The following is a 121896-nucleotide window of genomic DNA, read 5'->3' as shown; positions in this document are numbered from 1 at the left end:
AGTAGCTTGGCGATCTACTGTGGATTTATGGAGCGCATTCTCCAAGCGGACAGTATATACACTACGTAGTTCACGTAGTGTCCATGGTGTCCGCAGCTGTCAGTGCACGGACATGAGCTGACGTGGAATCATGACGAGGAAACATTTGGATCTTTCATACTCCGTTTGTGTTTCTTCTTGCGGCAAACAGACACTCTCAAAGCTCTTCAAGTTCTACATTTCCTCTGCCCATCCGCATCTGCGTAGTTAGAAAAATTTGGATGTGTGTGGACAGGCGAAAACCAGCCGTTTGATGGTGCAAACATAAATCACGTTTAACCGAGACTTAAGCAACAAGAAAACCTCAAAGCTTTCAGGTGGCTGCATGTTGTCAGAGTTGTACTGTTTTGACATGATGGGACAAAATAAAAGGTGTTTCTGACCCTTTTCACCTGGAAACATCTGGGGATTTCACACAGGTGAGTCACGGCGAGGCTGCAAGACATTTTTTTTTCTCCAAGCATATCAAAAGCTAATATGTAATTATACAAATAAAGCATCCAGTGAACTGCACACAGGCAGCAGGTTTTGTTTTTCACATCCCACCTTACACCTACGCTGCTCTTCCTCTGTTACCTGCCACCATCGACCTCCACAGCGCCTATTTTCCCGAGGCGCCACAATCTATCAAAGCAGGCTTCATTCTCTCTTGAGTGCAGGCGCGTGAGGAGGTGGCGTGACATTTTCTATACGACACAATACATGGCCATTTGTCAAACATTCACATTAGAGACAGAGAAAAAGGTCCGAGCCACCGCCGCGTATTGAAGCACACGATGCCACCCAGAGAGGAGCAGGAGCAGTAAATCTATCCTCTCCCTGTGTGGGTACAGCAGTCAATGAGATGTTTGATGAATGGTGCTTCTGAGACAGTGGCATTGTCCACCGGGGATCTTCGAGGAGGAGTTCCTGTGCCTTGTAATTGTCTTGTTGAGGACGCAGGATGCTTGACCTCGTGCTCCCCGGCGTCGATGAAAGGTCAGAAAAGTCGATAAGGTCAGCCCTATAGTTCACGGAGGACTCTGTCGTTTGGCGATGTTTGTAGACGATCTATGTACATTGAGTGAACAGTCAAAGCTCCAAAAACTGTGTTTTTCCTCAGCATACAGTGTCCAGTGTTTAGCAAGTAAATACAGTAGTTCTTCATCACCTCACTGCGTTCTTCCTTGCTCTTTATCTCAATCATCTGAGTCTTTTTTTCCCCTCTATTTTCCTCTCTCAGGTGCAGCAGATTCGCTCCACGTGGCAAAAGAGGGGGGACTGGGTCGGCAAGGACGTGGAGAGAGGGTCGGATGAGGAAGACGAAGAGGAGGAAGCGGTGGTGGTGGTGGTGGTGGTGGAGGAGGTGAGGAGCGAGGGGTAAGGGCTCATCTTTTCGATGTTGACGTAGGTGGTGTTGAGCAGGACGTAGTGCTCGCCGCTGAAGCTGGAGAAGATGGCGGAGATGCGCGACACCAGCTCGGAGAAGGTGGGCCGCCGCTCCGACTTCGGATGCCAGCACTCGATCATCACCGTGTAGCTGGAGGGAGAGGAAAGGAGAGGGTCTTTTTCCAGCTTCTCAAATCTGAATGTTTACTGGTTTTCTCTGTTTTATAAGACTGAATATCTTTTGGTTTTGGACAGAATTTTGGGCTCTCGGAAATTGTGTTTTTCAGTACTTTACGCCATTTTATAGACTAAACTATTAATCAGCTAATCAAAAAAGAAAGTCCAAAGATAACCTGATAATTAAAGGGGACATATCATGCGCATTTTTCAGATTCATACTTGGATTTTGGGTCTCTACTAGAACATGTTTACTATTTTTCTCATCCTGTCTGTCTGAATATACCTGTATTCACAGCTGCTCTGAGTGAAGTGGTCTTGTATGAGAGAGGAGATGTAACTTTAACTTTCCATAACCATCACGAGTCTGTGTAATACAACATTGTCATTTTGATCAAAAATGTATTTATAGAGATATTATGGTTAGTTGTTGAGTCTTTCTAGCCTAACAGCCACCGTGGTGAAGATGGCAGCTCCCGTATCCGGGATATTTTGGCTTCACGTTCGTACAGCGGGAGGAAGTGGAGACGCCTCGTCTATCTTTATATACAGTTTTGACATTTTATCATTAATTTATTTTTTCCTGTGGCAGCATCTGCTTCTCCTCTCCTCATGTAGAGTGTTCCCATGCAACAATAAATCATCTATTAGCCATCATTTGAACTTGGAAATCTGAGAGGCAACTTTATGTTTTTTCAACTTGCTCCATTAGATATTAATAGTTCATTTCATCACTCAGTCGTCCACAAACATGCTGCAAGTTATTCCATCCTCGCAGGTGTTGTGCATGTGAAATGAAAAGGTGTTACAGCTGATAATTATTTCAACGTGTCTCTAAGATAACTTTCACACCAACAATCAATCATTTTTTGTCATTTTGCAACAAAACTCTTTACCCTGTCAGACGTCTCTGATATTACCGTTATTATTTTCCTTGGCAGAGCCGCCCTATTATTGCTAAAGATGAAGAAGAATGGCCCCATTATCACACGTCCACAGTACCTGCCAGCGACTGCTATCACAAAAAACACCCCGCGAACGATTGGGAGTGAAGAATTGCGGGAATGTTTGCAGACGTGCATCACCCCCTGATGTCTCTGTTTAATTTACAGCTTGGGAACGTTTGGGCCTCTGCCTCCTTCACCTGAACACTCCCACTCCCATCTAATTTCCACACACTAACACTGTAGACATGCAGCGTACCTCATGATGTTATCTGCAACGTATGAGATCACACTTGGCATTCGTTTCACAGCACCAGTGGGTCAGAGTTTAATGGATAAGGACAATTCAGTGAGTGTGCGCTGTATTGACACTGAAATACTTTCCTGTGATTTGATTTGACATTTTTTTTTATAAATAGCTTCATGTTTTGCTTCTTTCATTACTCATGAAATAGAGGTTGCTCTTGTTTTAGTCATGTCAGGTAGTGGCGGTATTTTATCAGCAGAAAAGACACATTTTTCTAAGATTGTGACAGTTCAGAGTACGACGGAGTACTCAGATTTTTTCAAGAAAAAAAGGTCATAATATTACGAGAATAAAGTCATAACTTTACTAGAAAAAAAGTAATTTCCTCCTCCACAAAAGAGGCAACCCCTAGGTCCGTGTGGTCCTTTCTTTGGAATAAACGCAGTTTCTTTCACAATCTTTTCAAGGTCATGATACTTATGATAATGTGGTGCTGATGTGCAAAAAGATTAAGTATCAAGTCTGTATTTGGTATTTCATACTGAATGAATTGCAAAGTTATGTTGTTGATGAAAAAAGGAAAATAATAATAAAATACAAAAAAACATTGTTCTGTATGATGGCTGCTATTTAGGAGCGACAGGCAGCACTTAACTACCACAGCAACAAGAAGAGGCAAATAAACTGGTATTGGGTTTCAGTTGAAAAACTTTCTTTGTGTTTTGTGGTGAAGCGAGAAAAAGTGACTTTTATTTGACCCTCATCTGTGATGAGATGTAACGCTCGACTGAGGAGCTGTGAGCGTGTTTCAGACTGTTGCTGAAGTAGATGATGGATGATCTAAACTTGAGTGGTTTTTATTTATGACTTCCATTGCTGCTTATACAGCTCTTTCCTGCTGCTCTCTCCTGATTTCAGACTCTCCTCATGACGTATTTTAAGTGCAGCTCTACAGTAAATCACTCACAATAACTGAGCCGTGGCACTTTGCTAGAGGAGGTGAATGACAGGTGAAAAGTATGTATATATATGTGTGTGTGTGTGTGTGTGTGTGTGTGTGTGTGTGTGTGTGTATATGTGTGTGTGTGAACTTACAGCGCGTCAGGGCAGAACTCGGGCTGCAGCAGCCTCCTCCCCTGCAGGAGGAACACGGTGATGTCGAAGGAGTTCACATCCGAATATGGCGGGGCTCCACGGGTCATCAGTTCCCATAGCAACACGCCAAATGACCACTGTAAGAAAAACAAGAAAATGAACTCTCACTATTGTCCTTTTACTAACATCCTGTAGCATTGGTTCCCAACCTGGGGGTCCTGACCCCACTATGGGTCGCAAGGCCTTCTTGATTTTAAGGGTTGGACTCATCCAAATTGCTCGTTTTACACAAACTTCCTGCAGTTATCGTGTTCACTATTTGGGTTAATTGTACAGTTTATCAGTTGTTCTGTACTGTTACACATTGAATATAATATGAAATATCTATAAAATATGTCACATAGTCAGGGGATGTCAGTTTACTCAATGATAGAAAAGGGGTCCCTTAAGGAAAAAGGTTGGGAAGCACACTTTTGTGAAGTCGTTTACATCACATTTTTTGTTATAATGTAAAAAGTTGCCAACAGAAGTGAGATCATAACACAATTTTCCATTACAAATGTGACTGAGTCCTCACCACGTCTGACTTGGTGGTGAACTTGTGCGTCTGCAGACTCTCCAGAGCCATCCACTTGACGGGCAGCTTGACTCCACTCTTGTTGTGGACGCTGTAATATTCTTTATCATACACGTCTCTAGCAAGGCCGAAGTCTGCCACCTTCACCGTGTAGCTCTCATCCAGCCTGTCGGGGCAAAGAAGACAATTTATTATTCAGGTATTTTTATTGCTTTCTTCTTTGTTCTTACAAGTCAACCCATGTTGTTTCTATTTCTCTTGTATTCTTTCTAATCTCCTATGCAGTACTATGCTTTTTCTGTTCCCTTTTCTTCCCTTTAGTCTCATCTATAGTAGCTTGCTCTATATATGATACAAACTCGTGATATTGAATGTATAGATGTGAACTCACATGCAGTTCCTGGCAGCTAGATCTCTGTGGACAAACTTCTTGCTGGCCAGATACTCCATCCCTCTGGCCACCTGCAGCCCGAAGCCCATCAGGTCCTTCACTGTTGGGTTCTGTGGGTGAAAACAACCATCAGAGGTCCATCACTTGTTTACTGATCAATGCAGGCTGTACTGTACATGTCAGTCTAAATATGTACTGCAAGAGCCTGTGAATAAATCCCAACATGCATGCATCTATCTCGTGTACATACATGTCCTTCATCGCGGATGAAGTTGCGCAGGTCGCCGTGCTTCATGTAGGGCAGAACCACCAGCGGCGAGCCCTCTGGCGGCAGGCAGATTCCCAGCAGAGACAGAACGTTCACGTGGCTGAAGTCCTTCATGATGATCCCTTCCTTCAGGAACTGGGACACTTCCTCCAGATCTGTGATGCCTTTATAAAAAAAATGAACAAAGAAAAAACATGAACATTTTGTAGATGAGGAAACTACGACTGCATATTAGGGCCATTGTAGATAAAAAAAAAAAGAATAAATTACGGAGCCAGGAAAGGGGGATAATATTCAGAGAAAAAACTCTGAGATTGAAGTTGTACATTTATGAGAAAAAACTTGGATATTCTCTGAGATTAAAGTGGTAAATTTACAAGAAAAAATATCACAAATTTAGGATAAGAAAATTGAATATTCTCTGAGATTATAAAGTCATAAAATTGCAAGAAAAAAACTCAGAAATTCTCTGATATTAAAGTCCCAAATGTAGCCACTGTCTAAATTTCATTGCTCCTAATGTGTTGTTATGGTAAAGACAGCCTCTGAGCAAGGTGAAGGTCCTAAAAGATACATATACTCATTTTATTTCATGTTCTTTCTGTGTTAAAACATTAAAATAAATACTAATATAATTCATATACTTTGCACTCGGTGGCTCACGTTACCGCAATGTTTAACAGTGGCGTCTATGGTGTGATGACGTTGATCCAACCTTGCAAAGTGAAGCTACTGTATGTGGTTCCTTGACAAAAAAATAGTTTTTTTATCTCGGAATACTACCCCCTCCCCTGGCTCAAAATTATTATTATTTAATCTATACCACCGTAGGAAACAGTTAGAGCAAGTAAAGGACAGGAAGAGTTGGTGATGTAGGGTACTGAAAAGATCTTTCCGACTATAGTGGAAGACATGGAGCACCTCTGCTGTACTGACATCAGCAGGATGGTCATTCCTTATAAACCTTTTGGAAAAAAAGATGATGATGGTAATCAAGAAAAAAAAAAAAACTCCCCGAATATCCTCACCCAGACCTGACCCACGCCAAACTCCCATTTGCCAATTGCATCCCTGCCTCTGATGTCCCGCACTTTAGCCCCCCTGACTCTGCTGTAATCTGGTTAGAGATGGAAGCTGGAGAAACCAGCCGATTGGCCTTCGACTGAGGTTAGACCCCAAAGATAGAAAGAGATGACATTTGATTTCAGAGCCTTAAGGACGACAATTACGTCATTGCTGTGTGGATATTCCTTTCTCTATCATTCACTAATCATTCAGTAAGCGTCTTTGGCTTTTCTACTTTCAACTACTTGTCTTAGTAATAGTTATATTAGGATAAAAGCAACTCAGGGTCTCAAATATAACAAAAGAACGCAAAAAACAATGACATGGTGCCCTGAGAAATCACTAAACTTAATAAAAAAGGTCCAAATCCCAGAGGACAAACCCCCAGCAGGCCGAGCTCATCCCATCCCACTATGGTTGGTGGCTCCTTGTGACTGCATTGAGCTTTCCTCCATATTACTCCTCCTGCATCAATCTCTCTGCTCCAACTGACAGGTTACACGATTATAGGGGACCCTAATGCCGTCCTCACCATCAGACGCTCATTCATCACCATCAGCTCAGCCAAAAAGGATTCAGGGGGCTCTGATGAGATGAGGTCCTTAATGCTATTGGAGTGCTGTGATATCATACAATAAGTACGCAATATAAGCAGATGAAGGATGGAATAATTATGAATATGTTTGGACAAGGAGACAGTGTGTTGAGTGTGTGTGTGTTCTGAGGGGGAATCTGAAAAACAAATGCTCCCCTGTCCCTATATAATAAAAAACAAAACATAAAATGGCACTTAAAATCGGACATCAGGAGGTCGGGTGCCTTTAGCTAAACCGCAGCTCATGACAATATGTTACATAATGGCTTCCTTTTATTTGGAACCCAGAAGTCAACGTTGATTTATTAGTCACGTAACTTCCGTATTTATTCTGACCCAAGCAATGATCTTTTCCTAAACCTAACCAAGTAATTTTGTTGCCTAAACACTGCAGGGGCTTACGCAGACGAACTGATCGCTCGTGTTGCTGGACATTCGTAGGAAAACGCACGAAAAATATGTTTTTGTAAAATATCATATTTAACCGTTGTATGAGGATACGTTGCAAACGAACAGTGTGTAACATTTCTGGGGATCTATTAGCATAAATGAAATATAATATTCATAACTATGTTTTCATTAGTGTATAATCACCTGAAACTAACAATCGTTATGTTTTCATGAGCTTAGAATGAGCCGTTTAGATCTACATACGGAGCGGGTCCTCTTCAGGGAATCCGTCATGTTTCTACAGTAGCCCAGAACAGACAAACCAAACACTGGCTCTAGAGAGAGCCTTTCACGTTTTTACATTACCTGAATGCCACCGTAGTTCTCTGACATGCTTGTGAAACTGCGGTAACGTGAGCTGCAGAGTGTAAAACCGTGGTACCGTCTGACTTCCATCTGACTTCCGTCGCTCCTAAAGTAGTGTTATTATGGTAAGGATGGCCTCTGAGCGAGGTGAATGGCTTTACTATGGGTTTGCACTCTGCAGCTTATTGTTAACTATTCAGTTGGTTGCAATCTGCAACCACACCACTAGATGCCACTAAATCCTACACACTATACATTTAATTTAAAATTTGTAATTAAATGTTTAAATGTTAACTGCATATATCATAAATATAAATGAAAGCAGCAACACTCTATGCTATTTAAACAATCTGCATCACAAATCCCCTTCAGCAGTGCACTTCACCCCCAAACTTCTCCAGTAAAACTGCTGAAGCTTTTGTACTGGGAAGATGGAACGGATGAATGTGTGTACAGATGCTTAGCACACTGTTCTTGTATCAGTTAAGGGGAAAAGTGTCCCTTTCCTTATTTCTAAAGTCTTTGGCTGACCCATATACATGTAAAGGAGGTTTGTACTCACGGTTCAGGGACTTGACGGCACAGTGCTGCTTCTGCCCGTCTGGCTCAAGCAGCGTCCCATGGAAAACACAGCCGAAGTGACCTGCAGGTTACAACATGATGTGTTAGTCACAATTAGTCGGTATCAGTGAATTCAAAAGCTCGTGTTCAAACCTGTAAATCCCTTCATTCCAAATAAAAAAAATGTCTGCCTCATACAAAGTAAGCCTTTGTGAAAGAGGTCCATTTTAGACAGTGACACATGAGATGAACCAAAATAACAAAGAGGTCCAGCTGTGAAGGAGGTGAACAATAGCAGCCAAGATCAGTTGGTACTTTGGGATGTTAATCAACGAGGTACCACTAGTAGGAATTGATTTCTTCTTTGGTGTGTGGGAACTTTTCCACTGCACGACCTGTGCACCCCGTAATCCAATGATTTAATCACTGATCCAATATCATCAATGCCAAGTGAAGACGTCGATACACATCATAATGTGGACAATTTAAGTAGGTTATGTTGTCCCTATAGAACCTGCACCGTTTTTTGTGAAAGCGCTTTTTAAGTTTCTGGAACGTTTTCGGACATTTTGAACTAAGCGTGCAGGAATTTAAAAACAGGATAAAGGATTATTTGAGCACTGTTGACCTGACACTGAAGGAGAATTATTTGGTTGATGTAACTTGCTTTTTGTTTTAAGTCTGTTGTCTCTTTTTTGTGAAATGTTTCACGTCTTTTTATTACACGGCTTTGTTGAATACTCGATTCTGACTGGTCAATCATGGCGCTCTACGGTCTGTTATGTCTTTATAACAGACCGTTGCTAGGTATAACAGACCGTTGCTATGGGCACAGTTCTGATGTCAGACTCTGGCGGACCGTTTTTGTGTCAAATTATTGATTTCTTAAGTAAGCAGCCGTGTAATAAACGGGATAATGTACAGCTAGCGGGTCATTGTTGTGAAATAAACCCAGACAGAGCGATGCAGCACCCCGACGCAAAGCGGTGCATCGCCCTGAAGGGGTTTATTTCACAACAATGACTCGCTTGCTGTACATTATCCCTAATATTTAGTTTTTTATTTGTGCTTTTATGAAACTTTTAAGCTGCCATCTTGGCCAGGACCCCCTTGCAAATGAGATTCAAAATCTCAAAGGATTATCCTGGCAATATAAAGGTTAAATAAGATAAATACAAATTAATTCTTTAAGATGCACCTTTATTTTGAAATTCCTATAGCACCTCCTTCCAACAGAGCCCAGTACTAAAATCGTCAAATCATATTTTAGTTGCTTTTTGTGTTAAATGGACATATGATATCGTCTCATATCGATCGCAGGCCCCTGAATTGAATCAAAATCGTATCGTGGCAGTCTTTACGACATCTGCAAATATCGTTTCGTTGTCCGTATCATGATGAAACTTGTGATTCACACCACTATTAATCACAAACCTGGCTGGAAAACATTTAAAGTGTTAAATGTGATCATACTGTAACGGCTTACTAGAACCCCTGAGGCCCGAGCAGAATAGACAGCAGACATTAAAAAATCTGATGCTTCATCGGTGACACTGCAGCACCAGCGTCTGAAGAAACATCCCTGCAGCATGTACATTTATTTTGGCACTGCACAGAAGAAGTACACTGAGAGCTACTGACATCCAACTCCTCGTATATGTGAACATATTTGACCAATAAACTTGAATCAATCTGATTCTGATCATGGCTTGTTGCTTAATGTACTCACTATTCATAGACTCTAAATCTGGCCCATAAATGGTAACAGCTGTATGGCACCATCTTAATTACCAACGTAGCTTGCAGGACAACATTACAGGACATTTTGGGATATTGTGCAATCCATTTCTATCTTGGCTTGTTGAAGCCTTTTTTCATGACAGAGCCACTATGATTAAGATCATGCATCCTGCCAGTTGGCTCCATGATCACAGCAGTTCCAGAAATCAGATGAAAAATATTTCTGTCCACTGCTGACACGCGTATATACAAAAAACATTCAAGTTTAGAGCAGAAGGATCAAGGTGATTTCATGTTGTGCATGCAGCTTTTTATGGACTCTCAAGGGCCAGTTGCATAAACTAAGTTTAAGACTAGTCTTGGCTTTAGACTGGTCTTAGATTGTCAGGTTAGACTAGTCTAATTAAGCCTGACTTAATGTGAGGTAGGAAAGCTAGTGAGAGCTTTGTTGCTATGGCAACAATCAGTTAGAAGGCGAGTTAACCTAGCTAACTATTTCAACTGTTTATCCATTACTCTTTTGGATTCTTGTACCATATTTTTGATTTTCTTTTTCTGAACATCTTTGACGCTTCTAATGTCCGTTGGATTTATGCCGTTTACCTTTTCTCTCATACTTGGTGTGGTGTTGCTGTTGCATCCGCTATTTTTCTCCTCTGTGAAGTGTCTTATTTCACCCATAATGCATTGCACAAGAGGCTTTCTAAATCAGTCTTACATTAGTTACTCATAGGGAAGCTTTATGCAACAGGTAAATTGAATTGTCTATAAAAAAGTCTGACTAAAATTTATGACTAGGTCTATTTTTATGCAGCTGACCCCTGGTGTGAAAACAAATGCCTGACTCTTGTATGTGTGTTTTGCCTGTTTTCACACCTTTAACAGCTCATTCTGAGTCTCTTAAGTTACCATCACCCTCACACTAAATCTGTCCCCTCAAGTAACCCAGTATGAAGCTTTATTCATCAATACGCCACGCAAGCTAATAGCCTAGATGCCAAAACCCCCTTTGAGTTATTGTGCATTTTATTGAATTATATCTCTTAAGACATGAGGGCTTGCCCCAGACTGGGAGGGTTGCAGGAATAAAATGAGCGCGGCGTTCTCCTATCACGTCCTTGCAGATGGCCGAGGGTGTTGGATTACGACTCCCAACAATGGAGCCTGGGAATACTAGCTGTGAACAAATCATCCTACGCCACTTTAAAAAATCCTGCCTCGAAATCCAGGCTCTTTTCTTCAGGGGGTAATTCAGCCGAGGGGGCAGAGGGCTGTTTTCTGTGACATGGAAGGGGTTCGGGGTCTTTCTCCTCTTGAAGTTGAATTTGATCCGTGGGTCTGACCCGCCTACTTAAGCACCACAATGTGAGGTGATTTTAGTGTCTGCATGTCAAGCTTGCGGTTCGATAAAGCTGACAATTTAGCTCTTTGTGGGCGACTTTTGCTTTTGTATAGCTTTACATAAATCTCTATTTTAAGCTCGCTTGATATCAGATTCAATCCCATCAAGAAATGTTTGCGAAGAAATTATGTTTTTGTAATTATTTCTGCACTAAAGGTCAACAGTTATGCATTTTGAAGACGCAGGATGCTAAAGACATATAATAAACTCTTAAGTTTGAAGTGATGTGTAATACTTTAAAAACAATCTATTTTAACAGTAAAGAAAGTATTTGTGTGACCGACCTCTGCCGATGACCTGGTTGAGGTGGAGCAGCAGCTGCTCCCTGGCGATCACCACGTGCTGCACCTCGGTCAGCAGGTCTGGGTGGAGGCAGGATGGGTCGATGTGGACCGGGGCCATCAGTAGGGGGGACACCAGCTCGCCGTCCATTCTCACACCCATCCTTATCCCACCTCCCAGCGCCCCCAGTCTGGGGGACAGCAGCTCCCCGTTGCCCCCGTAGATGGGAGGAGCACCCCGGCATGTCTCGGGCCTGTCGGTGCCCTGATCTGGAGAAGTAAAGGAGGGGAGGGAGGGGGGTTAAAGGTCAGCGACTGTATCAGCGGGGCCTCCAGAGGTCAAGGTGTGTTACATGATCAGAAAAAAACAGCTACAAAGGCATGGAGCAACTGGACACTGTGATGGAGGGTAACTGAGCCGGAAAAACAAAGTTTCTGATTTCTGCTCTGCTGCAGTTAGTGGAAGGAAAATAAATGCATGCAAAAATATCAAAGCCTTATCCAGAACAAGAGGACAGAGAGGACTTACAGACATAAATGGTGAGCACAAATATATACTATACTGTGTATGGATTTTCAGACCCTACACCCCAACTCTCCCTGAGGACAAGCATTAGTTCATTAGTAAGACTATCTGCACACTTTAAGCCTTTCAAGTCACTTTTTAGCAGCAGGAAAATTGCTTTGCCCATCATGCTCAGGATCATAATACATGGAGCCCCCCTCACGCCCTCAGGATTCAAGCTTAGGAAACCAAAACCACAGGTGACTCTAAAGATTGCATCAACAAAGACTCCAAAATAATCCATGTCTCACTGGCAGATTTCTTGCTGTGCTGATTTGTGTCAGCTTTGTGTGTGTTTGTGTTACACTACAGATGAACAAGCAGGGATGCTTTTCCTTCCCACAGGAAGTGAAGTGACTGTCTTCAACTACAAATCAATCTGAAGCGGACAAATCAACTGAAGTGAGGTAAAGATATTTAAAGTCAAAGTGCTTGAATCGACAGACCATATTATGGAAAGTGATGTCACACTACATGTAATATGAAAGAGGTCTGACGAACCCACAGAGAGTTCTCATTTATTCTACAGCTCTATGGAGCTTTTTACTAGGGCTGTCCTCGACCAAAGAAATTCTTACTCGACTAACACTCATACGATTTTGTCGACTAATCGATTCATTAATTTAATCGACAGATCTGTAAAACTGAGTTTCTCCACAAAGAATCACACAAAAGCACCACTTTAAATCTTGTGTTAACCAGAGATGTGCTCATAAGTTTCTTGGTAATAAGTCATTCAGCATGAAAAAAAGCATAAAAGATGACTATGGAAACCACTAATTAGTCAACTAATTGACTAAGAGGGGGCAGTCCTACATTTGAGCCTTTCTTTAGTTTTAATTTCACAGCCCACTAACTCTGTTCTCATCAATCTCGTTTCCAGCAACAGCAGGCACATTCAGATGAATCCGCACCATGAAAATTCAACCATTATTTGATTACTTTTGCAATGGAAATTGATGTATTAAAGGTTTTCTGTATATGCATGCAATCTGTAGGAAATGTAATCATATAGTTTTGCAATCTTTAAGAAACAGTAAGCATTTATAATTCTGCAGAGCATGAGAAAAGAGCTTGTGTTAGATTTCATTTTGGTGGAGGATGTTGACATCTGGCACGGAGAGATGTTTTATGGTCATCCTTGTACCACTTTATAAGGCTGAACTTCACTCATTGCAGAGCACTCATTCACTAGGAGTGACGCCATGCATGCACGCGTTAAAGATCTTTGGGAAAATTATAGACAAATATTGTGTTTGTGCATTCTGTTGATTCTCTCTCATCACTCTAGACAGCATCTGATTTTAAATTGGCACGACAATGTTTAGATGATTAATAGGCAAGATCTGAAGTCGTTCTTTAACATGTATTTTAAGCAAATTTATGGCTGCTTATTCATTATGAACATCAGAGATACCACCGTCAAGGAAAGAGTAAATTGCATTGATTCTGACAGTATATCATATCTGTGTCTTTTAATCTGACTGGATTATAACTCTGAGAAGGAGTGTCAGAGTTAGGAGGGAGCGGTAACGCTGAGTTTATGAGGTCTATGCTGGGTACACGGATGATTTTGATCAGTGAATTTTAAAAGAAAAACACCACAATGATTCATAAACTTCGCTGCGGGTGTTAGTTCAGATCATGTAAGGCATGCACAGCTAGCACAGCGTTCAGCCCCACAGGGAGGGAAGCAGGTAGATGGGAGGGAGGGGGGAAGATGGGACGGGGGGGAGAAGATGTCAGGTGGGGGCAGGGGGAGGGGCTTATCTGGTTGACGTACCCTCCAGCAGGTTTGTTCTATAGTCGACTGACTCGTGGGAGACCATTTCGTTAGTGGGGCTGACGCTCCTCGCATTAGCCAGCCTGTCCAGATGCTGGATGTGACCCCGGCCATCATACCACACCTCAGACAGATCTAGAAGTAGAGGGAAGGGGGGGATGATGAAGACATAAGGGGATAAGAAGCGCATAGAAGGAACGGTGAGAGGGAGAGACAGGATGATGATGAGAGAGAGACAGGAAACAAGTGATGATGGAGAGAGGGAGAGATAAAAGATAACGGGGAGGGAGGGGAGAGATGAGAGAATTACTAAGGAAGGCAAAGCGTTTCACCAATGCGCCCCACACACAAACTCAATGAACAAAACCCAGCAGACACACATGCATACAGGTTAGAGAAGACACACTGAACTATAGCAGCATGTTGGTAAATATATCAACACACACACACGCACACAAAGACGCATTAAGGCTAATGCACGCACACTCACACACACACCAGGGCTGGGGTCAGTTCACTTTTAATTCAACTTGTTCAAAATATTAACAACTTCAAACTTGTTTTATCACTGATACAGAGCGTTACACCACATACATGCATGATGTATATCATATAGATGTAATGTCTATTTTCATCTTGATTCACTCACATATTTATGACGGAGTATTAGGGCCATTGCGGGTAAAAAATAATAATTACATAGCCGAGGGAGGGGGGTCATTTTTTTCTAAGATTAAAGCCGTAAATTTATGAGAAAAAAACTTGTATATTCTCTGAGATTAAAGTCATCAATTTCCGAGAAAAAAACTCACAAATTTGCAAGATTATAAAATTGTAAATTTACCAAATTTTGTTTTTATATTCTCTGAGATTAAAAATAAACAAAATTTAGGAGAAAAAAACTCACAAATTTGCGAGAATATAAAGTCATAATTTTAAGAAAAAAATAAACACAAATATGCGGGATTATAAAGTCATAGATTTACGAGAAAAAAACTTAAAACTTTCAAATTTATGAAAAAGAACTCAAAAATTTACAAGATTATAAATTTACTGGAAAAAAATCTTAAAAATAGTGGAGTGCTAAACTGCGGTAATGAAAAATATTGTAAATAATAGTGTTTTTTTCATTCTTTTTGGTAGATTATTACAATTTACATATTTTCCTCTGTTTGCATTTGCCTAACTCTGCATTTTGCTGCTACCGCCTTATTGCAATATATTAAAAATGTACTCAGTTGTCCAATATTCTGGCCAAACCAGAATATTTCAAAAGCAGATAACATTACAAAGGCCTGTGAAATCAATGCCAGTCGGTCACTATTTTAAGATTAAGGCTGAGTTTAGGATGTCAGAAGTTGAAGAAGTGAACTGACCTTTGACCCAATACGATCAGACATCTCTTACCGTCGATGTGTTTGTTCCTCCTCCACATGAGCAGCGTTCCCAGCAGCATTAGCAGCAGACTGACACACACGCAGCCCACGATGAGGCCCGTAAAGTCCTGCGCCTGGGCCAGCGTCACCTTGCCCAGATGCATGATGGAGTCCGCCTGGTGCCACTGATGAGAGTGAAGGGGTTCGGGGTGTCACAATTGTAACAACACTGATCATTACTATTGAACTAGCCTCCATCCATAGGGAGGTCAGAGGTCAGCTACTGAAGAGCTGGTAAAGATTCAGTGTAAAGGTCTGAATTCCAGCTCAACAGGATCGACATCGTAACTCATCTTGGCTGAGTTTAGACACATTTTCATGTGCAAGTAAGTTTATGCTAACTGGTCCAATTACACCTGTTTTCCTAAAATTGTAGTACTCTGTAGTACAGAGCCAAAGATACTTGCAGACCGCACAACATGTAGACAGATGCTTGATAAACAATGACTACAACTGTATGCATGGCACATACTGTACAGTATGTCATGCATGGCATATACACAAGCATTTAAAAGAGGCATGAAACAGGCATTCAGACATATGGTATGCAAGAACACACATACACACACACAGTCTGTTGCCACAGTCTGGAGGCAGATTACATCAGTGATATTGCTTCTGCTATTATTAGGTTTAGTGGAAATGAGGTTTCTACTGCTGCAGATGGGACGGTGTGTGCGTGTGTGTGTGTGTGTGTGTGTGTGTGTGTGTGTGTGTGTGTGTGTGTGTGTGTGTAGGCTTGTGGAGCTAAGGGATATTGGCTGACCATCCCCCGAGATACCGGCTTTCCTCCGAAGGCCAGTTCACAAGTCGACAGTGATGAGGCTGATAACGTCTGGTCTGGAGCACGCCGTTGAAGGCGACCGCTGGATATTATCTCTAAGGATGACAGCGCAGCGTCTTAGCTGCATATTAGTTTGTACCATAAAGGTTAGAGACATTTCTCTTATCAAACCTCTTATAACCCACGAGGATATGTGGAGGCTGGTTGTTGCAAACAAGGATGCTAAATTTATTCAGAACACAAAATATGAGCTCCCATCCAGCACCAGTCCCGCCCTTAGCGGACTCTCACGCTATTAATACTAAGTCACTTGCTCCGACTGACGAATAACGCCCCGGGTGGGTTTACATCGGAGTTAGTTGAAAGCCCGGTTCGTCACATACAGTCACTAAAGGGTGCCTCCGTGCGTCGGTTTCCGATGCCCAATCGGCGGTATCTGACGAGTTGGGAGTGAAAACGGGTTGCTCATTTTTACTACAGCAGGGTCAGAGAGTCTGCCACACGCAGTCCTGGTTCTGGTTCTCCTGTACCTCCCTTCCCTCCAGCGGGCCCAGCGATACCGACTGGGTCTGTCCGCGGTGGGCTGGTCGCTGCCGGATTCTGAGCTGAAGGTGTCTCTGTATGATTTAATCTGATTTTGCCAGATTAAGAATAGCTATATAGAAATAATCTTCTCTCTGTTGGTCTCGTTTACTTATGTAGATCATATAGAGGCATCAGTATTATATTGAGTTTTTTTCCACAATGTGAGTCACAGGTGATGAACGTCTGTCCCGTTTAAACCCCTCATTAATAAAAGACAGTGTGTGTGTGGGGGGGAGGGTGGGGGGGTTCCTCTGACATTTCTATACTGTACGTCCCCTCCTCATAACTTATATTCAAGTGACAAGACAGCTGGATGCTGAGCCCTTTCACTCAACACACTGTGCAATAAATTCTCCCTGAGCTGGTGTTTTATAAGGGGACTGCATTAGGACACGAGAGTTATTGAAGTTCCCTGTAAACGATCTGGAGCGCTGAAGGAATGCGTTTTTTTCCATGAAGTTCCCAGAGCGCAGAATGAAACGCTCAATATGGCCGACGGCACAATGATCCTGTTAACTCGTACAGTCTTTACTTTCTGTTTTTGTTATTGTTAATCTAATACATAAAAATAGGAAACAAAATGAATAAAAGCTGAAGTAGTAAGATGCTACTAATTTGTTAAATTCACTGAAATATTCTAAAAATAATCGCGGCTAAACCAGTTCTCTCACATACTCCATCCATCTATCATCACTGCGTGTTTGCTATGTGGCGAGTCGGCCTCTTCCTCCTCAGAAGCAGGTGCTGTGGTATGATTATATGATACCTTTTATTGCTAAAATTCCTTCCCTGAGCCCGATAACACAAACAGTGGGGGATTCTCATATGAATGCATTAGAAGTGTCTTCATGGATCTCTGCTCTACTGAATCCACTCGTCTCAGAGCAGATGTTTGATACAGAATATCTTGTTTAAAAGCTTCTCGTGATCATTTTTGGCTCACAGGAATATTTGTGCTTTTAGAACTAGGGTTTACAATAAGTAAATAGTGTCATCCCTGCAAAAATCCTGAGTCATTTGATCTCATATTGAGCCTTTAAGGGGAGACACTACAGGTAAATAAGGTAAAAAAAAATTAACTAATGGATGAAACTTCACCAGTTGATCACTTACACTAAGACAATTATTTTTTGTATTACAAGTTTTCTGAAATTGTATGCGTAAATATGCAAATGAGGCATTATCTAATGCTAACTTTGGTTGAATTTAGGAGAAATCTACAGACGCAAACAGACGAAGTAGTAAAATAAACACCTAAATGTGTATTTTGGATGTTTTTTTTCCACTAGTCTGAAAGAAGACATGTTATGGAAGCAAAATAGCCCAACATAGGACATAATTCTGCAAATAGGGTGAGATAAATCCTGGTTTACAGAAAATGAACATGGTTTACTAAAGGTCAGAATGATCTCACCGTGTTGGTAGATTTTTTTTAAACTTCTTTCAGGCGGTTTTAAAAGGAAAATGCAACTGTAATAATAATAATAATACAGATTCACGGCGGAACGTTTTTACAAAATGCATGTATGTTTTTACAACCCTCTCTACAACTGGAGAAGAAACCTGTTTGCATACTCTTGTGTTCTTTACTTCAATGGGATGGTGAGCTAATTCCCTAATTCACATGCAAATTAAATTAATCTGAACGTGAATAAATAACACACCCTGACACAGACACGCACTTCACTGCCATACAACACCACTTCAAACACACACTGAAGCTTTTTTTCTGCTGTCAACATGCAGAGAAGCTGGAACAAGACGTCTATTCAGTGGAGTGAAGAGGATGTGTGTGAGTGCGTGTGTGTGTGTGGGTGTGGATATATGTTTGTGGTGAGTCTATATAAACAAAAGACTGCGTTAATTAAAGACCAACTGTTGCACAGGCTATGGAGAGCTGGTGTGTACGTATAGGTGTGTGCACCTGTGTATGAATCTCTATGGCTCTGTAGTCTGTATGTGTGAATATGTTAATGGTTGTGTATCTAAAGAATTTAAAACTGAACTACAAAAGAACAAACGGACCTGTTTTGCTCTTAATGCAAACAGAAAAGCACATTGCAGTTGTCTTGGCATCTGTAAACTGTGTCTCACCTCCACCTGCAGCCCCTTGGCGGTGGCGGCCTGCAGCTCGTTGGGGACGGTGCACTCCAGAGTGTTTCCAATCAGAATCAGACTCTCACAGCTGCGGTTGGAAACCGTCAGGACCTGACACTTCATCGCCTCCCTGTCCATACGGTCACCCTGCAGTGGCGGAGAGGGGGGGAGGAAAGAGAGAGAAGGAAATAATGAGGGGAGATAGAAGGACGTTGGGGGAAAGAGAGCAAAAAGAGAAGGAGATACAGGGAGAGAGAAAAGAGAGGGAGACATATGAGGTCAACAGTGGCAAAAGGGTTGAGGTCAAACAACTATTACTAAGGTCAAAGGTCAGTGCGTCCAGACCATAGACTGTATATAAGAAGTGGACGTAGTCACCGTGACGTCAGCCATTGGTTTGTGGACTGCAGTTGTGAAGCCTTGAGTTCGGCATTTTGGCCGTCGCCGTCTTGTTTTTTTGCAACCAGAAGTGACACAAGAGGCTGGAGCTAAGTACAACTAACGCTGAATAAGACATTTTTAAGACACCAAAATGTCACAATTAACTTTTATGAACTGAAAACACTGTGAAAGAACTAAAGTTCTAAGACAAGAAAAACGGAAAACTCCCAGACCGGACAACGCTGTGGTAGTGACCTGTCAATCACAAGGTAGCCCCGCCCTAAAGCATCCCCTGCTTTATGGTCTATTTGACTCTAAATGGGACTAGATTTTACTAAATGAACATCATGCTGTATTGAAGAAGACTTGAAACTAGCGATTGAGACCATAAACTCATGTTTACAATGTTTACTGAGGTAATAAATCAAGTGAGAAGTAGGCTCATTTCTCATAGACTTCTATACAATCAGACTTCTTTTTGCAACCAGAGGAGTCGCCCCCTGCTGGCTGTTAGAAAGAATACAAGTTTAAAGTACTTCCGCATTAGCTTCACTTTTCAGACCTGGAGGTTGGCGCCTGGTCTGAAAAGTCTGGTCTGCTCGCTGATGGTCTCGTTTGCTTATGTAGGTCATATAGAAGCATTAAACTGAGACTGTTTCATAACCAGTAAAATGTTCCTCACAGTAACTTTTAGATTAAGGCGTAAGGTCTGTATTATATTTATACTGTGCCTGTATGGTGCACATTCTTAGTGTTTGTGCCCTGAGGCCCAGTATTTAATCTTTTATGGACACACACAGTCAGGCTGCATCAATTTTAGAGTGGAAGATGTGGACTGCTGGCGAGGATGGAAGGGTGGGAGGCTGTTTGGTAAGGTTTACTTTGGTATAAATCAATCACAGGTCACATAAGTGTGTTCTCTGTAATTCACAGACCTCCTTATTTAAACTTTCACACTCTTTAAAGTTTCCTTGTGCAGCTTTTAAACTATTTATAGGACTTTTTTAAAAGGCCAGTAAGTGACATGCGTGCATGGTTGACAAAATGATATGAATTTTATAGTCCGAAGCCATATGTTATGGCTTGTTTAGGACATATTGGGATTTGGAAACAGAAAGTTTCAAATCTGTTGGAAAACAGTGTAGAAAATAGTCTTAGAAGTACTACTGAGGTAAATCAGGAGCAGGTCTCTGTTCCTGGCATCATGATTCATAGTGATGGAAAGGACTGACTGAGCATGAACTGAGCTCGCTGCTTCTGTTATGAGTAAGAAGACTTATTGAGCAACTTATTCTACTTGTTTGACCCCTAATGGAACGACAACACCCCCTCTGAGATCTGACTGGAAGCACACACAGCAATTGTCCACATGAGTAAAGAGTTAGTGAGTGTTTGACGGGAAGCTGTGAGAGAACAAATTTGTTCCCGTTCTCCTCCACTCAGCCGCGATCTCGTTCCCTTGTTTACTCTTCCCGTTCACTTTCTGTTCCATCTCTCTCTCTCTCTCTCTTTCTCTTTCTCACATAAACACACTTGTTTGAGTGCAGCAGAAGGCAATAAAGAGAATGATCACATTCCTTGCGTGACAGCTTGGGATTTTCCAATTTGACACAGAGTGGAGGCTCGCACCTGTTACTGCACTCTCACACACTGGCAGCCTTCAAACGCAGCAGCAGCAGCACAAATTCACCCACTTGCTTGCAATTAGGACGTACACACTAAGACAACACTTTGTAACAAGATCATCCAACGCAGTCTTTGTTCAGTGCGTTTCCCAGCTGTAGGCGTGACAGACAACGCTGTACACAAACACACACAGCAGAGAAGAGTTATTAAAGTCATTAGACAGTTACTCTAAATAAATTGTTACGATGATAATTGGAAGTGAGACGCAGCCTCCCGTGAAGTGATCGACAGCGATAAGAGCCGGGCTACATGCCAACATCAACAGCCTGGTGCGGACCCGTCAGTCACAGCCGAATATCCCTTTATTTGTCTTTTATTGGCAGCCGTTTTGGGGCTCGAGTTATCAGATGGCGCTAAATGAGCCCAGTGTTTGCCCTTTACTGGAGGCCACTGCAGGGGCAGGGTTATCGGATGGCGTTAAATGTGGCCTGTTTCGGTGCGATGCCTGGTACCATCCCCCCTGGGTAAAAACTGGGGGTTTGTCTGGGCTGAAGGGAGGGATGAAGGGGGGTTAGAGGTTGGGTTGGTGGTGGATTTAGCATCGGGGCCAAGGTCACGTCTGAGAAAAGACGGAAAGAAGAAAAAAAAAAACAGCCAGTATCCCCTGCGAGAGGTCCAGCACAGCTGCCACAAAGCGTCGAGCTGCAGTCCAACAAAAAAAATGAAAGAAGGAGAAATATGTATTTCATTGTGTTGCTGAAACAGGCTCGGGGGAATGTGGTGGCTTGTTTGAAAAGCAGCATTAATATGTCAAGAGCTTTGACCTCGGCAGTCAGAACAATGCATGTCACCGGAGAGAATACGTAGAGAGGTGTAGCAGTGGGGAAGTGATGGGGAGGTCGGGGTGGGAGGGTGTAAACGATGGGAAACAGACTTCACTTCCTGTTTTTCTTTCAGTATTGTTTCCTTCCCAACTTGACCCGGACCACGGACGTGTGAATGATCGGGAGGCAAAGTGGAGCGACCGGCGGATTGAACATCAACCTGCTTCCAAAGTGTGAATTCATCTCAAAACTCTGTAAACTACATCTCTGAATTTAAATGAAAGTCTAACGAATCTGTGGAGTTGCGGAGAGGTGCAGGGGAGTCTGTATATGTATATGTTTCTGCTCGCTGTTCTCTGAATAGCTTTTGAAATGTGCTACAGCACATACATGGAGATTTTCTGACTTAACAACCTTGAACTTGACGATAAGAGTTTCTGCAGGTGTCTTGAGTTTCTGCACCTGTTTCTGCCCTGCTGGAGTTCACTTTTAAGGTGAATAAGTGATAGATATCACCATGAAACGTCCCAGTTGATTACTTACATTAAGAAAATTATATTTTGCATTACAAGTTTCCTGAAAATGTATGTTTGAATTGGCAAATGAGGCATTATCTAATGGTAACTTTTGGTGAATTTAGGAGAAATGTACAGACAGAAGTAGTAAAATAAACATCTAAATGTGTATTTGGATGATGTCTTTCCACTAGTCTGAAAGAAGACATGTTAAGGAAACAAAATAGTCCAAAATCTCAAATGCATGAAAAACAATGTTTTTGCCTGTAGTGTCTCGCCTCAATCTTTACCAGAGGATGAATCTAACCTTTGCTGTTCCATTATATTTTTTCAAACAGAGTAATTGAAAGACAACGAAAGTCACAGCCTCCTCTCTTTTAACAACCAATCATGCCACAATTGAGTGCTGACCCTACAGTCTTACCTTGAGCTCCACGATACTCTTGTTGTCCTTCGAGGTGAGCTTGGGGTCCTGGAAGAGGGGGTCCTCCACGTAGATCAGGTCCCACTGATCCGTGGAGTAGCCGTCCAAGACGAACGCCACCTTGGTGACCACAGGCGGCTGCAGAGCCAGTTTGGCCAGAGAGGGCGTGGTGCACTGGATGGACGTCCGGTTCTCAGCGTACACACAGCTCTGGAGGAGGAAGGGAACACATGACGGACAAAAACGTGAAGGTTAGAAAAACAGCACTTTTGTAAATGCAGGTTTTGAGAAATGAGAGCTGAAGTAAGAGCACAAACAAACATTAAGATCACTTCTGCTGGATTTCTTTGCATGCATTTTGGCCTTTTGTCGTGCCTCAAAAACTGACATCCATAGAAAAGTTTTGTCTCATTTTGAACTTGAGCATCTGCAGATTAATTCCATACCCCATATGTTATGTTCCACTAACGTTAGGCATGATTTGAGATTAATAAATCTCCGTTCATCGCAGACATCTTGTTTGGGAGGGGAGAGGGAGACACACCTGGTGCTCACATCTGTGTTATGTTCAGGAACACTTTCCTCATTAAAGTACAGGTGTTTACCACATTTATTAGGAAATAATGTTGGCACACGTTTTGATGTACGCAGGGAAGTTGGAGAGCGATGTATAGAGGGTCACAGGCACCAACTAAAGCAATACACTTTATATAGGAAGTGGACGTAGTCACCATGATATCACCCATTAGTTTTTTGGACTGCCGTTTTGAAATCTGGAGTGACAGGGGGAGAGGGTGGAGCTAAGTACAACCAAACGCTGAATAAGATATTTTTAGGCAACCAAAATGTTACACTTTCATGAACTGAAAACACACTGTGAAAGGGTTAAAGTTCTAAGACGAAAACACGGAAAACTCCCAGACTGGACAACGCCATGGTAGCGACCTGTCAATCACAAAGTAGCCACGCCCTAACGCATCTCCTGCTTCATTTGACTCTAAATGGGACCATAATTTACTAAATGAACATCATGCTGTATTGAAGAAGACTTGAAACTAGTGATTGAGACCATAAACTCATGTTTATAATGTTTACTGAGGTAATAAATCAAGTGAGAGGTAGGCTCATTTTCTCATAGACTTCTATACAATCAGATTATTTTTTTGCAACCAGAGGAGTCGCCCCCTGCTGGCCATTAGAAAGAATGCAGGTTTAAGGCACTTCAGCATTGACTTCACTTTTCAGACCCGGAGGGTGCCACCTGAGTATGTAACAGTACGAGTGAAAACCATACCGACTCCATTTGCTTTCCGACCTCTGCCCCTAAACTCAACCATCACTGCTACATACCAAACTTCCCCTCTCATCCTAACCCAAAGCTGATCCTAATTCAGATCTTAAAATAGTCCCTTGAAGAAGCGAATGCCAAAATTGCTCCACACACTGTTTATACAACCATGAAGAGATAAAACACCTCAAGCTCTCAGCGTTCCTACTACTCAGAGCACAGACAGCTCCCTCCAGGTCTTCACTCAGTCACAATGCAGAACCACTATGCAGTAATCCTCCGTTTGGCAGCTTCTTTTATACTCAACACATTCTGTGAGACACCACCTGTTTTCAGCCACTGCAGTGTTTACACGCATGGCCCGAGGGCACAACAGAGTTTTATCCCGCGTTGGATTCAGCCCACATCGTCCTCCCAGCTTTTGTGCTCAATAAGAACCCCCCAGTGAGAGTCAGAAACACCCTAAGTCCTTTTTTATTGAGGTGTGGCAGAGTTTCATCTCGTCTCAAGAGAGCACGGGGATAGAGGAGCTGAGGTTGACGTCTCCCGTTACACGGCAAAGATCTAAACCTCATGTGGCTGCATTACGGTTTGAATCGGCCTTGTATTGGCTGCTCAAGAGGAACTACTTGAGAGCTGGACTTCATGTCTGTCTTAACTATCTTTGCTTTGTGCAGTTATAGGTGGAATTACAGCATGTTTATGTGGCACAGAGCACTGACATGTGCAGAAGATACTAAAGAAAACCAAGATGACGAAGGCCAAAAATGCCGACCTCAAGGCTTCAAAACTGTAATCCACTTCTTATATAGAGTCTATGACTATATAGGCCTCAACCGGAGGGTGGAACAGGTGGACAGTTCGGCAGAAACAGTTGTTGTAAATCAAGATTAAAGCAATTATTGTTAGCCAAAATGTAAAATGTGGCTCATCTCACTCTGTTCTACAGTTTCAAAACACAGTGTTGATAATGGCTCGAAATTCAACAACAGTAAAGTGCTGTAAAACTCTTACACAATGTGGTAAACAGTAAAGTCGCTGATCTGTCCACAGTTTTACAAACAGAGAGTTGGAGAGAATTTGGGGAGGGAGCAGCATCCAAATGGGAGTGTTACTGAGATCTGGATCCAGGGTAACGTTCCCAGAAACAAGAAATCAATAGACACACAATAAAAAAGGGATCCGGAATATAAATGGGAACACTAATCTGAAAGCTGTTGTTGATATGACTTGACAAGCAACAGTAATAGGAGCAGCTAAGAGACCAATAGTGTTTATAAAATGATCTATTATCCTCTATCCTGCCTGTTAATATGCTGTTTGGATCCCAGCAGACACGTTGTTTACATCTAGACTTCTGTGATGACGCTGAGGTCAGGATAAAAGGAGGATTTGTTGTATTTATCACGGAGGTTGTGGTTTATTCATTACGCAAAGCAAATATCGATATAAAGCCGTTACCAAAGTGTGATGACGTGATATTCCTCTACACAGGTGCCTTCAAAACAAACTTGTTTGGCTAACAGATCAATGGTGATGTTTGCGCTGCGGTGGCCAATGATAGTCAGTGTTTATCTTTTGGGCTACAAAGGTAGATGTGTCCTTGAGTGGATATCGCACAAGGACAGGAGGAGCTAGAGGGAAAAAATGTGCTCAGTGGTTTATAATGGTTGGTTGCACTTTCATGTTGCAATGCTGTTCATTTCATTAGATTTAGCACCAACTGCACTTAATCTATATTTTCATTTTGTGAAATAAAACAGATATAAAAACAACATAAATCTTTATCTTTTAACTAATATTTAATTATTTATCAATTCTTATTTTAATTTTTATTATTATTTATCAATTTTGTATTTTAATCTATTATTTATTTATTTCTATTTCATTTAATTATTTATTTATTTATCTATTTTTTATATTATTTGTCTATTTTTATTTTATCTATTATTTATCTATTTTTTATTCTATTGTTTTTTTATTTATTTATTTCTATTTATTTACTCATTCATCAATTTTTTTTAAAAATTTTATTTGTTTGCCTTCTCTTTGTATCTCGGAGAACAAAGTACATGTATGGGTTAATTGAGCATTGAGAATAAATAAAAAACAAAAAAACAGGGTGGCAGCCTCTGTGGACCCTGAGGCTAGACCAGTTGGGAACCACCACACTTTGGACTATGGTCTGTACATTTTGTAATACTCCAAAAAAAAAGCTCAACAAACAGGTTGAAATCTGACCTCTAACACTCTGACTGCTCTCTGACTCAGACTGCAGAGTAACAGCAGCTCTGTCGCTAAAACTTCCTCATACACTTCCCAGTCTGACTCCCCAGTGAGCTACAGCAGCCCAGATGGACACAAACCAGTAAACAAACACGAGCATAAAGACATTTAAAACACACACGCGTGTTGAATGTGTTCATGTGTGTGCGGGTAGCGCTAGGTCGCCTAACGAAAGCAATCCAATTAACCTCCGTCCTCCACACACCAATAAGGAGCGAGTAGAGCGGGACTGTAGGGTAACCCCCCCCGTCCACCCCGTCCCCCCCGTCTCCCAAGGGTGCGGCGAAAGGAAAAATATCCTGTGAATTAGTGGAAACCTCAGTCAGTTTCATTGTTCAGTGGATGTCTCCTCTCATTTAAGGGAGAGGAGGTGAAGGGCTGTAGGTCGGCAGCAGCTGTAAATACAATACAGCGGGCCGAGAGCTTTACGGTGGGGTGATGAGAGAACCAGCGATCTCCAACCCTCCGCCGTCCCTGAACGATCATTAGTGTAACAGCCTGCGAAAAAGCGAAGTCATAACGGAGCTCCCACGTACAAAAGTGCCTGTCAAATCTAGAGTGATTTATACCAGTGGAGTTTCCTACCATGCTGAGTTGTGTTATTATTTACTTTGGATTTAAGGTCTCCACTTCAGCCGTGTTTTTGCTTATTATCTGGATTTTTAGGTGTAAATTTCACTCTTTCTTCTTTTGTAACGGCACATAATGTGTTTTACATCTTGTCCATTTAAAAAAAAAAAAACTTTAAGCTCTTTTTTTGTTATAGACTTCACTCTTGTGTTTTACCATTGTGCAAATGACCAACACTAAACTGCACTCATTTATTGATACTTTCAGTTACAGATTACCTCGTGTTATTTGTTTGTCACAACATTGAGCATCGAACTTTGACCTTCTTGCTCATATATCCGATGCGCAGAGGATTGTGGGTCAGAATAGTCAGAAAAGCATACTGTGCGACCGGATGTAGTAGGACATCGTGGTATTTTTGGTATACTCCATTCGGCATACTATGTATTGGGACATACTCAATCTTTTTCTGGCATACTAAATAGTATGGTAGTATGGGTATTAGAAAGTACAGTTTGTGTCAGCGTCCTGTGAGGAGCTACTGGCAGCTACGGGCGTGGTTTAGGTTTGTGTGACGACACGGAGAGGCTACTGACGTCTCCTGGAGAGGTTAGCGTAGATGCTGCAATAGCATCAGTTCTATCAGAACTGGAGAGTATTCCTTCATTGAAAGAGGAGGCAAAGAACGGCACTGAAGGCTTTTCTCGATGGACAAGATGTTTTCGCTCTTCTCCTGACTGGCTACAGCAAGAGTTTGATTGACAGATGGTTCGTCCAATCACCTGCCAAGTATTTTTTTTTTTTAAAGTGCCAGCCCTTTTCCAAACAGCTTCCAATGACGGCTTCTCAGATGGTTCTTCGGCGTGTCATGTTAGACAACAGGTACCTGTTTTTTTTTATTCTGCAGATAAATTTACACTCATTCACACCAGTACTGCCAGCCTGTTGGCACGAAAAGGTGTATAAACGCCAAGATAATGCACATCGCGTTTAGTGTGCAATAAGTACACCTTTCTTGATTTCCGCATGTCATGTGTACACCATGTATCCTGTACCAACTGCAATGTAAACGCATCAGCGTATAAATGCTGTTGGTGACGTAGTATAAAAAGCGAGAACGACCACTTATGGCAGGTGGGTGGGGACATGGACGGGTCATACAAACACCGGACTTTCACCCAGGAGGCCGTTGTTCGAGACCTGTGCTGTTGACCGGCGTTTTGTTTTCTGTAAGTTACGTTAGTGACGTTTGTCACGTGACAAACAATTGTCATTTAATGTTTGTAACGAGACGATTGTTTTCTGTAGTTGTGTTACGTTGTTTCCGTACGTTTTTAAATTAGTTTACATACTTATTTTAAGTCCAACAAAGATGTTTTCCCTTACCCTAACTAAGTGGTTTTCTTGCCTAAACCTAAGATAGTGGTTTTCTTGCCTCAACCTAACTGCAGACGTTTACGTGACATACAAATTTCATACAAAAAGCGGCATACAAATGACACGCGAAAAGGCTAAATTGCATATTCATGACACGCAGAATGTCCGTGTAATGTCGTGGTATTTATACGCCTTCCCGTGAGACCGGGTTGGTACTGCACAACCACAGTCTTGTCCTCTGACTGTCAATGAGCAGCTTTACTGGAAGCAGTTGGAGCTTTGAAGCACCTTGACTGCTGAAAAACGTTACTCATTCACTTTCATTAACTTCCTTCTCTCAGATACTCCCCGCAGCTGCGGTGGGTATGGAAAAGGAAAGAGGCTTCATGAGGCGTTCAGGGGTCAGCTGGAGAGATTGAGCCAGGAAGAGGAGTCTGACACGAAACAAGCCAGTTTGTGAATGCAGGCGACAGGTGTCTGGCTACGGTGAAGCCTCTAGTTAACCCAAACTATCCGTGATGGTGCAAAGCAAAGCTGCTATGAAGAGCTCCACTCCCTCAGCTTTGGGAGTGATCTGTGAACATTCAGAGATCACTTTTTTTTTTGCTGTTTTTGTGTGTATGTGCAGCCCTCTTTGGCTTTGAGACCATGCCAGCTTTTCACGACAGATCGTAAAAAAAAAACCTCTTTCATGTTTGTGGGAAAGCTGAGATTGGCTGAGACCAGGATTTACTGGAGATCTGAGAGGCAGATATCAAGTCAACACTGGGTGTTTTCATGGTCCGACTCCAACTGAGACCCTGAACCTCTGCTGTTGGCTTTAAGCAAGTCTTGGTTTCTTCCTCTCTGTGCAGATTTCACAGATTCTGGAGAACAGATTTTCACCGACTGAACTGAACATCATTTGGCTGCTGTGGTCGCACGGCCGTCGCTTAGGTTTATGAACGCAGCTCTGCAGGCATGAGAGGCTGGCTCGTATTACCCCCAGTACCGTTCCGCTGGCGATGGAAACCTCTGGGATGTCAGTTTGTGAACGATCCGTGCCTCTATTTTGAGGGGTTAAGACAATAAGACACTTATACTGTCCCTTCCCAGGCTGAGCCTCAACTCATCCCGTTTACTGGAAGGAATTTAACAGGCGACAGCTGGGGCCCTACGGGGCATGATCCCATCCTAAATCATTAGTATTTCATACAGCTTCACGCTCTCGCTCTTTCTCTCTCTAGGAAGCTAGAAATTTTGTTTTTGCTATATTCCTCTAGGCTAGGGTTCTAGGCTAGGGTTCGCTTCAACACGCCGCCTTTCAGTCATCCGAGAGCCGTTTATTCTTCACATCTTAACAGAGAGGATTTAAAAACGTTTTGGCGGTTTGCATGGTATTAAATACAGTCGCAGCATGTGTTGTTAACTTGAAAGTGAGCTGATCCCCGACTACCCTGCATGGTGTAAACTCGCAATGCTGCGGTACCAGGTGACACATAAAGAACATTTGAACACTGACCCTCTAAGATTACAGGTGAAATTACACCCCAGTAAACTTGGCTGTAAACAAAATCCAGGAAAAAACTTACGGCGAAGTCCATATTTTGCCATTTTTTTATTTGTCAATGTAATTTTTAAAGCCTTTCCTATAAGAATAAGTGTTTGTTTAATGATATTATACCCGTTTCTGAATGTTGAACACTGTTCCAGTCCGTTAACTAGTGATCTAAATCAGTGAGCAAAGTATGTTAAATTGCAGGTAACCATAGCGACAGTGATTCTGCTTTGTCCTATGTTACTCACTGGCCAAACAGACCTAAGCACGAGTTAAAGGGTAACTTCGGTTTTATTCAACCTGGACCCTATTTTCCATGTTTTTGTGTCTAAGTGACTAATAGGGACAACAATTTATGAAATTAGTCTAGTATTGAGGGAGATTGCTGTAGACGACAGCTCAGTTTTAAAGCTAGAGTGAAGCAACTGGTATCATACAGTATGAAACTAGAAAACCTAATGAATCCATTGGTACCAACCATGTCATACTAGCTTGTCGTGCAGGAGGCTAAATAACGCTCCAAATTTACGCTAAATTTTGGCGTGGAAAACCTATCATGGCAATTTTCAAAGGGGTCCCTTGACCTCTGACCTCAAGATATGTGAATGAAAACGGTTCTATGGGTACCCACGAGTCTCCCCTTTACAGACATGCCCACTTTATGATAATCACATGCAGTTTGGGGCAAGACATAGTCGAGTCAGCACACTGACACACTGACAGCTGTTGTTGCCTGTTGGACTGCAGTTTGCCATGTTATGAGCATATTTTTTATGCTAAATGCAGTACCTGTGAGGGTTTCTGGACAATATTTGTAATTTTTTTGTGTTGTTAATTGATTTCAAATAATAAATATATACATATAATTGCATATAGCAGCATATTTACCCACTCCCATGTTGCTAAGAGTATTAAATTCTTGACAAATCCCCTTTTAAGGTACATTTTGAACAGATAAAAAAAACATGTGCGATTAATTTGCAACTAATCCTGATTAACTATGGACAATAATGCGATTAATTGTGATTAAATATTTGAATCGATTGACAGCCCTAAAAATAATAAATAAATATTTCAATTGATTTTCATTTTGTATAAGGACACTTTGTTGTTTATGATCACTTATTGTACAGGGTATTGTATGTCATGTAAACGTGTGTATTTAAATGTCCAGTTTGCCTGACCTTTTCTTTTTTTTCTCGACCTTTCAACTGTTTTTTTAACCTTTAATTTGTCCAGAGAGAGTTGACCCAACAAACTGCTTCGCCTCACGCCGGGAAACTTCCAAACGCAGCAACAATCGTCTTCTGTTGTCTCTCAGAGCATTTCTACTCGAGCAGTTGGAAGTTAAAAAGCTCAAAGATGCCTTGATAGCAACTTCTGAGAGAGGAGGGGAGGCAGTTGTAGATGCAAGTCCAGATACAGTACATGCCAGGTGAATCAGGGGTTCGAAACAGCATCTTTTGGACGTGACTTCGGCGCGCTCAGAGCTGCATGTGTTCACGCTGTTTGTGTGTAACGAAGCCCGAGCTCCCCAGAGACCCATCAACCACTGACCTGAACACAGGTCAATGACCAGGGGAGGGAAACTGAAAGATGAGACACTGCAGGGAGTGTGTGTGTGTGTGTTTGTGTGTGTGAGAGACAGATTGGAGATAAAGGGATATTGTGTCGCTAAGTTTTGAGTCTCTCTTTTCATAATTCCATAAGAGTACATGTTTTTGAATGCGTGTGTGTTTACTTAGTGTGTTATTATCTCCTGACTGAACCTGCAGCAGCGTGCGTCTCAGCATGACAGATAACATCGTTACAAAGCACTGCTTGTCCTCAAACTGCCTCCCCAAGGCAAACATCACACACACAATAAGAGAACAACACGCCTTCACTCTGAAAACACGGGCTGTTTGTTTGTTATGACTCACCTCCACTCTCAAAGAATAGGTACTCTTAACAAGATACGATATATAAGTTGTTAAAAAGTCCGACAGTTGGAAAGTTTGTCATGTTTATAGAGAAAAAATCTTGAGTTGCTCCAAAAAAGTTTGCCTGTTGTCATATATTCTCTGTTTCAGTTCAGCTAATGTGAGGCAGGACTTGATAAGAAGTTAAACTACTTCTTTACATGGAGAATTGTATAAAGTTTAATCGATAAAATTAGGCTTCAAAGGATGTGGTTTCATTTCAACAGCAACTGCAGTGAAACTCAAGCTGTGAGACTGTTATCCAAGCACACTGTAAGAGTGGATCAGGAGGTCAGAAAGGTCACATAGAGAATCTGTGGTCAGTGTTATTACTTCAGACAGTGCTGACTCTTTTCTGTCTGAAAACTTTAGGTGAACTGCACAACAATGGTCGAGGGAATATTGTTTTCCTGAATGTTGTGTCTGTGTTATGAAGTGGAGGTCAGCGTTGCCAGATAATTACCATATTTGTACGATCATTTTGCTCTCTGTATGATGTACTATCAATAAAGCCATCAAGTGCCATCATGTATGATAACTGCTCCACGCTCATTTGAAGAGAGTTTGTACGAGAGACAGCTCTGAATGCACCAGTAAGCCCAGTTATTTATTTATTTAATTAGTTCAGTTTATGGCCTTAACTGTTTTCATGCAGATTATGAACAGTCTTCCAGTCGTGCTGTCTTCCTTGAAGTCTTAAAAATAAAATCTTTACCAAAATCTCTATTTTTGTTGACGAAAAAGAGGAGACATTTCTTTTTTCAATGCAACAGTTTTGTGTCCTGTGCTGCACGTGCCATAGTCAGGAGGACTCAGAGTAATTTACTTACAACAACAAAGCTTGGGAGAAGGAAGATAAACAAGATAGGTTGGCTAGACTAGATCGACTGAAATGTTCGTTATAATCTGATGGCTAAAACTGTTTTCAAAACTATATCAAGATAGTTACGGTTTTCTTTGACTAAGATGAGAATAACATTTTCGTGTCATTTATTCGTCACGCCCCTGGTCTGTAAAGGCCTTAAGACTTAAATAAATAAATAAAAAACCTTAACAAAATGAACATTAGTTCCAAAAAATGGAGATAGTATCTTGAAACATGAAAGAATACTGGAGATCTGTGCGCTATAATCAAGAAAAAATCAACTTGAAAGACTTGAAACAAGTCATTTTGCAGTGAAAAACTTTAAAACTAAATAAAGCCAAAATGAGTTGATGGAAGGGAGATTAATTATTCATTCATCATTCACTAATATGAACGGACAGGTTGGAATAAATACATTTAGCCTGAAAGATGACCCTTCCTTTGCCCATCTTTGACCCTATAGTCAAATATAGAAGCTGTAGGTGTCCTAATGAAGGGATCAGACTGAAGCACCGATAAAAAATGTCTTTATAACTAAAACCAAGCACTGTTGCTTTTGACTTACGACCTGGATGATATTTTAAGTACATTTAACACCACTTTAAGGCCTTTATAATTAAACAACATCCATTCCAGACACTTTTAATGGCCTGTAGACAGCGCGGTGAAAGCCTGGCGAGTGTCAGGGTCGGATAATTTAAAACTCCTCCAGGCCGTCGCTGTAAAAGGCCAGCCAGTCTACGGGAGCAATGATGTGCTCCGAGCATGCAATATCATTTTTCCTGCAATAAGTAGAATAAAGTCTGACGGAGGTGAGGAGAGCCAGAGCATCTAGAGGCCTCGCTCCGCTACTGTGGGTGAGTCAGAGGTGACGGCTGGATCCGACAGATCAGAGGTGGATTTTCCATTTCCTTTCTTCTCCTGTTTGTCTGACAATTGAGCTTTTTTTCCCCCCATTGTCAAAAAGTCTTTTTTTTCTCTTCTGGATGTTTTTGGGGGCGTTAGCATGCATAATGACAATACCATGCATGTGACAGCGAGGTATTTGAAAGGTTTATTTTGCCTGCTGTGCATCATTTAATGGGTCTTTTTCAACCATATAAGGAGCCAAAGGAACAAAACCATTCATGTTTGCTTTCCACTTCTTCATCTCAAGAAATGCAAAATTAAAACAGTGTTTTTTTATTTACGATGTCAATGTGATGTTTGAACAGGTGTTGGAAAGGAACGTCTCCTTTGAGAGAGATGCATAAGGGAGATTGACACACCAGAAAGGAAAGACGCCGTCTCCAAAGTAGCAATGACCTCCTGAGTGTTTTATATGGGTCTTTATTAGGGCTGTCAAATTTAACGCATTTAACGCTAACGCAAATTTGTTTAACATCACTAATTTGTTTAACGCATTAATGCAACTTAAGATTTTTAGGTTAAAAAAAAAAAAAAAAAAAAAAAAAAAAAATCTATAGGTACCAACCATGTCATACTAGCTTGTCGTAAAGGAGGTTAAATAACGCTCCGAACTAACACAAAATAAGAAGGGACAATGCACATTAATTAACATTAGCCATCATGTAAATGTGCCAGATTTAGCCATACAGGCTAATTCACCCTGGCAGGTTGATGGCATTACAGAAAGCAAGAGCACATAAGCACAGACCCATTGAGCATAATTAGTAAAGCAAATTAAGTTTCATTTTCACTATCTCGCTCTTATTACTCTCTATAAGTTGTTGAGGCTTGTGGTTGACCTATCAGCCTTGCACAGTAGGCTACTGCAAAGTCTTCCCTGTTAGCAACCAGTATTACCTCAGGAGCAGGGACTTTTTAGGCCATGCATTGGTCCTTGCAGTCAAAATGCATGGTCAGTAAAATATCCTTGAGTTCCAGGAAAAGTTGCTCAAAATGGCCATGAGGGAAATATTACTCAGAGAGGATCTACACTGTAGATGAGTCTTCAAGGCTTAACCTCAACTCAGATTGTGCAAACTTTGTAATCCAAATTATGGATATCTCATTTGGTGATATGAAACCGTTGTTGTACTCACCACATGGAAGACCTCAGCATCCTGACCGGTGGTGAGGACCATCTGGGGCTGGAGGCCGGACTGGAGGAAGAAGCCGTGAGCCGACACTGTGCAGCCTCCGCTACATTGAGGGTGGGGGGGGTGAGAACGGATGTTAGCGTTGGCATCAGACACAGAGACACAGTATATCCCCACTGGGAGGGACCTGTTGTTAGCATTAGCAGTTTAGCCACTCGTCACCTCCTACTCGTTTCCTCCTGCTGTAAAACTAAAGCATTAATCTGTCTCGCCTCATCCACAGACACGCTCAGTCACTTGTACTTCCTTCTAGGTGAAGAAATATGAGCAAGAGCTGAAATATGGAGGAAATTTATCAAGTCGACATTGACAAATAGTGATATCTAAACCGTTAAAAATCCAAAAAGTGGAAGCACTTCAGCGTTGGCCACCACACAGATGTGGAGAAAACAACGATAAAAGCCGTTTCACACCAAGCACGGATTCATCGCTGCATCGATGTCGGTTTGGTGTGTCTGGGCCTTAAGGCTGAAAACCCCATTCTGAATGAACACAACTAACCTGACGAAGGAGCGTGAGGGCTGGATGCTGTTGATGATGGGGTCTTGGTTGTAGGTGAACTGCACGGGGGCGTGGCGCTCCACCGAATCCACCGTCAGCTTCACGGGTTGCTTGGAGGGAATGCTGTGTAGAGGCGTCTTACAGGTCAGCATGGTGGATGTCAAGCTGATGGTGGCGGTTGGGGTGGAGGGGAATGAGTAAACACACAGGATATATTGTGGTGTTAGTATGTAGAGTACAGTGGTAGCCATTGTCCCTTATTCATGCATTTCTTTTGCATTAGTCCTGCAGATAATTCCTGATTGAGCGGGAGAGGAAACGGAATGAGGAAATGAGCGAGGAAAGAAACCTTTGATCTTCTTTAACCAGTCCTCCAGTTCATAAAAAAAGTTAAATTACAGTAATGTCAAGACATATTTGAGTATATGTATCAAACACCACAATCCATTTACAGTACATACTGTACAACCTCCCCAATTCCTTTCTAAGAAAGAAAGAAAAAGGCAGAGAGGAGGTGCTGCTGTTCTGCAGTGCGTGAGGCAAAGAGAAAGAGAAAAGGAAACAAAAGAGAAAGAAAAGAAAGGATAAAAAAAAGAGAGTGTGAACTGACCTCTGGATCTTACAGGCTGCTTTCCCTATCGTCACCTCTCGCTTGTTCCCAGTATCCAGGAAGGCTCCTCTGATGGTCAGCATGGTGTTCCCGGACTTCGGCCCGAATGTCGGGAAGATTTCATGGATCACAGGATCCTGGACGCAGAGACCACCAGACACTTTCAATAAGTCTATTAGATCCTAGCGATTTGCTTAAATTTGTGTAATTACTTTGTGTTGAACTCATCAAGTCAGGGCTCAACACTAACTTCTAAAAGTGGTTGCCAGGCAACCAGGCATCGGCTTTGGGTTGCCAAAACTAAAGATATGGTTGCCATTTTTAGTCATCTTAGATTTAGAGTAATTAAGATACTATGTAATTATACTGTATCAGCTTAATAATGAAAATGTGACATAGAAGAATAAAAACTTTATTACAGTAACCAAACACAAACTGCAGTATAATTTTCCGTCCAGCTCAAAGATGCCGGGGATACTTCGCCTCCCAAGACGTCACAAATTTACGTCCCTGGAGTCAACGAGCGATGAGTTCTCGACACTGCTGTAAGCAACACTTCCTGGGGGGGCCAGCAATCGGCCCGCTCCGAATGGCCACGCGCTCCAAACGGGCACGAGACCCCGACAACGCTGCAAGCAGCAATCCCAGGTGGCTAGCGGGAGCTAAGCAATCGGTCCGTTCTGAACGGGTATGTGGACCGAACGGGTACTGCACTAGTTGTCTCTATAAGAGATGCCTGTGTGCACGAGGGTAAACGTACCAACAGACGTGCAGCGTTGTCACGTGCAGTGTGGATCTGGTTCTGATTGTAGCATAAATACTTAAATATCACTGATGAAACAAATATTAAAAATGTATTTATTTTGGGGTGCATGTTTTGCTGTTTGTTGTCCTTATTTTTCATGTATACTAAGAAGCCAAAAATTGTTTATTAGATTCGTACGTTTGACCTCTGCATTTAACCCATCCTAAGGAGCAGTGGGCTGCTGTAAAGCGCCCGGGGAGCAACTTAGGGTTCGGTGTCTCGCTCAAGGACACTTCAACATGTAGACAGTAGGAACCGGGGATTGAACCGCCGACGGTTGAAGGACGACCACTCTACCCACTGAGCCGCCCCTAAACCCGGCAACCGTTACTGTCGAGCACTACAAGTATACATACTGAGGACCTTCAAATCATGTCAGGCAGATCGATTTATAGACAAAATACACAGATTTTTCACAAAGTGCAACCAAAAAGAAGGAAAAAGTTTATTCTTACCACGAAGGTGAAGCCCTCCATCGTGGCGACCTTGTGTCCACTCGTGACCTTCACTGTGTGTCCTGATGGGGTGAAGTTCCCACTGAACACTGGGGAACACTGCAGCTCAGTCCACCTAAACACACACAGACCAGGCATTATACCCCGACGCTGGCAACAAGTACTTATCCTAATTCAATGATGACCTCCTGCACAAAGAGGCCATCTTCATCTGGGATTGGGTGGGCGGTGTTTTTATTTTTCCCCCCCCCAAATTTGTAATGAGGTTGTTTGTAGCAAAAGGGGCTTTTGAATGGGACATGGCTCCAGTGGATTTGGGAGAGTGGAAAGTCTGGATGCAGCGATTCTTTCCCAGCAATTTTTCAGTTAAAGGAGTCATGTGTTGAATGTGGACGGCTGCAGGAGAGGGGAGGGGGGGGGCTTCTTAACATTCTTCCTTCAACACAATAACCCCTCTTAAACTCCTGCTCTGCCCTTATAGGACGCCAGTCTACGGGTCCCTTTATCTCGTAAACACCCACCACTTAACACACACTCTGTCTCTCTCTGCCTCGCAAAGGTGGCTTTTCAGATACTGTGCAGGAACATGCTCATTTCAAAATGCACAGAAAACTCAATATCTTTCCATAAAACACACACACACAGGCACGGGATGTATTAAGCAAGAAAATAACAAACAAACACACACCTGTTGATATTGTCTTGTCTGGGCAGTTTGCAGGGAGCTCCGGCCACCTCCACGGTTACCAGAGAGGTCTTGAAGCCCTCCGTCTTGTTGAAGCCAAAGTTTTTCCCGCATATCGTCACCATTGCAGAGCCTCGTATCGGTCCAGAGGTCGGAAAAACCTAACGCACGCAAAGGGAACATTTGAAACATTTAGTCTGAGATCATATTAATAAAATGCTCCTCAGTACCACTGATCTCTGAATGTTTATCCAAATTAATACAAACTTTTGTCGTAAACTACTTGCTTCCTGTTTCTAACAGGATGTTTGTGCTGCCCCACCTGCCTCTCCCTGGTATTGTTCCAGGTGTATTTGTGTTCTCGTCGTCTTTAATGACAGGTTAGCCATTACAGAAGTGACTTTTCCCTTTTAACTCTTTCCACCATCTGCCATCGCATTGGATCTTTGAACCCGTTTGATCTGAAACTACAGCGCTCTCTATGTTTTGAGCTGTAAATCAATGTATCTTTGAGTTGTAAAGTAACCAAAAATGACCAAATAGAATCATATTATTCACAAATTTTAGAATTTTATCAGAATCATAAAAATACTTTATTGATCCCCGGGGAGAAATTGGGACGTTTCAGTTGCTCTGATATAAAAGCATGAAGAAATGTAAGAAAATAGAAATAATGGAGTAAGTAACATGTAAATTATGTACATAATGCTACAATATAAACACAATATATGTAGAGAAATATAAGTAAATAATAAAAATAAGAAGAAATATGTACAACTATGTGCATTTAAGACTATAAGAATATATAACATATAACCACAGTGAAAATAAGTAAAGTAGAAAAACTAAATGCTGAGAAGTGGGATCAATTAGGTGTGTTAAATATAATGCAATTATAGTATAAATATGAATTAAATAAGAATATGTCTTGAAATGTACATTATATATGCGGTATTAATGCCAGGGTATTACACAGTTGAATTATTGCACAAATTATAGTACAGTTGAGTTAAGTCAGTGTGTTTAGTAGTAGTACTTTTTTAGTAGCAATTCTTCCAATAAAGCGCAATTCTTTCCTTGATAGATTCGATTGACAGCAATATAATCAATATATTTGATCAATCAGCTTTTGGGTGGAGTTGGAGTTTGTGTCTGAAAAATGATGTTCGGAGATCTAGAAAAGGAAGTAGTGTTGTGCAGTTTGTTAATGCCTGTTGCCATTTTATTTATTAACTGATATCTACCTAAATTAAGGGGTTTATTTCAACTTTACTTAGGTATTCGTGTCAACAACACTGCAAGTAAGTGATACAGACGAGAGTATCCTGGCATGAGATTTAAGAAAAGTAAACAATGACACTCGGAAGATAACATCTAGTGGGTAAGTGTTGCATAAGAAACCTCTATCAAACCTTTCTACCTTTTCCAAATTCCTCCTTGTTAAAATGGTCCCAGAGGAAGAGGCGTTTTTACAGGTTCTCGTCCCATTAACCCATTTTGTTGCATTTAGGGCAGTGAAGGTAGCTTGGTGTTGTGTTTTTTTTATATGGAGACAGTCTGACAGCCTGGGGTGCAACATTAAAGTGAGAAAGAATGAACACCACCCACACTGAGCTCAGTAAAGTCTCACAATGTCAGAGCAGCGTTAAATAGGACAGTGCTGCTGTAAAAGGGCTGGTATTTCAGGAAGGACCGTGACCTTCACAAACGCCACACACTGGAGAGACAAAACCAGTGCAAACATACAGATCGCGGGTTCAACATACACATTACATATGAGGTCCCATTCCCAGAGCCTCCATTGTTCCGGAAGTCAGGTGACATAGTATAAAGAGCAGTAAAGTTCATGTAAGGCGGAGGTCGCAGTGGATGGACAGGTCAAACAAAACAAAAGTGACTGCTGTTCGTGCTACGTGTGTAACCAGAAGTCAACATTGACTTATTTTAAATAACGTAAGTATGTTACCTAAAGTACTTAACTTACGTCACGTACGTAACTGGAGTTAAGAAACAAACTTACGTAACAAATAAGGATGTCACAATACCAGAAATTTAGTAGTCGATACCAGTACCAGTGAAATTCTACGATTCTCGATACCCAGTTAAATACCACGGTAAAAAAGTAAAACAAAACAATAAATCCCATGTACTTCAACATGAACTCCTTTATTACCGTTTGCATACTGTTTTTTGCAAACTTGTTATTAATCCTTGATGATAGAAAAACTAGTCTAAATTTTACAAGATTATATTTGAACACATCAGGATAACGTTATAATTGACCTTCACCCAATACAAAATTTTACAGAATAGATCTTGAATGCATCATAATGCACTCAATGCAACCTCTGTACGTTAGCTCCGTTATTTAGCCAAGCAGGACTGTGCTGCCCGCCGGCTGCTAACAGCTACTAGCTCTCCTCCTGCCGATTTCAACACAGATTTGTTGTTCACAATGTAGCATTATCAGGGAAATTTTCTATCGTCTCCACCGTTGGTCTCGAGTCCTGATCCCCAATACCTACAGTACCTGCGGTACTGTAGAAAAAATGAGTACCGTCACATTTTCAGAATTTTAGTATCAACTTGGTAACAAATTATCGGTTCTCATGACATACCTTGTAACAAACTTATATAATGCAAAACCAAAATCTTTGACTAAACCTAACCAAGTAGTTTCGTTGTCTGAACCTAAGTGACGCTGAGAGGTCCTGACCAAGTGTCCGTATGTGACGAGTTGGGTATGAGATTCTGTGATCAAATGATGAGGTTTCCCCGCAAAATGAGTCAGCAGGAAGCTACAAAGTTACTCATGTTTACTTTTAGATTCAGGTTATTTGCAGAGCAGTGAACTGAACAATGAAGAACTAATAAGATTGATCAAGCAAGAAGGAAACTGTTTAAAAACTCTCTTTTGAATCATGTTTTGTATTCCGAAAGTATATAGTGAGTAAAAACAGTGAGCCTCCTGCCCTGACCATCACCATGGTGACTAGTTGGTTACCTTGGTGATGACAGGAGTGCAGTAGTCCTGGGTCCAGAGGGAGGGGGAGGGACACTGGTTGGCTCTGGTGCAGCGTCCATCACACCAGCCACATTCGGTCACCCGCGACGACATCAAACAGGAAGCACAGGTGGTCAGCTGACCACAGCCGGGGCCAATCAGAGGGACCTTAGTGATCTAGGAAGAGGGAGACGTAAGAAAGTCTCACAAACTAAGCAATTCCACTCAGACAGAAGAAGAAAGTGTTTAGTAGCAGAACCCTTGCGGTGAGCCTCTAGGAACATTATTCTCTTTTATCTGTTGGCTCTGCTCCGTGATCACTGTTGTTTTAAAGTGTTTTTGTAATCACCTCACTAATGCAAGAAATTTGCATTTTGCAGAGCATAGAACCAAAAAGTGAATTTTTGTCCTTAATCTCTGTGTTTCCAATCCCACCTTGTTTCCTGTGGCCATCAGCAGGGCTCCGCCTGAGCCGTCGGCGTCCAGCAGCGCCACACTGGAGGAGACGGGTCTCGAGTCCAGGCGGACGTTGACGTGAGGAGAGGCGATTCGGGAGACCATCACCTGAAAGAAAAAAGGACATTGTAATCGTCTTAAAGGGACATTTATTAATGTAACGGCAACAACACTGTCATGACTCTGACACAGATTCCAGCATCATTAGCTGAGACTGAGTGATGTTTCTAATAATAGAACAAGAAGCTAGATCAGCAAACAGGTATATATACTTGGCAGGTGATTGGATGAACCATCTGTCAATCAAACTCTTTCCAAAGCCAGTCAGGAGAAGAGCTAAAACATGTTTTCCATCGAGAAACACCTTCAGTGCCGTTCTTTGCTCTTCTTTCAGTGAAGAAATACTCTCCAATTCTGATATAACAGACGCTATTGGAGCATCTACGCTAACCTCTTCAGGAGCCGCCATTGTTGTTTAGAACGAACAGTTGCTTCCGTGACGCATCACACAAACCTAAACCACACCTGTAGCTGCCAGGAGCTCCTCACAGGACGCTGATTGGTCCAAACCACTGTGGCTCAGACACAAACGCATTATATCATACGTGATCCTGTGATTGTGCGAATCTCATTTGATCTTGTGATATCACGAGAATCCAGCTGCCGTGCAAGACAGCTGTTATTAAAAATGCTTCAACAAGAATACTGCATTCTGAGACACTTAATTTACCAATGGACAAACTATTGGTGGCTTGTACCAAAATAAGAGTTTGGTTTCGACAATAAGCCTTAAACCAGACATTTGTGTAACTCAACAGTGAGTTATTGGTGCTGATCAACAGCCCTTGATTTCTTATGGACATTTCTCCAAAACATTATGTAAGAAATCATAGTGACAGATATAATCTGTTCTGAATTAGGAGTAAATGCCACAGAAATTAATGTATTTATTATTTACTGTATGATCTGCTGTCAGTCAGTCTTTTGTATTTCTCAACAAATAACCACCCTGGTCAGTTGAGGACTCCTGGTTAGGAGGTGGGGATTTTTTCCATCGTTATCGCTGTGTTAATCTGAAACGCTTCACAACGTTTTACACCGATACTCACACCATGAATTAAATAAGAAAGGAAGATTATACGGAGTCTGAAATGTACAACAATAGATCCACAGCATCGCCTGAGGACAGACCGAGCCTCGAGGATGAAAAAGTGGAAGACATCAACACATTTTTTGGTGCTACGCCAGCACACCTTGTTACAGGGAGTTGGTTGAAGGAACACGATCCAGATGGTGTCATCTCTTCCTGGAGTTTGGCTTTAAGCAGAGTTGCATTTCATTACAATGTTTCCTCTTAGTCAAGCATCATGGTCTACAAATAATGTCTTAGAAGACCTAACTCACTGGAGACATTTTGAACTGTCAGAGCAGGAAAAGTACAGGTGTAACTAACACCACTACTGTGTCTGTTCCATTTAGGTGTGTCAGTACGCCATGCCCTGGTACACCGAATTGGAATGCAGCCATTATTAATTAATTAATGAATCAATTAGTTAATTATGTTTGTCAAGTATACATTTTCCACATTTTCCAGGTTTGGGGTTGGTTTAGCAACCCTGATTTATTTATCAGAAAGTTTTGGTCAGATTTTACAGCAACTTAAACTAAACTTGAATACATATTTATTTATTCTTTTATTTATTTATTACAAATTTTCCAGCATTTGGAGGTGTGTGCCATCAAAGCAATAAGTACTTTTAAAAGAAAAGTAAAGTATATGTTATTTGTCTAATATAATTTCTGCCTGTAATGGGTACACATAGTCAAGTAAACACGTCGGTATTTATCAACCTGGATGCTATTTTCCCATGTTTTTGTGTCTAAGTGAATAATAGGGACGACGACTTTTCGAATTGGTCCAGTATTGAGGGAGAACGCTGCTGACGCCAGCTGCTAAACGAGCTGTAAGGTAATTGATCGGGGCAACTCCTCACCGTCAATGCACGTCCACTAAAAGTGTTTGTTTTTGCCACTAACAGGCTCCCTACAGAGAAATAAAATGTTTTTCTGAACTTTCACTTTCTGTTTGTTATTGTGTCATGTGACTTTTTGCCAGAAGACAACGGTAGAAACATGAGTGAGAATTGGAGAGAGGAGTGCCACGGGACACCGGTGTTGACAGAGTTTGTTGTGTTGGAGAACAGAAAGCGTAGCTGAGTGTCATCTAAACGATTTTCAGTGTCATGGCTGAATATTTAGCTGACAATGTGGATGCGACGCAAGATTTCCGAACGAGACTTTTCAGAGCGAACAGACAGATCAGATCAAGTGAAAGGTAGGAAACATGTTTTTTTCTCTCTAGGGTCCTTTAAATAATGTTGTCAGACACTTATATTAGCAATCTGAGCCTGTCAGTGGCAAAAACAAACACTTTTAGTAGACGAACATTGACAGTGAGGAGTTTCCCCGAGCGATTACATTACAGCCCGTTTAGCAGCTGCCATCTGCAGCGTTCTCACTGTCCACATTAGCCACTTAGACACAAAAACATTGAAAATAGGGTCCAGGTTGAAAAATACCGAAATTACCCTTTAACAAACACTGGAGGCTGAGACACTTACAATCTATCCAGCATGCAGCATTTGACAGTTATACAATTGGTCAGACTTCACAACTGTACTCTGCCTGTAGACACAAAACCTTGATGTCTTGAATTAATTGCATTTTATTTCGAAGTACATCACTGTCTGTATCCTAATAAGCAGTAATCATTAGTTCAACTTCTTATAATTTGAAGAGATAACTTGCAAGAGAGACGTAGCTGTTAGCTTCTACCATAGTTGAGGGGGTTTAGAGAGAGAGGAGTCTGGTTTGGGAGGAAACATCGTGTCGTCTGACATGTTGGGAGGTGTTTCAGACACACACACACACACACACACACACACAAGTCTGCACACATGCAACACACATACACTCTCCATCCTGTCTTTCCATCACACACACTTTGTTTGACTACCTCAGATTATCTCACACATGCAGGATTTACACACAAACACGTACAATAACACGCACACAAGACATACATCCCCCCCTTCCTCACACACACACACACACACACACACACATGCAGTCAACACACCTGGAACAGCATTTATCATTTGCGGTTACGCTGCAATTACAGGCCTGGGAGCAAACAGAACAGAACAGGGTCTCTAATGGGGTGTGTGGTTGCTCCAGTTACATGAAGCGCTCTAAATTATACCATCCCCCCCGGTCACACACACACACACACACGCACACACACACACACACACACACACACACACACACACACACACACACACACAAATAGATATAGTCCTTGGGCACACACACAATCTTTCTGCCGTGTCAGGATGGAGCTGCAGTGCGATGAATCCTCCAAAAACAAAACACTCACGAGACACTGCAGTGATGGGAGTTATGGTATGTGTGTGTGTGTGTGATTCCAGTAAATACCTACAACACTCTGCATTGTAAACTTTAAATGTGATTTTGTTGGTTGGCAGATACGCCGCTTGCCCTCGCCTCACCCTCAGAAACGCCTTGTTTCCCATCGTCATTCCTCCCTCTGTTTGAGCCTCATGATCAACGTCAGCTTTGTAACAGCGAGTATAATGGGTGGCTTTCCGCTGGGGACAAGGCCATACAACAGGCATCTCTCTGGAGGTAATAGCGGTGTAAATTACAGCTTATTGTATTAAGCAGGCCGGGGGGAAGTTTGGCCTCTAAACACGGCCACTGTGTTATTCCCACAGTGGCCCAACTGAAGCCGAGGGAAACACTTCCTGAGCCAGAAAGGAGTTCATCGGGGGGGGAACAACGCTCTTTTTCTTTCACTGCCTCAACTCCATATTCCCTCTTGCCTCGTCCGCTGGGAGCGACCAGGAAACAGAAATACATGAAAAGTTGACAGGTTCTTTTTATCACGCTAACAATGAGCTGCCGAAGCAAAGACGAACACCTCTCACAGATTCTTATTGTGGCTTATCTTTGGGAAAGAGAGAGCAGGTGGCCGGAGGGTCGTCAGGTCAAATACTCGCTGTAGAAAACCAGAGCAGGGAAAGTGAATGAGACACTGCGTTCACACCCAGACACCTTTGAGCAAGGGTGCTTGAAATGTTATTCCAGTTATTTACAACTTGGGTCTTGTGGCATAATTTCCTTTCTTTCAATTTCTTCCCACCTGAAACACATGAATACGCCTCCCGTCCGCAGAAAAATGTCATAATTATTGCGGCGAGCCTCACTGCCCCTGCTGCCTGGTGTGAATTCAACCTAAAGCCTGGGCCACACCAGGAATGGCAGGAGCGCGTGGCGGCTGCGCTACCTGTTGTTTTTTATTTCTGTGTCCGTGTTAACAGGTTACAGCAGCCACACTGCCCGCGGCTCGGCTGCGTGTCAGCTGCGTCTCTTCTAGAGATTCGAGGTCTCGCCTATTCTCGCGCGCGGTTCACAGCAACAAAAGACAGTAAAAGTGATGTATTGACTGTATATTGATATCATATCAGCAACATTACTACAGTTTCGATGTTTTTTTTTTCTATTTGCAGGACAGTGTTGTAGAACATGCAGTGACTTGCAGAGCTCCATGAATGAATAACGTACAGGGTTTTAATTGTGGATTATTACTATTATTTACAAATTGTTTGTAATTGTTACACATGTTTCTTAACCTTTCTCTGTCTAAAATAAATATAAATGACATTTATAATGAAATGAAATGGCCATTATGAAAGGCAAACTCTATGTAGAAAGAAAGGGCTGGCAGCAGCAGCTGCAGCAGCAGAAACGCAGCTGGTCTGAACAACCGACACGTGAATCACGCAGCCGCCGCGCGACGCAGCCACGCGTGAACAGCGGTTCACGTGGGCGGTCTGTCCGTGGCGTAACACATCCAAAACTGACGCTAGAGAGCAAGGAGGATGTCACTGAAAATGAGACTGAAGAAAACAAAATCACTGCTGAATGTTCTGTTTCTTCCTCAGTTATTTTCCTGTTCTTGTTTTCCTCTCCAGGTTCTCGACTACTACAAATATTTTTTTGCTTTCTCTGTTTAGGTTTCTAGGAAAGCATCTTTGTCTCCTTCTCCCCCCATTTTTAACATCTCTTTCCTCCATCCTCTTTCTTTGGTCTCTCTCTCCCTCTATATCTATTAACTCAACTCCAAATCAATTCAGTTAAAACAGTTCAATCTGGTTTAATTGCACAATTAGACAGAAACCTGTTTTGCTAAATCCATGCTGTGACATTTTCACCAACGTTTACATATGACTAATAGCTAATAAAAGTTAAAATCAGTGTTCAGTTCATTGTCACAAATCTTTGTCCTTCTCTGTCTGAGATAATAGGCAGAACATCTTTGATAAGATGGAGAGTTTTGCAGTGCAGGACAGCTGCTAAAACAATGAACTTCAGCCAATTCAGCCCATCACAAAAAAAAACCAACAAAAAAGAAAAAACTGAAGGAAGGCCTGGTAGGGAGGGGGTTGATGGTAGAGAAACACACAGCAACAGCTGCATGGGACGCTCAGAGAGTAGAAAATGCCGTGCGAGGGAACGTGTCAGCGAAGCCCGCCGTTCACCATTAACGTGCCGTTCGGCTTGTAAGCCCCCTCGCTCCCCACTACCACCATCCCCCCCTCCCTTTCCGTGCAGCTGTCGGCCCTTGTTTTTTTTCCACGTCTCTCTCTTTCCATGCGTGTCTTTTCATTCTTGTGTTTCAAAAACACGTGAGGTAATTCAGCTTTTACTTTATGTGTTTTATTCCATTCGTTGTCTGGTCCAGCACTGGACCGACGCACCGACGCAGCGTCACTCGCTGCACTTTACCCTGCAGCTGTAACCATCCATCGCTTGCATGCAGAGTGCAGTCGGAGTGGATGGACAAAATAACTTCAACACCACATGAAAAGAGAGGGAAAGTGACTCCATTGAGTCACAGTCTGACATGCAGCTACACAGACTGGTCATACTGTGTTAATTAAGTTGGATGCCAAAATGCTATAATTTACCCCGATGATCAGCACTTGGATGACTCTTCAGAACAATAACAATGCAACTAACGGACCTCCAACAGGCCAAATCCACATTTGAACTGCAGGTGCACTGGCACTAAAACCTACAAATGTATTTTACGTGCCAGGTCTTAGTCTGGAAACTCATTAAAATATATTCTTACTTAACACTGATGGGGTGATTTGAGTGTCGAGATGTAAAACTGGGCTTTTGGTTGAAAAGACAATGTTTTCCTTAGACATCTAACTTACAGCCACTGTTTCAAAAGTACTTAAATAACTATATCTGTATGTAAATTGTCTTAAAGGGGACATATGATGCTCATTTTCAGGTTCATACTTGTATTTTGGGTTTCTACTAGAACATGCTTACATGCTTTGATGTTCAAAAAACACATTATTTTTCTCATCCTGTCTGTCTGAATATACCTGTATTCACCCTCTGTCTGAAACGCTCCATTTTAGTGCATGTCTCTTTAAGACCCCCTCCTGAAAAAGCCCAGTCTGCTCTGATTGGCTTGAGAGAAAAATATGGTTCACCTTTGCAAAGGTAGTTCTCAAGCTGTGGGCGGTATACTCTAATGTTCCTGCATGTGACATAGGAAGGGGAGCCAAATCTGAATGGCTTGTTGAATCACATGTTTTCTGATCAAGGCAGCCCACAAAAAACTGACTGGGTTGTCTTATTTCAAAGTTTGTGGGTTGGTGGACACTCCAGATACCCTAATGTATGAGCACTGAAAATGTGAGTTTTTCACGATATGTCCCCTTTAAGAAATCTTCATATTTCAACCAAATTTAGCCTAGTTTGGTAGACCTCTTCTGACCTGCAAATTGCAAAACCAGTGCTTACTTGGAAGCCAAATACCTGCTAAAAAGACAAGTTATCTCTGACAAGACTTTTCATTCCAATCACTGTGCAATATCACATTTCCATTTGTGCAATTGAGTTACGTAGAATAGAATAGTCTGTTTATTGTCAATACTGTATATGTTGTTCCTATTTTTAATATTTCCTTCTATTTAAATTGTTCATATTTTATATGTTTCTCTACTTTTGTTTTGCTTTTTATTTTTACTGTGTTGTATCTTGCTTTTTGTTTTTACTGATGCTTCTTGTTTCTGCACTATCCCCTTTGCTGCTGTACTCTGCAAATGTCCCCACTGTGGGACTAATAAAGGAATATCTTATCTTATCTTATAATTAAAGCCTCAGTTAGCGTGCTTTAATGTCAGCGCTGCAATTAAAAGACAACTTTCGCTCAAGGTCAGTGCTCAAGGATGCATATCTTGGTATAAAAAGCACAAAACCTTTACGGAAGAAGGAAAGGAAGAAGAGTAAAGTAAGAGGGTTAAGGGGCGGCCACTTCTTTGTATATGATATTTGATATTCTGAACTTATTACGTTTTTCCATTATTTTGTCCATGTTACAAAGTCTGCAAAAATCATGACTACAAACGTGTCCCATGACTAAAATGTCCTAAAGCAGTATTGACCGGTCATGTATGAGACGTTGAAAGCAGCTGACAAACGATCAGGAGGGTGTAATCCACTGTTGGTTTGTACAATGATAGGCAAAATGGACTGTTTGCTCAGATGGCAGACTGAAACGTGGACTTTTTGGAGGCTCACTGAGCACAGGTCAAAGGTAAGCAAACTGTGCAAACAGAAAGGTCCTGGTGCCTGGTCATAGTTTCCCACAACCTGCCTCTAGCAGACGCACCTGGAGAAGAATGTGTGTTGTGTCTCAAGCAGGAGCGCTTTCACTCCTCACGTACCGACATCCTGCCAAATTTACATGAACAATGAGCGAGTGGCTGCTGTGGCCTCAGGCTCTCTGTTTACGCCTAACTGCTAGTATTTCCCATGCAAATTAGGCTCCTGACTGGCTTTTAAAGGCATTTATTGAAAAAAAGTTCACTAAAGACAGAACAAAGTGACTTCTTTACCTGTATGTGGCGTCCGTCGGCGGTGCCGAGGTATGCCACCGCACGGCCGTGGACTGGCACCACGGTGATAGAGGTTACCAAAGTGTTTGTCAGCTCTTTGTGCCAGTACTCCAGCCGTTGGAAAAACTGGGTCACCTGCAGGCGGTACTTGCCCTCTTTCCCTTCATGGATTCCCTCATGTGGGTCGCAATTGTCTGACGAACTCTGCAAAAACAAAAAATGCATCAGTTAGAAGAAAATCCCTGTGGTGTGCTCCAAGAGTTACAAAATATTAGCGCTGTCAATCGATTAAAATATTGAATCATGATTAATCGCAAATGAATCACATTTGTTTTATCTGTTAAAAATGTAACTTAAAGGGAGATTTGTCGAGTATTTAATACTACTTTATGCAAATGTATGTATATATTTATTATTGGAAATCAATTAACAACACAAAACAATGACAAATATTGTCCAGAAACCCTCACAGGTTCTGCATTTAGCATAAAAATATGCTCAAATCATAACATGGCAAACTGCAGCCCAACAGGCAACAACAGCTGTCAGTGTGTCAGTGTGCTGACTTGACTATGATTTGCCCCAAACTGCATGTGATTATCATAAAGTGGGCATGTCTGTAAAGGGGAGACTTGTTGGTACCCATAAAATCCATTTTCATTAACAGATCTAGAGGTCAGAGGTCAAGGGACCCCTTTGAATTTAGCGCAAGTTTGGAGCATTATTTAGCTTCCTTCGTGACAAGCTACAATGACATGGTTTGTACCAATGGATTTCTTAGGTTTTCTATCTTATCTATCTTCACTCTAGCTTTAAAACTGAGCCTGATAGAACTTAAAAGTTGTGTTCATGCATTAAAGAAATTAGTGGAGTTAAAACAAATTTGCGGTAACGTGTTATTATCCTATTAACTTTGACAGCCGTACCGTACGTACAGGGAGAATAATACTGGAGAGTGCTTCTTATTGTGGTTACAGGCATGATATTATGACATATGGCACAGCCAAGAAATGTCAGCAACATCAGTGTGGTCATGTTTAACAGTCAAGAAAATCCACTTCAAAGTCGTGAACTTCCATTGGAATGAAAATCTGGAGCAAGCAGCAAAGACAAATGTTAGATAATGCATCATATTTTCCAGGACTCGTCAGCAAGATTGGATCACCTTATCCAAACACATTGCTCTCCTGAAAACTACTGGTTATACAATATCATGTTGAACTATCTTCTTTCATATCAGGCCCGATGGGGGAGGGTTGAGAAGCAAACCTCCTAAGCCCCCCTTAGCTACTCTTTCATCAGGCCGTGCTCGTAATGGAGGTCTCGGCGTGATAGTACCTCTAGGGCAAGTGCATGCTTTGTTGAATAGAAGGACGGCAGGATTTCATGGGAAACAGCGAGAAGACTTTCATGCTGTTTTTCTTTCCATGAAAAAAAACTTTCTCCCCTATCCAACTGGGCAACCACACCTTTCTCTCTCTCTTTCTCTACTTCCTCACTTGAGTTTAGAACCAAAGTCCAGCTCCCCTCTTTGGCTTTCAAACATCGCTGGGTTGTGCACATTGTTGTGTCTGGAGCCTGTGGAGCATACAGTGAAAGCACAGACTGTAGCTGGGTTCAGGGCTTTTTCTCTATCGGTACCCCCCCCTCCTCTACGCTTACTGCCCAGCCCTGCCGTCTCACTGCTCCGGCTCTTTTTCTGTTTAGTCATGGCCTCCTGTCCCAGCCTCAGGTTTCATTAATTATTAATGACCCAGAGGGTGGCGGGCCTCTTGTGGCTCTTAAGGTCCTTGACCTGGCCGCCTGACCAGGCCTGAGCTCTCTGTTGTTTTCTCAGCTTCAGTGGATGATGACCTCTTCACTGGACTCACAAGGAGGAGGGGGGAGGGAGTACAGGTACAATGATTATGAAGACCTGTGGACGGCTTCTTTCAAAGTGCCTCACAGTGCCATGCAATTTTAGAAGGAAACTCCTAAATGCTTCGCTTCGATGTTTGTGACCTTAGTTTTGACCTTTTGTTGTGGCTTAAGGCGAGACACTACAGGCAAAACCACTGTTTTTCATGCACTGGTCAATTTTGAGCTATTCTTCTTCCATAACATTTATTCTTTCAGATTAGTGGAAAGAAAACATCCAAAATACACATGTAGGTGTTTATTTTACTACTTTGTCTATTTGCGTCTGTAGATTTCTCATAAATTCACCAAAAGTTATCATTAGATAACGCCTCATTTGCATATCTAAACTAGGGTTGACAAAGTTAACGCGATGATAATGTGTTAACGCAAATTCATTTTAACGCCACTAATTTCTTTGACGCATTAATGCAATCGATCATTCGGAGGTTGTAGCGGGTTCAGTTTTAAGGCTAAAGTGAAGATACTGGCATCATATGAAATTAAAAAACCTAAGGAATCCATTGGTACCAACCATGTCATACTAGCTTGTCAAGAAGGAGGCTAAATAACGATCCAAACTTGCGCAAATTTTTGGCAAGGAAAAACTGGCATGGTCATTTTCAAAGGGGTCCCTTGACCTCTGACCTCAAGATATGTGAATGAAAATGGGTTCCATGGGTACCCACGAGTCTCCCCTTTACAGACATGCCCACTTTATGATAATCACATGCAGTTTGGGGCAAGTCATAGTCAAGTCAGCAAACTGACACATTGACAGCTGTTGCTGCCTGTTGGGCTTCAGTTTGCCATGTTATGATTTGAGCATATTTTTTATGCTAAATGCAGTACCTGTGAGGGTTTCTGGACAATATTTGTCATTGTTTTGTGTTGTTAATCGATTTCCACTAATAAATATATACATACAATTGCATAAAGCAGCATATTTGTCCACTCCCATGTTGACAAGAGTATTAAATACTTGACAAATCTCCCTTCAAGGTACATTTTGAACAGATAAAAAATGTGAGATTAATTTACGATTAATCGCAATTAACTATGGACAATCATGCAATTAATCATGATTAAATATTTTAATCGACTGACAGCCCTATTAAAAACTTGCCAATTTTTTTTTTTTATGGCTGTTGACAGTATTTTCTGTATAGATTTCTGTTCTGGAAATTCATGCAAATTAGCACATAGTTAATAGGATAATGCATCATTTGCATATTGAAAAATTAAATTTAAGAAAACTTACACTTACTTAACACAAAAAAAATATTGCCTTCATGTAAGTTATCAACTGGAGAAGTTTCATGGTGACAGTAGTTGAATATTTCACCCTAATGTCTTCAAACAAAGTTGGTTTTAATCACTTACAGACTCATGATCTCTGTCTGCCTTTCTACCTACAGCACTGCCTCGGTCATAAGGTCATTATTGTATTGTGGTTTGTGTGAAACATGCTGCATCATTGCAGCATCATTTGTTTAGTGTAGGTCTCAAAGGCAGGCTTTGAAGACGAGGAGAACAATGGTGGAGTAATAAATCAGGAAAGTTGCTTTCTTGGTGACGTTACATAGCTGAGACAAACGCGACCGCACGAAGAGGAAAGCTGAGGAGAAACCTGGCAAACCGACATGCACGCAGCAGCAGACCTCGGTTAATTTAAGTGTCCTCAAGGTCAGTGGCGGCCGCTGGAAAGACAACGGTGAAGTCAAACTCGGGGAAAATGTGGAGGAAATTGAAAGCTGGCTGAAAAGGTTGGATACTTTAAGCGAGGTGGTGCAGCCAGCTGATCTGCTCTGAATTACTGGGGGGGTTAAAGAGAGTGCACACCGGATGAGAAATGACAGTTTGTCACTGAAATTGATTTGAAATTGGATAAAGATATGGACACGTAGGACGAGATGAGGGTTTGATAAAGTCTAAGGCAGAAGAAACAACCTCAAACATGATGGACAGGTTGCTTTTGATGTGTGAATCTGTGTGTCATTACGATTTATTATCCATTGTAATTTTGCAGATTAACATTTTAAAAACATGGGAATCTGCCATAACTGTTCCCACGTCTCAAAACTACAACAGATAGTCGTCATCACTGCGAAGATTATGCCACGCGGCTCAATAAACAGGCCTCGGGCTGATTATTTTCAGAGCAAACAAACAGGACTTTGGATTGTTTGTTGAAGCGGAGAGGGACGATGGGAGGGAGAACTGGAAAGCTCTCGGAGGCATTCCTCTGCCTCTGCTGAGGTATTCCTGAGGATCAAGGCAGTGGAGTCGGACAGTGGAAAGACTGTTTTGACAAGCTCTGTTTGAAGCTCCGCCGCTGTTATCCACGGCTGCTCCTTGGCACGGAGAAAGAGTTTTAGAGGACATCAGACTGACACTGACATGGAGACAAACAGGTTCCTCCAGAAAGTAATAATCGACTGAAACACAAGATTTTCACAATAGGATTTCAAGCTAATTGGACAATAAATGTATTGATCTTAAAGGGCAGGTCCATCTGCGTTATTTTCCATTTTTTTCTAAATGAAAATGCCCACTCAGCCGTAAGCAAAAAGCAGTGACATAAGTTACCAAAGTAAGATAATAAACAAGGTTATGAATACTGTGAACACTAGCACTAGCTGAGTCAACGTTAGCCGTGATAAGTTTGGAAATAACTGAATAGTCTGGTGGCTTTAAAGAGAGCGAGAAAACGGCTTCAGTTCCCCGTAAGAAAGGGCTGTCTGACGGCGAGGTAAAGTGGCTGTGGACGGGAACAACTGAAAAAGGTATCTTAGTTTAGTTTTATCAGTTTGAGTGTACGCTATATTTAGAATATTTTCAACGCTTTATCACGCCATCATCCCTTTCTGACGGCAAACTGAAGCTGTTATAGCGCTGTCTTCAAAGCCACCAGACTCCATACACAAAAGCAATCATTTTACCTCGCAGAACACAGGAGTTGCTGGTCTACCGCTGCATCGATTGGTTAGTTAGTTTGTGTTATTGTGTGACTTTTGGATTGTGGCATCCACAGCAGTACATTGCTTAGCTTCCGTGCCGGTACTCCTGTCTGCTTCTCCAAACTGGGAGCATGCCGACCACCATCTAAGTTACTGTATGTAACGTTAATGCACTGACTATAAAGATGTATATACTTAACATGTAGCAGCGTCTTCATGCAGAAACCTACGGCAGGTCATGTGGGAGAACGTTTTTAGAAGGGCTTAGGAAAATAGCATTTTGACGCTAAAACATACAGTACGTACTTTGACCAAAGACGACAACGGAGTAAAAACGCTGCTGGGTCTTTGTGGTAATCACATACAGGTGCTCTATGAATCTTTCTGGTGTACTGTGCTTATTCAATCTTGTGAAGGGTTCATTGCATGTGTGGAATATGATCTCAAAAAGTACAAAATTCAAGTCTCCTTCAAAAATATTCCAAGGCAGACTGTAGAGTTTGAGCTACATGCAATGAGCCCTTCACAAGATTGAATATACTTTGACCAAAATTTGAATGTTCGGACATAAGGAACACCACTGCGAAGCTACAGAATGATATAAAAATCTTAAAAATCCCAAAACATTGGCAGCAGCTTCTAAACCGGAGTACGAGCCACAAAGAAAAGTACTTGGTGGAAGCAAACAAGTCACTCATGGTGGCTCCTGCAGAACCTGTTAGATATAGTCATCAAAAAGCCTTTGAAATAGAGGTTATAATCTTCTCAGCTTTGATAAAAACAGTCCACTTTTGATGGATGGCGAGACATCTTTTCAACTGCAAGTCATCAAAACCACATGTAGGCTTCGCCGATATCAGCTGCTTCAACAAAACCTCAACTTTGGAAAGAAAAGGAAAAGAAAGTCCTCAGTTCTGTCAAGTCTGTTTTTAAGACGGTTGCCTACAATGTGCAACTAGCTGTTGTACTCTGCATGTTTACAGGTAACAATTATACTTTAACAGTTTCACATTGTTGACACTCTGCTATAGACGCAATTTAGTCCATATCAGAAAAGTGTCAATGATTGATACTCAGCCCTAATGGAGGATTAATCATTGAGTGAATCAATAACCACATAAATGTCTGAGTTTGAAACTCATATTTCACCTTTCCTCTCCATTGATCTTTTGGAAGATTTACAGTGTTGGCAAGTGCCCCTGATGTTCTACATCTTCCAGGCCATTTGTGAATGTTTTTCAGCCTCTGAACAGCCACCGAGGGGCAGGTACGTGAAATATTGTACACCTTCTTCTCCATACTTAACCAGCAGCCATTGTCCCCAAAACAACGGCGTGGCGATAGGGTTTCGGTGTCGTGGGGCTCCTAAACCCCGCGGCACCGCTCGGGAGAGTCTAGAAGGGGGTGAAAGGTGATCTGCGTGGTCTAATGTCGTTTTCATACTCTCACTGTGGCCCCTGGGTCCTGTGTGTGAATAGACACACTAATGCCTGAATTATAAACCCTGGACTGGGTTACTGGCAGGAGAGGGTTTGGATACAAACACTGTCACTGCCGTGCAAAAAATAGGGTAACGGCGCTCTTGCTAATGTACAGAAATACACACAGTGTTTGCGGAGGCTTAGCCCGAGTTAGCACACTCGCACACATGCACAAAGTCTGTCTCGTCGCTGGACGCTCAGCTGGCTCTCTCACTGGAATAACAGACCTTTGACCTCCGCATTGCATGTGCAATTGTGCGCTCCAGACGGCGGAGAGGTTCGGTTGTCGTCGGGGTGTGTGGAAATGCATTTTTTAGAGAAAGTGAAATGCAAAGGAATGCGGAGTGCACAAATAGCTCAACGCGTGTGTGTGTGTTGTTGCGGTAAAGTTGGGACACACATTACAGCGCTCCACCTGGACTCCGGGTGCACGTTACTCTGCAACCCGACCCTCAGTTGCTGTAACGACCGTGAAGTGTGTGTGTGTCTAAGTACGCAAGTGGCTGGCCGGTCGCAGCGAGCGCATGGAGTCATGTGTTAATGTGTGTTTGCATGTGTGTGCGTGTGTGTTGCTGTCAGGGTGTTGGGGACAGTTAAAGGGAGTAAGAGAAGCTGACGATAAGGCGAGGACAGACTCTGGCACTCGCAGTGCAGCTGGCCTCGCCCTCGAGAGACGCCAGGCAGGACGACAGCTCTGTCTATAATGGCCTCACACATAAACAGGTCCAACAGAAGACAGCAAGAATAATATAATATTTGACTTTCAGAAACATGAAACAACAAAAGACAATGTAATTTGTATGCTGATTTTCAAACTGTCCACTTTTGAGGTCCAGTGTTTTGGATTATCAACCATATCAGGGACTAAAAGTAAGGATAACTCACCCTCTGATACATCGATTCTGAATTTTTTTTTATTATAAAAGCAGTACTCTTTTATTATCATTCAACATTAGCTGACCTTTCCACACAGATGAAAATGATGGTGTCTATGTTGAAATCCTTTCCTGTGAGAGAATGTGGTTTGTAATGTACATATTCATGCTCACACTCTCTCAGAGTTCACATGCTTATTTCATGAACATTTCGGAGCCAGTGTTGGTGTAGTGTTTCTCAGGAAAGAAGTGGGAAAGAACCTTTAATTGCCTAATTTAATTTTATTAGTTGCCCACAGTGATGCACTGCCCACACACTACAACCATCCAAAATAGCATACAGATTTGTAGCGTAATTCTTGATTTCTCTAATACAAATCACTTCCTGTGCAAAGCGAAGAGTTCTCATACACCAACTGAAAATAAGATCTTCATGAAAATGTTGAAATGTCTGAAAGCCTCTCTGTCTGTCCCCCCTTTCCTCCAGCCGGTCCTGACTTCAATTTTGCCCCTTCACTCCCCTTCCTCTCTTTTTTATATTTCCTTTACCTCCCCTGCACACAAACACACACATGCACGGTCCATTTCTACCAGTTAAATAATCTGTTGGTGTGTGTTCTCCAGGATTCTCCCACACAGGAACAATGCAGCTTCCAGCCCTCTCAGCGCCACTAAATCACTCTAACTATATAAAACCTGGCTGTGTGAATGATGACCCTGCATCCTCCGTCTCCTCTGCCTCCAATAAGAGACTAAAATATCATCTCCGAGAACACAGCGATGATTTTTCATCGGAGCTCGACAAAGTGGCTGCTTTTTCCTGCATGTATCAACAGATTTTTCTCCTCTTCTTCTTCGGAGATCGGGGATTTATGCGATTCAAAACAAGGGGAAGGATGATGGACTGCTGAGTTCGGTGATCGGGGGCCAAAAGTCACTTATTTCTGCTCCGTCTGGGAACTTCTTTGATTCCACTTCTACTTAACGGCAACAGCACATTCTTCAGATGAGCTTTCCAGAGTTGCCCTGCAAATTCGGTCAGACTGACACAGTAGCTAAAGTTACAGTCTGCAGATCAAAGGGAACTAGATGGGTCGACTCCTTAAAACATTCTTACATGCGCAGATAGAGATGAGATATTAAGAGAAAATATTTTTCCGCATGGTTCTAAAATGATTCAATAAGGCTGATTTCTGTGGTGTTTACATTAACAGATGGGTTGATGATTGATATTAGGTTCCTATCCTAGGTGTTTCATAAAAGCTCCCGACATATGAGATACATTACACCATATAAACCCGGGCTTGTCATGCTTGACTTGCATTTTCCGCATGAATCGTTCGGTAAAACGTTCCCACTGGACTTGCACGTCTCTCCCTGACTTTTATTTGTTGAAATACTGAGGTCACATCGATAGTTGTGACATCTGCTGTGAGGACGCTGACCCTCATGATGGTTATTACTGGCTGCTGGTGATGTCAGTGAGACAGGGTCACATTTATATTAAGATGCCCGGAAGCACCAATTGAATTCTTTGTATTGTAGTATTAGAAATTATATTTTGTTTTGGCTGTATTTTCTAGCACACATCTTCCCAACCATTTTCCTGCGTTGTAGGCTGCGTTTATATCAATACTTTAACTCCTCCATCTCCTGTGAAGAAACTCTGTCTATGTTGGATGTCTACGTTGGATGTCTACGTTAGATGTGCAAGTTGGATGTCTACGTTGGATGTCTACATTTTTGCATTCGGTCAGAGCAAGTGACATTGTATATTGTTACGTTGTTACGTTACTTTGTTACGTTACTTTGTTACGTTACATTGTTACGTTACGTTGTTACGTTACATTGTTACGTTACATTGTTACGTTACGTTGTTACGTTACGTTACGTTGTTACGTTGCATTGTTACGTTACGTCGTTACGTTACGCCGTTACGCTACGTCGTTGCGTTGTGATGTTGTTACGTTACATTGTGATGTTGTTACGTTACGTTGTTATGTTACGTTGCGTTGTTACGTTACGTTGTTACGTTACGTTGTTACGTTACGTTGTTACGATACGTTGTTACGTTATGTTACGTTGTTACGTTATGTTACGTTGTTATGTTATGTTACATTGTTACGTTACGTTGTTACGTTATGTTACGTTGTTACGTTATGTTACGTTGTTATGTTACGTTGTTGCGTTGTGATGTTGTTACGTTATTATTTTAACACAAACCATGATGTTTTTCCCAACCTTGACCAAGTAATAGTAGTTGCCATGGCATGCATGTTTCTGCAAGTGTGATACGAGGCGGATATGAAACGTATTTATGGTTCAGAAATCTCCTGGTTTGCAGAAACGTACAATGCCAACATCTTTTCTGGCGACTGGGTTGGACAAAACTCCATTCACCTCCACTGTATCTCAATTCTCAAAACCTGGACGAATAAAACCAAAACTATCTGCATGTAGATTCCACCACATGTATGAGAGAAAGTGTGTTTTTGTTAATTTGAGTGAACCCAAACCTTTGATTTGAGAGCATTTACATTCCCATCAGACGAATGGTGTGCTGTAGGTAGTGCAGTGCTTTTTATATATAGTCCCAGAGGGTAAAAAGGGCTACAAGCGTAATGTGGATGAATATGGATGTAAACACCCCCAAACACCCCGACTGCTCTGTAACTATGACTTATGACACCGGGTAATTTTCAGGGTGCAAATGAGTCTTGCTCTGCTTTTTCAGCCTGCATATTACTCACTCTGGACTTTATTTTAGAGCATTAATGTCTTTCTGAGGTCTTATCCATCTCTCTATCTGGCAGCTAAGTGGAGCGATCAGTCGTATTTACTGAAGCAGCTGCTTCTCCTACATGTGCTCTTAATTACAGAGACACATGAACGCAAAGGGGTGATTTAGTGTCGAGGCTGCTTCGGAGAGTTAGCACCAATCATCTACTCGCATGGCTTTATTAGCATTAGCATTACCCTCAGAGTAGTCAGAAGATACAGCTGCTCTGCCGTGCACATATTCGCCGACAATGTCAAAATAATTGTCCCTTTATGCCGAGGAGGACAGCAGGATATGCACACAACTTCTAAAACTGACACTTTTCAAAGCTATTCAGCCAAATTTCTTTTTTTTCCCAGGATTCCTGCTCCCTAACAGTCTGGAATAATCAAATCCACCCACCGGTGCAGACACTTGGCAGAATCTTCACAGTGAAGATTTCACTGTGAGCAGAAATTGCCAAAAACAGCTCCTCCGGCCTTCTCGCTACCATTTAGAGCATATGCCTTCACGACTATAAGTGGATCTCTCTGCTTCTCGTTCTTCTTCAGATCTGAGGGGCAATTTTCTGTCTCGGAGACGAATTGAACTGCGGGTGACTTGCTCATACATGAAGTAAGGGAGGGGAACAGCAGCTGGAGAGCCGCGGCAAAACAACAACCGTTGAGGAGCCGCCAGATAACCTCAGGTTGTAAACAGCGCCGGCCTGCGCTCCGGCAGCAAGGCAGCTTATCAACCGAGGGTCAACATAAGGTCCGAACAGGCGAGCCTCCTCATCTCAGCACGGATGAGATGAGGTCACTGGAAAAGGGAACTCTGCGTCCGTAGTTGTAGATCTCAAATCAGAGCCAGATGAAGAAAACAAAACAAATGTGAGTAATATGGCGCAAGAGTGGGACTCAGAAATAAAGCAGCGCTGGAAGAAAATGTCCTTTTATTGCTCAGTGGCACGGCCTTTCATATTTTGTCCCTTTCCACCGAGTGACACAGAAAAGCAAATGTAATATTCCAGCAGCTTTGCATGGAAACCAACAAAGCTAAATATAAAACAGTGAAATCCCGCGGACACGCAAACAGCCAAAACCTCATCAAAAAGCTTCAGAAAAGCAGACTGGGTTATTATAGAAGCAGATCTTTATGAAGTCTCCATAAAAATATTTCACTGCATGTCGTGACAGCTTGCAGGTGGCGGCCATTCGTGTGCTTCAGAGTCTCCATATACCGCATGACGAAGAAAACAAGTCAGCTTCTGTCCCCACAGAGCTGACCATGAGTGCAACAATGCATCATTGTGCTAATTTTTCACACTTGTAAAACTCCTGGAAGTTGGCATCTGGCTTCGCAGTGTTGCTCAACCTCCTTCTCACCCACTTGTACAGACAAATAGATCAACAGATCTTCAGGGATCGGGCTCTGAATAATTTTGCTGCATCTGCTTGTGCTCACTTACTGAGCCACCGGGGCCTGAGGCCAGAATCTGTAATGCTCAGGACTGGAGGATCTCAGTATGCTGACTTCATGATCAGGGCTCGGTTCCATGTTTTACTTTGAAAAATGTGCAGGCTGGAAGGTGTGTGATGCAACCTAACTACACTCTTAGGAATAAGGGTTCGAAACGGATTCTTCCTGGAGGGCTGAGGTTCTGCCAAGAACCATTTGCTTCTGAAGAACCCTTTTTGAAGAAAGAGTTTTTCAATGGTTCTTTGTAAGACTAAAAGATCCTGATGTACCAAGCCAACGGCTGGCCGTCGGTCAGTTTGGGGCCGTTGGTGAGTGTCTGTCCGCCTAGTTTTTGCGTCCCGCACCGTTGGGTCTAGTCCGCCCGTGGCAGAGTTTTTCAGCCGATTCAGCATGTTGAATCCGTGGCGGAGCCCGTCGGTGAGAGAAAGCACTCTGATTGGCTGTTCAGCTTAAACGAATCAGTGCACAAGAAGAGAAACGGCGCGTAGGGAAGAGGTCAGGTTGGATCAAAAAACACAGGACTTTCGCCCAGGAGACCGGTGTTCGTTTAAAGTCAAAGTTGATTTATTATTAAGTCACGCCACTTACGGTGTCATTTTCTAATCCAAACCACAATCTTTTCCTAAACCTAAGGAAGTAGTTTTATTTTGAAAAGACTGGAGTGGAAATTGACACGTGCATCACGTGTTGCTGGACATTCGTAGGAAAACACAGGAAAAATACATTGTTGAAAGTCGTTCTGAGCGTTTTGTTAGAAGGGTTCTCTGTAGAACCTCTCTTACGGGGTTCTGGGTGTAACCTTTCACAGATGGTTCTAGGTATAACCCTTTATGTTGGGTTAGGTAGAGCCCTATGAAAGGGTTCCAGGTGGAACCTTTATAAAAGGATCTACCAGGTACCGAAAAGGGCTCTCCTATGAGGACAAGCCGAAGAACCCTATATGGTTCTAGTTAGCACTTTTATTTCTAAGAGTGTATAACAATGGAAACTGGTAATCATTTTTTTCTCCCCCAAACAATAAACACAACAGTTTAGGTTTGCGAAATCAAAAACAAAACCTGTTCTGTATTCTCATAAAACTAAAAATGTTTGAGAAAAGCACTTTTTAAAGTTATTTTTACTTCTTACTCCTTAAACCAAAACAATCTTGGCAGACAAAAGCAGCCTTTTAACCGTAAAACGCACCATTCAGTTCCGAGAAAAGCCCTTCAGCCCTCTCAGGTGTGAGCTTGCCTTCTTCCTCCTGCAGTATGATTCAGGATCAGATCACCGATGAGGATAAGATCAAAGCCCACAGAGACAATATCTGCCGTGTCCCAGGGATTGACTTGATAGCGTCTCTGTTTGTGCTGCATTGTTTGGGAGCGCAGCAGGGTGGTAAAAGCCGTACAGAGAGATGAGGAGGAGGGTTTCTTCTCTCTTTGCCTCCATTACTTGAGTACACATTCAGGCACAATCCTTTGCTGGCATTGTGTGGGGATTACTGGTTGAATGGAGTGATAGGGGGGGGAGGATTAGTCCTCATCTGAGGTGAGACCTTCCTCTGGAATGACATGTTATCCACTTCCATTTGGTCAAGGAAATGTAGATGTTATCTGTGTATTCAGGAAGCACGTTGAAATGGTTGACAAAGACAAACGTGACCGGAAACATCAGAAGAAACTTAAAGGGCCAGTTCACCCAAACGACAAACACTTTCTCACCTACCTCTGATGGTACCTAGACATGCAGATGGCTTTGGTTTTATTTGTCCAAGTTTTGAGATATCTGTCTCTGAGACTTCTGCATAAATGAACCCTTAGAGACCCACATAGACCTGTTTTTGTCTTTAGGGGGGTCTTTAGGGAGAGATAGCAGGTCAACAGTAGATGTCACGTAGAAGTGGTGTACATCATCTGAAAGCTGGGGGAAATGAAGATTCATTTGAGATGCAGCTCAGCACTGTGTGTCAAGTTGTTTGAGTGATAAATCATAACTAAATAATAAATTGATGTGTATAAAGGCTTAGAACATTATGATGGAAGTATAGCGATGGTCATTCCCATGCTCACTCATGTCTCATAAGTTGTTGCAGCAATTTTTATACCATTTGTCACACCGATTCGGTGCTAAATTTAACCATTTTTTTACCACTCAAGAATTGATAAAAAGAATTGATAAAGATGATCAATAATCCCTCCAAAATACCACATTAAGACATAGAAAAAGCCATGCTGTGATTTGGAATCAAAAACTTTTTTAAATTTGGAGAATTGCATTTTTCAGCGATTGGGTGGCGAGCACTTTCGTTCTGTAAACTTCTCAGAAACCCCCTTATTGTCAATCTACCACTGAAAGACAACCATCCTCTGAATGCTCTAGGTCTGTAGTTTGTGGCTGTAAAGTTTCATGAGGCTGTGATTATCCTAGAGGTCACCACAGGTCATTTTATCCAGTGAAGTCAAATTTCAAAAGATGGTCTAACTACAATGAAATGGCTACGATGGGGACTAACATCATCACACATGAATAGAGTTGGGTTCATTGGATCCAAAACAGTCTCAGATTCACAATTCCAAAACTGTTGACCAGGTCATCGACCAGACTATGTACATAGACAATCTACAACTTGCCTTTTTCATGTGCTCCTTACTGCAAGTGCTAAAGCTTGAGAAATATGGAGATGAGGTAAGATTTCATTTGTGTCTCCCTGGCGTCTGTAGCCGCAGGGCTGCTGGGACCATTTTGCTGCTCTAGTGAACTTTGTGATCATGAGCGTTTCAAAGGGCCAGACTGAGACCTTACGACGAAGCTGGAAGGACCCAGAGTCGAGGAAATGAGAGCGATCCGGGGTCGAGGTGAGGCCGCTGCTCAGAACAACAGCGGGAGAAAAGGAGATTGCTTTTGGTCCTTCATTTAGAGCGTGGGGGATGACAGATAAGCATCCACCTCATTTCAGTAGAGAGCAGGATATCACCATGTGGTGAAATAGAAGAGTAGGAGGCATGCCGCTGATTAGGAAATAGCTCGGGGGCCTTGACTCATAAGCTCAGCGGAGCAAAGCTCCTCCATATTTGACACTTAACAAGTGTAACGTGAATGGCTTCTGGCACCGCTGGCAAACGCCTCCGTGCTGGTGAGGAAGGCATTTAAGAAATCCAATCAGAGACGAGACTGTCAGCAGTATGGTGATGGAGGAAAGTATCTCATTTACCTGACATCTGTTTCAAAACAGAAAGATGACCGCCACAGTGATCGCCAAGGCACTTTGTGTAACTGGCTGGAAACAAAGTATTTTATCCATCAACCAACAACAGCGAAGGATAGATTGCAAAATCTGTGTTTGAAAGTTTCCAGTAGAGTTGCAACTATAGCTGTCAATCAATTAAAATATTTAACCGGGATTAATCACAAATTAATCACATTTTTTATCTGTTCAAAATGTACCTTAAAAGGGAGATTTATCAATACTCTTATCAACATGGGAGTGGGCAAATATGATTGCTTTATGCAAATATATGTATGTATTTATTATTGGAAATGACAAATATTGTCCATAAAGCCTCACAGGTACTGCATTTAGCATACAAAATATGCTCAAGTCATAACATGGCAAGCTGCAGCCCAACAGGCAACAACAGCTGTCAGTGTGTCATTGTCCTAACTTGACTATGACTTGCCCCCAAACTGCATGTGATTATCATAAAGTGGGCTTGTCTGTAAAGGGGAGACTTGTGGGTACCCATAGAACCCATTTTCATTCACATATCTTGAGGTCAGAGGTAAAGGGACCCCTTTGAAAATGGCCATGCCGGATTTTCCGCGCCAAAATTTTGCGCAAGTTTGGAGCGTTATTTAGCCTCCTTCTTGACAAGCATGTATGACATGGTTGGTACCAATGGATTCCTTAGGTTTTCAAGTTTCATATCATACCGGTATCATCTAGCTTTAAAACTGAACCTGCAACCTAAAAAGCGCAAGTTGCGTTAATGTGTTAAAGAAATTAGGGACGTTAAAAATAATTTGCGTTAATGCGTTATTATCGTGTTAACTTTGACATCTCTAGTCACAACTGATGATTTTTTCTTTGGAAAAATTATTAATCAACTATAAATTGTCAGAAAATAGTAATAAACTGAGAAATAACTTCCCAGAGGCCTAAGTGATATTGTTAAATTGCTTGTTTTGTCCCACTAACACTTTAAAACACAAAGATATTGAATTAATAATGATATGAAAGAGCGAAAAACAGCAAAATCTCATATTTGAAAAGCTAAACAAACTAGAAGAGAGAATAGAAAACAACAAATGCTGTTTACCTGACTGAGTGGTAGTTAGCACTAAAAGTCTTATCAGCGGTGGCCTAAATTTAACAGTATTTGGCTGATGTTGTCTGGTGGTAGTTTCCCACCCTGCTGCTTATTTGGAAGACATCTTGCAGGCACTGGCGGTTTGCATATTTACTACTGTGACTCTTTATCTCTGGAACAAAGATAAGATGTGCATACAAAAAGCCTAAAGGATTTACACACACTTCCAGCTTTCCATCAAAACAAGAAACCGAACTCGCCGAGCTAATCATTAACTCTGTGGATTGAAAACTAAACACCGACATTGAGCGAGTGTGAAATCATGTGGAAAACCGTGCGGGAAATGCCTGCAGACACGAAGTGGCTCACAAAGACCCGATACCAGCGAGGTGTTAGTGTTGAAATAAAGTTGCTGCAATCCGTGCGTGATATCTTCTCTGAAAGAATGATATCACGCACTGTTGTTTCTGTGATCATTAGTAAGATTTATGATTACATTGGAGACAGTAAATGTTTTTGTTCCTGATGTGCTGTGCAGCTGGATGTGGGTGCTGACCGAGCCTCTCCTCACGCAGAAGGATCTGCCCGGACACGGCTGCCAGGTGACGCAGCCGACCACCTGAGGGGGGGAGGAGGAGGGCGCGCAGCTGCCAGCTCTCACTGAAACCACATCGACCTACGGTCAGTCAGAGTCTGCTGGGTCATAGAGCCGTTTTCCATGATGCTACAAACATATAAACAATAACTGCACTCACTGATACAGCTGATTGTTGCAATGAAGCTGCCAATTACTGCATTTCTATTTTTACAACTTTTTAACTCCTTTTGTTGCTTTTTTCAACACTAAAACGCTTTACTGAAACCCTAAAATTGACACAAAAATGTATATTTTAGGGCTGCAACGAAAGATAACTTTCATTATTGACAACCCTATCGCCTACAAAACATCATGGTTTGGCTTAAAATTACTACATTTGTTAAGTTATTTAAGTTACAGACGTAAATTAAAATGTGTCAACGCTGACTTTTGGTTTCACACGGGACACGAACAGCGGTCTCCTGGGTCAAAATCATGTGTGGACCCACCCATACACCTTGACCTCCTCCCTACATGAACTAGTATTAAACATATATTGATGATACGTCAAATCGAAACATAATCCGGGGGATAACAAGTTTCCCTTGAAACCTTATTAATCGGTTATTTTCTCAATTAATCCATTAATTGTTTGGTTCATAAATTGTCAGATCACAATTTCCAATTGACAATTTGATGAACTCATCATATTGTATCTGAAATACAGCCATAGATGCATATTCAGTTGATGGATTAATAGATTAATCGACTAATTGTTTCAGCTCTAGAATATTTTAAAATATCCAGCAAGTGCATTAAATTTGCTATTTGCTGTTTTTACAGATTTAATGTCAGCTGATAGGACATTTGAAAACAGTTTGATCCGTCAACAATTTGTGTAACTCTGCTGCGGTTGTACCTGCGTGCACATGTACACGTGAAGACCTGGGCGAAAGTGTGTGTTATGATGAAACCGATGTACGTTACCGAAACCCAGCAGATCACATCTCATTCTCCTTACAAACCCACACACAGTCTTCTTTATCAAAACGGAGGCTTACGAGGAGTAACGGCGGACAGGACGGGACAGGAAGGTAGTATTTTCATTCCTTTTGTTGATTCCCGTACGCCGCTGAGAGCACCGCTGGGTTCTGCACCCGGCTTAGCGACGGCACAGACAGGCTCGGGCATGTGGGACACAATCTGTGACATCTGCGGTGGGAAAAACCTCGAAGAGGGCTGCGGTGCCTCTGTGCTAATTTTCATATTTTTTTATGTTTATGTTCATCCTGTCTTAGGAAGGAGTAGCTTCTTGTGTGGCATGCCACAGACATCAAATCTGACAGATCATTTCCCCTCATCATTCTCAATCAGATATAAAAAAACCCCATTAACTTTTATATCCATCAACAACTGGATTCCAAATCAGGAAATTAGGAACTCTTAACTATACCATTGAAAAACAGACTTCTATATATTAAGATTCATATTTTTTAAGCTTCAGAATGTTTTTCACGTGACAATTTTGTAAAAATCTTGAGGTTTTCTCTCTGATCCACAGTCTTTAGTTCAAACACTTTTACGCTTTATGTTATGTTCTTCAATTATGTTGTAATCATGTTTCTCCATATGTTCAACCTACTGCTCTGTACATGCAGCACCTGTTGCATGTCTTTATGACCCGGACGTGAAATGGAGAACAGTTTGAGAGCGTAATCAACCGTATAGAGAGTTATAAAAACAATAGATTTCCAGTGAAGCTTTTTCTGGCTGCCAATAGTTGTAAATGTTTACTTTATTTTATCACATGAATTCCAACTGTCTCGTCTAGTCTTTAAAAGATTAAAAGGTCAAAGGATTACAACAACATATAAATGACATCTCATTATCGAGCTTATTATATATCTAATATCTGCTACAGGACACTGACACTACAGGTGAATAAGGTAAAATATTTAACTAATAGATATCACCATGAAACTTCCTCAGTTGATGACTTACATTAAGACAATTATTTCTGTTTTCCGAAATATGTTTAAATATGCATACATTATCTTATTAAATATGTGCTAATTTGCATACATTTCCAGAACAGAAATCTGAACATTGGATAAAGCCAGGTTCAAAATTCCTGTTTCATTTTGTTGACATATTAGAGTCAAAGGTTTTTACAGAGGGGATTTTGGATATCTGTTTTTATCACTCCATAAATCAGAAAATACTGTCAACAGCCATAAAGAAAAGGCATTTTCGCTATGTTTTCAGGAATATAATGTTGCATAAATCAGGCTATGAATGATACATGAACAAACCCTTCTGTAAAAACCTTCAGAGTATAAATAGGAATGAAACTGGAAAGTTTGGTGGATGTAAATGCTACTGAAGTGGAGATTTCTGGCTCAGACTATGAGGAAAAACTCCTTTTGAGAGTAAAGGTCTTCTCTAATAGATATCACCATGCAACTTCCCTAGTTGATTACTTACATTAAGTTTACAGGTTTTCTGAAATGTTATGTTTAAATATGCAAATAAGGCATTATCTAATGCTAACTTTTGGTGCATTCAGGAGATATCTACAAACGCAAACAGACAAAGTAGTAAAATAAACACCTAAATGTGTATTTTGGATGCTTTCTTTAGTCTGAAAGAAGACATGTTATGGAAGCAAAATAGCCCAAAATCTCAAAATTGACCAGTGCATGAGACACACAAGTAACTCCAGAATATAAACTTCCAGATGATGGTAATGTTGGTGGTATGTGTACCAGCCCCAGTACTGGTCTGTTCTGTGCATCTGGCTCATGCAGAGGGAGAGTTCAAGCGAACAAATACCAGTTTAGTGATGGCATGAGCAGGCTCGGGCATGTGTTGGCTAAAAAGCGTGACATCCACAGCAGAACCCTCTGAATCAGACGCATTACTGAGAGACTCACAGTATCAAGTCTGTCCATTATGTCACTGGAAAACTACGATGAATGCATGAAGTATCAGGAGCACTTCAACTGATGACTGACTGATCAGTAACTGATGTTATTACAGTACATCTCTTATGTAGATTAAAAGCTGTGACATATGCAGTGTTTTAGCTGAACTCATCCACATATCATAAAGTACATTTGATATGAGAGGTTCATGTTAAAGCTGTGAAAGCGAAATATAGATTAAAGTTGTTTTTATCATGCTGACAATCTCTTCTTACTCTTTTCTATTTCTTCCCTCTCTTTCTGTAAAGTTCTTTGAAAGTGTTGTTTTGAAAAGTGCAGGTTAAGTTTACTCACCCAACATGTCACAAATCCAAATTTGGAAACAAATGCACCTTTTTCCAGAGGTGCTTTTGACGCTTTTTGAGCAAGTCCAAGTTACATTTCAAGTTCTTTCGAGGAAAGACAAGTCAAGTCAAATTGCAAGTCAAGATGTGAGTCTTGCACCTGAATGCTGACCATTAAAAGGACACAGCATCTGTGTTACAAGTGCAATTGTCACAACTGTTTCATGGGACATAACAAACTCTGTGGCATGTCTGCAAAACCCAAAATATTTAATTCATGCTTCAAAACCAGTCATTTTGTCAGTAAATTGGCCAATGGCACCAAAATGGGTGTTGTTTTGTAATCATGCGAGTCGTCAAAATGTTTTTTCACGATGGCAGTTAACCCTGGAGATGTTTCTTATATGCAAATCTCTGTTTCGTTCTACTTTTTGTTGACACTGACTGCTTAATGTATTATACCACAATGTGTCTAGCTGAAGGCTGAATGTGTGTCACACTGAGCTTTCATCACTCCCATTTCAGCAGCTGGTAAACATTTACTGGGAAAAGTCAATACTGTACAATGCTGTATACACAGAAACAGGATTTGCACATTTGCATTTACAGTAACTGTATGTGTGTAGTAATGTGTTACATGTATTATAAACAGAAAATCCACCTTCATGTAAAATCATATACAGTGAACAGAAAAATTGCCACAAAATGACAAAAACATATTTAAAAAAACACAACAATGAAAAAAAGGTAGTTCAGTAAAAAACAACTAATTGATCCTCCTCACAGTACGTAATGGCAGATTTTTTTTTTCTTTCATGTCTCAAGCATAGACTGTATATAAGAAGTGGACGTAGTCACTGTGACGTCACCCACTGGTTTGTGGACTACGGTTTTGAAGCCTAGAGTTCGTCATTTGGGCCGTCACCATCTTGGTTTTTTGCAACCAGAAGTGACACGAGAGGGTGGAGCTAAGTACAACAACGCTGAATAAGACATTTTTAAGGTGCCCAAAATGTTACAATTAACTTTCATGGACTGAAAACACACTGTGAAAGGGTTAAAGTTTAAGACAAAAAAACGGACAACTCCCAGACCGGACAACGCCGTGGTAGCGACCTGTCAATCACAAGGTAGCCACGCACTAAAGCATCCCCTGCTTTATGGTCTATTTGACTCTAAATGGGACCATAATTCACTAAATGAACATCGTGCTGTATTGAAGAAGACTTGAAACTAGCGATTGAGACCATAATCTCATGTTTACAATGTTTACTGAGGTAATAAATCAAGTGAGAAGTAGGCTCATTTTCTCATAGACTTCTATACAATCAGACTTCTTTTAGCAACCAGAGGAGTCGCCCCCTGCTGGCTGTTAGAAAGAATGCAAGTTTAAGGCACTTCCACATTGGCTTCACTTTTCAGAACCAGTGGTTGCCCACTGGTCTTGAGTCATGTCTAGAAATAGTAAAGTCTGAAGTCCCCATTTTTGTGACTCATGTCCGACTTGAGTCCAATTTAGACAGACAGTATGAGAAAAATAATCATGTAAACATGTTCTAGTAGAAACCTAAAATATAAGTATGAACCTGAAAACGAGCATGATATATCCCCTTTAATTATGTCACCAGCTGTGGCTTTTACAGATGTTTAACATAACTACAGACTCCATAAGCTCCTTGCTATTTAAGAGTTGCATATGCATGCAGTGCATCTTGTCATCAATGCTGTATAAAGCCGTTATTGTCCTGGCAATGATCTACAACCTCTGCTGCATGCTCATCTACATTTGTTTACTCACTGCTGTATGCAAATTTCTTATGTCTATTAACCAAACAACTGACTGGTATAGTCAAATATATCTCGGAAGTCCCCTAACTGGATATTTATTGTCTTTCATAATAAGAAATTATTAGGAATTCCTCAACAGAATAAAATCAATGGGCCTCTGTGGCTGCTTGTTTAAAGCTTGTTCATTATAACAAGCCGGCTAATTAAAATGACTGTCGGTCAAAAGCGTCTCCAAGCTGGAATTATATTACACACACTATAATCAATCAGGCCGAAGATTCAATTTAAAAGCAATCAGCATTTGGTGGGTTTTCTCGAATCAATGGTAATCCGATGATAATTTTGACCCGTGGCTGATCTTTATTTTTAGTCTCAAATGTTCCTGCTCCCTCAATAGACTTATTGGAATGGGTGCCAGGCGTGTTGGGGACGCTCCAAATCCCTGCCACGGCTCTGCACACTACATTACCCAGCAAAATGGCCTGTTCTTTTTTTCAAAGTGATACGGTCAGGCAACAGCACATTCTGGAGGTCGGATCAATAGTTCAAAGAGTGCTTTTGATATGAGAGGTGGAGAGCTACGGAGATACTTTAATCAAGAATAACTCAGTTAATCACATTAGATTGTTACTTGACTCAGGTTGAGTTTTGGCATTCATGCTCGGAAAATAATTAGTTAAAAGTATCATACTGGCTCATTGAAAACGCTCGTGTGTGCAACATAGATTAATGATTATTCATGTCCGTGTGGCCTGTGTAAATAACGGAATGGACTCACTATCAGTTCAGCTGTTTAATATTTAATTCTCCTTTTGCTCAAATAAACAACTGAGGCCTTTTTGATAGGAACTACTGTTAAGTGCCTCTGCTTCTATAAATACAGATTACATCAAAATCTAAATTGTTAGAAAAATATTCTAATCTCAACTGCGGCATATTAGGGCCATTGTAGGTAAAAAGAAATATATAAAAATTACGGAGTCGGGTAATATTCAGGGAAAAAGCTGATTAAAGTGACAAATTTATGAGAAAAAAAATCATAAATTTGTGAAATTATAAAGTCATACATTTATGAGAAAAAAAAATATTCTTTGAGATTAAAGTGGCAAATTTATGAGAAAAAACTCATACATTTGCAAGATTATAAAGTCATAATTTATAAGGAAAACAAAGGACATTCTCTGACATTAAAGTGACAAATTTATGGTTTTGCACTCCACTATATTTCTGAGTTTTTTTCTCATAAATTTGTAACTTTATAATCTTGCAAATCTGTGAGTTTCTCTCGTAAATTTGTAACTTTAATTTCAGATGAGTTTATTTCTCGGAATATTACCCCACTCACCTGGCTCCATATTTATTTATTTATTATTCTACCTACAATGGCCCTACTAAGGCGTCATAAATCTATACTAGAGATGTAGCGATATAACGGTGAAATTATTATTATTTTTGAAATATTATAGAGATATTTCGATAATATCGTTATAGTGAATAATTTTGGCCACGATAATCGTATAGTGAAAATCTGATATCGTGACAGTAATCTGTAGCTAGAAAAGTAGCATAATTTTTTAAAAATGTACCAAAGCACAGTAATCAGTAGTCCTCAACGTCTCATGGTGAAGAATAGCAATTATGTCTTTAGTCTCATGCGCTTCATGTAACTGAGAGCAGCCTGAAGACAGAAACAACAAGAGCAGCAGATTTCATCCATCACGAGACAGCCCAAAAGAGAGCCACTCATCATTACAACATTTATCATATCTCGCTGCCTGAGCTTGAGTAAAGAGGCACGTCTGAGCTGACAACCACCACTTAAAAAACTTCAAACATGCTCTTACTCTGAGTTCTCGACCTCATCCAGATCCCTGTTGGGAGTTTTCCACCAGAAATGCACAATTTGGTGGAGCAAACGATAAAAATAACCTCCTGTGTACTTAAGCATGCCTCCTCCGAGCGTTTTCACCTTTTATGAATTTACGGCCGCGCTTATCTCTCCCAAACCTCACGATAACATGACAGAGAGTCTACCTGCCATATGCCACTGAATGCAAGCCATAAATCTATTAGGCAGCGCTATGATTAGATACTTCAGCGCTTACAAGCACGGGCATCAGATGGGCAGTTGTTCAGTGGTCTTTTGTGGTTGCAGCTTGTTTCGTAACCTGGCTGTTGAGGACAAGAGGATACACGCAAGACTGTCAGCAATAAAACAGAACTTGGAAAAACGGCGAGAGATAAAAGCTCTTTTGGCTGCGGCGACTCAGCACTTGACCTTTTGCGTCTGCGTGTTCAAACTCAAACAAAATTTGAAACAGCAGATCTTTGTGCCATTTATCTCTGATGAGTCCTGCAGAGAAAAAAAGTCTGTTTTGGTTTTGAGTGCGTGTTTTTGGGTCGGGGTGCTAAAAAGGATCATTAAGAGAGGACAGTATTGTTGCAAAAGAATGACGTCAGCATAATTTAAATGCAACTTTAAATCGTATTGTTTGCGGACATATCAAAGCTACGCAGAGTACTATGCAGAGTTAGAAACGGAAGGATTCTCTGATAATTACACAGCACAGAGATGCTCCAGTACTCCATGCAGTAATCAAGTGAGTCAAGAGGAAAGAATGTCTAATAATGGAAGAGCACACTCTCACTCTGAGTGATGAAAACAACAGTTTTCATAGCGCCAGTCACCTTCAAGAGGTGGAGACAGACAATCACTGTTTGGGGTTTCAGGATAGAAAGAGTTTTCCAGCATTCGTCACTTGGTACAATACAACTAGTAGTAGTTGTAGTAATAATTTATAGAGGTAGACCGATCGGTTTGGCCGATAGGACGTTTTACAAGCTAACGTTATTGTCCGAATGGGCTCGGATAGTGGCCGATGGCTGCGCAGCGGTTTGCATGAAGGCTCCACACAAAGTCAGAGGGAGTAAAATGGGGAGAAAAAAATCTCTTGAATATATAACGCAACACTATCAGCTCTTTGTCCAAAATATGAGACAGTCACAGAGAGGAAAAGAAAAAATTCAACTGTTACTTTAGCTCACTTACTGTACCAGTTTGGAGTTTTCTCTTCCCAACAATCCAGCCACGTAACTATTCATTCATTCATGAAATCTCACATTTTAGGATCCTCCTCATCCTGGCAATCCCTGGTCAATTTCTTGCAAAATTTTCTAGTGTTTTGTAAGAGTGGCGGTTAACAATGTAACAGGATGCGCAACAGAATAATCCTGGCCAGTCACAAACCACAGAACGATGCATCACCAACTGTAAATAAATAGAACATATTACAACTATGTAATCCACCAAATCACACTTCAGGATGTTCTCTTAAGTGACAAAAAGCTGATTTATTAAAAACGGAGCATGCAAAAAGTAGCCGACTAGGCTGCTGCAGAAGTAAAGAAGATATCGGCCGATTAATTTGCTGTCGGCTTTTTCCTGCTCCAAACTATCGTTACTATATCGGCCTTTAAAAATCCACTATCGGTCGACTTCTCATAATTTATTTCAGTCCTTATTAACAATTTTTCCAAAAGGAATACACATAATAAAGAATAAATAACAATAAGGCATTACACTAAAGCTAGGGTTGGTAATCTTAAGAAACTAGCAAGAGTATGCTAGATTTTTAAAATTATCCAACCAAAAAAAAACAGCCCAGTGTGGCCAACTCTCTTCCAATGAAAGTATCTCGCAGCACTAGCTCCAAAAGTCGCTAAATCTAGAGAGAAAGTCTCCAGGTTGGCAACACTGACAGTCCGTCCCTTCAGTCCTCCCTCCGTGGCCACTCCCCCAAAATTATCATTACAAACATAAGAGACAAACATGGCTATTGTTAGTTCTCACAGCTGTCAAGCTAGCAGCTTGTGTAAGACTCCGGTGACGCACAATGAGGCACAGGCAGAGAGCACGCGAGTAGGCAGGCAGGTATGTTTATTACAGACCTGCGACAGCCACTGATGCCAGATTTTTTTCTTTCTTTTGTCAGAGCATTTGATTTGTTGATAGCTTTCGGGATGTAATTTCAACAACTATGACAAAAAAAATGTTTTTGAAGAAGATTACCAACCCTAGCTTTAAAAAGGGACTAAAAAAACTACAATTACCGTCTTGTGGTTGTACGCCGCCGCCAACCAGTCAAGTTGCAGTTTACATTCATGTCTGTCCAATATGGCACCACTTCATCATTTTATCTTTTTAGACGTGTGTGAAATTGTCGTAATTAGAACATGAATTCTTGAGTTATGGACAAAAACATGTCTGAAATCGAATCAGTTCATCTTTGAGTCCAAGTGGACGAAGAAAATCTCTAAAAGGCGCTCGTGAGATATCACATTCAACAGAATGGGACAGACGGGCCTCCAAACGCCTCCAATCACAACGGTCACCGTTGTGGATGCATAAAAATGTTAATTGAAAAGGTGAAGGCTGAAGCTTATTATACCTACCCTTTTTCACTTAGCATATTCTAACAAGCAACTCATTCACTAGGATAGAAAAACAAAACAAAAACTCTTGTTAAATAGTTTGAAGCCGGAGCAGCACAAGGAGGTGGTTGTTTGATTTGTGACGGGATGATTTTTGCTTTGATCCAGTTCACAGTAGCTCAACAGGCTCTGTGCGTAATCAGTTTACAGCCGAGGACTGCTTCTGACTTTTACACGTTCCAAATAAACACAAAATGTGGTCGCTGTTAAGAATTACGTCAGACCAAACGTTTCACATCTGTTCTACAAAGACGCCAGGAAAACTGCCTGGAGGACGTCAAGTGTTGATCTATTTTCAACTTCTTTTCTACGTCGTGCTCCGTGACAACAAAACGCCAAAATCGCAGCACTCCAGCTGCTCCATCTGAAATGCTACAAGTCATATTGGAGTTCAAAAAAGGGTTCTCTTGAGTCACTTTGTGAATTGTACCATAGAATTTTGTAAGACTTGTGTGATCATATCAAGATGTGATGCCTCACAAAGTTAAAAGATCACACTAAATGATCACCCATAACAACATCCATGCAGATAAAAAAGGCTCTTCGGTGTTGCTGATGCGACTTCCACTTTCCCACAGGTGCTGGTAACAGGTGGGGGGGGGGGGGGGGGGGGGGGGGAGCGGGGAAGAGGCCTCGCCAGCGTGGCCGGCTGCCACGGCGGGTCAGGGGATCATCTTCCGCCCAGCTGCTGATGCCCTGTTATCCCCGAGCCATTCATCACGGCTCGCTGAGAGTCAGATATGTGCTGCCCCCGAACCCCCTCCCCAGCTCCCAGCATTCCTCACTTTCCCCCGTGGATCTCCGCCGCTGATAGCTGTCAGGGCTGCGCTGATGTACCCAAAACACCCACCCACCATGTATTTGCATGTTTTTGCAAAGCTGGTTTGAATCTGATTTAAGAACCACATGTCACTCTTCATGTCTGTCTGTCTGATCTCTGCACAGCAGCCTGCGTCTTTCAAATCACTACGTACAGTACCGAACTTAAAAAGGGCCAGACGAAGTGTTTGCAAGTACTTAACACTTTTACACACAACCAAATTGCAATGCATGCTATAGCTATAGTTTTAGATTTTTATTATCTTTAGTGCTGCAACAATTAATCGGTTAATCGATTAGTTGTTGACTATTAAATGAATCGACAACTATTTTGATAATCGATTAATCTGTGTGTCCTTCACATATCTGGAGAACTGCTCATCTCATCTACTTCACACATGACGGGTGTATTGCTGGGGGCCCAAGGGAGTGCAGTGTCAAATTTGGTTGTTCAATATTAACTGAACAGCACGAACAGCGTACCGTGCAGCAGCAGGAGCGGAGCTTTAGGGCTCTGCAGACTCGAGCATGTCGTCAGCAGCGGGCAGACCGTGGCTCATTGACTGCAGTTCACTTTTGGATTTTCTAAAGTTACAACCAAACTCTTCTTCACTTCCTTGGAGTCGGTTATCGACAACGCTGCAAGCAGCACTTCCTCGGAGCCGAGCAATTGGCCTGCTCCGAAAAGGCACTGCACTAGTGGACATAAACAATCGAAATATTCAAAAACTTGGCTTTGCAAATGTTTTATGAGTAAGGAAATGCATTCAACGTGTGTGTTGAGCTTCAAGGATAAACGCAATGGTGATTACGACTGAATGTAAACATAAGTGTGTTTACAAGAGGTAAACAAGAAAACTCTACAGAGTACATTTAACGCAACTCGACATCACGCTGCGGTGGCCAATCACGTAACCAGCGATCTAGAGCTGTACAACCCAGCCATGAGGGCATAAAACATGCTTAATCGTCACAGTCAAGTGACTCTCCCACAGCCCCACACAACCCTGCGATAAATCAGTGTGGATGCACCCTTATGCAACTTAAAGTTAAAAGAGTTGATTTTCATATCAATTATATGAAATGGAATGTCTCAAACATAGCAGCCTGGTTTTCAAAATGATTAGCTGTAATGTAAAGTCTACATTATTCGTATAGAACATGTAAAGATAATGGCACAACCAATCTGAGATGCTTTCTGCCCGTGGTGTTTTTGGTTTGCTGCCAAGCAACAACAGCAATAAATGTTCCTGCCATGAATGCGCATGCAGCGGTGTTCAAACTAGTTCCACACACACAATGTTTTGACAGAAATCTTCCTCGTGGCGTGTGCTGGGTGTTTGCACACGGCTCTGGTGTTACTCCTGTATGTGCTTGCCCTTTGACAACAGATTCAGTGTATAATATATCCAGGAGACTAATCCGCTGCCTGACTGATGCTGAGGTTAAGTAAAGATGAAGTCAGAGAGGGGGGCAGCACTAGCAGCTCACATATTGACGGACTCTTTGGCAGGGTGGTCGGCAGTTAACTTCATGTCATTATTGATCAGGTGATTCAAACGATTGATTGAGTCGATGTTGATGGATTGGAGGTGAGTGACTACAGGCGAGGTAACAACTGGCTTGCAGCAGGAAGAGGAGGGGCGGGGGGGATACTTCAGTACAATGCATATGAAATCCAACACAAATATGCTCTGCCAGAAATCAACATCTCTGCCAGACCTGTTATTCAATTATCTTCACTGAACTAACTTTTTTCTCTCTGTCTTCAACAAGTGAAATGCATCATGATAAGCTGGATTGAGGTCAGATGGCTGACCCAACAAGTCAAGATGTTTCCAGTGCACGTTTAGGATGATTGTCCTGATACTTCACCAAATATGGATGTAAAGAGCCTCAAGCTAAAGCTGAGCGTCTGCTCTTTAACCTCACAGTCATTGTTCCATTTCAAGTCCAGTGTGCTGCAGTAAAGAGCCAAAACTATGACAATTGTTCCATCCAGGAACATGGGAATGTAAAACAGACATATAAGGATCTTTAAAAAAACACCTCAAACATCATATTTAAAACACACTGTAACCACCTATTCGTTACTTCACTGACGCAGACTTACATGTGTGTGCTCTGAACCAGAGGGGTCAGAGGTCAGGAGCAGGTCACGCTTCAGTGTCTTGCTCAAGGACACTTGAACACAATGGCATAAGGACAGAGGTCCAGTAGAGAGACACACTGGCTGCCTGAACCTGGGACCACCCAGTTACTGAGACAGTCTCTGCAGCCAACAGGACAACCTGCCTGCAGTGAATAAACAGCCAAGGCCTATAATTCTGAAAGATAAAAACCAAGGCACGCATATACAACAGATAACTGATAGGGGCTTATTTTATGTGTCTGAAAGACATCGTAAAACCACATCATGATGATGCTCTAACTCGGCTGCGGACCTGCAGAGACTTTGGGATTCAATCTACATCACTCTGGATAAAAAGTTACGACTTAAATTTCATATCGAGTATCGCGATATGTTTTTTGATACTGTATCGATTCTCAAAAACACTACTGATTTTTAATTAAAATGTAAAATATATACATAAATATATATATTTATATAGAAGTAGCAATTGTAGCGGTTACCATAACTGCAGCTACTCCAATTTCTTTGATGAATTTAGTTATTTTTGCTAAAAACAAAATCTAAAAACCAAATCTTCATTGTGTTTTTGTTTTTTCGACAGTTGAGAAAAGATCAACATTTCCATTTTCCTCCAAAACACACAAATGCAAAGTAGGAGTTCTACAATGGCTCCCTCTACACAGTAAGCCCCGCCCCCTCCCAGCTCTTACCACGTTGTAGCAGGACCTCTGGTCTGATCCAGTGAAGTGATACGGGTCGACTGTGTTGCACTTCTCTATGTAACCCCTGAACAACTTGTTGATGTTCTTCAGGGACATGATGCAGACGGCTGAGTTCGGGGTCGGCTCCGGAGAGTTTGGCTTTCCCTGGGCAAAGGCGGTGAATAGCACGTCGTCATCTTCCTCCGCTTTCAGCTGCCTCTGCAGCTCAACGTCGTTGCCCACCTTGGCGACATGGGCGGCCTGGAGGATGTTAAATACCTTCATGTCTTCCACGGAGCGGCGTCGCCTTTTGTCGGTGCTGATGCACTCGAGGGGCATCTCCACGTAGCGGCGGATCACGGAGTCCGAGGAGCACATGCGGACGATGCGGGTGTGGTAGGCCTCGGAGTCCTTGTTCACCTGCTGCACTGTGAGGAAGTAGGTGAAAGGTCCACTGTGGAAGGAGTAAATGTATCGCAGGTAGTAGTTTCCACGTAGAGACGGAATCAGGTCCATGTACGAGCGGTCGGAGAAGAAAGTGAAGCCGTTCTGGCTCGTCTTCATCTTCCGCAGAGAAATGGTGTGGGGATGTGTGGCAGTGCCTGATAGGTTTCCTTTGCCCGGGATCTCAGAGTTCCCAACAAAAAACGTGATGACGTTGCTTTCCACATTGAGCACCTGAGAGCCCGAAGGGCTGACCACAACATCCGAGTCGCTGAATTTACCCTTGCGCTCTACACCGAAGCAGTAGACATCTTCGTCTACGGTTTGCAGGCTACTGTCTTCGACCAGGACGTGACGGCGACAAACACCGTTGTCTGCCGAGCCGCAGCTGTACAACCCTTTGTCGTAAATGTTCTCCACCACCAAAGCAATGTTGTGGTTGTCCACCCTGCCACCGTCGCTTGCGTTGGTCAGTTTCTGGCCGCAGGTCTCGTTGGCAAGCAGCGGCCCCGTGTGGTACTCTGACAGTTTGGTGAGGTTCGGGGCCAGGGCGTAGATTCTGTTCACAGCCCCGACGTAGATGATCCCATCCAGCGTCACTATGTTCTGGATCGGGAAGTCTGCAGTGAACGTTGGCAGCTCGTAGGTGACCGAGAGGTTGAGTTTGTTGGTCTCGGATGATTTATCACACTGGCTCTGAGCGCTTGGGCACAAGGCCCACAGCAGCATGACGGCATGAAGCGAGCGGAGATTCATCCTGTTCCAGAAATAAGAGACATAAGAGAGAAATTAGTTGGTAGAACATCCCTACTGGAACACATTCATCATGAACATCTTTGAATAGGTGGCCTCAATTGTCTCGAGTGTGAATGTGTTGAATAGGGAGCACTGAGGAGAAAATAGAGGGACACCGAAATCCCTTTTTAGACTCCTAAATGGAACTGTGTCAGGGTACAAAACCACGGTTTACTCACTTCACCACAAGCAGTGAAACCATTCATACTGAAGTGACTGAAGGCTTTATGGTGACACAAAGCTTAAATATCAGACTCCTAATCATCAGAGCTTCAACTTCTGACTCCACTGACCCTAGACAAACCAGCAGCAGGACCTGGGTGAGCACTTCTGCGGTGCACAGCTCCGTTCCCAAGTGACCACAGCGAGAGGCAAAGCAGTGAATCACCCAGAGAGCAGCCCGCTCTGCAGGGCGACGCAACCACGGGCCTAAGTTTAGACAGCAAGGGGCCCGAGGGAGCGGAGATAAACTCAATTAAAACAAAAGAGGCCGGAGGGAGAAGGCAAGGGGGACCATGATAAATGATAAATAACCCCAGCAACTAAATGGTAATCCACTGGGAGATGCTTTTAGTGGAGGGAGAGAGGGGATGGGGGGGAGAGCAACACCAGAGGATTTGCAAAGTGCACATTTGCATGCTCCCTATCTGCATGTGGTTTTACCACCATCTCCAGATGTAAACCAAAACAAAGCAATAACAGCCAGGCTTTGATTTCACATTCATGCCCACAGTGTTAACATAAACTCACTGAGATTCCCTGTGTGCACATTTTGACTGATTTATGACTGATCTCACTGTTCTTGTTTTTTTTAGAGAGAGAAAGCTCAGTTTGATCTCATACATAGACACAGACAGACCTAACAGGTGCTTATAGGCAAACTCCTATTAAAGTTTAGAGCAGATTATATTACTAATAAGTGCCAAAGACATAATATAAGAGACTGAGGCAACATTGTAAGATAAGATAAGATAAGACAAAATGAACCTTTATTAATCCCCAGAGGGAAATTCAGGTGTAAAAGCAGCAACATCAGTAAACAGAGTGAATCACAGGAGAAGTTAAGGTATAGAAAAATTATAAAAACAATAATAGAGATATAAAAGATACAGAGTGAATGGATGAACATAGTGTGTACAGTCCGTCAATGAATAAATGTAGTATGTGCAATAAATAAATGTAATATGTGCATATGTGCAGTCTATAAAGTGGTATATAAGATGTATAGTGTAAAGTAGAAGGATAATGGGGATGTAGTAGAGAATAAAGATAAAAAAGGAGAATACATTAAGAACCTAAAACACAAGATTATGTTATAGAATACAACACAATATAAAGGCCAGTTTTTTTTTTATGGAGGATATGATGAGATGAGTATCGTCTTGTTTTGGTTTAAACTTGTGAGTAATAGTGGGCACATTATTGCGCACCTGCACCAAACACAATATATGTGAGGCTGGTGCGTTCAGAGGACAAAAGGAGGTGGGAAACAGTGAAAATGTTTTCAGTTTGAGAGGAAAGTGACTCACTGCAGAAAAGTCTTCAGAAAAACACAAATGGGAAGCTGGTGAAATGGTGTTAGGAGCCTGAAAAAACATTTGAAAACAGGCTGTGATATCCAGAGGAGGAGAGGATCAGGAGTTTCAGCGCTTTTACGCACGAAAATACAGTTTGGGTGGAATGAAAAAGAGGAGACTGTGAGAACATTTATAAATGATAAACTCACCTGTTAGAGAGCAGCAGTGGTGTATGTTCTCCTTGAATCAAATCATATTCCTCTGGTCTCTCTGAGAGCGGGACTTCTTGACTTTGTCATCAAGTCCAAACTGATCGTTGCTGAGGATTTTCTCTCTTCGCGTCTCAAAAAAAAGAAGAAAAAAAACTCCTAGAATAAAAACAGTCCGATTTTTTTCCTCAATGTGACTTTGACTGTTTTCCACCAGTTAATCTCTTGTTCGTTTGTTCGCCTGTGAGGCTCAACACTGACTGACTGACTGCATCCAGCAGAAACACTCTCACATCTCAGCTCCTCTCTCTCGTGGCGCGTAAAAGCTCCGCCTCTTTCTCTCCAGAACTCTGTGACGCGTCCAGGTGCTGCTGCTGCTGCGGCTCCCCGCGCTCTGGAGCTCAGGTGAGACAGTCACAGACAGACCCACAGGTAAGAAAAGTGAGTAAACACTAAATTATGAGCTCTAGTTAGTGGTAATCACGTGGAACAGAAACCACCAATTACAACAAAACCAGTTTGATTTTCAAAGACCCCATATTCAAAGTTTTGTTGTGTATCATTTATTGCCTTGTTTTATGTATAATGACCTCATAGAACTTTAATTACTTTGATTTATCTCTTTGTTTTTAGTTTTATATCACCTAGAAAGTACTATATATTACATGTAATATGTTGTTTTGGAGGGATTTATCCACCAGATCTGAATATTCTTGAACCAGACCCTGAAGAAGGGGCTTCAAACCATTAATAAGATAAGATAAGATAAACCTTTATTAATCCCTTGAGGGAAATTCAGGTGTAAAAACAGCAACATCAGCAAACAGAGTGAAACACAGGAGAGGTAAAGGTATACAAAAATGATAAAAACAACAATAGAGATATAAAGATACAGAGTGAATGGGTGAACATAGTGTGTGCAGTCCGTCAATAAATAAATCATACAGCACAACATTGGCTTTACTAATGTGCCCTTGGCTGATAATTGCAACTCCATAAGTGTTCAAAATGAAACAAAACCCAAAGAAAAGGTCACAGGCTACACTTTTCTTCTCCTCCAACTTCCACCTGATTCCTCCAGCAGCAGCAGCCTTGTGAGTCAGAGTTGTCATGTTAAAACGGCTCACTCAGCCATAAATAATGAGCTAAGTTATAAAGGCTAAACCAACTGTGAGTGTGTGTGCATGTGTGTGTGTCTGTGTGCGTGTGTGTGCGTGTCTCAGCCATGAATCACAGTGGCCAGCACAACAAAAATTCCTTTGTCCCACTTCCTGAAAGGAGGGCAGTGAGAATGAAGACTGGAAACCCTGATAACAGGGTGAGTGTGGAGGATGAATGAATAGGTAGAGAGCTGCCGAGGCTTCTTGCACTCACTTTCTGACAGACGCACTGACACGTGAGGGTTTAATGAGACAGACAGTCAGAGTCAGGACGAGTGTGTTCAAGTGGGTAGGCGAGTGATGTGATGGAATCTGTGACATCTTCTGTGTAAAACTAGACATGTTGGATGTAATAAGTGTCATTACAGAGCGATAGTTTCCTCTCTTCGCCTCCTTTTCCTGTTTTCAACGATAAAAAGGCTCAGCTGGTTTTGCTACATTCAATCTTAGAAGTGAAACTGATCATATTTGACTTAAGAAACAAAAATAAACATTGAAATAACAGAAAAAGAACCAGCAGCTCATTACTTTTTACCATAAAAAAACAGAAATGTTCTGTTAGTTAACAGTGTGCCCACAGCAAAAAGACGAAACAAGACATTTCTGTTTTTTAATGGTTTCCATAGTATCAAAAAAAACGTTTTCTGGACAAACCCCCCCAAATGCATCAACATTTTCTCCTCTCAACTCCCTGATTTCCCAGAGGACAACACAGTTTCCTCTGACATCACATCAGAGAGCCGTTAAACTGTCACTGTACATCACCAACCTTGACCACTGAAGAGGCGTCTTTATTTACAATGTATGGTGCTGAGCTACAACAAATAAGATGATGGTAAAACTTTGAGCAGACATATCAGAAAGACAGAAGCTTAGATCTGAATTTATGAAATCAGTGCTCGGAGAAGATCATTAAAGGAATAGTTTGACATTTATTCACTTTCTTTACCAAAAGTTAGATTAGATTAGTTTAGCTTAGCATAAAGACTGAAAACAGGGAGAAAATCCGCACCAGCATCTTTTAAAGATCACAAATTAACATGCTGTATCTTATTTTTTACAAAATTTGAAGTGTTAAAAACAACAATTAATGGTTTTACAGGGTGTTATCTGCAGAAGGGCTGCAACTTCCCATTTAATCCATTAGTTGTTTGGTCTATAAAATGTCAGAAAATGGTGAAAAATGTCGATCAGTGTTTCCCAAAACCCAAGATGACGTCTATCAACTAATCAATTCATCGTTGCAGCTCTACTGTGCAGGACTACTACAGGCTTCTTGTAGAGTCTTGTTGGCACTTTGAGGTTGCCACTTATTTCTTTAGGTTCACAAACTATGTTTAAGCTGTTTTATTGGATACATCCACTTTGTGAAACCCCTGCAGCTGCATCTTTCTTTTACCTGCTCGCTTATTTGAATCACATCTGGTTGAGAGCACACATTAAACGCCCCAAAATATAATTAAATTCAAGAGTGTCCTTGGAAAAAAAAGTACTCTTATAAAAGTGTGAAATCTTCTTTTACTTCTTACCGATGAGCAATAAGTTGCACAACACTCTCCTTCACTCTGTAGTCTCTGTTTGTTGGAGGAACTGTGTTTTGCCTTACCTCGGGGCTTTTCTGATGCCGGTTGCTAAGGGGCGTGTCTGACACAGGGTGTGTGTGTGTGTCTGACTGTGTACCCGAGGGGTGTGTCTGTGTGGCTCCTGTGGTGGTAAACTCCTTCTTGGCTCCGGCCTCTTGTCTTAGCGGGGAGGAGAAGAAGAAGAAGAAGAAGAAGAAGAAGAAGAAGAAGGAAAAGGTTGGTTGGGTGGTGAACCTCACACTGCTGGCATGCAGACTGTGGAAACCCCAAAGTATGACATGCACTGCAGGAATGATCTGCATCCTGCAGCCACAACACCTGCAGCAAAACAACTATGTCTATTTTCTGTGCATGTTTTGGTCGGGGCTGCATGGTCGCTGACGTGAAAAAAAACATGAAGGAGAAGATCTGGCGGTGTGAGTGTGAAGTGGCATTGAAAGGTCAGAGATGACAAACAACAGGGACACTGTTACTGGAAATGAATGTTGCTGTTGAAGTTTTTTTTAAATGGATGAACTGGAGCACTGACTGCGAGCCAGGTCTTATCGGTCAACATCAGAGGCCGACGTCACTAATGCCAATCCCTGCAGCCATGTTCCAAAATTAGCTGGAAAGCCTGAAACAAGAAGAGTGGAGGCTGTTATAGCAGCAGATTATTAATACCCTGATGAGATATACAACAATCACACATGTTCGGTGTCCAGCAGTGCACTGTATCTCCAAACCTGGATGTTTTTTGTTGTCATTTGGTTGGACTGAACCTTTAAATCCTCCTACAACAGCAGGTATCTGACTCATTATGGCGCCATCTGCTGGTACACGAGGTGAACAAGCAGTTGGGTCTCCGGAGACATGAGGGGAGCTTCGTGTCAGGCTAATTTCCAAGCTTCTGAATAGAAAGTGAAGAGAGTAATCTCACAGACAAAAGCGAGGGATGATTATCAGGGAGGAGCAGGGGCTGCACTCAGTCTTGATTTTACTGTTTAAACCTAGTCCAACAGTGGTTATTTATCACCTGCGGGGTCAATACAAACCCTGGTTAACTGCTGACCGGGACAGTAAACTCTGATTGATGCTCTTGACCCATCAGAGGCCCTCGCTGCTTCATTCTGTGGATGGACTCTTTACTGTCCTTTAGCTCGTGGTGATTAAGTGTGTCATGTATCTCTGTACACATGCTTCTTCAGCAGGATCTTTACAGTTCACGACAGATAACGACAGAGCGCTTCATAAAAGGTGACATGGAAACAGGAGGTCAAGGGAGGAATTTTGTGCTGATGCTGTCGTCTATACTGTTGTAACTCTTAACGAAAGACAGTTCAGTGTCTACATCAAGAAGACTGCTGATAAATATTAAGTGTAGATGATTATTTTGGTGCACATGACAGACAGAGGGTGAATACAGGTATATTCAGACAGACAGTATAAGAAAATGAATGTGTTTTTTTGAACATTAAAGTATGTAAACATGTTCTAGTGGAAACCCAAAATACAAGAATGAACCTGGAAACGAGCATGATACAGTGTGTCCCCTTTAATATCTGGGCTCTGCAGTGTGTCTAAGATTGCTAAAAATACTAAAATGGTATCGTTCTTGTTGTATAAAAGTTGCACCTGTTTATCAAATCTTCTCATGCCCTGCAGCTGCATTGCATTCTGGTAGATTTTCTGCTACAGTGGGAGTAGAAACTGGTATCTCTGCTTGTTTTGTTGATAAAATTGACAGTTGAATATCAGCCAGAAATAATTAAAAACAAACCTTGTTCTTTGATGTTAAAAGATAAATCTGACCTTTAAATCAGTAAGATGACGTAACTCTTCCACAATATAATGATGTTTATTTCCCAGATGTTTTTTGAATTGTTGCCTTCATCAGGGTGGTGTAAATGTGACATTTGCATACACTTTATCTAAAAACCTCAGCAAGTAAAGTGAAGAACTATCTGCTAAAAGAGCTGCTGATGTCTAACTGCACTGCAAAAAGCCTTCATTTTAACAAGTAATTCATTACGTCTCATATTCAGGCTTTAAAATTTATGTTTCATGACATAATGAAAAGAAATCTGTCAGTTTTCCTGGCTTCAGGATATTTTTTAATTGGATGTAAAGCCTAGAAACGATAAAGAATAAGGTCCTTATTACTGAAATGACACTTTTTTTGAAGGAAATTATTGAAATGAGTTGATTTTATTTTTTATTAGAGATAGTGGATTTTGTGCCATGCTGCTTTTTAACTTTTTTCAAACATGATGCCATATTGTTTCCTGCCTAGACTGAACCCTTTGTCAACTTTCGGTTACAGCTCGCCAGCCGTCAGACTCCATATTCTAACGTCTGTGCTTCCATCTCCTCCCTTCACTACCTGCGAGTCAGATAAAGTCACTCCTAATGAAAAAGGAAATCAAAAGATTACAATCTCATACTTCACAGGAAATGGTTACTGCAGCAGACAGGCAAGAAAACTGTCAGTCAATAAGTTGCTGCTGCGTCTGTATCTGCCAATCTGTCCACGGATGGATGGAGTCACAATATCGAGACCCGGCGGAGGCCATTAGAGTAGGTACAAATATGATAAAGAAGCTCAGGAGAGCACGCACGTGACTCTTAGATCACATAGTCCAGTCATATCCCTGTGATGTTTCATAAGAGATGTAGCTCCGAAGTTTCAGTTTATTAGACAGCTTTTAAAAGAGGGCTGGTAGATATAAAAAAAAAAAAATGATTGTCAAAGTGACTGATAATGACATGAAGTATTCAAACTGGTAGACATTTGTTTCAAATCAACTTAAAAACATCTTCAGCATATTTTATTGTGTTGTAAAAAGCAGATTCACATGCTGAAATAAGATATCAGTTTTGTACATTTACACTGTAAAAAAACACTCTTATTCTGCTCAAGTAGTTGAAATAACCCAGCTACAGATTTACAGGCCAAATGTTTTTGCTCTTTGACCTTAAACACACAAAAAAAAATCAAATTCAATACAATATAAATGCATTTTTTTTTTCAGAATAAACAAGTCTTGAGTGCATTCAGTGTGCAGGATTGCTCCTTTTCCATTTCCCTGTGCTGTGACATCCTCGTCTTGTTGAACTGTTTATGGGAAGCCTTTAAGAGCTCTTAAACTCTCCCTTCCTGGTTGTTTATCTGTGGAAGCTTTGACTAAAATAAACCACAGTTAAGTGCCAGTGAAAGCACAGCCTGGGCTTCATGCTGCGTGTGCATTTGCCTCCCCCTCTCCCCCATACTGTATATACTGTTTACCTATTCTCCTCTTCTGTCTCATTCCTCTTATTGTAATGCAAATCGTAAACTGCTGTAAGTATTAAAGTGCTATTCTTGAAGATCTTTATTGAAATAAATGTCTGTTAAAAGGACCAGTGTGTAGCATTTAGGGGGATCTATTGGCAGAAATGGAATATAATATTAATAAGTATGTTTTCTTTAGTGTATAATCACCTGAAAATAAGAATCGTTGTGTTTTTATTATCTTAGAATGAGCCGTTGCTATCTAAATGGGGAGCGGGACCTCTTCTGTTGTTGTGGACAAATAGTGTTCTTGTTATCTTCGGTTTGAGATCCAACTAAATATTCACACTTTCATTATAAAATAACATTTTATATAAAACCATATTTCTGTAGATCTTCGTATCTTGGAGAAAAGACTGAGAGAGGATGTTGTCGTGTTGATTTAGTGGGCAGCCTTACGTCATCTTACCTCCTGCTTGTCTTTGTTCTGGAGTCTGTGAATGAACAAAAGACACATAAGTCAACTTTAAACACATCTATAGAGGAGGACCGCACATGTTGGTCAGGACAACAATCAGACAGTTTTCAGAACAAAAGGGTTTTGTCAATGTTCAAACAACACAGATGATAAACTCTCTTTCAGTTATTATCCAGTGAAAAACACAATATGATGATTGTTGGTCTTGAAGAACGCCTGAGGGCCGAAACGTCATTTGAATAAAAGAGAAAGAGTGTGCAGCCCTTTTCTCCTACTTTCAAGTCTACTTCCAGTGATCAACACCTCATCACAACCCTTGGTGCGTTTTACTTTTCTAGTATATGATAACACACATTTTGACAAAATACATTCAATGTGGCATTTTCACAAGTAAATGTATATTTTGCTCTCCAGTAACACTATAGTGGTTTAATCCTATCTGGTCCATGAAAGCTCTGTTAAATTATTATTAAAATATTTATTGATTGACACATGATAACGCGTATAAAGGTTGATTGACGGGTGATCTCTGGGAAACAGCACAGCAAAGAGCAACACAACTTGAGACAGAATCAACAAAAGAAGACGTCACAGATTCCCCCTGTAACATGAAGTTGTCTCAAACAGATGTGCTAAAAGTCACGTTTCTTTTCAAAGAGTGCACTGACTGACTTATGGAGAACCAGGTGTGGGGGAGGGAGGGCAGGAACATCTGTAAAGGGCTGCTGTGCTGGACGCTGAGCCTGGGGGGATGGATCTGTGCCAGCCTTCCTCTTGCCTGATGTCATAGCACGCTTCATCATTTTCACTATTCACTGCCGTAACAGCTGACAGAGCTTGAAGCCAAAGATGATTCAGATTGTTCCTCGCAAAATGTTGGATGTGGGATTTTCCCTCTGTGTGTGCGTGAAGTCTTGTTTTCATTACAAGTCTGGTTACAAAGGAGCTTCTGTGAATCTATCAATGATCAAAGCTAATTTAAGAGACTATATCCAAGCCAATACAGAGAAAACTGCAGCATGAAGCATTACAAATGTGCTGTGCTGTTCCTGTCTGCTCAATTGTAGGCTTCAGAAATCAATAAAGATACCATTGTATCAGGATAAAGGAACAGTGTGTAACATTTACGGTGATCTATTGGCAGAAATCACGCTGCAGTGCCTTAAACTTGCATTCTTTCTAATATCCAGCAGGGGGCGGCTCCACTGGTTGCTAAAAGAAGTCTGATTGTATATAAGTCTATGAGAAAATGACCCTACTTCTCACTTGATTTATTAGTTGCTACCACGGCGTTGTCCGGTCTGGGAGTTGATTGTAACATTTTGCCGCCTAAAAATGTCTTATTCAGAGTTCGGTTGAACTTAGTTCCACCCTCTCGTGTCACTTCTGGTTGCAAAAAAACACGATGTCGACGGCCAAAATGCCAAACTCAAGGCTTCAAAACGGTAGTCCATAAACCAATGGGTGACGTCACGGTGACTACATCCACTTCTTATATACAGTCTTAAGGCAGAACTGGAATATAATATTAATAAATATGTTTTCTTTAAAGTATAATCACCTGAAAATAAGAATCATTGTGTTTTCATACCATAGAATGAGCCGTTTATATATCTACGTACGGAGCAAGTCCTTTTTATGGAGCCGGCCGCCATGTTTCTACAGTAGTCCAGTACAGACAAATCGAACACTGGCATTTTCATGTTTTCCAACACGCTTGGCACACGGGAGAAGTTTCAGTTGGTTGCAATCTGCAACCTCACTGCCAGATGCCGCAAAATCCTACACACTGCACCTTTAAGGTTTATATTTTTCAGTATCTGACTCCTGTTTCTTTTGTGGTATATTATGCATTTATGTGTATTTGTATAATGTTTAGCTGCTAGGTCGATTTTCCAAGGAGTTCCAGATAAATACTTAATATTATATAACTATTATCATTAAAAAATGCAGGTGGAATGACCTTTAGTATACCTGTAAAAAAATCACAAAAAAATATAAGCTACCAGGTACAATAAACACAAGCTAAGACAAAGAGAATGAATTCCATTGATTTCTGTGTGAATCCAGACATGATGCTCTGCAGGCAAACAGCCTGAGAGCTTGTTGTGTGTGTGTGTGTGGATGTGTGTGGGGTCGGGGCAAACCAGGACAAGAGCAGCTTCCCCGAGGGTTTGTTTGTTGAAACCAAATAAAGAAGACATGCTGGAGAACACAGAGGGCAGTGTGTGTGATTTGACCCGAGAAACTGGCTTTGGAAAAACCACCAGAAATGTGTTTCAGCTGCAGATGTCTGTCAACAGATCAGGGATCAGGGCTACAGCTCCTCTGGACTGCTGACGAATGTGCGATCAGTCAGCGCCCACTGATGGTTGTGAGCCACCAGCAACAGGCTGCAAAAAACAAGAAAGATATTGTGTAATCTAGAGAGATTTGAAAATATCAAACTTCATAACAAAATTTGCTTGTATATGTATTTTATTCTCAATTTTCCCATTTCACAAATCAAGTAATAATAATGTCAAAGGAACAAAAAACACTAACAACAATTAAGTGTTGCTTTTAAGTTTTGCTTTCACTTTTACAACGTAGTAGGTGTAGCAGGCCCCTACTGACCCAGAGGCTTGAGGACTGATAACACACATTTAATGAGCTGATAAAACAAGATGTCAGGATTTATAATATTAAAACTATATTTATTTAAAACTAGGATTTCTCAAAACCAGCACTAAAGTCAGACTAGTAAAAACATTTAACACTAAAACCAGTATAAAAAAAGTAGAACAAAATAAATGAAACATCAGGAAATCAAGATAAAAGGCTAATAAAACTAACATATTAGATTTTTTATACCATTGTGGGCCATATTGCAGATCAACAAGCTGCACCGAACTGCTTCATGGGATTATTCGATTTTTATTAGGGCTGTCAATCGATTCAAATAGTTCATCGCGATTAATTGCAAATTAATCAGACATTTTTCATCTCAAAATGTACCTTCAAATGGAGATTTGTCAAGTATTTAACACTCTTATCAACATGGGAGTGGACAAATATGCTGCTTTATGCAAATGTATGTATATATTTATTATTGAAAATCAATTAACACAAAACAATGACAAATATTGTCCAGAAACCCTCACAGGTACTGCATTTCAAATCATAACATGGCAAACTGCAGCCCAACATGCAACAACAGCCGTCAGTGTGTCAGTGTGCTGACTTGACTATGACTTGCCCCAAACTGCATGTGATTATCATATGGGCATGTCTGTAAAGGGGAGACTCGTGGGTACCCATAGAACCCATTTTCATTCACATATGTTGAAGTCAGAGGTCAAGGGACCCCTTTGAAAATGGCCATGCCAGTTTGTCCTTGCAAAAATTAAGCTTTAAAACTGAGCCCGCTACAACCTAAAAATCGCTAGTTGCGTTAATGTGTTAAGAAATTAGTGGTGTTAAAACAAATTTGCATAAAGCCTTATTAGGCTTTGACAGCCCTAACCTTTATATATATTTTTTCCAACAATCTGATGAAGCACCTTTTATTTGTCAGGTATTTACTTGATTACCCAAACATACATTTATCTGGTTATATTATCCATAAACAGTTTTATAAATGATTTTCCATAGAATGTTCTATATCATGGTACAGTATAAATATATAGATATTGTGATATTTATCGATATTTGCCACCAGATGACGGAAAACAGGAGAGGTTGCTCTGAATGACGGCTCTTAACATCCAGTGTGGAATTAAACTTGCTGGTGGTTATTTTTTTTGTCTTGCCTGGTTTTAAAATGTCATTGTGCTTGAAATAAGGAAAGCCTGTCCAATGTGACAACCATGAAATCCACTTTACAGACTTTTTCTTCTTGTCAGCTCTAGCTGAGAAATAGATTAACCAACTGATGCGCAAATGGTGCTTTACATGGTTATTTTCTTGGGTAGGACAAAGGATTTCATTATTCTGAAATATACAGTATGACTTCCTTGAGTTGCCCTTATTTTAGTCTATGCTGATTAAAGGAGAAGAGGAAGCCACGTGCAACAAACTAAACAATTAATCAAAACGAGATTAGAAATATCTCTTGTCAAACAAAGTCAAATAAGTGGCAAACACAGAACTAGCAAAGTAAAATTGAAAAGGACAAAATGCAAAGCTCAAATTCACCATATAAACTCTCAAATGGCAGCAGTCCTGCAGCAGAACAGCTGGGTCAGGGGTCAGACCTTAAAAGATTTGACTTAAACAAAACTCATAGAGCTGAAATGACGTAGATGTGAAAGTATCTTCTTAACCACCGTCTTCAGGAAAGGTGAATGATGTATTTTGACAGAGAACTCTCTCTCTAATCATCACTGCTGTGATTCTTCTCTGCAGCGATAGGAAACAGCTGCTGATCCTCCAGGTGGTTAAAAGCTAACATGTTTATGTCACCTGGTCTGAGTTTCCACTGACGAACATTACTGACGCTGACTGAGTCATCGAGAGGAGAGACTGAACATCATGTCTAGCTGATATCTCAATCATTTACCACATTATGCCTGTTCAACTGATGAATTTAGGTTTAATCTACTGTGGTTCACACTTTGGAGAGGATTTATACACCAAACATGTAATAAACCATCTGAAGAGGGCAGATAAAGCAGTCAACACTTCTCTCGTAAAAATATCAGTGTTGATTTATTTATGTTAGATATTGAAACCTCCCATCACTCATAGTATTATGTGATACAACACGGCAAAATCAGGATCAGAATCAGCTTTATAGGTCAAGTATGTGTGCACATACAATGAATTTGCATCTCTCTTGATGTATTTACACAGAAAAAGAAATAACAGCTGGGAAAAAGGACAACAAAAATGGACGAATAAAGGTAAAGAATAGAAAGGACTGTTAAGTACACAAGTAGTGAAAAGTGAAATAAGTGTAAATATAAATATTACATAAACATATACAAAAAGCACCAATGACCATCAATAAAATAAAAATAAAATGTCTACATACAGGTCATTTGTTCTGTTAGTTGTAAACATACAAACAGTAAAACCACATCACTAAAAGTGAAAAGTAATTTAATTAAATAGCTTAGTTTTTTTTTCATGTAAATATTTTTAAATGAATTTTTATAACATAAAATAAAAAATATTATTAATTTAAATTGAAATATTTTTTTAAAGTTGAAATATTTAAATAAATTCAGATTCAAAGTTAAAATGATTTACATTTAATTAATTGTATTTATATATATATAAATTAAAATTATTTTTAACTTTGAATATAATTTATTTCAATATTTCAACTGAAAATATATTTCAATTTAAATTAATTAAATATTTTATTTCATTTTTTAATTTATTTAAAATATATCCTTTTTTTAACTAAGCTATTTAATTAAATTACTTTTCACTTTAAGTGATGTGGTACATTCTGTGGTCACAAAATATTACGACTTATTGTTTCTTTATGACTTATTAAAGTGGAAAAACCTAGTTGGTATCAAATATTAAAATACAAGCATGAAAAACAAGTTATAGATGATTATAGAGACACATACTGTAGTTTTGTGTACTTTTGATCGAGGGCTGTTTTTCATGGTTTGGGCAAAGCTCCTTAGTTTCAATAAAGGGAAATCTAAATGCCATCCAGCACACAGTGATATTTTAGACAATACTTTGCTTCCTATCTTCTGGCAACAGTTTGTGTTTGGATCCTGTTTCAACATCACAACGCCCTCAAACACAAAGCCAGCTCCATAATGAAATGGTTTTCCCAGTTTGGTGAAGAAGAACGTGACTGGTCTGCACAGAGCTCTGACCTCAACCCCATCCAACACGTTTGGGATGAACTGAAGCGCCGACTGTGAGCCAGACCTCATCACCCAACATCAGTGGCTGATCTAAACCAGAAAACTGGAGGCTATAGAATTGTATTAATATCCATGGTTTTATATTCAACAATCACACATGGATGTAATGTTTGGATGTCCAAATACTTTTGGCCATATAGCTTATATGTGCATTTCTCAATGTGTCCCACTAGAGGGAGCTGTTGCATTGTAAAAGTTGAGGTGGGTATCTCAAAAAGTGAATCAAGAGGCATCAGATCAACACAAAACTCCCCAAAAATGATTTCATATTTTCCTTCACAGTTACCATATATTTATTTTTCTATTATTTCTATTCATAGTCAGAGGATGCTGAAGCATTTCCCAGCATGTACTTGGCAAAATAACACCTAGGATATGGTTTCCACCCCAGGCCCAGGCCTCAAGCACAGACATTCAGACATTGATATTCTTATTTATTGGTAGTTTAGAGTCTTTAATCCAGCTGACCTGCGGAGGACTGCAGGCTGGAGAGAACATGCAAACATCGTAGAGAACAGGATCAAACTGAGGAATTTCTCTGACAGCTGAACCACCAACAAGGACAATACCAGCGTCTGTTTCTGCTAACTCAGACTCTTGAAAGTTGTTTGTTTGAGTTGTTAAGCTGTGCACCAAATCTTCATCAATTTGTCACCAAGGTATAAATGAATAGTTACATCCATTATATATGATTTATGGAAAATGCAAAAACACTGGCATGGTCCTTTGATTCTTCACTGTTTCACCAGACAGGTGGGTTTGTAGTAAAGACTATAGGAACCCCCAAATGATCTCTGAGGCAAACTTACCACCAGCAGCAGCACACAGAGGAGCATTGATCTACTGTACTGTAGCAGCTGCTGGTAACTTCTCACCCTGGTTGTATCAGGTCACTGCCATTAGCTCACAGGTGCCACCGTCCAATCCTGTCGTCTTGCACGGAGGCAACAGAGCCGTCTCTGTGTTCTCTCATCCTCCTGTTAAGTCTGCTTTGGTCCTGCACTGAGAAGCACTGGAAATTTCTGTGCAGGTTTGACTCTGCCAGGACCTTTTGGAGTTTTCTGTTGTGGTGCAATGATGCTTTACTGTCCGAGTGCAGATTGTTGAGGTAGTTTTAGTCTCGTTTATTTGACATGTTGTGTTTTTGGGAAGCTGTTTTTTTTATTCTATTTTCAACCGATCTTTATTTTGCATGCGTTCTTTCCTTTATCCCAGCGGCTTATTTGTGAGTTAAATTCACCTTGGTTGAACTTTACATTATTTGGTTAGATACTACCAGAGAGGCTAAACCTCCAGCCCCAGTTTGTGCCTCTCATACTTCACACAGCTCAACAGTATTTCCCTAATCGACTTCTGCACACCTGGATCAAAACAGATTCTGTCAGCTGCACAATAAAGCAGAGTTCAACTTGTGACTCTGTTGTTATTCTTAAAAGATGCAAACTGAGCACTTTGTTCTACTTTGCTTGCTAAGAAATATTTGCAATTTAGGAAACTGATTACTGATTTTTATTGTGCAGCAGATGGATTATTATTTTCTTTTATCCATATTGACAGAAAAGAGTCTGAGAAAAAAAAGGAAGTATGTTGACTCTCCTGTTGGTTTTGGGCTATTTTCATGTTTTGGACCCTTCAGTTACAATGAGGTTAAATTATAATGCTTATATAGAAAATTATATTTTAGACAATATGCTTCCAAATTGTGACAATTTGGAGAAGACCATGTGCACAAAGCCAGGTCCATGCAGACAATGGTTTTCCCAGTTTGCTGTGGAAGAAGTTGACTGGCCTACATAGAGCTCTGACCTCGGCCCCACCCAATACCTCTGGGATGAACTGGAATGCCGACTGCGAGGCAGGACTTATCGACCAACCCTGGTACCTGACCTCACTTACTCTCGAGGTTGAGAGAGGGCAAATCCCTGCAGCGTGGTTGCAAAACCTTGTGGAAAGCTTGAAACTAGAGTGGAGGCCGTTACAAAAGCAGATTAATGCACATGGTTTTCTGCCCGTCCACTTACTTTACTGTCCATTTAATGTAGCTCTGTGACTCAATTGAGAGGCACAAACTTGGCTACTACACTGTACCAGTGTTCGCTCCATAAATTGAAACAAAAAGCTGGAGGCAGCATTCAACAGCTCATGCGCTCCCTTTTTCTATTGTATCCTTGACTCACCCTTGAAAGATTAAAACAATGAACCACTGTTAAATCGACTTCATTCTTGAACACGTTACTGTTGAACAATACAGTTTACAGCGAGAATCCAGGCTCGCCTCGGGCTGCTGAATTATGTGCCTGCTTTTGGTGGAAATTAACTCGAATGCAGTCAAGAGACTCCAGTCTCATGAGCCCAACACTTTTATTTGTTTGTCGAGTAACCATGGCGATGTTGTGCCAGGCTCTGGAAAAAAAAAAAAGGAAGCCTGTGAGCAGCACTAAAGGCATCCGGCTTTACTGACACAGACTCTGATACAAACACTACTGCTGCTGCTGCTGCTGCTGCTGCTGCTGCTGGAAATTATTTTTCAGCTGCTCTCGCTTCAGCTTTGTTCATATGTATTTTTTTCCACAAGTAGCTTCAAATGGCTGGGTCCTGTAGTCCAGATGAATGAAACCAGTCACCTACTGTGAGTCATTACACAATTAGATTTGCTATGACTCAAAATCACAAGCAAAAGAAGAACAAAAAATCCACTGTTGATATCTGATCTTCACGAGAGGCACATGGTGATCATTTTTAAAGATAAAAAACAAACAAATGCACACTGGATTATATTAAATTTTAATGTGCACAGCGTGATATTTGTACAGTAAAAGCAAGGAAGGAAAAACATATCTTCTTATAAAAATATCACCTTTGGAGCTTAAAAACACTCAATTCAAGGAACAGGTGCTATGATATTACCATCCCTGTGAGAAGACAGCAGGTAGACTGAAGGTGACGGAGTCAAAGCGAGCTTGGTGTCTCAATTAAACATACCCCCTCCCACGCCTACCCCCCACCCCCACCCCATTGCAGAAACCCCACCCTACCGTCCCTCCCTCCACCCATCTCTGGGGTGGGTGGCATCAGTTTGATGCTGTTCAGCATCGTGTCCACAGTCAAGAAGCAGGCAGCAGAACAAACTAGTCGGGGTAATTAAAAAAACAAAACGATTAAGAAGACAAAAAGGATGGATGGTGCAAAACGATGACCAGATAACAAATAAAAAATGCATCCAAAATCACACATTCCACCTCACATTATCTTAATTCCAATGCATTAACCTGTGTAAGTACCACAGCGCGTAAGAAACATCTCCACACAAGCTTGTAACTGCACATCCTGGGTGCAGAGTGTGCAAAAGTAACCGCTAGAGCTCTACTACCTCTGCAAACACAGACGGGAGATCTTCATTAGTGCTATTCACTAACAATACTTTCCCATAGATTAGTGCACTGGAAGGAGGCCATAGCTTGTAAAGTCGAAACCCATACAGTACATACAGGATATTAAAACAACGGTAACCCTCAAAGTTCTTCATATTCATAGTGTAGAAAAAAATAAGCATTCACTATGGGACTATGGTGGTGTGCATTTAAGAGCTTCACTGAAAAATGAAAAGGCCAAAGTTGGTCAGTAAACCCACATCGGAGTTCAAAAAGAAGAGTTTTTTCAAATGCTAACATTCTCTGTCACACGCTCATGTAATTATGAGGATAATGGTGATGAAACCTGCTGTTTGAGGTGGAGGTGAATTAAGAAGCCGATGCACAGAGCGAGTGAGCTGGGATGCAGATCATTTCTGCATTGTAAGGCTGTGTGGCGGGCGTGGCGGTGGCGGCGGACGGCGAGTTGCTGGCAAGCAGGTGCATGCAGGAACGAGGGCAGGTTCAGTGTGTCAGACTGCTGGAAAGCAAGAGGGGTGGAGGGTGGGTGGTCGGTGGGATGGAGGTCATGGGGGGGCAGAGGGAGGGAGTGCCGCTGTGTTGTTTCGGCTTGTGGGCTTGTTTTGTTTTTGCTGAGTCAGATAGAATTTGGCAGCGCTCACTCTTTCTCTCTGCTTTGACCTTCCTAACCCCGACATCCAACCACCCTGCCCCGCCCAACGGCTCCAAAAAAAACACAAGCGCGAGAGAAGACAGTGATACACCCTGACATCCCCTCTTCACATGAATCAATCAAAGTGATAAGCTCTCCACAGAAACAGTAAGAATGGAAGGAATTTACATAATGTGGCAAAACTAACAGAAAACAGATATGGAGCTCGGTCGCTTGCTTGACAAAGTTAACAGTGAGGAATAAAAAACAAAACAAAAACAAAAACAACAACAACAAAAACCCCGGAGAACGACCCTTTGATTTCCTGTGCCCACCCGTTTGGTAACACCAACACTGGAGAGAAAAAAACAGCTGGTGGAAAAAGGCGGGGTCAGGTGCCACATAACCACGCCCCTTCACTTCCAAACAACCCCGCCCAGCTCTGGAAAAGTCTCATCTCTCATTTTCCAGAGGTCTATTTTATCTTCTTCTTCTCTGTTCTGACTTTTCCCTCCATCTGTGTTGCTCTAGCCCTCCCATCTTCCCTCCCCTCTTTCCGATAATCCTCCTCCTCCTAGTTGCGGACGCTACACCTCCTTGGTTGTGCTGATTCGGATGCTGCTGAGGCACTTGCCCATGGCCTCGAATAATGGGTCGCAGAAGGTGTGCACGCAGATGGAGTAGACGCGACTGACGCAGTGGATCTCGATCAGGTAGCTCTTGACGCACGGCACCACGGCCCAGATGTGCAGGAAGGACAGGATGGCGAAGAAGATACCCCAGATCAGCGCCAGGGGGATGCCGACCAGCGCGGTCAGCAGCCGGTAGCACCAGTACTTGGTGACGGTGAAGGTGGTGAAGCTGGCTTTCCACACGCCGTCGAAGCTGTAGGTCCCTGCAGGCTCGGCGATCACGTCCTCAAACTCTACCTGGAAAAGAGGAAGTGGAAGAGTGAGACAATGTTGGCAAAAATACTTGTGGCAGATCTACAACTAAAACAAGTCTGTCCAGCCCATAGATTGTATATAAGAAGTAGTCAACGTGACGTCACCCATTGTTTGTGGACTACCGTTTTGAAGCCTTGAGGTCGGCATTTTGGCCGTCGCATTCTTGGTTTTTGGCTGTCGCCATCTTGGCCACACAATACAACTTGAAATCCCGGTTCGTCATAAACTGTTACTAAAGGGTGCCTCTGTGCGTTGGTTTCCGATGCCGAGGGGCATCTCAGTTGGGAGTGAGAATGGGTTGACTGTGACGCCACCCATTGGTTTGTGTACTACGGTTTTGAAGCCTTGAGTTCGGTATTTTGGCCGTCACCATCTTGTTTTTTTACAACCGGAAGTGACACGAGAGGGTGAAGCTAAGTACAACCGAACGCTGGATAAGACATTTTTAGGCGACCAAAATGTTACATTACAATCACAATTAACTTTCATGAAATGAAAACACATGCACTGTGAAAAGGTTAAAGTTGTAAGACGACAAAACGGACAACTTCCAGACCGGACAACGCCGTGGTATGTTGAACGTTTCTATCAGCTGGTGACCAAGCAGCTGATAAATGAGTCACTGATGCTGAAGCATGAATAAATCAGCTGACGCCAATCAGCTGATGCAAGCCCGACGTCTTTGCCTGAACTTATACAAGCTCCATTTCCTGTTGCATTGATCAAAGGTTTTCAACCTTAATTTCATTGACTGCCATTATCTTTGGCTGGCAGCTGGAATCTCATTGATGGATTAAAACCTTGTTGTATTGAGGTAAGCTGAAACTGCCGTGGAGTTATGACACTAGAGGTAAGTAAACAAATATGTTTTAAGTATTGAAAGTGAAAAAAAAATACTAGTAACCATCACACCCTAAAAGTGAATTGTACTGTTAGTACACAGAGGCACTCACATTAGACTAAGTTAAGACTAGTCAAATACCTTCATCCACCGCCAACAACAGTGTTTCACAAGAGCCCTGATATGGTGCAAATGAAACCACCACACAAACTTTATAGTCCTTCTCTATTATTTCCACATAAATCAGCTGCTTCACTCCACACTGTTAATACTGTATGTCAGTTTGCTGAGACGGAGGGTGGGATTCCTGGCAAGATTCACATCTCCTCTTCGTGGCGACTGGTACACAGTCGAACCACCAACACACCGCCCCGCCCAAAATACTGATTGCTACACACACTATCTCTGGCATCTGCAAAGGATTTTTGTCTCCAGAGCATTTTGAAAACATCTAACTCCACATAGATAGATAGATAGATAGATAGATAGATAGATAGATAGATAGATAGATAGATAGATATATAGATAGATACATAGATAGATAGATAGATAGATAGATGTAGTTGTGCTTGGTGGTTTAAAAGCACCACTTCACCGTTTGATTTCTAAATAATCATTGGGCTAAATTGAGATCCTAGAAGCTTTTACATCTGCCGTTGTTAACACTCGCTGTGTGGGACGTCTTTGGTCGGAAAAATCCCGTGGTGCACAGGATGTGATGTGTTTCCAATTTCTGTTTTTTATGGAATAAACAGAAGGAAGACTGCACAGTTAGTGTGACCAGTGATGGCCAAACAACCTGCAGAAACTCAGAGTTCATGACATCCCCGTACTACTCTATTGGGCCTCCACCTCCCATTAAGATGAACAAGAACATTGGACTTCTTTTCACTGTAAACACATCTCTCAGGCTTTTAAATATGACAATCCCTGCAAGTGTCCGTGACCTGATCGGTCCTGTTTAAGGAATGGAAGTGTAACTAACTGGCACACTGTAAACACAATGCAGACTCTCCCTCTCTCTCTCATCCTCTCCACAGGCTTCTGAGGCGCTGAGTCAATATTTATTCTACAGTTACTTGGAGACTGTGCGTCGTCCAACAGACCTGTTGGGCTACTGATGGCTAATGGCTGTAATATCAATAAGTCACGCAGATATTATCCAGTGTCACACTGACAGTGAAATGGAAAAGTTCTAAGTGAGATACTATCTACTGTTTGGAAGACGTGAAGCCCACTTACACAAGCTGACTGTTGGCATCAGAGAAAAGCACATTATGGTTTACTTTTTCCATTTTAGATCCCTGAAAAAGAACTTTATTTGTTAATTGATACGCTATTGACCACATACAAATTGGAAAATGGAAGAAAACTCTGTTTTGTAATGCCATATATTCATGATAATTATCATCATTTCAATGGGATAAACTCTCCACCTTATTAATGGACTAGTTAGACATTTTAGGATGTATGCTAATCTTTCTTGCCCAAAGCAAAGAGTATAGAAGCAAGGAGAAGAAACTTTTTTTTTTACAACAGCCGCTGCCGCCATTTTGGACTGCAAATGCTTAATATATTTATAATATTTTTATGGTTCAACACAGGCCATTTCGGTGAAGACATGGCAATGACAAAAGAATAGAAATAATTTTGTTTTACTTTTGTACGGCACTTTGTAGGAGGATGTTTTACAGGCGTCTGTTAGTCGCTTTCAGTCCAAAATGGCGGAAGCGTAGCTTTGCTGTAGGGCACTGAAGTTGCAATCAACTTTCACTTCTTGGCAATATACGTTCTTGGCCCAAAGCTAGATGAGAGGATTGATACCACTCTGACTGTTAAATTCTAAGCAGGATCTAGCAGCCAGTTAGCTTAGCTTACAGTAACATGAAGACTTGAAGCAAGAAGAAACAGCTAGCTAGCTCTGTCCGAAGGTAACCAGCACCTCTGAAGCTCACTAATTAACTAACTCATTTGTTTAATTTGTACAGAAACCAAGAAAATCATGGTGTAAAATCGTCAAGTTGTGAATTTGTAGAGGGTTATGTGTGAATGCGTGTATTCCTGGTCAAGCCAGTCCGGCACATTTCCAGCCGTAAAACCACAATTTGACGTTTTGGCAATTTTATTTTCTTTACGGATTAAACAAACAAATTATAAGTGATCTTTAGAGGTGCTGGTTTCCAATCTACTGTATATGTTCACCGTCTCCCGGCTCCATCTGATATTTCGATTTTCTGACCTAACTTAGAAAGCGAATAAGTACATTTCCAAAAAAATTCCAAAAATTCCTTTAACCACGTCGAAGAAAATCTGCCAGGGTAGTAAGAACATTGCAACCTGTTTTTAAAAGAGATCATATTGTTTCAAGAATTTTCAAGATATAAGTGTTTATATCTTGAAACAAGAAAGAGTAAGGAAGGTCGCTACACTAGAATTAAGAAAATCTTAACTTGACTTTAGAAAACACTTTTAGAAACAGCTGGATTCTTTTCACTTGTTCTAAAAACTTCAAAAACAAAACGGATATTTTGGAGTCTATGAATTTGAAGCATGCAGACTATAAAACCCATCTTGGGGCTTACTCTCATACCGTTATTCATTATGTAAGAGGAAATGTCCTGTTTTTTTTCCCAATCCTGGATGTCTTGTTTTGAAACAGAGCTTTTCAAATATCCTACTTATACTTTGTCTTAAAACAGCAGCTTGTGAGTCCAATTCTTTTACTCCAAGCAGCATAAAGCCTCTCTCACAGCACCAACTGGCAGCTCTCACGACAATATAAATCTGACTGCAGCCACAAAACCAGCGCAGCGTACATTTAATTTTTCCACAGCTACAAATTTTAAAGTGGACCCACTCGGCTCCAGTTTCCAGAACTTTGATTGGGACTAAATGAGGGCACAAACACAACCACAGCAGGATGGTGGAGAGGTCTGACTTCATAAAGTGAAGCTGTTTGCTGCTTCTTTTTTTCTTTCCACGGTTTTAGTTTTCTAAATACTTTTCTGTTTGCAACATTCTGGGGAGAATCATTACCTGGAGTTTTGCACTTTAATATATAAAAAACATCACCTTCAGGTTCAACTGTGTAAGAATTGGATTGATTCTTTGCTACATTAGAGGGTTTTATTTTGTTGTAGCCTACTCGTTAATTTTGTCAAGAATGTGACAAATATCACCCAGAAATGTCCTTTTACTCCAATAGCATATGAAGTCCAAAATCCTCTACTTTTATCAAAGTGAGGATGTTTTTGAAGAAGATCACAAAAGTCCACAATATCAGGCTGAGTCCGGGAGCATGTCTATGTTCCCTCAACCGCATAGACTGTATAAAATATGGATTTAGTCTCCGTGATGTCACCCATAGGCTTGTGAGGAGCCGTTGTGGAGCTCAAAGTGGGTGGCTCCGGCCGTTGCCATCTTGGCAGTGAAGACACAGCCTAACTCCCCGACTAATCAAAAAAATGTGCAAAGAGGTGGATCGTCGGTGGAGCTGAGGCGACCTGAGTTACGCAGCAGAGCAGAGCAGACAGCTAGCAGCTAGTGACCAGGTATGGCACCCATCTGTCACTCAAAGACGCCAAGCCCTCAATCATGCCTAATTTTAAGCCTTAATGTCATTTAAACGGGGTGAGTTATATAAAAATTCACCCATGAACGGGGAAATTAGATACAAACCAAAGCCGTTTTTTATACCAGGCTTTAAGCATGTTTCTTTCTGCTGTAAAGTTGGGCATTTTACCATGGGGGTCTATGAGGATTGACTTGCTTTTGGAGCCAGCCTCAAGAGGCCACTCGAAGAACTGCAGTTTTTAGCACTTCTGTGTTGACTTCATTTCTCAGCACCAGAGGTTGCCACTTGCTCTACCCTCAGCCCTATGTTCCCTCAGATCAGAACCTCCGCCAGTGCCGTGCCATTATTCTGAAAATGTCCCATTGGACCGAAAGCCCTGGAAACAAACGCCAATTGCTCAGAAAATACAACAAACTGAAGCACATGGCTAATTATTATGCAGAAGGATTTTCCGATCACAATATTTTTTTACTACCATGGCAAAGGCATGACCCGTCCTACTGGGCCTCTGATATTCTCACCCTAACCAATCTCACTCCTTATGCACAAACCTAACCAACCCAACCAAGGAAGGCAACAAGTAGTCGAGTCGTAACCAGACTTTCTGTCTGTTATTGGATATTGATAGTGCAATTTCTCAAACGGTTATTGACAGATTTTAACATGGGCCAGGGATGATGCTGAGGGAACATAGGCCTGACACCCTGAGGCCTCATGATTTAGCAGTTATTGAATAAAGAAATTCAATAATTTAAACATCTACAGCATGAAAAGCATTTTAAACACCAAAACGTTGTGTGCTTGTACTGCAGCAGCCCAGTCATGCTGGGTCAAAGTGGAAATCAGAGATTTGATGTGAAACAATGGCGTCTCGCGGTCAGCATGTGACCAGTCGGCAGGGCGACTGTACTATTGAGTAAATAAGGCGATGTGCTATTTCTAGAGCTCTATCTTCAGGCTGTCAACTCTGCTTGAGTGGGCCGCTGGAGGAGAAGGTCAGTGCGTAGCACATTAATGGACTCTTTTGTTGGTTTGAGGGCTTCGGCAGTCAGAGGAAATATTTGGTTTGGATCGGGAGAGATTAGGATGATTGGCAGAGTAGATAACAGACACAGACTCATTCAAACGAGACTCATTTTGCATCCAAATAGTTTCATTAAAGTGTACTTTTGATTTGAAGTGAACGCAAGTGTAAATATCTCATATTAAAGCTCGGACAACAAATTAATTCAACTCATACCCTGGTTGCTGAACTTTTCATCTAAGATGCTTTTTGCAAATTCTTCCCCAATATCACAAAACCACTTCAGTTGAACTTCACATAAACACCTAATTCTAACTTTTAGTAAAAATTACTTACCAAATATCAATTCAATTTTAAGGTATCTGTGAAAGAACATTCTTAGGATGCTTTTTTGTGTGATGTAACCCCTCTTTTGCGCACACTTTTGTGATGTATTCACAGTTTTTGTTAAATTTGCATGACATTTGGATGGAAACAAATCAGTGAGTTTGAAAGAGTTTCATGAGCACGAGATGTCTCGACCCACAGAGGAGCGTGTGATCCAGTCAAAACTGGATGCATGACATTTTCATGCAACAATGACAAAGATCTACAAACATCCCAGAATGAGTTGGTCAAGTAAAAATATGATCAAGAGTCAACTAATCATAGGCTTCGCAGTCCCAGAGGGAGTGTTTCATTCCTTTCAATTTGACCTTGGATCAAACTTCTCACAACTCCCTCTGAAAACTTGTCTCCAGTGGGGACATTTCCACTCCTCGCTGCTATATAAAGACCCACAAACTCTCCAGAGGAAGGAAAAAACTCTCATCGTAGGGCAAACTCCATATGCATGTCAGTAATGGAACTTGTTTGATGTGGCCAGGTGATTGAGGCCAGCTGCAGCAGCTACAGGAGGAGAACAGCTTGTATTCCTCTTCTTACAAAAATGCACTGTGTGTGTTAGTGTGTGTGTGTGTGTGAGTGTGTGCATGTACACTACATATAGCATGTCTGCATGTGTGGGGTGGGGGTGGTAGTGGGGTTGCTGGAAGGGATTCCCTGCTTGTGCTTTTCATTGGGGCGCACTAAACACACGCTTCCACTTTTGGCAGAACTGTTTCATTGACCTCAAAGCACCTCAGAGAAGCTGTATACAGCAGCGCACTGTAAAAAATACAGGCATCATCAGAGTATATTCTGAAATCCAGGGGGAGGCAGTGAGCATCTTTGGATTCCTAACCATAGAAAGTGCGTCTACGTTTGTCAGAGGTCCCTTGAAATACTGTTGGGAGTTCCTATGAAGAGATTTCGTCTATTTTTTTCAAAAATAGTTTAGAGCAGAGCCTTTACATAAAGGGGACATACCATGCTCATTTCCAGGTTCATACTTATATGAGGTTTCTACTAGAACATTTTTACATTCTTTAACGTTAAAAAAACACATTATCTTTCTCGTACTGTCTGTCTGAAATGCTCCGTTTTAGTGCCCAAAAAAGCTCATATTTTTTTATGAGAAAAATACGACACACCTTTGTAAAGGTAGTTCTCAAGCTGTGGGTGGTATATTCTAATGAGCCTGCATGTGACATAGGAAGGGGAGCTAAATCTGAATGGCTTGTTGGATCGCATGGTTTCTGATCCAAGCAGCCCCATCAAAAACTGACTTGGGTATCTGGAGTTCCTACCAACCCACAAACTGTGAAATAAGACAATCCAAGGTATGAGCACAAGCACTGAAAAAAGTAAGTTTCATGATTTGTCCCCTTTAAGTTAAAATAACAATAACAAATTCAAAAATACTTCATTAAAAGTAAAAGTATAATCAGAAAGATGCATGTAAAGTGCTTAAAGTAAAAGTGCTCATTATTATGTGAGTTGTGTTGTCATTAATGAAAACATCGGATTATCATTCATGATGCATTATGATGTAAGTAGTTAATGTTGTAGTTGGCCGAGGTGCAGTTTATCATACTGTTGGGTGGGTTAACTGTATTTTATATGCTCGTTATACTTTTTTTGAAAATGTTAATCTGTAAATAGTTAATGCAGCTGGGAATCCTTGGATTGGAGTAGATGTAGAATACTTCAATTAACCAAAATTGTCTCCTAATTGTACTTAAGTACAGTACTTGAGTAAATGTACTTATTTAAAGTTTCAACGGTTCCCTACAGCAGTTTTTAAAATTTTACAGTGTGCGTGCATGTGATTTCAGATAATTTCACCAGCAGTCTGTTGAGTTGATTAGAGAGGGGCAGGACAACCATTCTATTCTGAGACTGGAAGGAGAGTCTGACTCACTGTCACAATGGAGGAGAATCGGGAGGGAGAGAGAGAGAGCAGAAGAGTGGTGGACGAAAAGCAGAAAACTGGCACTTTGGTGAAACTGTTCATGTGGCAGAACTGGAAGAAAGTTATATATATATATATACTGTATAATGACTATGCTTTGTACAGCACGTTTTCTTCTTTTCATACTCCAATACACTAAATGTACCTTCTTTCCCTTGCAAAAAAAAGCAAATGTGAATTCATCACATGTGCAACACATTTCACAAATTTGTCACGTGGCACACATTGGCACATGTGGTTTTCAGACATTTCATTCAAGTAATACATTCACAAGTTAGAACCGATATTTAACATGTGGAATGTAAGACATCTCATGTGAAACAGGATTTCACATGAGATGAAGTCAAATTTTGGCATAACGTGTTTTTTTTCATCTTTCACATACAGTATGCTGAATCTCACATGTGCTTTTCTTCTCATCCTGAATATTTCATCTATGTCATCAGTAGCTGGTAGTTTTATGTCATGTATGCACCCATATCACTATTTTAATGTATATTTACTCTGTCATTATAGCTCCACAGAATTGAAATCAATCTCATGACCCAACACCCAAGAGCAATCTACAAATGGTTATCTTTCCAATCAACTAAGTCAATCATGTCAGACTTGTCAGTAATCATTTAGAGGCTGACAGCAGCCAATTAAAAGCAATTTGCTCCTCTGACGCAACTATAGGTATGCAGGGAAGAAGGGAGAGAGGGAGGAAGGGAGGAGGAAAGGAGGGAGGAGGGATGGGGAGTGGTGAGGGATATCCCTTCAGACACACCACTACTTGGCTACTTGGGTGTTTCCCTCCCATATCACTACTTTAATGTATGTATTTACTCTGTTTATATAGCAAAATGCCATGACATTAAAGCTCCACAGAATTGAAATCAATCTCATTACCCAACACCCAAGAGCAATCTACTAGTGGTTATCTTTCCAATCAGCTAAAACAATCATGTCAGACTGTCAGTAATCATTTGGAGGCTGACAGCAGCCAAGAAAAAGCAACACATGCATGGACATTTGCTCCTCTGAGGCAACTATAGGCATGCAGGGAATAAGGGAGGGAGGGAGGAAAGGAGGGAGGCAAGGAGGTAGGAGGGAAGAGGGATGGGGAGTGGTGAGGGATATCCCTTCAGACACACCACTACTTGGCTACTTGGGTGTTTCCCTGTTTTAACTAGGCAGAGTTCAGGCATTTCAAAGAGCTGACCCCTCCTGTCCCATGCAGCGAGCTGTTTGACCCCACTCTCCCCCAGCTGGAGAGGAGCAGGAGGCTGCTGCTCCCCTCTTCCATGCTACCATGCAGACACATCAGGTGTCTTCCAGCTGCACCACTCCTCTACTCCTCTGCTGCTATACAACCTCTCTCCTTCTGCTAACTCCTTGAAACAAAATAAACACCACCAGCCCAGGCTGCTGTCTTCATGGAAAGAATTCTACTTACTTTCCCAAAAGCAAGGCGTGTGCAAACTGTGGGAAATGTTTGTTCCAACAACAGGAAATTGTTAATGTTTCCTCTGCTGGTGTGCAAGGATGTGCAAGTTTTTTAAGTCCTCTGCTTGTGCGGACGCGCAGATATTTACACATGTGGATAGCTCGCCTTTGTATCACCTCAAGCGTCTCTAATATCTCTGCAAAGTCTTTTCCTAATAGGGGTGGATCACTGCTGGAACCACAGCTCACACAGTACAGTGCGCAAAAGAACTATGGTGCGCCTCTGACGCGCATGTTAGAATAAACTTATTGTCTAAGGGTAGATGGAGCAGACTGGGTTTTATATTTGTTGAAATAGCTGAATGAATTCAGTTTCCCAAAGTTTATTTGCAGTTTAAAGTGATAGTCACTGAGCAGAAGTTAAGTGCAAACAGGTATTCTGGTGAAGTTATAGTTTCCACAAAAATAGAGAGAGAAAAGCTGCATGTTTAACCCCCAAATATAAAGCTTTAGAAGTTTAACACCCTCCAGGTTTTTGACTCACCTTGACAACATCGTCGTTAATGCGCTTCGGGTCCCGGTTGACCAGGTCGATCTCTTTGGTGTGGACATCATCCATCGTCTTCTCGTTCAGACTGTCGTTGTCCATGTTGTCTTTGTTGTTAGGTTTATATATGTTCCCTTGTTTTCGGATGAACGGCGAATGTGGAAAGTCCTGTCGTGGATCCGAAAGGAGGCAGAAAGAGAAAAGAGAGTGAAGAGGAGGAGGAGGAGGGATGGTGCGTGTGCAGCGCGCTGAGAGAGAGGAGAGAGAGAGACTGGACTGGAGCTAAGAGTTACAAACAGGGGATGGGTTTAAATGAATAGAAAGTGAAGCACCACACCCCTCAATTTCAGCCACAAGGGGTGCTCACCACCCGGAGAGAAATCTAACATGCTGAGCTGACACACACAGTTCATTCAACGTGCACCTGAGAGCATGGAGACGTTTTTAAGAAATGCGTAAAAGCGCATATCCAAAATATTAAAAAAAGAATGAAAATCTCCTGAATAGGCTTTTTTCCCAATATATTTGGTGTATTTTATAACAAAAAGGGGTTATAAACCATATTTCTAATCTCATCTCGTTAAGTAAAGTAAAAACACGTTGGATTTCCGTGTCCATCACCTTAAAAACGTTGTGCGTAAAGACCCCATTGGATCCCACAGTGCTACTCTATCCTTCCTGAATCTTTAAGCACATTCTCATTTCTAGTCTATGGCTTCATTGCTTAGTGTTAAAGTATAATTACTGACTTAAGTCTTATGTTAGAAAAATGCTGCGGGTTTTACTCTCCTCTGGCGTTTTTACGCACGAACATGTCAACTTTTGTGTTCATGCGTAAAAGCAATAATCGGCTCGTTCTGTTAGTTAATAGAGGTTTTTAGCAGGTTAAATCTCACACCCACTTGCTAATGCATAAACTCAATGGTCCTTCACATTCCTCCAGTGTGTGTGGGAGAAGCGTTCATGACCAGGTGCCAGAAAATAAGATAACGAAGACGCGCTCTGGAGTTAGAAAAAAAAAAAAACACACATCCAAATCTCCCTTCATGAATGCAACTTATGAGCGACAATAATCAGCTCCTCGCTGAAGAAAATATCCATGTCAGATAAAGAAAAAAAGACCTTGAACTAAAAATAGCTCCAGCTGTACATGAGAGCAAATACTGTACCTCCTCTGTGTCGCCGTCCTTCAGTCCTCCTGTCATGCTGTCCTCAAGTGAAACAGACAAGAAGACAATGTAGGAAGCCGAGTAGGAGGCGTGGAGGCGAACTGAGAGGACTGAGAGGGCTCTTCTCAGTACAGGGAACCTGTATGGTCATCTAATTCCTGCCCTTTTCGCTGAACGTGACTGGAATTTAATGCCAGGGCTGTGAGAGGAAACCTCCGGTGTTTTCTTTCGGATCCTGCAGAGATCTCCTGTCACCTGTGAGCAGAGAGAGACAGGAGAGCCACCCTGTAAACCTGCCCGACTGGAGGAGAGAGAGACAGGCTGAAGTGATCTCAAACTAAAGGACTCTTGTAACTGTGGAAATTACTTTAGTTTCGGATCGAGTCAGAATATAACAACCTTTTTGTTCAGTGAAATGTGGGCGTTAATTGGGAATGGCAAGGTGTGGATGTTTGCCATACCTTAGCCTGAGGGGGGGGGGGGGAAATCCATGTGTGGATATAAGAGAGAGAGAGAGGAAAATATATTAATAATAATCAAAACAGAAATGAATAAATAAGAAAAATTGAAGGAGTTTTCAGAACTAATCAGAATTTATTCAGCTACTTCAACAAATATAAAATCTGCTCCATCTTCCCTCAGACAATAAGTTTATTCTAACATTTACAGCTCTGATGAACCCAGATGTGGTGAACTGACACTCTCAGCTGTTGTTCTCAGCAGCTGTTGTTCCCAGCTGTTACAAGGCTGGGAAAGCCATGCTGGTCACTCTGGTTTGTTTACATTCTTGTATCAACTCACCTTGGAGTGACACCAGCTGGCACACTCAGCTGTTTTCAGCCAGTAGATGGATATGATAGGAGCAATGTTTTGGGGGGTGTGTCTGTTGGGAGTTGCACAGAAATAAGAGGTCATGTTTTTAGAGTTCTAATGTGCTTTTTTTTAATCTAAGAGCAAGATGCATATTTAAAGGTACAGTGTGTAGGATTTAGGGGGATTTATGGGCAGAAATTGAATATAATATTCATAAGTTTTCATTAGTGTATAATCACTAATCGACCAAGAATCGCTGTGTTTCCGTTAGCTTTATTTATTTAAAAAGGATCCCCATTAGCTGATACCAATGGCACCAGCTAGTCTTCCCGGGGTCCGAGCTTAGGATGAGTCCTTCATATCTACATAGCGGGTTCTCTTCACGGAGTCCGCCATGTTGCTCCGCCATGTTTCTACATTTGCCCAGAACGGACAAACCAAACGCTGGCTCTAGAGAGAGCGTTTTGCGTTTTTACATTAACTGAAGCATAGTTCTCCGACACACTTGTAAAGGGAGGAGTGAGCGGAGGGGAATTCAGCTGGTTGCAATCTGCAACCTCACCGCTAGGTGCCACTAAATCCCACACACTGGCCCTTTAAGAGAAACGGTGCACAGAGGTTATTTTGTTTTGAGCATTTAATAAATAAATAAACAAATAAATAAATAAATAAATAAATAGATAAATACATAAATAAATAAATTAATTAATACATTAATAAATTAATTAATACATTTTTAAAAATAGATAAATAAATACATTTAAAAACAAATTAAAAAATGCTAAAATAAAAATAAAACATTGTACAATTTACTCTTCATTCCTTGGGTGGTAAATTATTTATTGACTATTGATAAAGCCAGATAGTGAAGACTTAAACTAATTATAAATGGAGCATTAATAGAAAGTGGTAATAAGATTTCTAAAAGTTTTTTTTCCTGATGAGAATTCTACACATTTCTGAGATGTGGTGACACTGCTCTGCTATATCTTTGAGTCTATGTGTCACTGCTCCTTTTCTTAAGAAATCTGCTTTTCTTATATTATTATTGCTGTGACAGTCTTAGTTTTGAATTTTCAGCATTCTACCCTTTAACCCTTCATGTTTAAGAGGTTGAACTTTAATTATCCTTCATACAAAGGAAGACATTAGCCAAAACATTTGTGCTTGTTAGTCTTCTCCTGTCTATGAGTCGATACACAGAAACTTAGAACCCTAAAAGGTTTCCAGACTCTTGTTGTTAGCATATTTCTTGTGAGAGCCAGCCTCCCTCTCAAATCACTCATTCTGCTGGTTTTTATGCAGCATTTAAATAGTGAATCTTTGTTTTCTTTGTCTTTTATTGTGAAGAACTTTGTGACATCAGTCTAGAAAAGTGCTATACATTAGTTACTGTTCTTTACTTTATAAGGTGTGGCACAGAACACAGATCAAAATAATCAAATAAAAACCTGTTTCCTGAGGTCTCCAACACCCCAACACAACATCACTTTATGATGAGAGTGAGTCATGGTTCCACGGCAGATAGGATCTGTGGGAACGTCACGCGGAGGCAGTTTAGGTTTGCGATTAGACTATCAAAAACATGTAAATGTGTCTGAGTCTGTCAGGCAGACACAGAACAGGTTCATAAACAGCTGATTCTGTTCCAGCGTCTCAGTCTGCAGGATGGTGCTGGAAAAGCTGTGTGATCATAGTGAATGCTCAAAACAAGAACAACCTTTCTGACCTTGAAGAAGTGATGCCTGCTCTTTTAATTTAAAAACAGCTGGTAGCTCAAGTGTGAAATAAACTCGCCTTTAAAAGAATACTTCACTCACAAAATGACCATTTGTATATCAATTAGTCACTCCGTGTTGCCTTGAATTTACTTACTATTTAAAACACTTATTTAAATAATCTCCCATGGACGGGTAGCGCGCCTATGCAAGTGTGAGACTGTTAATGCATGCAAAGTGTTTTAAATAAGGTTTTAGCAAAGATGCATGTGTTTGGGAAGTAGTGAGCATACGACTAGATAAATGAGACTTGGATTATGCTGCACGAGTTGTGTGAGAGTTTGTAAACGGATGTTTTGAGTTTTGCTGCTGTTTAGCGAGGCCCTCTCTTACTTCAATTCATCAAGACTCTTCTCCGTTTTTTGACTCTTCGTTCACCGAGGAGTCGTGCGATCAAGAATTCAAGGTAAAACAGCTAGGGTGAGTGATTGATTTACAAATGGTCATTTTGGGGGTGAAGTATAGGATAGGAATCTAAGAGTCTATACAGCATGATGAAGGCGTTCATTCATTACAGGTTTATGATGATGGTTATCAGGTAGATGTAGTTAATACACTGACTGACAACAGAAACAAAGTAGGAACTGATAAAACAAATATGCACACAGTGGAAGGCATGTGATTTCCTGTCAGATACATATATTTACCAACACACAGGATATGATGGAACTATCACATGGTTTTAGCTCAGTGGACACGAGACTAATAGGAACCCCTGACTCATCATAGTATGGAAGGTAGTAATGGTGGTAGAATATAAGTACTACTAATAGCAGCAGCAGCAATAGTAGTAGAAGTACCAGTATGTAGTTTCACCAACAGATAACATCAGTAGTATCCTCGTAATATTAGTGGTATTAGTAGGGTTTGCTTGCCAGAGGGGAGGCCAGAGGTCAAAGGTCAGGGTCAGCTGCTGAACACTTTAGGGACTATTGTTCCCTGAGTAAGGGCCAGTAGGTGTATCATCAGTTGTAACATGAAGCATGTTTGGAAGCCATAGTAGTAGTTGTTGTAGTTATAAAGTTAATTTATTACGTTATCATCAACTACTGCTATAATAATTTATTTATGTGTGTATCGGTCTATGGCTGAAGGTCAAAGGTCAGGGTTCTCTTCAAAATGCTTTACCTGCAGGCAGACATTTGTGGCTGAAACACACCAGAAAACAACATCAACGTGTTCAGAGCTGTCTCTAAAATTGACTCGTGTTTAAAAACATCACACTGCTTTGTTTCATGGTGTGATTGGCTTGTTGTATTTCTGTAACTATATTCCAGTCACTAACAACACAACACAGTCAGCACAAGTCAAAGCAGCTGAGTTTCACAGGGCAAAGCTGCACACCAGAAATGTTTTATTTTTTTAATTTCAAAATAAGAGTCCATGTCTTAAGCTTGCAGTTTTGACATACAGTACAGTGGGGGAATTTTGCCCTCAGTACATCTTGAGAAACACATATACAGCAACCTCTTACATTAGTCATTCAATATTTATGCACCATTACTGCATTATTGTTTACAAGTTACAGAATCAGTCTGACTTATAGATATTGTATGTTGTTGTTCCTTGTTGTATTGTTATATATATTATTTTTACAGATATTTATCTTCTTTCATCTACTTGTATGTACTGTACATAACAGCTAAATATCTGTTTGCTGTTTGTTTTGTTCAGCTTCATTGTCCTTGTTTTTAGCTGTATTTCTATTTCACAATGAGAACAACAAAAAAACTGAGTCAAATTCCTGGTATGTGTACTCCCACCTGGCCCATAAAGCTGATTGTGAATCTGACATCCTCCCAGCTTGTGTACTAAGGTTAAGAGGAGAACCGTAGCTGGGTTTGTTCATTTCAAAATAACAAAGAAGGACAAAAAGGGGTGTGTACCTGAGATGCTCATGTTTGAGAACAAAAGACTTCTGTGCATTTAGAACTGAAGATAATTGTAGGTATTTTGTGCTGAAGGTCTACAGTATGCAGCAAGGTAGTTAAAGTAAATAGTATCAGTGGTAGTAATCTCACAGCGCTGCTCACACATGGAGTACGGAACATCACAATTTTTCTTTTGTGATATACAAAACCCTGCTGTTGATGAATGAATATCGGGTGGAGATGCTGTGCAGGCCTGCAGGTCTACCGGCAAAGCCTCAGGTCATGTTCCATCGACCCACAGCTCATCTCTGTATAGGAAAAGTGTCTTGTGCAATCTTAGCAAAAGTGATTTACGAGAGCTTTCTGGCACTCAGCTGCAGATCCCAACCACACTCATCTCCTGTGACAGAAGAAGAAACCACACACAGAGAAATTACCTTGAGGAAAAAAATGTCTTTATTTTGGTCAACACATTTGAGGCTGTTAAAGCAAAAGCTCTGAAACGAGTAAATCCACAAAGCAACAGTTCAAAATGATCCAGAAAATTAAAATTGAACAAATAAAAGTATTTTTACTGACAGATGCATGTCACATTATGATTTATTTGTCTAAATGGATATACTTTTTTGAAAAATAGCTGGGGTCGATTAGCGCTACATGGTGTTGCCAAGGGGAAAAAAAGCTTTAGCCACACACCTGCGTCTTCCAAAATTGCATACCTCGAATCTCCTCTAAACACAAGCATATTGGCTAGCAGCTTAACAGCAGTCTAGCATCAGTGAAAGGATTAAAAAGCTCTGACAGAACTGCTGCCTTCAGTTGTCAGCTGGAAACAAAACATCACGTCATATCAGAGGGTCTGATTCTCTGGGGTTTAGAAGTTCGGCAGGTTAGCGCGCGGCGCAATGTTGAGTAACAAGTTAGCATTGTTGAAAACTACATACTGTAACTGTAACAAGCTTATTGGTCCATACGCCCGCTTTGTGACAATCTGTATTTTAGTGAAGTGATAATTTCACCTTTAATTCCTGAAACCATAAGAATGTGTCCACCTGATGTTGGAATAGCACTTTACCAGGGAAGTTTCGCAATACATTTAGATGACCAGTGATGTAACAATGGATCAAATGAATACATGAAGTGTAACAACGTATACCCATACAACGGTTCGTACGAAAAGTTATTTTGTTACGAATGTTCAGATTGTGCCTGTGCAAGCAACAAACTACTTGGTTAGATTTAGGAAAAGATCGTGATTTGGGTTGAAATAAGTATGTTTGAAATACTTGGTTAAGTTTAGGCAGAAAAAACTACTTGGTTAGGTTTAGGAAAAGTAAGTAAGTTGCGTTACTTGAGTACGGAATTTAGGTTAGAAATAAGTCATTGTTTGGGTTAAAATAAATATGGAAGTAGTGCTACTTAAGTACGGAAGTTAAGTAACAAATTAGTCAACGTGGACTTCTGGTTTCGAACGGGACACAAACACCGGTCTCCTGAGTGAAAGTCCAGTGTTTTTAGACCCACCCCCCCAAAACAACTGCAGGTTGGATTTGACGCACTAATGTATATGTGTCTGATATATAAAACAAAAAAAATCTTCATTTTGAGATCAGTGCTTTGGTACAGACGAGTGTACGGGTTCTGCGGAGGTTTCCGACGGGTGTGCACAAAAACCAGAGCGATGGACAGAACTGTGTGTAATCTTTTCTTATTTCCAAAAAAGCCTTATTGTTATTGTAACATTATCCAGGTTGGTCCTTGCTACATGGAGTTTATTGCTCTTTATACTACGTCACCTGTCCTTGCTCACGATTACGTGGATTACATACGAATTGATTACGTGGGATATATTCAAGTGCAATAATTTTCGGAGGTATAGCTATAAACAGTGAGAGCAGCCTGACTGTAAATGTAATATGTGTCACTTTCAGTGATAAACCCACAGAGATTTATCAGCCAAGTCTGCAGCTCTACTGAGCTTTTTGAGCCTCTTTTAGTTCACTGATTTGGTTTAACAGCACTTTAGCTGAATGGTTCGGTCTCCATGACCTCATCCACCCTGTTTCAAAAAGCAGCAGGCAGCTATTTTCAGAAAACAAGCTCTGATAAACCCACTGCACACTACTGTACCTGCCCAGCACCAAACAGGAGACAAGTATGGATCTGACATTCAGCTCCATAACGGTTACACCGATTCTCTCTATATCTCCTTCAAAATTTTAGATTGTACAGCTCATAGCAAGTGGGAACTGTGCCGGCTTGTACCTTAAACTCAACTTTTACTTCCACTGCAAAAAAACAGATAAAAATCATGTTTCTGTCTGATCCCTTCTGGCTGTAGAAATATTAAACCCAGCCTACTAACCAAAATAGCAAAGCTGTAGCAAACAACAACCTCTAAATTAAATATGCATGTACCGGAGTCTCAGCTCAACCGAGGCTTCAACCAAACACAGTACGAAATGTGGAACGCCTTCATCACCCTGTAGCTACTCAAGTGAAGTCCTCTTAAGTCAGATACCGCCAAATGTCGAGAATTAGTCGTTGCATAAATAATAAATTAGAAAGCCACCCCTTCGATGATATCCAATCCTTGTTTTTGACATAGTTCAATAACATGTTACAGTAAAACAACTCTATAGCTATGTTGCGTACAGCTTACGTCCATATAAAAGCAAATGCCCGTTATTATAGCCAATGCACTGTGAAATCAACACAGCAGGTTACAGTAAAATAAGCCTGAAAATGTGCAACAAGCTGCATCTTAGCAATTAATATTCATATGAACTCCTCGCAGATTCAGTTCATTGCATTCAACTTCTAGCTGAATTAATCGCAATATATACATTATATGAAAAAGCAGAAATATCACATCTCTCAGCAAGTCAGCAGTATGTTTGCCTTCCTTAACAACAACAACGTTACACTCCTCCAACTGATCCCACGGCTCTCTCAGCCACAAAGTAATGGAATGACAAGAATTATTTTTGGGTCACAATCTGCAAAACAAGTCCATGTTGGGTGGTGCACACGAGCTTTTCATAAAGTCTCACACATTATCAGGAACATTTACTTTCCTATAGTGATGTGAGTGAACCCTGAAGGCCCACGTGCATGGATTTGGTGGTTTGCAGGTTAAATGACATTAAGACATATAGGCTAAAACCGAGGTCAATTTGGTAAGAAAGTATTTTTTTTATAGATTTCTAGGTAAGGTATAACTGTTGTTTTAACAGTATTTAATGAATATATTTCAATATGTATCAAGTCCTCACTAAACATTGAAATAAATTCAATTATATGTAACATAAATGTCGCTTCATCACCAAATTTAGCCCAGCGTTGAAGATCTATTTTCCCTGCAAATGATCAAATTCTTAACTTACTGAGTCTAATTCTTTATAAATTTATATTTATATCAGTACTCTGATCAGGACTCTTCAAGATTTCACATTTGACTTTATAAAGAGCTCATGTGTTCCACTATAAGCATCATTCACTCGGTTTGTTTTTCTACAGTCCTACAGTTCTTTGCTCCTCAGGGGGACAGAGAGGTGGTCTGCATCAGTACTCTGTGGTTTGCACTTGAACGGAGGACAGGCTCTTTCCCATACTGTGGAAGAGTGGCGTTATGAACATGTCTGTCAGACTCCTCCACACCACCTTGAACGATGGTAAAAGCATCACGACGCTCTGGATCACCGGCATCACCAACCTGGAAGGACGAGGTCAAAAGGTCACTTCAGAACAGATGCTGAGAAATGGAAATGGTGCTCTCAGACAGTGCAATAAATGAGGGTAATATTGTACTTTTCTTGCTTATGTTTGCTTGAATCGTAATTACATCTCTTGGAGGATGACTTGTTTTCACCTGACCTAATGAGCTCATCTACAGAGGGAAATGTTTGCGTTTGAGCAATACTGAGATGTAAAGACCTTGGCATTGTAGGTTGCTGCAAACAACGGGATACGTTGAATATCAACGTTTCTGAACCCCAAAAACTTTTCATAAATACATTCCATATTAGCCTCATATCACAGTGGCGGAGATGCACAATGCCACGTGGTTAACAAAACTACTCGGTTAAGGTTAGAAAAAAACATCATGGTTTGTGTTAAAATAATGACGCAAAAGTGCAACGTAACAACACTAACAACGTAATTAGCATTAATAAACAACAATCGCCCTTAGCGCACTCTCTTACGTAACGTTACGTAACAAGTGTAACAACATTACGTAAAATTATACGTAATTATAATTAAACAACGATATGTAAAACAATGACACGTACAACAATGACACGTAAAACAATGACACGTTAAACAACGATAGATAAAACAACAATACGTAAAACAACAATACGTAAAACAACGATACGTAAAACAGCGTTACGTAAAACAATGATACGTAAAACAATGATATGCATCCACCACCCTTAGTGGACTTTCACGCTTGTTATACTCACTATTATACCACGTAACTTTCATAATACGTAATTTTCAATAACGGTCACTTGCTCTGCGCATCACTTGATATACTACCATATGTCTATACTACTATTTTCATATGATACCAATATCTTCACTCTAGCTTTAAAAGTCGGTGGCAATCCTGCGGGTTAATAAAGGCATATCTCGGATTTGAATATTGATGTTTGGGTGCATTTGCACCATCTTTAGAATAATGTTTAATGTAAAAAGAACTGTATCATTTTGTTACATTCCTGCAGCTTGTGATTTCCCCTCTTATGTATTACATAAAATAAAGGTGTGTTGTGAACGCCGTGTCCTCCTTTAGAGCAGCACCCTGTCCCTTCCTGACATTCTTCATGTATTGACCAGCTCAGTGTCACCACTCAGTCCTCTATTGATGAATACCTGTGGTTGAAGGAAGAATCATGCTGAGCTTGTGACCTCACCTAGGTGAAAGGTCACGGCTACAGTAACTCTGCAGCGCTCTATCTGCATTAGAAGAATGTCCCACTCTGGTTTGCAAACAGGCCTGTATATTGCTGCTAGAATGCCAGCTAGCCGGCAAAGGGCACAGGGCGTTTCTTCCCCCCCAACTACCAGTGGAACTCAACATTCCTCCCAACTTTCCATAGAGCGCTTAGTTCTGGACATAACGTGTTGTTTCATCAAGTGTTAATAAATGGACTCTTTGGGAACGCATGCACGATTTGCTCGAAAACCTGGAGGCACCTGGTTTAACTTGATGCAGACGCATATGGCCGACATAAGCATGACATCATTATCCAAATAAAAGTATAAAAACAAAACGCTGACAAAATGTTTCAACGTCATACTATGTGTGATGTTAACGGTATAAATAACTTCTCTCAATGTTTGTCTAAAGAGCCAGAAGCTGGCATGTAGCCCGAGGAAAAAAATGTTCCCTCAGACAATTAACTGTGTTTTTGGTGCTCTAAATAGAGTTTTAAGGGATATTATCATACTTAAATAGATTGTTGGATCACTATCATATAATCTTTATGATATTTGCAGCACTTAGTACAAGTTTTATGGTTATTTTTTCAATGTGTTTTTTTAGGGATAATACTAAATAACGCTCAAAACTTACGCTAAATTTTGGCGAGGAATAACTGGAATGGCCATTTTCAAAGGGGTCCCTTGAGCTCCTACCTCAAGATATGAGAATGAAAATGGGTTCTATGGGTACCCACGAGTCTCCCCTTTACATACATGCCCACTTTATGATAATCACATGCAGTTTGGGGCAAGTCATAGTCAAGTCAGCACACTGACACACTGACAGCTGTTGTTGCCTGTGTGGCTGCAGTTTGCCATGTTATGATTAGAGCATATTGTTTTATGCTAAATGCAGTACCTGTGAAGGTTTCTGGACAATATTTGTCATTGTTTTGTGTTGTTAATTGATTTCCAATCATAAATATATACATATATTTGCATAAAGCAGCATATTTACCCATTCCCATGTGGAAAAGAGTGTTAAATACTTGACAAATCTCCCTTTAAGGTACATTTTGAACAGATACAAAATGTGTGATTAATCATGATTAAATATTTTAATGTCTTTGGAGTGTACATTTATTGGCAATTTTTTTTTTATATTAGTATTTTATACCATGGCATCACTTAAATATGATGTTTGGTTACTATTTTCTGACACATAATAATTTCTTGTAAGGGCACCATTTGGCACTGTGCCACAACAGCCAGGCTAAAACACACAGCACCGAAACAGAAACCTGCATGGATGAGACTCGAGAGGAGAACTTCTCCCTACCAGATGTGGATGCAGCTGAGCACCGCGAAGACCAGTCCGAGGATGAAAGCCATGGGCACGGCCAGCAGCGTGGTCAGCAGCCGGTAGAAGATGAATTTGACCAGCTCGAACACGGCGTGGCTTCCTATCCACACTTTGTCGAAGCTGTGAGTGGAGATGGGCTCTGCGATGACATCTTCAAAACCGACCTGTCAGATCAACACAGAGTCAGTGACACACACACACAATGAGCTTTAAAGGTCCCATATTAGAAAAAAGTGAGATTTTCATGTTTTTTTTATTATAAAGCAGGATTAAATCCTATGTAAATACTGTGAAAGTATCGAAACACTCAACCCACAGGGAAATTCACACAGCCCGTATTCAGAAACTCTGCATTTGAAACAAGCCGTCAGGATTTCTGCCCATTTGTGATGTCACGAATATACAATATTTACACCCTTGACACAATTTTAAACGTAAAACATTCTAAATGTGTCCCAGTTTATTCCTGGTTGAATGTGAATGTCATCAGCTGACAAGAAGTACACATGGCGGAGAGGGTAGAGCAGGTTGTCCACCAATTGGAAGGTCGGTGGTTCGATCCCCGGCTGCTCCGGGTCACATGTCAATGTGTCCTTGAGCAAGGCATAGCCATCGGTGTGTGAATGAGTATTTAGATTAGGTCCTGATGGGCAAAGTTGGCACCTAGTAGCCTCTGCCATCAGTGTATGAATGGGTGAATACTGACATGTAGTGTAAAGCGCTTTGAGTGGTCGGAAGACTAGAAAATAGCTATATAAATGCAAGTCCATTTACCATTACATGTACCCAAGCTGTTGACTAGCAATGTTAATGCAATTCTGTTGTCAAAATGCGCTAAAACGGAGCGTTTCAGACAGAGGGGTAAATACAGGTATATTCAGGTCGACAGTATGAGGAAAATAAAGTTTTTTTTTAACATTAAAGCATGTAAAAATGTTCTAGTAGAAACACAAAATACAAGTATGAACCTGAAAATGAGCACAATATGGGACCTTTAAAAACGATAGATGATGGATTGACGCGCAGGCAGCCACTTCCAGGTATTCAAGCTGCAGATTTCCAATCTCACAGTTTGTTACATGAAAACAATAAAGTCACATTACTAAGTCATTTTAGATAAGTCAACTTGACAATCGCTTGCTTTGTGTAGTTTCACTTTCAACGCGTAATTCCCTCTCCATGTACAGGACTTTACCTTCAAGTGCGCGTTGATGTCGTTTGGATCTCGGTCCGGATCCTCCGTGTACACGTTTCCCTTCTTCTTCTTCTTCTTCTTCTTCAGAATGGGCTCTATCGATCTGTTGAACTCATCTTCGTCCATAATTATACTGGTGTCCAGTTTTTCCTTTTCCAGACCCATGTTGTCTACTCCTCAGACGGTGCAGAGAGAGA

General features: G+C 41.2%; 3 protein-coding genes across 4 annotated transcripts in view; all 3 read right to left on the bottom strand.

Moving 5' to 3' along the window:
• Positions 1-333: 333 nt before the first annotated feature.
• met (MET proto-oncogene, receptor tyrosine kinase) lies at positions 334-81816 on the bottom strand. 2 transcript variants are annotated; one of them, XM_037767322.1, is made up of 21 exons: positions 81519-81815; positions 78563-79754; positions 49035-49238; positions 41008-41136; positions 40573-40749; positions 37572-37729; positions 36884-36998; positions 35624-35760; positions 35014-35178; positions 34456-34555; positions 22527-22736; positions 18754-18903; positions 15262-15415; positions 13855-13989; positions 11510-11776; positions 8085-8165; positions 5089-5270; positions 4839-4948; positions 4448-4613; positions 3871-4007; positions 334-1558 (listed from the first exon to the last, which is right to left on the bottom strand). In XM_037767322.1, exons 2-21 carry the CDS (start codon positions 79751-79753, stop codon positions 1258-1260), a joined length of 4269 nt encoding a protein of 1422 aa, XP_037623250.1. In that variant the 5' UTR covers position 79754; positions 81519-81815; the 3' UTR covers positions 334-1257. The 2 variants fall into 2 exon arrangements, with proteins under 2 accessions (XP_037623250.1, XP_037623251.1); XM_037767323.1 differs by lacking the exon at positions 13855-13989 and having other exon boundaries at positions 81519-81816.
• A 14814-nt stretch (positions 81817-96630) lies between these two features.
• On the bottom strand, positions 96631-110087 carry cav1 (caveolin 1). The gene is made up of 3 exons (XM_037767759.1): positions 109751-110087; positions 108579-108749; positions 96631-98817 (listed from the first exon to the last, which is right to left on the bottom strand). The coding sequence occupies exons 1-3, from the start codon at positions 109784-109786 to the stop codon at positions 98476-98478; spliced, it is 549 nt and encodes a 182-aa protein (XP_037623687.1). The 5' UTR covers positions 109787-110087; the 3' UTR covers positions 96631-98475.
• A 5885-nt stretch (positions 110088-115972) lies between these two features.
• Positions 115973-121896, bottom strand: part of cav2 (caveolin 2) — a 6116-nt gene continuing 192 nt past the window's right edge. The window contains exons 1-3 of the mRNA XM_037768083.1: positions 121700-121896; positions 120481-120668; positions 115973-117927 (exon numbers count right to left, since the gene is read on the bottom strand). The exon at positions 121700-121896 is cut by the window's right edge and continues 192 nt beyond it. Coding sequence (XP_037624011.1) covers positions 117777-117927; positions 120481-120668; positions 121700-121864 — 504 coding nt within the window. The 5' untranslated portion in view covers positions 121865-121896 and the 3' untranslated portion in view covers positions 115973-117776. The remainder of the gene's footprint in view (positions 117928-120480; positions 120669-121699) is intronic.

The sequence above is a fragment of the Sebastes umbrosus genome, chromosome 4 (assembly GCF_015220745.1).
Source record: "Sebastes umbrosus isolate fSebUmb1 chromosome 4, fSebUmb1.pri, whole genome shotgun sequence".
Lineage (NCBI taxonomy): Eukaryota > Metazoa > Chordata > Actinopteri > Perciformes > Sebastidae > Sebastes > Sebastes umbrosus.
This window is presented reverse-complemented; position numbering and strand designations above follow the sequence as displayed.

Coding starts and splice junctions, on each gene's coding strand:
- cav1 (XM_037767759.1), bottom strand. CDS start 109,786: ATGACAGGAGGACTGAAGGACGGCGACACAGAGGAG. Junction 108,750..109,750: donor AGGACGGCGACACAGAGGAG/GTACAGTATTTG, acceptor GATCCACGACAG/GACTTTCCACATTCGCCGTT. Junction 98,818..108,578: donor TTAACGACGATGTTGTCAAG/GTGAGTCAAAAA, acceptor CCTCTTTTCCAG/GTAGAGTTTGAGGACGTGAT.
- met (XM_037767322.1), bottom strand. CDS start 79,753: ATGAATCTCCGCTCGCTTCATGCCGTCATGCTGCTGTGGGCCTTGTGC. Junction 49,239..78,562: donor AGAGGTCCTGCTACAACGTG/GTAAGAGCTGGG, acceptor TTGTTTTTGCAG/AGTTCGTCAGACAATTGCGA. Junction 5,271..8,084: donor TGCCGTCAAGTCCCTGAACC/GTGAGTACAAAC, acceptor TTTTTTATAAAG/GCATCACAGATCTGGAGGAA.